General features: G+C 54.9%; 34 protein-coding genes and 1 non-coding gene across 35 annotated transcripts; 17 read left to right on the forward strand and 18 right to left on the reverse strand.

Annotated features, from left to right (window-relative positions):
- Window positions 1-191: 191 nt before the first annotated feature.
- On the reverse strand, window positions 192-2467 carry BZA05DRAFT_412776 (fungal-specific transcription factor domain-containing protein). Its single transcript, XM_051485129.1, has 2 exons — window positions 1782-2467; window positions 192-1727 (listed from the first exon to the last, which is right to left on the reverse strand). Exons 1-2 carry the CDS (start codon window positions 2239-2241, stop codon window positions 619-621), a joined length of 1569 nt encoding a protein of 522 aa, XP_051334857.1. The 5' UTR covers window positions 2242-2467; the 3' UTR covers window positions 192-618.
- Window positions 2468-8086: 5619 nt separating this feature from the next.
- On the reverse strand, window positions 8087-9110 carry BZA05DRAFT_412782 (uncharacterized protein). Its single transcript, XM_051485130.1, has one exon. It carries the CDS (start codon window positions 8969-8971, stop codon window positions 8699-8701), a length of 273 nt encoding a protein of 90 aa, XP_051334858.1. The 5' UTR covers window positions 8972-9110; the 3' UTR covers window positions 8087-8698.
- Window positions 9111-11081: 1971 nt separating this feature from the next.
- On the forward strand, window positions 11082-13968 carry BZA05DRAFT_412785 (tubulin-tyrosine ligase family-domain-containing protein). Its single transcript, XM_051485131.1, has 7 exons — window positions 11082-11177; window positions 11227-11567; window positions 11632-12180; window positions 12252-12317; window positions 12444-12731; window positions 12787-13528; window positions 13580-13968. Exons 1-7 carry the CDS (start codon window positions 11166-11168, stop codon window positions 13835-13837), a joined length of 2256 nt encoding a protein of 751 aa, XP_051334859.1. The 5' UTR covers window positions 11082-11165; the 3' UTR covers window positions 13838-13968.
- Window positions 13969-14896: 928 nt separating this feature from the next.
- BZA05DRAFT_477695 (SNF2 family N-terminal domain-containing protein) lies at window positions 14897-17345 on the forward strand (the record flags this gene model as incomplete). The annotated part of the gene is made up of 4 exons (XM_051488319.1): window positions 14897-15463; window positions 15525-16407; window positions 16543-17204; window positions 17259-17345. The coding sequence occupies 4 exons, from the start codon at window positions 14897-14899 to the stop codon at window positions 17343-17345; spliced, it is 2199 nt and encodes a 732-aa protein (XP_051334860.1).
- Window positions 17346-18421: 1076 nt separating this feature from the next.
- On the reverse strand, window positions 18422-21671 carry BZA05DRAFT_412786 (dynamin family protein-like protein). The gene is made up of 6 exons (XM_051485132.1): window positions 21426-21671; window positions 21292-21337; window positions 20887-21200; window positions 19403-20791; window positions 19102-19342; window positions 18422-19048 (listed from the first exon to the last, which is right to left on the reverse strand). The coding sequence occupies exons 1-6, from the start codon at window positions 21603-21605 to the stop codon at window positions 18699-18701; spliced, it is 2520 nt and encodes an 839-aa protein (XP_051334861.1). The 5' UTR covers window positions 21606-21671; the 3' UTR covers window positions 18422-18698.
- Window positions 21672-22382: 711 nt separating this feature from the next.
- On the reverse strand, window positions 22383-25242 carry BZA05DRAFT_477697 (P-loop containing nucleoside triphosphate hydrolase protein). The gene is made up of 5 exons (XM_051488320.1): window positions 24346-25242; window positions 23926-24278; window positions 23239-23869; window positions 22951-23108; window positions 22383-22897 (listed from the first exon to the last, which is right to left on the reverse strand). The coding sequence occupies exons 1-5, from the start codon at window positions 24949-24951 to the stop codon at window positions 22771-22773; spliced, it is 1875 nt and encodes a 624-aa protein (XP_051334862.1). The 5' UTR covers window positions 24952-25242; the 3' UTR covers window positions 22383-22770.
- Window positions 25243-27861: 2619 nt separating this feature from the next.
- Window positions 27862-28662, reverse strand: BZA05DRAFT_209840 (uncharacterized protein). The gene has a single exon (XM_051479599.1). It carries the CDS (start codon window positions 28442-28444, stop codon window positions 27983-27985), a length of 462 nt encoding a protein of 153 aa, XP_051334863.1. The 5' UTR covers window positions 28445-28662; the 3' UTR covers window positions 27862-27982.
- On the reverse strand, window positions 28368-29235 carry BZA05DRAFT_209843 (uncharacterized protein). Its single transcript, XM_051479600.1, has one exon. The coding sequence runs from the start codon at window positions 29139-29141 to the stop codon at window positions 28473-28475; it is 669 nt and encodes a 222-aa protein (XP_051334864.1). The 5' UTR covers window positions 29142-29235; the 3' UTR covers window positions 28368-28472.
- A 2-nt stretch (window positions 29236-29237) lies between these two features.
- On the forward strand, window positions 29238-30427 carry BZA05DRAFT_412795 (uncharacterized protein). Its single transcript, XM_051485133.1, has one exon. It carries the CDS (start codon window positions 29700-29702, stop codon window positions 30003-30005), a length of 306 nt encoding a protein of 101 aa, XP_051334865.1. The 5' UTR covers window positions 29238-29699; the 3' UTR covers window positions 30006-30427.
- A 6910-nt stretch (window positions 30428-37337) lies between these two features.
- BZA05DRAFT_464232 (uncharacterized protein) lies at window positions 37338-38815 on the forward strand (the record flags this gene model as incomplete). Its single annotated transcript, XM_051487732.1, has 5 exons — window positions 37338-37506; window positions 37601-37797; window positions 37990-38108; window positions 38149-38241; window positions 38435-38815. Exons 1-5 carry the CDS (start codon window positions 37490-37492, stop codon window positions 38813-38815), a joined length of 807 nt encoding a protein of 268 aa, XP_051334866.1. The 5' UTR covers window positions 37338-37489.
- Window positions 38816-41247: 2432 nt separating this feature from the next.
- Window positions 41248-45764, forward strand: BZA05DRAFT_412804 (glycosyl hydrolases family 38 N-terminal domain-containing protein). The gene is made up of 9 exons (XM_051485134.1): window positions 41248-41312; window positions 41366-41422; window positions 41619-41950; window positions 42042-42338; window positions 42415-42560; window positions 42610-42829; window positions 42883-43259; window positions 43326-44422; window positions 44475-45764. Exons 3-9 carry the CDS (start codon window positions 41701-41703, stop codon window positions 45403-45405), a joined length of 3318 nt encoding a protein of 1105 aa, XP_051334867.1. The 5' UTR covers window positions 41248-41312; window positions 41366-41422; window positions 41619-41700; the 3' UTR covers window positions 45406-45764.
- A 278-nt stretch (window positions 45765-46042) lies between these two features.
- BZA05DRAFT_209901 (Piwi domain-containing protein) lies at window positions 46043-50401 on the reverse strand. The gene is made up of 5 exons (XM_051479601.1): window positions 49063-50401; window positions 48066-49009; window positions 47739-47995; window positions 46865-47650; window positions 46043-46805 (listed from the first exon to the last, which is right to left on the reverse strand). Exons 1-5 carry the CDS (start codon window positions 50187-50189, stop codon window positions 46095-46097), a joined length of 3825 nt encoding a protein of 1274 aa, XP_051334868.1. The 5' UTR covers window positions 50190-50401; the 3' UTR covers window positions 46043-46094.
- Window positions 50402-51294: 893 nt separating this feature from the next.
- BZA05DRAFT_209937 (uncharacterized protein) lies at window positions 51295-52428 on the reverse strand. Its single transcript, XM_051479602.1, has 3 exons — window positions 52212-52428; window positions 52045-52141; window positions 51295-51908 (listed from the first exon to the last, which is right to left on the reverse strand). The coding sequence occupies exons 1-3, from the start codon at window positions 52259-52261 to the stop codon at window positions 51465-51467; spliced, it is 591 nt and encodes a 196-aa protein (XP_051334869.1). The 5' UTR covers window positions 52262-52428; the 3' UTR covers window positions 51295-51464.
- A 90-nt stretch (window positions 52429-52518) lies between these two features.
- Window positions 52519-53469, forward strand: BZA05DRAFT_412812 (uncharacterized protein). Its single transcript, XM_051485135.1, has one exon. It carries the CDS (start codon window positions 52597-52599, stop codon window positions 53275-53277), a length of 681 nt encoding a protein of 226 aa, XP_051334870.1. The 5' UTR covers window positions 52519-52596; the 3' UTR covers window positions 53278-53469.
- On the forward strand, window positions 53470-54521 carry BZA05DRAFT_412813 (phosphatidylethanolamine-binding protein). The gene is made up of 2 exons (XM_051485136.1): window positions 53470-54046; window positions 54100-54521. Exons 1-2 carry the CDS (start codon window positions 53833-53835, stop codon window positions 54513-54515), a joined length of 630 nt encoding a protein of 209 aa, XP_051334871.1. The 5' UTR covers window positions 53470-53832; the 3' UTR covers window positions 54516-54521.
- Window positions 54522-55237: 716 nt separating this feature from the next.
- Window positions 55238-56302, reverse strand: BZA05DRAFT_412817 (uncharacterized protein). The gene is made up of 3 exons (XM_051485137.1): window positions 55771-56302; window positions 55512-55696; window positions 55238-55457 (listed from the first exon to the last, which is right to left on the reverse strand). The coding sequence occupies exons 1-3, from the start codon at window positions 56145-56147 to the stop codon at window positions 55291-55293; spliced, it is 729 nt and encodes a 242-aa protein (XP_051334872.1). The 5' UTR covers window positions 56148-56302; the 3' UTR covers window positions 55238-55290.
- Window positions 56272-57302, forward strand: BZA05DRAFT_209986 (uncharacterized protein). The gene is made up of 2 exons (XM_051479603.1): window positions 56272-56425; window positions 56585-57302. Exons 1-2 carry the CDS (start codon window positions 56396-56398, stop codon window positions 57254-57256), a joined length of 702 nt encoding a protein of 233 aa, XP_051334873.1. The 5' UTR covers window positions 56272-56395; the 3' UTR covers window positions 57257-57302.
- A 726-nt stretch (window positions 57303-58028) lies between these two features.
- On the forward strand, window positions 58029-60122 carry BZA05DRAFT_360269 (bacterial alpha-L-rhamnosidase domain-containing protein). The gene has a single exon (XM_051481488.1). The coding sequence runs from the start codon at window positions 58326-58328 to the stop codon at window positions 59928-59930; it is 1605 nt and encodes a 534-aa protein (XP_051334874.1). The 5' UTR covers window positions 58029-58325; the 3' UTR covers window positions 59931-60122.
- Window positions 60123-62810: 2688 nt separating this feature from the next.
- Window positions 62811-63437, forward strand: BZA05DRAFT_344768 (uncharacterized protein; the record flags this gene model as incomplete). The annotated part of the gene is made up of 2 exons (XM_051481140.1): window positions 62811-63077; window positions 63129-63437. Coding segments are annotated over 2 exons (576 nt in total), but the record flags the coding sequence as incomplete, so codon positions are not given.
- Window positions 63438-64493: 1056 nt separating this feature from the next.
- Window positions 64494-65652, forward strand: BZA05DRAFT_422729 (uncharacterized protein; the record flags this gene model as incomplete). Its single annotated transcript, XM_051485813.1, has 3 exons — window positions 64494-64698; window positions 64801-65447; window positions 65506-65652. The coding sequence occupies 3 exons, from the start codon at window positions 64494-64496 to the stop codon at window positions 65650-65652; spliced, it is 999 nt and encodes a 332-aa protein (XP_051334876.1).
- Window positions 65653-69319: 3667 nt separating this feature from the next.
- BZA05DRAFT_412826 (uncharacterized protein) lies at window positions 69320-70574 on the reverse strand. The gene has a single exon (XM_051485139.1). It carries the CDS (start codon window positions 70290-70292, stop codon window positions 69696-69698), a length of 597 nt encoding a protein of 198 aa, XP_051334877.1. The 5' UTR covers window positions 70293-70574; the 3' UTR covers window positions 69320-69695.
- Window positions 70575-71240: 666 nt separating this feature from the next.
- BZA05DRAFT_360273 (general substrate transporter) lies at window positions 71241-73425 on the forward strand. Its single transcript, XM_051481489.1, has 5 exons — window positions 71241-71465; window positions 71533-71616; window positions 71687-71871; window positions 71930-72090; window positions 72146-73425. The coding sequence occupies exons 1-5, from the start codon at window positions 71399-71401 to the stop codon at window positions 73236-73238; spliced, it is 1590 nt and encodes a 529-aa protein (XP_051334878.1). The 5' UTR covers window positions 71241-71398; the 3' UTR covers window positions 73239-73425.
- A 1715-nt stretch (window positions 73426-75140) lies between these two features.
- Window positions 75141-78828, reverse strand: BZA05DRAFT_344772 (uncharacterized protein; the record flags this gene model as incomplete). The annotated part of the gene is made up of 6 exons (XM_051481141.1): window positions 75141-77191; window positions 77225-77355; window positions 77418-77554; window positions 77737-78255; window positions 78448-78694; window positions 78758-78828. 6 exons carry the CDS (start codon window positions 78826-78828, stop codon window positions 75141-75143), a joined length of 3156 nt encoding a protein of 1051 aa, XP_051334879.1.
- Window positions 78829-80501: 1673 nt separating this feature from the next.
- Window positions 80502-82579, forward strand: BZA05DRAFT_412832 (uncharacterized protein). The gene is made up of 4 exons (XM_051485140.1): window positions 80502-80900; window positions 80964-81239; window positions 81325-81604; window positions 81664-82579. The coding sequence occupies exons 1-4, from the start codon at window positions 80707-80709 to the stop codon at window positions 82447-82449; spliced, it is 1536 nt and encodes a 511-aa protein (XP_051334880.1). The 5' UTR covers window positions 80502-80706; the 3' UTR covers window positions 82450-82579.
- Window positions 82580-82808: 229 nt separating this feature from the next.
- On the reverse strand, window positions 82809-84070 carry BZA05DRAFT_464244 (Isochorismatase-like protein). Its single transcript, XM_051487733.1, has 4 exons — window positions 83865-84070; window positions 83450-83793; window positions 83168-83391; window positions 82809-83113 (listed from the first exon to the last, which is right to left on the reverse strand). Exons 1-4 carry the CDS (start codon window positions 83920-83922, stop codon window positions 83023-83025), a joined length of 717 nt encoding a protein of 238 aa, XP_051334881.1. The 5' UTR covers window positions 83923-84070; the 3' UTR covers window positions 82809-83022.
- A 2318-nt stretch (window positions 84071-86388) lies between these two features.
- Window positions 86389-88617, reverse strand: BZA05DRAFT_412837 (uncharacterized protein). The gene has a single exon (XM_051485141.1). The coding sequence runs from the start codon at window positions 88487-88489 to the stop codon at window positions 86828-86830; it is 1662 nt and encodes a 553-aa protein (XP_051334882.1). The 5' UTR covers window positions 88490-88617; the 3' UTR covers window positions 86389-86827.
- Window positions 88618-91765: 3148 nt separating this feature from the next.
- BZA05DRAFT_t304 lies at window positions 91766-91837 on the forward strand. The gene has a single exon. It is a non-coding gene; the product is annotated as a tRNA-Ala (tRNA).
- Window positions 91838-92690: 853 nt separating this feature from the next.
- Window positions 92691-94624, forward strand: BZA05DRAFT_412838 (uncharacterized protein). Its single transcript, XM_051485142.1, has one exon. The coding sequence runs from the start codon at window positions 93024-93026 to the stop codon at window positions 94557-94559; it is 1536 nt and encodes a 511-aa protein (XP_051334883.1). The 5' UTR covers window positions 92691-93023; the 3' UTR covers window positions 94560-94624.
- Window positions 94625-95320: 696 nt separating this feature from the next.
- On the reverse strand, window positions 95321-97078 carry BZA05DRAFT_344787 (uncharacterized protein; the record flags this gene model as incomplete). The annotated part of the gene is made up of 3 exons (XM_051481142.1): window positions 95321-96512; window positions 96765-96829; window positions 97010-97078. 3 exons carry the CDS (start codon window positions 97076-97078, stop codon window positions 95321-95323), a joined length of 1326 nt encoding a protein of 441 aa, XP_051334884.1.
- A 7236-nt stretch (window positions 97079-104314) lies between these two features.
- BZA05DRAFT_464252 (uncharacterized protein) lies at window positions 104315-105432 on the forward strand (the record flags this gene model as incomplete). The annotated part of the gene is made up of 3 exons (XM_051487734.1): window positions 104315-104663; window positions 104728-105153; window positions 105206-105432. Exons 1-3 carry the CDS (start codon window positions 104423-104425, stop codon window positions 105430-105432), a joined length of 894 nt encoding a protein of 297 aa, XP_051334885.1. The 5' UTR covers window positions 104315-104422.
- Window positions 105433-107658: 2226 nt separating this feature from the next.
- Window positions 107659-110982, reverse strand: BZA05DRAFT_449410 (ankyrin repeat-containing domain protein; the record flags this gene model as incomplete). Its single annotated transcript, XM_051487355.1, has 5 exons — window positions 107659-107825; window positions 108009-110199; window positions 110262-110321; window positions 110380-110605; window positions 110666-110982. The coding sequence occupies 5 exons, from the start codon at window positions 110980-110982 to the stop codon at window positions 107659-107661; spliced, it is 2961 nt and encodes a 986-aa protein (XP_051334886.1).
- Window positions 110983-113303: 2321 nt separating this feature from the next.
- On the reverse strand, window positions 113304-114571 carry BZA05DRAFT_449412 (polygalacturonase; the record flags this gene model as incomplete). Its single annotated transcript, XM_051487356.1, has 4 exons — window positions 113304-113626; window positions 113684-113783; window positions 113842-114132; window positions 114194-114571. 4 exons carry the CDS (start codon window positions 114569-114571, stop codon window positions 113304-113306), a joined length of 1092 nt encoding a protein of 363 aa, XP_051334887.1.
- Window positions 114572-119444: 4873 nt separating this feature from the next.
- On the reverse strand, window positions 119445-120878 carry BZA05DRAFT_449413 (S-adenosyl-L-methionine-dependent methyltransferase; the record flags this gene model as incomplete). Its single annotated transcript, XM_051487357.1, has 8 exons — window positions 119445-119493; window positions 119575-119792; window positions 119913-120011; window positions 120099-120188; window positions 120257-120506; window positions 120560-120682; window positions 120742-120791; window positions 120846-120878. 8 exons carry the CDS (start codon window positions 120876-120878, stop codon window positions 119445-119447), a joined length of 912 nt encoding a protein of 303 aa, XP_051334888.1.
- A 1735-nt stretch (window positions 120879-122613) lies between these two features.
- BZA05DRAFT_412861 (RNA polymerase II-associated) lies at window positions 122614-124191 on the reverse strand. Its single transcript, XM_051485143.1, has one exon. It carries the CDS (start codon window positions 124131-124133, stop codon window positions 122760-122762), a length of 1374 nt encoding a protein of 457 aa, XP_051334889.1. The 5' UTR covers window positions 124134-124191; the 3' UTR covers window positions 122614-122759.
- A 6007-nt stretch (window positions 124192-130198) lies between these two features.
- On the forward strand, window positions 130199-131391 carry BZA05DRAFT_412864 (peptidyl-prolyl cis-trans isomerase). Its single transcript, XM_051485144.1, has 6 exons — window positions 130199-130516; window positions 130573-130640; window positions 130780-130840; window positions 130935-130955; window positions 131027-131068; window positions 131228-131391. Exons 1-6 carry the CDS (start codon window positions 130410-130412, stop codon window positions 131253-131255), a joined length of 327 nt encoding a protein of 108 aa, XP_051334890.1. The 5' UTR covers window positions 130199-130409; the 3' UTR covers window positions 131256-131391.
- The last annotated feature ends 248 nt before the right edge of the window (window positions 131392-131639 follow it).

A 131639-nucleotide genomic window follows, 5' to 3' on the forward strand; every position in this document is an offset into this window, starting at 1 on the left:
GGCGATAGCTATCGCCAGACTAGGCTGGCGGCGCGAAGGCTGGAAGGCTGACTCTGTGGAGAAGCCATGGACAATGCTAAGCAGCCACGAAGAAAATGAGGGCAGTATTCAAAAGGACGGTGGAAAGTAGCAGTGACACCGGGACAGGCAATGGGACGCATAATACCAACAAAGACCATCAATATTCAATATCAATATCAACATTCAATATCAATACCAATAATAAATACAACCCATAGGGCCTATACAAAGCCGAGAAGTCAGTCCTACCACTGTCCCAAAAACACACAAACACACCAGCCCGAACATTGAACATAAAATCCAGATATCCCCCCGTCTCGCACGCATATCCTCGCCTTTTTTGTTCTCCAGTCCCCATCCATCCATCAATCCATCCATCCATAACTATCGTCACAAGAAATAAACATAAACAGGTAAAAAGTAAGTATGTAGGCAGAAGAAACAAGACTATCCTCGAGCATCCACGTCGTCGTCGTCGGCGCACCATGTATGTACCCAATCCAATCGTACACTCAAATCAAACCACAATCCACAAGCAATTACATCCCGAACTCCGTACCCCACCAGCCCCCTCGTCCACCCGCTATTCCCACGCGGCTAAACAAACAACCAATCCCTGCCTCCCTTCTCCAGCAGCGTCCAGCCCCTCTCTCCACCCGCATCCCCGCGCTCCCAAATATCCTCCAACACGATCCCCGCATTCTTAATATTTCCCTGCGGCAATACCTCCCACAGCCTCCCGAGCTGTGTCCTCGTCCACGCGCGCTCCTCGGTACTATGCGCGCCCGTCCCCGCCACAAAAACGGGCCACACCGCGCCCTTCAGGAAGAGACTGCGGTCCTGCAGCGCGGCGATATGTCGTCGCAGCTCTGCATGGTAGGGGGCGATGGCGTCGCGCGTCGTGACGAGCGGGAACAGCGTTTCCACCGCGTAGACGCGGGCGGCGCAGCGGTAGGCGTGCACCAGGTGCGATAGCGCCGGGGAGTCAGCGGCGTCGATGTCGGTGCGGGCGGCGACGTAGGTTGCGGCGGAGAAGCTATCGATGCGGGCGAGGAGCGCGCGCGCGGTGGAGAGGAAGTCGCATGCGTCTGAGGGGGGGTGCGTGCGCGCCCGTGGCTTGAGCAGCGTGACTGCGTGGATCGTCTCGAGGAGCTCGGCCGGGCACCCGAGGAAGTTGTGGGCTTCGCCTTCGCGGAGGACTGCGAGGAACTCCGGGATGTCTTGGTCGAACACGCTGGGTTGCGAGGTCGCGGAGAAGGCGAGTGTGCGGCCGATGATGTCGACGAGGGTTACGTGGTTCATGAAGATGCGGAGCATCGCGGAGGTGTTCTCCGGGAGGGAGTCGAGCGCCAGGCATTCCTGGATCAGCCGGCGCGCGCCGCGAAGGTGGATCTTCCACGTGTTGAGCCCGCCGTCGAGCGTCTCGAAGAAGATGAAGAGCATCACGACGGCAAGCGTAGGCTCCGTTAGGATCCCCTTGGTGCCGAGGCGCTGCAGGTCCTGTGACAGGTGCGCGAACGATAGGCCCTTGTACGGGAGGTGCTTGGCGACGGACGTGTTGGTCAGATTTGAGTGGTGGCGCGCGGCGACGGCGAGGATGCCGTTGAGCAGCGCGGGATGGTGCGCCGCCGCGGGCATCAGATGGCGATAGGGGTTGTCGGACACGCGATCAAAGAGCACAAAGTCGCGGGCGACACGGTCCTCGACTGCGAACGTTAGAGACAGGTACGCACAGTAGGCCGTAGATTGAAGTCACATACAGTACTGCATGTAGAAACGCGCTTCCGGGTTGAGATGTCCGAACGGCGAACCCTGACTCGGGGGTATCTGCAATGTGAGCGTCAACTCTCCTGGCACGCCCATCTCTGCTGGCGCCGCCGACAGCTGCATCATCGGCCGGGCCACTGTCGTGTCCGGGCCGCAGTGATTGCTGCTGCTGACGACGCACAGATCCTCATTGTCGTCGTCATCCGCCTCCCGCTTGACCGGAGTCCGGGGGGCGGCAATGGACAACGGCGTGAGCGGCGCCACCGGAGAAACCGGCGTATTCGGTAGCGTCGGCGACACGATGGTGGCAGCCTTTGCCTCATGTATTTTCTTTCTCTGCGCGGCGGTCTTTCCCGCCGTCGTCGCCGTCGCCGTCGCAGTCGGCGGCGACTTCTTGACGGCCGCAGTAGTATTACTCGTAGTCGCTGGAGTAGGAAACGTCTTGCCCATCATCTTGCCACGGGACGCAACGCCCTTGTTCCACACCAGCGGCTTCTTGTAGCCTAGACATTCGAGCTTGGTACGCTCACACTTTGCGCACAGCGGCAGCTGGCGGTCGCACTTGACGCGTCGCCGCCGGCAGGTGTAGCAGTCGACATTCGACGTGGCACCGCAGCCGGCGGCGGTGGTGGCGGCGGCGGCGGGCAGGGGGGGAACCACCACCACCACGGCGGGTGGGGGGGCTGACGGGAACGACAGTTGGTGGTGGTGGGGTTGACGGCCGTGCGCGGGCTTTTGTGCAGTTGTTGGTGTTGTTGTTGTAGCTGGCGACGCTTTGGGATTTGCGAGGGACCGACGGGGCGCTGAAGCGAGTGGTGATGTGGATGTCGTCGGCGTCGGCGGCGACTCGCGATCGGACGACGGCGGCGGCGAGTCGGTGCACGAGAACCCGGCGGCCGACGACGGCGTGCGTGATGCAGAGCGGGAGTCGAGTAGGAGTGACATGTGCCCCATAAAATATAACGGTTGGCCGGGTGCGGAATTGTTGTTGCTTTTGCTGGCGGTGTCTCTGGTGGTGGTGTAGTGGAGGGCGTTATGGTTGGTGTGGGGTATGATGTCGTGCGGATGGCGTTGCGACAGCTGCTGTGAATGCGGGTGCTGCTCCACGTTGGGGTAATTCGAGGCCCTGCCTGCTCCTGTTCCTCCTCCTCCTCCTCCTCTGGCAGTGCCCGTACTGCTGGCTGCGGAATTGGTGGAGCACGAGTTGCCTCCTCCTCCTCCTCCTCCTCGACCTCTTCTCCCCCCTCGGATGTCCTGCTTCCAGGGGGCGATCGACAGGCCAGAATAGCCAGAATACACGATATACTGGTGCTCGCCCGAAGCGGAAGCTGCGGGTGAATAAGCTACGCTGGGGCAGTCACTACCGCCGCCACTGCCGCAGTGGATCCCTGAAGTTGGCGACGGGGAAGGAGTTGGAACGTGACCGCCGTGGTTGTGAGGGTAATATTGGTGGTTATGGTTGTGGTGGTCGCTGTTGCGTATCGCCGCCTCGCCGTGGCCGCCAAAAGGAGTCCAAGAGGGATGTGAAGAAAAGCAGGGCTCCGACGACGACCCTCTTCGCTCGAAGGTCCCACCACCACCAGCACCAACAGCAACCGGAATCGAAACCCTGTGGCTGTGGCCCAGGCCGGGGTCGGAGTACTCCGACGAGCGTGACAGCGGGGACGACCTTGACCACGAATGTGTGCGGATAGCTGCTTTGACTTCCGGCTCGCGCTGCTCTGCCTTGACCGCCGCTCTCTGTGCCTGTGCGTCGAACGGATGGGTGAAGAAGTAGTGGTTTTTTGTGTGTACGTCCCCTGCTGCCGCTGCTAGGGACCGCTGGTAGTGGTTGAGGTCGTGGTCGTGGTGGTCGTGGTGGTGGTGTTGCGACGAAACAGATGACCCTGCTGACGGCGACGATAGTTCTTCACCCAGGCCCGGAAATTGACGGAGGGCGTGTACCTGTGCTTGTGCCTGTACCTGGGTGTGGGCCTCGTTGGTGTTGGTGTTGGTGTTGGTGTTCTCGTTCCCGCTCCCGCTCCCATTCTCGTGGTATTCCCTCTTCACGGAAAACCGGTGGAGTGGATCACGATCGATATTATCACCGCCGCTACTGGGAACGGACCGTCCAGGGGAGACGGCGGGAGAGAGTTGCTGTTGTTGGTGCTGTTGGTGGTGCTGCTCACGTTGCAACTTTTCTTCCGAACGTAGTAACGTGCTCGAGAACATCACCCGTGGGGACAATGACTGGGGGAAATAGGAGGAGGAGGAGTATGACGAGGAGGAGGACGAGGTGGGCGAGGTGGAGGAGGAGAGTATGGAGCAGGCGGAAAGGGGGGGTGAGGGAATCAAAGGGAACTTTGAGGGGGGACAACCAAACGAGTCGGCGGCGGTGACACTCTGCTGCTGTTGGGGCCAACAAGCCCACGGGGACTGGTCCGCAGTGGCCATAAGATGGTGAAGCCGCTGCTCTTGCTGTTGTCGGTATCGTTGTCTGTGGTGTTGCTGGTCCTGCTCTGCTCTCGATGGTCGTCCTACGTCGTTCCATCCATGATCGGCGGAATGCTGGATATATGGGACCGCCATCGGGGGGTCGGGGTGGAGTGGAAGCCGGCCGAGGGCTGTTCTGTTTTCTCTCTCCGATCTCCCCTCGATTGCCTACTATCTCTGCTGCCTCCCGTGGAACTACAAGGAGTCGAGCTGGGTGAATAGGAATGCTCGAAGCTCAGCAAGTATCTAGTATGCCGGCGGTTGATTGGATTCGATAGACAGATTTGAATTGTTCGATTGCTATCTATCCAGGTATGTTGGCCGTGGTTGATTTGATATTGATATTGATATACTGGCAGTATCCCTCGACAATGGCTGAAATCCGTCTCGATATGTCTGATACACCCACAGCCGGTATTGTATGTGTGAAGGCTCGCTGTCTCTCGGTCTGGCTAAAACTGGAAGGAAGTGGTAACACGCGGCACAACCTGAGTATATAATAAATAACTACCATAACTACCAGCTGGCCCTTTCTTGCTTGATCTCAGATTCTAAGTAGCCGACATTACCTACCGTACAGACATCCGCACACATTACACTACAAAAGGAATATTTCGCACGGGCCTGCGCGGTTCGCATTTACCGATTTACCTACCGACCTTCACAAGCAAGGCTACTTATTTACTTTTCTGGCTGAGGCTGCCGCACATCTCTGTCATTAACGCTCACCCGCCTCGCCTCGCCTCATACCGAACGATGCAGCATCAACAGCCGGTGGCGGTTTCGAGTATGTAACTGATGTACGGTACGGACGGTACTTGGACTGTCTGTCCATGCCGAATAAAAGAAGCAAGAAGAAAACACGCGGATACCGCGGACGCTCCGTCCACCTTCCTTAACCGCTCCATCTGCATTCAAAGCACTCGAAGCACTCGGCCACGGACCTATCATGAACGAGTAAAAGAGTGAAAGAGCCGGACTCGCCTGTATGTATGATCATAGGGCAGCAAAAGCAAAAGGCAGCAAAATCAAAGGGCAGCAAAGCTATAGCAATGCAATGGGCAGCAAAAGCAAAGCAAAAGCAAAAGCAAAAGCAAAGCAACAGTAAAGTAAAAGCAATGCAAAAGCAAAGTAGTTAAAGCACTATGTATATAGAACGATTTCGAAAAAGAAAACTGGCTCGCTAGATATGTCGGCACAAGGATCTCTATGTCTCTCTCTCTGTGTGTCTGTGTGTGATTGTGGGTATCACAGCATCACAACAGCATCCAGAATCCAGCAGCAGCATCCAGCATTACCCAGAGACACCGTCCGTCCGTTCACCCATCCGTCCGCTTCAGTCAGTCAGTCAGTCAGTCAGGTCAGTCTGGCTCGTTTTCCCACCGGCCACGGGCCACGATTGACGCAGTGGCGCCGGCTCTGGCGCTCGGGAGTCGTGGCGAGCCATTCACTTTCCTCCACGCGGACAAAGTGCCGAACGATGCACTACACACCACGCAATACGCACCACGAAATGCCCATTGCCAACTGCCTACTGGCACGCGGAGGAGCAAATGGCGGTTGGCTCTATTCCTGGCTGAACCTGAACCTGAACGATCGTTCGGCAGTTTTGATACATACCGGTACATACCGGTACGCGGGAGAGTAGCGAGTAGTGGGCACAGACGTGCGGCTTGGTGTGCATGGAGAATGGGGATGGGGAGGTGATGGTGGAGGTGGTAGATGAGGTGGATGAGCAAGAGGAGAGACACGGAGATGGAGACACGGAGACACCCCCGAGGTCTCCAAAGGTTTCACGGTGCAGTGGCGGCGGATCAAACACGGAACGGATTACAGACAGAAAGCGGTGAACAGTTTCCACCGGCAAACATACTGGGCCCGGCCACCGAGCTGGTGGGAGGGGAGGGCAGGAATTGGATCTGACGACCGTAAGTATGCTCGAGGAGCTTCTGGATGAGCTTCTGTGTTTCCGCCGCACGGCTACATACCGACATATGTACCGACCTACCTACCGACCTACCCACCTACCGATCCACCGAGCGCTGGGCAGTGGTACTCGAAGCCACCCTGATCTCCACCGTCCCACCCACCACTAACCACACACGCACGCACGCACAAATCGATTAAACGAACGCCACGCCACGCTTCCCCGCAGCGTCTTCTTCAAATACTCATATACGCAGCACGCACCTCCCATACATGCATCCAGAGACAGACAAATACGCAGGAAGAGAAGAAAAGCACAAAACTGACTGACCGCACGCCCGAACGAAGGAATCTAATCCGTGCTACTATCCTTCGACGAGCTGGCACGGCTGTGCAGTGCAGGTGGCTTGCATGCTGGTGCCGTGGTCGATTTCACCATGGACTCCTCGAGACAGCTCCAGCTCCAGCTCCAGCTCACCTACAGCGTGATCTGATGTGATGTGATGTAATGATATGTGATGTCCCTCCGTTTGTTTGATAGTTTGATGGTTTCACTGGGTTCGTTTGTGTCGAAGCTTCACGTGGTCGAATCTTCACTCGAAGGAGTCGTAGGAGTAGGAGTCGTAGGGGCTGGAGGATCAGGATGAGGAGTGATATATGGCCACGTGCTGCACTTTCATCACAGATTCACAGTTAGTTAATTGCTATTGATTACGCTATTGATTAAAATCGACCAGAACGGCGGAGCTCGTGAGCTCCCCCTCCCTTCCCCTCACTCATGCATCAAACCAACCCAAGCGTGCCCACGGATTTCCATGATTCGTTCTTTGGTTCGTTTCTTGCCCTACCCACCACCACCACGACGGCGTTCTGCGAGCCTGGAAGCTGCAAGCTCGCCCACTGCACTCCACTGCACTCCACTGCAGTTCTGTAGGTTATAGAAGCATGCATGCATCGCCAAAACCCAAAAACCCCAAACGTCCCAAAAGAGTGACCGGTGAACGAAAGAACGATTCCGAACCCGCCCACGCACGCACCCACCCACCACCCAGCCATGCACGCACTCTTGTTTGCACTTGCGATCCGCCGCGATCTGTCGCGATCTGTGTGGTCGAAGGCTTGGGAAAATATGAAAAATAAAAGCGGGGAAGATCGGGAATGTCGTGAAAGCAGCAGCAGCAGCAAAGTGAAGCAAGGTGGAGCATGGTGGATAAATGCTGCTCATAAAAAGTGCAATTGGCAATTGATGTCCGCTCGGTTGCGCTTACTGCTTTCATGCCAGCCGGGATTAAGTTCCGGAACGTGGAACGTACCGTGGGAGTCTGGGAGATCTACGATTCACCCTTGACTGCACACCGAGAGCTGAAGCTGGGTCGCCGGTGCTGAATGTTGACTTGAAAGTACCTGCTACCGGCGATCCTGCTATTGGATTGGGCGGGGGAGGGGTCCTGCAGCGTTGGCAATGCCTGGCAACTTGACAGATGGAGGGCGGGGGAAGGGTCTGGAGCTCCATGGACCGTGCTGGCTCGCCAGTCGCGATGGTTTGGATATTCCTTCTTGAAAGAAGGTTATTCTATCCCAACTATGGTTTAATCCTCACCGCACTCCACAAACTTCAAAGTTTATGTCGGCCAAATCCCTCGTGAAATCCAGCCAGTCATTAAACCAGCCCAGCCAGACTATCACGGGCATGAGCAGTTTCAACGCCACTGGTCACGGCTGGCCACAGGTTCAGTACACACCACCGCAACAATGCGCCACCACATCCGCTCTTCCGAGACATCCAACCACTGCGGTGCCCAACTCTATGAGTAAACCGCTGGCAACACTGTCCCACTGTCCCACATCGTCCCTCCCAGAGTCCCAGCAGCAGCAGCAGCCAGCTCACCGCCCCGCTCTCCTGAATCCTTACCACACTCCTCACCACCGTCAGCCCCGCCGCCCCAACACCCACCCACCTAGCCCACCCTCCCTCTCTCGTTTTCATGGATTACACCCATACCAACAATCACGACATTAGATCACCACATCCCCGCCTTGCCAGGTCATATTCTGTTACACGGTGTATTTTCCCTTGGTAACGATTCTCGGCACGACCGAGACCGGCTGGACCGTGTTAGAGCAGGCAGTGGGCACTGGGTGGAGCCCTGATGACGGGTTTTGTTTTGTTTACTCATTGATTGTATACGACCTATCTAGGTTCTAGATAATGGTAATATAAAGCCTGATGACGGAGGTGGTGGTGGAGGTCGAGGTCTAGGTGGACTCTGGCCGAGTGATTTGGTGAGTGAGTGAGTGAGAGCGCACCCCGGTGTCAAGACTCGGGGGGTAGAGTCAAGAGGCTCGGTTACTGTGAATATGGCGTTGATCAGGCGTGCGGAGGCGGGATGGAGTCGCTGGGGTGCAGGAGACATGCTGAAGGGGTGTGAGGTAGTAGATAAAGGTGGATACAGGTAGATATAGCTGTAGAATTGGGAGGGTGGGAATGTCAGTGGGAGCTGGGCACTGGGCACTAGGCAGCTCTCCTGCTGGCAGCTCTCGCTTCAAACTTCATACCTGAGGGTATGGGGGTATGAGGGTACCTACGGAAGTGATCCCTCGCGCTCAGAGGGGGTACACGCGAACTCGTACGCTCTGTTCTTCCAACTGCCAGCGTTCGAGACATCGGTGTCGGTGTCGGTTTCGGTGTTGGTGCAACAATGCGGAATGCAGCAGATTTTGTCTGGGACGTGGAAACATGTTCAGCTCGTACAGTTAACACCAACAGCGACACCGAGCATGTCATGATTCATCTCTGGAATATTTATACCCCAGTCACCCGCCTAGGCCCGTCCAGTATCGCCGTACCCCAGTGTATGGAGTAAATCCATACATCCCATACATCCCAGGGAGTGGATAAATGGATAAGTGGATCGAGCAACCCGGTCCTGGGCAAGTACTATTCATAAATAAGCATAAATTCTCTAGATATCTAGATATCGGACGTTGTTGACGGTTGACCACCTACATACCTGGCAGTTATTCCCCGGGTAATATGTACCGGTAACTGCGGTCCCCGGCTCGCTGGACGCTGGGGAATGCGCTAGATACGGTAGTTGAACAACTGCAAGTCTGCAACTGCAACTGCAAGGGACAACGCAGCGGCTGAGTCCTCAGGACTCGTTCGTGGCTGTATGAATAGTGGCAGCAAGTCTCGAATCCGCCTTCGCTAGATATCACCGTATGTATGTATGTACATACAGCGCGCTGCGCGCGGCGTGATCTCCGCAGTACTGGTAGGTACGCCAGAGCCGGTCTCACCATCAATGCGGCCAGCTAACGGAGCAAGTGTGAGCCGAACCGTCAACTACCTAGGTGCCGTATCGGCGAGATTGTCGTGCCGCAATACGCATGCAGACGCGACGACGTTACCGCAGTGACTCCACGCCTCACTCGCCGCGGTCTGCCCGGCCTTCGCCAGTCTTCCGTGGTTGGGGGGTGCTTGAGGATGCTGGGGAATCCCAAAGACCATGCGGTATTGCACAAGTGCGATGCAAGCAGTTGGCTGAAGATTATCACGTGACCATGATCCACCTTTCGAGTCTTTGGCACGGCGACTCCAGTGATGTTCGATATTCCGCGGGCGCTAGGTTGAAGGTTTGTCGCAAGTTACTCCCTCCCCGCGCTATCCGTGAGAGTAGCTCCTCGGCTATTTAGCGTCGTTTGACTCCGAGCCACTGGAACGGCCGGCAGCGACCCACTGCAGGATCCGGCACCGGCGTGTCCCAGTCTCCAGACCGTCAGCGCAGCCTTCGCCGCTGATGGTGAAATTCTCAGTCTGGCCGGCTTCGTCGCCAGTGGTGGGATGGTACCTAGGTGTGAGGCCGTTAGTTGAGGTGCGAGGAGGAGAGGGAGACTTATGATAGGGTTTTTTTTCCGGAGGGTTGTGACGTAGCCCGGGAAGGGAACGGCGAAGGTGAAGAATGAAGGAGCAGTTGAGGTTCTACTAAAGTTTGAATATGGCTCACCTCTACTGCTACATACAACTTTGAGGACCCTCACTCTCTCCGACGTTCAGGGCCACCCGATCCGGCTAGCCACTCCTTCTATCTTATCTCATCCATCTAGCCTATACATCGCTCCTCTCATAGCACGTGGTGGTAGACAACACCATGTGTGTGAATCAATCTTCACAAACATGTGGCAACGCGTTAGCCTTCTTAGTATCTATTCAGGCGCGAGTACTAGGTGGCGTTACTATATCGGTTCCCTCCCGCGCATCCACAGGCGCCGGCTGATGATGCTGAACAACAATGAGTTTTCACAACGAAAACACAAGTCATCAGGGCCGGGAAGAGGTCGATTGGATAGATGGCTACTACTGGGCCCAACGGTGCAGTCCGGAGATCGGTATAATATTACTCACATCAATGGAATCATGTACATATCACTCGATACTTGGCATCGTTCATGCTTCAGTCCGTCGCTAGATTCCTAGATAGAAGTATGTAGTATCTAGATGGAGTAGCATAGATTCACAGACCACGAAGCGAGAATGCTCGTCCAGTCGAGAGTCCATGACAGCTACCCCTCATTGAGCGCTGTGGATATCTCTTGGGGACCTGACGGATGAAGAATATCTAGGCGGAAGCTCCTCTTTGCACTTCATTTCTTCTCTCCCATCAATTGCTGAATGAATCCCTTCTTCTTCTTCTTCTTCTTCTTCTTCTTCTTCTTCTTCTTCTTCTTCTGTGAACTCACATTCCTGTGATTTGAATCGACCTTTCGTTGGTTACTTCACAGTGAATCACTAACAAGAAACACTCGCCACTCACAGTGCGCCACACTGCGCCACAAAGACCAGGGCTGAGAAATGTGGGGTAATCTCGATAAGTAGCTCTCAACTTCCAGGCACCCACCACTGCGAACTCTCGACCCGAGGGCTCCCCACCGTCACTTCACCAGCCTGCAACACTGCTCACCCCCCATTCGCCTCTAAGATGCACGTCCTCGTACGCACCCCATCCCCCCAATTCTCCTGTTTCCACTCACCCAATCCAGATTGTGAACGACGATGGCCCGCCCTCTCAAGTCTCCTCCCCATACGTCCACTCGTTCATTAGCGAACTCCAGGTGATCGGCGCTACCGTCTCTGTCGTCCTTCCCCACACCCAGCGCAGCTGGATCGGCAAGGCTCACCTCGTTGGTAAGACCGTGACGCCGACGTACTTCAGACCAGGAACGCTCCACACGGACGACGGAACGACGCATGATCGTCCGCGCTCCGAGGGAGACGACGGCGAGGAGTGGATCCTTGTCGATGGCACCCCGGCGAGCTGTGCTCAGATCGGAATCCACCACTACTTCAAGGAGAAGGGACCGATCGATCTGGTTGTCAGCGGGTGAGTGCGAGTGTGCCGGGGATGTGGGGAACGAGGAGAGGATGTTGACGGGAACGCGGTGCAGGCCCAACTACGGACGGAATTCGACGGCGCTTTTTGCTCTGTCTTCCGGAACCGTCGGTGGTGCGATGGAGGCTGCGGTCTGCGGAAAGCGCGCCATCGCCCTGTCGTACGCGTTCTTCAATCGCAATCACGACCCGGTGATCATCAAGGGTGCGTCGGTCGCCGCGGTCAAGGTGGTCAAATACCTCCACGAGAACTGGAAGGAGGGTGTGGACCTCTACTCTGTCAACGTCCCACTGCTGGAGGGCATCGAAAGCCCTGCTACAAAGATACTCTACACGCACATGTTGCAGAACTACTGGGCGTCTGGCAGTTCTTTCGAGCCGGTGGACGCGGAAGATGAGTTGTCACCCGAGGAGAGCGAGGCGATGATCCGAGAGAAGGGCGAGCAGGGCAAAGAGGTCGACGCACTGTCCGCAGAGACGAAGCCGAAGACCGGGCTTAGACACCAGAAGTTCAAGTGGGCACCACGGTTCCATGACGTGTACGCCTCCGTCGAGACCTCGGAGCCTGGAAACGACGGATGGGCGGTAGCCAAGGGACACATCAGGTACTATCGCTCATCATACTCCTTTGTTGCCTGTCATGACGGTGCCGAATCTGACGGGCGTGCGAGAATAGCATTACACCTCTCAAGGCGAACTTCATGCACGGCGGTGAGGATCTCATCGGCACTGAGTTACACCTGTAAGTGCGGCTTAGAAGGGGAATCGTCAGCATTAATCTCTGTTCAAGCGACTCACTTTCTCGTCTTTTCTCGTATTCTTTCCTTTTTCTCTCTGTGATTGACTTGTATGATTTTCATTCTCGTAGTGGCAACGGGAAAGATGAATCTACTACATTGGAAGCTAGCACCGAGAAACTCAGTCTTACGGAGCACGGCCCAAACGTATGTGCTCTCGTTGACTACGAAGACGCTTATGTAGAGCCCAAGATCCTCGCCGCACTACGGAAACACATTCCCTCCATCAGTACCGTAACGGATGCCTCGGAACTACCCAAAGACGCAAAGGTAGTGAATTGGTCTGCATACGAGAAGATACCCTTCGAGCAGCTCATGGAGAAGCCAGAAAGCATGTTGTGCTGCTCCTATATCATCCGGTAATCCCACTCCCCTCCCCCGAATTCTTTCATCCGCCATCCTCACGATAACCAGCAAAGCCCTGATCCGCAAACACCACCTCGCGCTCACAGTGCGGCATCACGTCGCCAAAAACCCCAGCTCAATCCTGAGCTCCACTTTCCCACTCACCTGCGACTTCGAACTGGACTTCGCCGAGTTCTTGGACGAAGCACTAATGGAAGCGTACGAAGTAGCTGACTCCCTCTCCCGCAACGAAGCGGACGACAAACCCGCCTCGGAGCGCGAATGGTGGATCCTGAAGCCGGGGATGTCCGACCGGGGGCAGGGGATACGGCTCTTCAGCACGACGGAGGAGCTGACCGAGATATTCGAGAGCTTCGATGAAGACTCCGACGACGAAGAAGACGATGAGGAGCAGGAGGAGCGGGAGGGCGACACGTCGGTGGTCACCAGCCAGCTGCGACACTTTGTTGCGCAGAAATATGTGCACCCGCCGCTGCTCATCGATAATCGCAAGTTCCACATCAGGACGTACGTCCTCGCCGTCGGCGGCCTGCGCGTGTTTGTCTACAAACCAATGTTGGCGCTGTTCGCCGCGAAGGAGTATTCGCCGCCGTGGGAGAGCGCCGAGGATCTGGCGGCGCATCTGACGAATACGTGCTTGCAGAGCGGCGAGAGGGAGGGCAGTGTAAGGACTTTCTGGGAGCTGAAGGAGCTTGCCGAGAAAGACGCCACCGACATATGGGAGAAGATCTGTAAAACGGTGGCGGAGACATTTGAGGGCGCGGCGAGAGGACAGAGAGTCCATTTCCAGGTACCGCTCCCCCCCAACCCTCCCTTCATCCTACCAGACTAACGGAAATAGACCCTCCCAAACGCCTTTGAGATCTTTGGAGTCGACTTTGTAGTCGCTGCGGACATGAGCGTGTCACTGCTGGAGGTCAACTCATATCCTGACTTCAAGCAGACCGGCGACGATCTCGGCGCGGTTATTGAGGGGCTACTGGAGGAGACGGTGAAGATTGCTGTTGCGCCGTTCTTTGGTGTGACTGCGGAGCAGGAAGTGGAGAAGGAGGGAAGCGGGATGGTGAAGGTGCTGGATATCGGTCTCGGAAGCTTTTAACTCTGGAAGTGGGATATGCGCGTGGGTGGAGCAATCGATGTCAGGGGGGTACATATCAGTGGAGGCAACTGAGTTCTATTAGATACTTGATGAAAACAAGAATCCTCGGCTCCTGAGGAAGTGAAGCGCACCCAGTACATTACGTGGCGTAGTGTGGCGCGGATTCAAGTCCCTTCTTTTTTGACTCTACGACATATCACGGTGGGATCGCAAACGAGGGAGTGTGCGTAAGTGTACTTGACGCTTCCATTGATTGATTCCCGTAGCCCCCGCAACGGACGATGTCGAAGATGTGACGGTTCTGTTCTACAGCACAAACTGCGTGAGCTGGTAACAAGCAGGTTTTTGACTAGGGTGGGGAATTTCCCAACCACACATCCACATTCCGAATTAATGTGGTGGTGATTGTCGATGGAGATATACCGGGAAGAGGAGGGTGATTTTGGGAGTTTCCAGGGATTTTCTAGGGAGGATACCGGCGCCCCGATATTTATATTCGAGTGAGCGGTGGTGAAGATACTTCTTTCGGCTCAGTATGGAGAGGTGTGGCTACCTATTCCATATGTACTTTCGAGCGTGGTGGTATCATCCGGCTCGGAGTAGACTCCTTCCATTCATTGGGTGTCGAATTCCGTGGTTGCTTTTCCGAAAGCAATTCTTGCGCAATCTGTTCCATAGGCGTCCGACTCGGACCCCCGTTGTGCCCATTGAAGTACCGTAGAGCAGGATGGAAGTTATTCTTCAGAGAGTATTTACAGAGAGCACTAGACGGGAGCGGCCGTGTTTGATGCCAACTTTCGGAAGCCCTTTTTTTCGAGTCGTATCGGCCCGGCCCGGCCTCGGGCAGTTTGTACCACATCCCATGAGCAACGAGCAACGAAGGTCAAGGAAAGAAAGGATGCTTGACGCTCATGGACGGGATTTCCCCACCCGTCCAACTACATAAATGCACCTCGCCCGTCGCCAGAAGCGATTCTACTTGTGCTGTATTGTATCAGAACAGCCGCTCGACATCCAACACCAGCCAGCCGACGATACCTACCTACCTAGCTCGTAACAATGGCCAACTTTGTAAATAACAGAGCACTGACCAACTACCGACCTGGCAATGGCGAAGTCGGCGACGACAGCGACGACGAGATGTATGGCAGCGACGACTCGGACAACAGATGTATCTATGCGGGCCACACTGTGCCTGACTACGATCTCACGCAGATGCCAGAGTACGTGTTCCAGCAGAGACGGCTGCACCTCGAGCGTCCGAACGCGTTTACTACCATGAGGTGGCAGGACCGGTACACGAAGCAGCGGCGCGCAGAGGACAGGGACACGGCGGTGTGCCGGCGTCCCGCCGCCGACGACGATGACGATGGAGACATCCAGTGCTGCCCCGACTGCGGCCGGGGTCACACACTGACCGATCGCCAGAGGATCGATCAGGCCGCTGAGGTGCTCGGCCTGCACAGGGTGACGGCGGACGAGCAGGGCGCGGAGTGGGTCGTGCCGGGGATGAAAACGCCGTTGCTGAATCACCAGGTTCTGGGCGTCAGGTGGATGATCGACCGTGAGATGGGCCAGACGCTTCCGAGGGGCGGATTGCTGGCGGATGGCATGGGGATGGGGAAGGTTCGTTTTCCCCGGCGTGGGTGCGTTTTGGAGGCTGACGACAGCGGCGGCGTCGTGAAAGACCATGCAGGCTATCGCGACGATCTGTAGGAACTTACCTGACCCGTCGGCAGCGCCGCGAGGAAGACGGCGTGATCGTATGGTGCCCAGAGTCACACTCATCGTCGCACCACTCGCGGTGCTGGCACAATGGAAGACCGAGATCCAGCTGCACTGCGAGGCAGACTTGCTTCGAGTCCACATCCATCACGGCAACCACAAGCTTAAGACTGTGGAAGCATTTCACCGCTACGACGTCGTCCTATGCACATACCAAGCGGTCCTACACAGCTTCCCTCACCAGCTCGAGTGCAGACTCAATCCCGGCATGACCCCGCGCGAGGAGCGCCGGTGGTGGTCGCAGCGCGGTATCCTGCATCGCATCATATTCTGGCGCGTGGTCCTGGACGAAAGCCAGCTCGTCAAGAACCCGCAGGGACAAATATCGCTGGCCTGCCAGGCCCTCGAGGCGGTAAACACATGGGCGCTGTCCGGTACGCCGATCCAGAACCGACTCGAGGATATTTTCCCAGTGATCCGGTTCCTGCGGCATCCGCTGTATGGAGCTGTGAAGGATTGGAGGACGTTGATGGGGCCTGCATTCGAGCATGACGATATTGGGAAGGCGATGAATGTCAGTCAGATCCTGAAGGGGTTTGTGCTGCGCCGCACAAAGAACGATACGCTCTTGGGGGACAAGCTGATCACACTGCCGGAGAAGCGCGTCGTCATGCTGAAGATACGACTGTTGCCGTACCAACAACGGGCATATACCCTTTTTGTAGCCGCAGGGCTCGCCGCGGTGAACAAGTTTGTCCTCGATGGATCTGTCAAGGCGAATGTGGTGGGTGTTTTGGCGATGATCCTGAGACTGCGGCAGGTCTGTAATCACCCGTATCTCACCCGTAAGTCCATTTCCCATTCATGAGGGAATGCTTGGTTACCAATCGAGTCCCCATTGAGCCTGAGTGCGCGTCAAAGCCACGGAAGTGTCCTGTCGCTAGGAAACATATTGCTAACTTTCAGCGTCACACTGCAAGTGATTACCAATGGCAAGCCCATCGACATGATCGATTACCTGAAGCATCTACGGTACCCAGCCCGAGCACGATCTTCGCAAAACGGCCGAATCCGGTTCGTCGAGCGCAACGACCCGACCGTATTCGTGCACAGCTCCAAGACGCTCGCGCTGCTGGAACAACTCGAGAAGTGGAAGAGGAGATATCCAAACGACAAGATTGTGATCTTTTCGCTCTTCACCAAGATGCTCGACATCGTCGAGTACATCGTGCGCAACGAGGGGTGGACGTGCCAGCGGTACCAGGGCCGCATGAGCATGGCCGAGCGGGAGGAGGCACTGAGCGCGTTCCGCGACCACGACCAGATACTGCTGGTTTCGCTGATGACTGGCAGTCTCGGCCTGAATCTCACGTTCGCGAACAGGGTCATCTGCTTGGACCTGTGGTGGAATCCGGGAGTCGAGCTGCAGGCGTTCGATCGCGTGCACCGGATGGGGCAGAAAAAGAGGGTCGAGATACGCCGCTTCGTCACGGAGAGAAGTACTGAGATGCGCATGCTCGGCCTGCAGCGGAGCAAGCTGGCACTGGCCGTCACTGCGCTCGACGAAACTGGGAAGGATGAGGGGACGATCGCCGCGCTAGAATCGGGGCATTTGACCGAGGAGGAGTTGCTAAGTTTGCTTGTGAGTTTATGGTCGATCGCCATCACCACCTGTTCCTAGCTGACATCATTATAGGGAAAGATAGAGCAGAATAAACAAGGACGTCTGGAATTGGTTCCGTATGAAGGAGACACGCCGTTACAACAATTGTTTATATCATAGGTCTCTCCGTCAGAATCGATGGATGATATCTCCTAATTATTATCTACCTTCCCTTCTGTTTCCATAGGAGCGTGGAGTGCAAAACCACCGATGTGAGCGAAAAGGCGTCGCAGTGCGAGTGATTCACAGTGATGCGGTGTCCTAAGTACAACCTGGGGTAGGTACTTACGACCTGTGGAGGACTTTAGCAAGTAGCTTCGGCTGCGAATACAAGCGCAGAGACGCAAAGTACTCCGGTCTCAAAGATCCGAACGGGCAATAACACTATGCAGGAAAAGACAATACCCGCTCTCTGCTAGTCCTCCGCCTCTTTCCCTAATTTTTCCACACGAGATGCCATGAAAAGCGGGCGTGGCAAGGATCAGCGGAGGTGACCCCGGCTCCTCGACCTCAGCTCTGCCTCCTTTTATTCCCGCTCCGTGGGCTCCCAGTCGCCCACCTTAATTGTTACATCTTCCCCAGCGGTCTCTGGGATCCGCTTGTATGTGAAAGAGAGAGATCTTCCTGTTTTTATTTCGCATGCCGCCTATCTAGACTATGGCGAACCAACGAACTCCTTTCCTGCCTACCCTGGCCGCGCTTGTCTGTGAAGTAAGAAATATCGGTGGCAATTCTTAACCCACCGAGTGACATCGCGTGACCACGGAACAGACAACTACATATGCGGGAAAGGCTCGATCATCCACTCGCTCATCCACACAAGTATTTGCAGAATCCCAATGATTTTTCTCATAGAACAGCTGTAAACAGGGCAGAGGCATACTGGTCGCGGGCGAGGTTGACTGATTCCAGGGGGAGTTGAGAATTCCTCGAAAATATCCCGTGTGCGCATCGGCATACTGTTAGTTTACCTACTACATTGACTGTTTGGACTGCATGGATTGAATGCCATTTCCGCCTTGAACCGGGAACAAACACGGTACTCTAATATCGGCGTGGCACAATTGACGGCTGTAGTTACGGCTAGCGAAAACGGTGGTATCACGCTTCCTCTCGTAGCTAGGTGGCTCAAGGACCCAACTGTAGCGTACGGAAAACATCTCCAAGTTCACATTCACGTTCACGGCACGATCAAAAAGTTCCGATATGTACGATCCGGATCCCAGCAAAACTGTACGTACGTGTATTCCATTCCAATCCAATCCAATTCAAAGCCCAGCAAAACCGCAAAACCGCAAAACCCACGCAAACGCCTTTAAATCGACACCCGTAACCCAATACCCAGAAACCGTAACTACACACCCCACTATCCTACGTCTATTCTATCCTACTTCGTCTTCTTCCTGTACGGTACTATTACACCCACAATACATCAGCATCACGCGCACCACACCACACCACACCATTACACCCTTAGACACGGAGCCACATACGCGGACTGAAAGAATAGGCGGCCTGCATGGGGTTCCCGAAGAAGGAACCACCGGGCGAGCTAGCCGTGCTCTCGACGGGGAACGCGCGATTAAACGGGTTCACCTCGGGCTTGGCAATTTCCTGCGCGGGGACAGTGCTGAGCGGCGACCACGAGTACCCGCTGGTGGTGATGGTCGTCGCCGCCGCCTTGCGGCTGTTGATCGACGACGACTCCTCGTCCTCCTCGTAGCACTCCTCGCCCTCCTCGTCGGAGTCGTCGCCCGCATCCGCTGGGTCCTCCGCGTCAGAGTCGTCCGAGTCGTCCGAGTCGTGGTGGAGCGTGGAGCGGTCTAGGGTTGGGGGTTAGTCACGCTTCGACATCAGTGGACGGGGGGGTAAGTACCGCATTTGACGCCGCGCAGCGCGCGCCCGGTCACCTCGAGGCCGCCGGCGAGGCTGATCCGCTTGTTCTCGAGCCGGTCGCGGCGCTTCTGGTCTTCGGGGGCTTCCTCGCAGACGGCGGCGATCGTCTCGTATGACATACGCACGACGCTGAGGGGTGAGAAGATCTCCCACAGATCGCCGACGAGCCGGCGCTCGACCACGATCGTGGCGACGTTGTCGACGAAGGTTTTGTATGCCACCTGGGAATGTCAGTGGTATTCCGAGTGAGGGGGAGGAGCGGGGGGCGGGCGGGGGGCTACCTTGTAGAATGCGAGCATGGAATCCAACGCCTCCTGACACGCATAGTCCTCCATACTCGCCTCGGTCGGTGTCGAGATGGCCTGCATCAACTGCGCCTTCGTCAACGCGGCGCCCGAGTTCGAAGACTTGTTCTGCTGCTGCAGGGCCGCCTCGATGACGGCCTCGTACTGCTCCTTCAGCCGGCGGTCGCGGATCTTCTGCACGTTCTCGGTGTAGTAGTGATTGTACGTTATCGCGTGTCGCCTCCTGTCGTTGAGCAATCCCTCGAGCTCCTTGTTCGCCCGCTGGAAGCGCTCGGCCATCTCCTGGTCGATGTGGTTCGCGAACAACCCCTCGATGACGTCGGGCGGGGCGACGCCGACCAGCGCCAACCGCAGGAACCCGTTGAGCTTGCGGTACACCTTCTTCAGATGTCTCCGTGTAATCGCCTCCCAGCCCTTTGACTGCTCCCAGAACAGCTCACTGATCAGCAACGGATTGAACGTTCCGGGCAACTCCCTCCCCCTCCCGCCCAGCAGCAGCGGGCGCACCCACTCCATCGCCTGCGCCCTCGTGATCGCCTGCGGATACCCGTTCTGGCTGGTGATATCCTCCTCATGCTCGACGATCTGCCTCGTGTGGCCCTTGAGCCGCATCTTCTTCGCAAAGTCCGCGCCGAGCGCCTGCACCTGCGCGCGCAGCCGCTTCTGCGAGCCCTCGTGCTCCTGCGTCAGCCCAAAGAACATGTGTTCGTACGTGCCCTCGACGGCGGACTTGCACAGGCCGCCAAAGACCTCGCTCGCGCGCAGCAGCACCATGCGCTGCTCCTCGGGCGTCGTCCGTCGTGTCCCCAGCAGCTCGAGCTCCGCCTCGCACTCCCGCAGCGCCGCCACGATCTCCTGGTGCACGCGCGGCAGCTCGCGCTTGATGTGGTTCAGCAGCAGGACGCTGAGGCGCGAGCGCAGCGACTCGATGCCGTTATCGACGCCGCGCCACGCACCGCGCGAGAAGAACTCGCGCTCCAGCCGGTGGCGCTCCTCGAAGCTACAATCGCGCTCCTCGTAGTTGCGGTTGCGCAGGACGTGCCACCCAAGCTTGAAGAAGATATCCTTGTTCTTTGCCAGATTGACGAAATCCGACTCGCTCGCGCTCCCGGCGGAGAGCGTGTCCGGCTTCGTGATTATCCCGAGCGTGCGGGATCCTTCGGGGTCCGCCTCCTTCGCCCGCTTTAGCACGATCTGATTTGCGTAGTCGTTCTTGGCCGTGACGACCGCGAGGATGATGGTCCGCTGGTCGGTCATGTACCGGTGCACGAGGTCAGACACGATCTCGACGTCGTTCTTGTTGCCCATGTGGATCAGACCGGGGAGGTCGACGATCGTGAGCACCGGCTTGTCGGGTCCGGAGATCTACCATTCCATTCCCGTCAGCGCCGCACATTCCCCCGCCTCCAAAACCCCCCCGCCACATTCTCCCCCTCTCACTCTCTCTCTCACGCACGCACCTCAATACTAAGCGTATCCTTACAGAACGCGCCCTCGCCATCATCGATGCCCATGACAGCCTTGGCATCCTCGACGAGATCTGGCAGCTCCTCGAGCTTCTTGATTTCGCCGGTGAAGGCCTCGAGCTTTGCGCGGTCGGCGGAGTTGCGCCCGCTGTCGGGGATGATCTTTACGCGGGCGTGCGTGGTAGGCGACCGCCGGAGCATGATCTGTGTCGCGAAACGTGTGCAGAGGTTGTCCCGTCGTGGAAAGGGGATCTCCGTGATCGCTTCGAGGACAGAGGATTTGCCGGAGGATTGGTCGCCGCATACGACTGGGGAACCGAACAGGGCAAACGGTCAGCTATCCATGAAATATCACTCTCTCCCTTGCCGGGGTGGGGCGGGGGGCGGGGTTTGTCATACCCAATTGCGGCAGCGAGACGAAATCGTTGACGCCATGGCTCCTCAGCTGTCAATCACCGTGTATCAGTCTCCCATTCCCCATTTGTTTGTCCCTTCCCCTCCCATCCCGCCGCTTCCACCCCGATTGCGCTCACTTTATCGATCTCATTAAGCAGCTTCAGCTGCTCCTCACTCTGCAGACTATTCAGTGTTCTCGTAACAACCGTCTTCCTGTCTCTCTCCCGATCTCTCCCAGGCGACGGCGGCGGCGTCCCGGCGGGCGTGGGCGCATCGATCGCGACAAGACTATTCGTATCTGAGAAGGAGTCCGCCATAGTGTGTAAGTCTTGGTGGCGGTGGGGGTGGTGGTGGTGGTGGTGGGGGGGACGGGGTGAGTGGAGATAACGTCGGGAGGTGGGAGAGAATCCGCTGGCGGACGGGGTAGATATAGCTCGCACAGCACTATTTGCTGCTATTGCTACTGCTGCTGCCAGCGTCTGACGACACCCCACGACGGCCGCGGCGGGGTAGCTCGAACTTGCGAGCGAGCGGGGTTGCAGAGGTAGGGGTTTCGGGCCCTGCGGGCGCTGCGGGGGCGGGCGACGTGTCCACGCACTTCTGGCTGCTGCAGGGCGGTAAGGGCGTAGGTACATGTTACTATAGGCAGGATCTAGCCGCCGCGCAGGATACATGAGATGGGCGAGAGGACAACACACACTTGCACGAGTGATATGATATAGGTGTATAGTGGTGTTTGGCCAATGGGCAACGCCGGAGCTGCGGCGAAGGTACGGGCCCATCTCAAAGCTCTCGCTGAATCCCCGCCGCGAGAGAGACCACGGGATCGTCTGCGCAGTGAGTGAGCTGTCGTGACGGCCGCGGACGGAGCGATCCACGCAATCCACGCAATCAGTCGATAACAGCACATAACGCCACTGACACTGAGCGTTACTTGCTGCCGGGAAAGCAGGAATCACTGGCCCGCAGTCGAAGCAAACCACCCCACCCCACTCCCGACAGCACCGCCCCCGCTACGGCAGAATTCGCTGTTCAAAGCACTTGGAATTGTCCAATGACCGTTACTGCGGCCGTTGCATTATTGGCCGTTGCCGACGGTCGTAAGAAATCTAAAGTGGCCATTGAGTACCTCGCACATCAGCACCAGGGGGGAAGACCCGCCATTATTTTTCTGTATTCTTGACGAGTATTGCGGAACAAAGCACCATATCTCTCATTCTAGGTAGTCCGACCCGCACCCACACAAGGAAATTCGTGTCTATCAGCGTCTTACTGTTTTTTGTTTACCCAACCCCAGCCCAGCCCAATCCGAACCAGCCCAGCCATCCCCCTCCAGTGAAAAGCCCCAAAAGAACAAGCCCGCAAGAACAAAGAAAATGAAAAGGAAAACAGAAAAAGGTAAATGAAATCAGCCGGACGCATACAACAAAGGCGTTCCATAACAGAAGAATGTGTTTAAAAAAGAAAATCGAGAAAAAACTTTTACACGTTTCCGGCGGCCAACATCTTCTTCCGCAGATGCGCCTTGTACTCGCCGATGCTGCCGGGCCACCTGCGTACGGTTCGGTTTTCGCACACGAGGATGTCCTTGGCGATCTTGTCGAGCAGTCTGCGATGTTCATCAGCACGTGAAAAAAGTAAAGCACGGGGAAGGGTAAGTACCTGAAGTCGTGGGACACGACGACAACTCCACCGGAAAACGCATTGATGGCATCGGCCAACGAGTCGATGGTGGGAATATCCAGACCGTTGGTAGGCTCGTCGAGCAACAGCATGTTGGGGCTCTCAATGGCGAGGAGAGCAAACACGATTCTCGATTTCTGTAATAACGGGTATCAGCATCCGTGGGTGCATGCATCGACCAGCGAAGGGAAAACAAAGAATGAAAAAACGGGATGAAAGCTGCTCCATCCCGCAAGACACGTCACATAACAAGGGGGGATATCATACCTGTCCCTCAGACAGAGTTCCAATCAAGGCAGTCTGCGAATCTCCGGACAGACCGAACTTTCCGAGCTGCTGTCTCCAGTACTGGTAATCCTGGGAGCGGTCGGAGTACTTGTCCCTGACGAAGTCGAGAGCCGACTTGGTGAGGTCGAGCTGCTCGGCAGAGTGCTGGGAGTAGACACCAAGCTTCAAGTGAGTGTGGCGACTGACATTACCACCTGTGGGCGACAGCTTTCCGGTCATGATCCTGAGCAGAGTAGACTTGCCAACACCGTTGGGCCCAACGAGAGCGACACGGGAGTCCATGTCGACACCCAAGTCGAGGTTCTCGTAGAGGTTATCGGACTTCGTGCCAGAGTAGGAGAAGGTGACCTGGTCGAACGACAGGACGGGAGGCGGAAGCTTCTCGACGTCGGCGAAGCGGAAAGCGAAGACGCGGTCCTCGGCAACCTTCTGGATCAAACCATCGGCCTCCATCTTGTCCAGAATCTTCTGGCGCGACTTAGCCTGCCTGACCAGATTGGCGTAGGTACCGGCGGACGCGATGAACTTCTTGATGTGGGCGATTTCCTCTTGCTGCTTAGCGTACTGCTTCATCTGGTTGACTTCCTGCTCGGCACGGGTCTTGTGGTAACTGTTTTTTGTCAGCATGAAATAAAAAAGAAGCAGCGAGTGATAGAAGCTACGTACGAATCGTAGTTACCACCGTAGTAGAGGAGAGTCTTCATGCGCATGTCGATCATGGTGGTGCAGACACCGTTCAAGAAATCCATAGAGTGGGAGACGAGGACGAGGGTGTTGGTCCACTTCTTCATGTACTCTTCCAACCACACACACGCCTCGAGATCCAAATGGGCGGTAGGGTCGTCGAGAAGAAGAAGGGAAGGCCTCACGAAAAGCGCCTTGGCAAGAGCCACACGCATACGCCATCCTCCAGACATGTCCTTGGTCTTCTTCTTGATGGTGACCGGGTTGAAACCCAGACCAGTGAGAATCAGCGAGGCACGGGTAGCGAACGTGGACGGGTCCATCTGGTCGATACGCTGGAGAAAGGAAAACAAGGTCAGCGCAAGCGGTCAAGAGAAGGGATAAGATCATGTGTTCCGTTACCTCGTACAAGTGGTCAAGCTCAGGACTCTCATGGCCATCGTGCTCCAGGGTGTCCTCGGCCAGCTTCTCGAGACGGGCGAGCTCCTGCTCGGCCTGCTTGACGACGTACTCGAGAGCCGAGTAGTCGGTCGGCTCGGCGGGCTCGTTCAAAAGATAGATATCGACGTGGTCGGGGATGGGGAACTCGCGCGCAGCGAGAGCCTTCAGCAGGGTGGACTTTCCGCATCCGTTTTCTCCGAGCAATCCGTAGCGACGGCCAAAGTTGATCTCGATGGTGGTGTCGTTGAACAGTACCTTTCCGTGGAACACAAGCGACGCGGATGTGATCTTGACGTCACGGGACGCCTCGAGCGAGGCCAACACTCCGGTGGTGACACGGTCCGAGATTCCGTCGTCGTCCTCCTGCAACTTGAGTTTCAGGAGCTTCGCGTCGACCTCGTCGTCGCCGTTCACCGAGGACGCAGCTGAGGTGTTGTTGGAGTTGGCCTGGCTGGCGGCTCTGCTCGCCTTGCTGGCGAGGGTCTTCTTGGGCTTCAATTCTTTGCCTTCTGCGGCAGCCTTTGCGGCCTTTTCGGCATCACGCTTGGCCTTCGATGCGGAGACCATTCTGGCAAGAGTTTCTTTAGGGAGAAAAAAAGAACGGAAGAATTTGCTGAGACGTGGCAATTAGGATTACAGGGTAAAGTAAGCTGCAGCGACAGAGATCTTTGACGACAATGGAAGCGACGAGTCGAGGGGGAGAATCGACTATCGTGGGGGGAGGGGGAGGAGGTGGTGGTGGCGGGTAGGATGGGAGGTGAGGAGTAGAGGCGGAGGAGGATGTCAAAGATGTGGTGGTGGAGGCAGTGGAGTGGAGTAGGGTTGTTGGGATTTCTTTTTTGCGCTGACAACGTTGTGTGTGGCGGGGTTGATTGGAGGTGAGTGAACAGTGCATACCCCGCGAGCCAGGAAACGCAAACGCAAATTGTATGAAAATTCACATATACGGTCTAGGAGCAGTCTATGGAAATACATAATACTTTAAATGCATCGAGAGCGTGTTTTGAGCGATCTGTATGGATTTTTTGTGGATATGCTGTGCACTCGAACGGGCAAGTCTAGCCTGCCCAGCATCGCCAAGTAAAAGCCTCATAGTGGCGCACCTAGTCCACCCAGCCACAGAGCGCAGCCTCTTCACTGTGGCTTCTCCATCCTCTCCATCCTGCCCATCCACGCAAAGTAGCAGCCACACTGTGACTTATCGTTACTTGCACTCGCCACCCCCGAGCCACCTCAGCCACACGCCCCACGCCACCGTAACACCAACGACAACCCGACAACCCAACCACCCGACAAGCGCCTCCGCACCAGTAACCAGCCCGCCCGCAAAACCCGCAAAACCCGAAGGTGCAAACGGGCTTCAACACGGAATCTCTTCAAAGTACCGAAAGCACCGAAGCGGCACATTGACGAACAAAGAGACCCCCACTCGATCAGCGGTCAGCGCACGTCACCCCCATGAAAGGGGTACTTATGTGCTCTGCACAGCTGCTCCGCGTCGGATCGATATGCTTGATTGAGCGCGGATTGGCAATTGCTGCTCTACGGTACTCTGCGGTACTATTGGTGCTCCATGGTACTATTGGTACCCTACTCTACTATTGGTACTGGTACTCATCATGAGCATCACCACCGTCACCCACCTCCACCTCCACCTCCATCGGTATCGGTACCGTATCGGCGCGGCGCACTCCGCGCAATTACCCCATACTACCCATGCCATCGTGCGCCACCCGCAAACGTCGCAACGGGCTGTCGGGTGAACTTGTCTTTCCTTGTCTTTCCTTGTCTCTGCGCCTGGCACCTTCGTCCCCGCAAATATGTGCTAGATACCCATCGCCTATGCATAGTGAAGTGACTGCGACGCCGCCATTCACGAGCAAGAGTGAGAGAGAGGGAGGGAGAGGGCTCATTTAAAGATGCAGGTGGCTTGCATGCGCAATGTATGTGCAATGTGTGTTCCCGCTGCTGTGCTCCACTGCTGCTGTGCTCTGGTGGCTGCGGAGAGTAAACAGGAGGACGAGGAGTCAGGGACGGGGAGTGGAATCACTGGAATGGAGGGTATAGTAGATATAATAGGTGTATAGCTGGCCCGTTATGAATGCTTATGAATGCTTGTGATGTGGTAAAATGTCTTCACCCATACGGTACCGTATCACTCCGATTGATCGACCGCCCGACTGACCCGCCAACCGGCGACGGGATGTATATCCAGCGGAGCTGAGGGGAGTTTACCAGCCCAATTTAACATACATCCATCCAGCCATCCACTGCCGGCCCGGCGGGAATTCCGCCATGTCGGCAGGTATATCAGTAAACGAGTATCGTTCTCGAGCTCTACCGGGTCCGCCGTACCACAGCAGCCTTATATATCGAAGCGAGCTCCGAGCGGCGTGCAAAACGACGGCAGATCATAGGCAAGTAGGCAAGTATGTAGGTGCCGTAACTTACCTAAACACATCCTTCAAACCGGGGAATCACCCCAAGTCCCGCGCACCGTTGCGCGAAATGTCACGGTGCACGGCACTGCCGAAGCCACAACCAGCACTGCAGCGCTGCAGCGCTCGGTGCTCTCTCCGCTAGGCACACGACTTCTACATACCGCCCACCACCGATAGGCACGGGATCGGCGCAAGGAAGTCGTGCGGAATGTAATTCTTCCCGCGGACGTCGATCCTCCCCCGCGGATCACCAGCGGATCACCCGTGCGACGCCGGATCATGCAAGCCATCACGATGCGAGGGAGGAATGGTCGTATAATGGTAGTATAATGGTAGTATAATGGTAGCGACGACTAATTCTCCGGTGGTGGTGGTGCTGCTGGTGGTCTGATGTTGAGACATGGAGCGTGGCCGGCATGAGCGGCGCAACTGATGGCTGATGTCCAGTATCTCGTGTCTGATGTCTTGTGTCTTGTGTCTCTGTCTCGGGAGTCGGGAGTCGGGAGTCGGGAGTCGGGAGTCGGAAGTTGGAACAGGTACGTCCGTATATGTAGTGTATAGCAACGATTCCAACGGCCGTAGCATGCGTTGCCCATCGCTCCCCATCGATGGGCTCCATATATCGATGCACACCTTACATACGGCTTACAAGTTGCAATTACAAGTTACGATGTCCAGTGTTATTTCCGTCGTGAACGCGGCCCCCCTACATACCGATGCTACAATCGATACGAGGCGATGGATCATCCATGACCATGACCATGACCATGACCATTGAAATGACCACAGCATCGAATCCTCGATCCCGGCAGCGCATCACCCCCTTCCCCCCACATACATGCTCGTAGATCGTCGCCCCACGACCTTCCTCGTTGCTTCCTACGGTAGGTATAGGGCAGTGCTTACCCGGGCTGATCCTCGCTCGCACGGTCGAGGATCCTCGCTCTCGCAGCTCGCAGCTCGTAACTCGGGGGGTATAACACTCTACCCACTACTCCCCTCCCTACTACTTTCCCCTCCCCCATACCCATGCCCATGGCGATTGAGACTCGCTACCTCGACTCGCTACCTCGAAGCAGCCACAGCCGTGTCCGGGTCCTTGTCGGTGTCCGCAGCAGGAGTAGGAGCAGAGCGGATAGGCACGGTTGTTTCACGCTTCAATGATCACCGATCACTGCTCCGTCAATGATCACTGCAGTAGAGTAGAGTAGGTACGGTAGAGTAGAGTAGCACCCACTGGATACCGTATGCGAGGGTCCTTCATTCACTCCTTCATTCTCTGCTTCATCCACTCCTCCGTGGCTCCGGCAAACACCTGCGTCCCAATCCGAAGTTCGCACTGCGCAGTTGTGATAAAAATACATGCCCTGATATGCCCTGCCATCCCGTACCATGCCTATTGCACATTGCCCATATCCATGCGGCGCCGGAAGTAAAAAGTAAAGAGCAGAAAGCAAGAAGCAAAAGCAAGAAGCAAAAGCAAAGCAAAAGCAAAAGCAAAAGCAAAAGCAAAAGCAAAAGCAAAAGCAAAGAAAGCCACGGGGAAACGAAAGTGCAGAACGCCACACGCCGACAAACATCCCGCACAGTCCGAACATCCCGAGCAGCTCGGAAGACATTACATAGACCCGTAAGTAGATCAGTAGATCAGAAGATAAGCAGATAGATATGAAGATTTGTAAGAAAAGCCCAAGCAGCGGCGTACACACCAAACTCCCCAGGACAAGATAGATCCAACAGACACCAAAACATAGCAAAAGGACGGTCAAAGTCAAGACCGGACCAGACGGAAGCTCTAGATGTATATAAATGTAAAAGGAAGAAACACCCCCAAAGGTAACATCCCCAAAGCAAAACGAAAAGAAAGCAAGAAAGCAAGTAAGTAAACGCCCCCGCACCCCATAGCCTAGTAAAAGTCGTAGTCATAGTCGTAATCGTAATTGTGGTCGTAATCATAATCGTAAACATAAAAAAATAGTCGTGGTCGTCAAGTCGTGTCGTAAATCGTGTCGTTAATCGTGTCGTTGATGAGTCGTTAATAAGTCGTGGTCGTGAAATGCCAAGTCGTAAGAGTGATGATGGTACATACAAGGAAAGGACATATCGGAATAAAAAGATAGGAAAGGAAACAGGGAAAGGGAAAGGAAACAAGAGCACAATCATTAGAGGGAGTAGTAGTAAGAGGCGGAAGATGACGAGAAGCACTGTACAAAGGAACCAAACCGGCCGTGGCAGCCAGACGCAATGAAACCCGCACCGACAAACGGAAACCCCGAAGCCCAAACCCCGAAGCTCAAACCCCGCTCGCGGAATCATCTCGGCTCAGCTCGTATCTGATCAGAACAACCCCTCAAACCACCTCCCCCAGGTGTACGCATCCTCATCTGGCAATTTAACCTCCAGCCTTGGAGGACAACCCGCATCCACCTTTTTTTCCTCCGCACCAGCGGCCACCACCGCAGCAGTGGCGAGCATATCCACCCTACTCTCCATACCGACGCACCTAAAATCGAGGGTACTTGGCTTCCTGCTACTCGCGCGCAGCATCTGGACCTGAGCGTGGGTGGGTTCTCTTCCACCGCGGAACATCTGCTTAACTTTTGCCAGGAGCAGACGGCGGCGCGAGGAGCTCGACGAAGAGGAGGTGCACGAGGACGAGGTGCGAGAGGTGCGCGACGAGGTGCGCGTGGAGTGCGAGGATGTGGATGTCGATGTCGAGAAGAAGCTGCGGTACGTGCGGCTGGTTTGCGTCGAGTCGAAGCTGTCGGGCCGTGGGCCGCTGGATGACGGCAGTCGGCGGTGCCGCGGGTGGAAGGCGTGCATCGTTATGTGGTGTTTTTGTTTCTGCTGGTGTTGTTTCTGGTGTTTTTGTGGATGTGGATGTGGTGGTGGTTGTGCGCGAACAGCCTTGTATTTCGGATTGTGCAGGGTGTATGGCAGCTCGGCGGGGTTCGGCAGGACCAGGTCGGTGAAGGAGCAGTAGAAGTCGCGGTCGCGGTCGCGGTCTTGAGCTTGTTGATCTTTTTTTCGCAGCAGCGGAGGAGGCGGCATGGCGTCGGTATTTGTTCTGTGAGCGAGCAGAGCAGAGCAGAGCAAGCAGAGAAGAGCAGGGCGCGGGAGTTGTGTGACGTGGGTGGTATGGGTTGGGTGTGTGGACGGGGGGGATATATGGCGTTGTGACAGCTCCGAATATGGAGGGTGGTGGTGCGGTTGGGGGCGGAAGTGGCTGGTGTGATGGTCGTGCTGGTGGTCGGCGTAATTGGTAAGTTTGCGGGTTACCTGTGGGTGGGTATCTGCCGTCGTCCAATTCGTGGTGGAGATATGGTCGACTGCGGTGGTGGTGGCAGTGGTGGTGATGATGATGTGAAGATCAGTTGCGGTCGTAGGCGACTTGTACTCTAGGGCAGGCAGGTAAGAAGTACTTTCGTGCGGGGGGATCTGGTGAGGCAAGCAAGTATAAGCCGTTGAGTTGACTTGGGAGAGGGGATCATCGGGCGGGGACGAGGTTGCAACTTGCAACTTGCGGAGTCCCAGTTGGTGGAGCAGCTGCCGAAGGAACGAAGGACGTGCGGGCGGGGCAGCTGCGAGCGAGCGAGCGAGCGGGACCAGTCGATTATATCCACTGGACTAGTTGGGGACTTTTTACTTCGCACCTCTCACCACACGTCACAGCCCGCGCCCGGACGGCTACCTGAGCTCCAACTCCAGTCCAGTAATTACACTTCAGTCCTGTTCTGCCAATTCTTTTTTCTGCTTTCTTTTCGGACAGTCAGTCGGTTTCTTGTGGTTTTTTTCTTCTGCGGGGCAGCAGCAATATCATCAGGATATTCTCCCTCTTTGAGACCGGGGCTTGCACCGGGGCTGGGGCTGGGCAACACTTTTGCCTGCACAGCTTTTCTTTTCTTTTCTTTTCTTTTCTTTTCTTTTCTTTTCTTTTCTTTTCTGTTCTGTTCTTTTCTTTTCTTTTCTTTTCTTTTCTTTTCTGTTCTTTTCTGTTCTTTTCTTTTCTTTTCTTCTTTTCTTTTTCTTTCTTATTTCTCTATTTGCCTATTCCCATCCGCTTTCGGCTCCGACGATGGACGGGAACGGACATCATGGGGGGCAGATAACTTTCCTCATGCCCAATTACTAGAGAGCAGAGTACTCTATCTGCCAATAATCCCACCTCTCCATCCCTTTGTGCACACTCCACTGCACCGCACTGCACTCCACTCCACCGCACTGCACTGCAAAGCACGGCAGCGAGCGAGCGGAAGTGAAGTGAAGTGAAGTGGAAGTGGAAGTGGGCCCTGACTGCGTGCCTGCAGAACACACACGAATGGAGAGCGTGGTGGAGATGGGATGTGCGAAAGCGTTTTTTCCCCTTCCCTGCGAACAGTGGCTATCTCTGTATGTAATGTACCAAGTATGTGTGAAGTATGTACATTGTGTGTGGAGTACGCCGCCCGCTTCTGCAGGTGTGAGTTGTCGTTCCCGAGAGACGGAGGGAGAGCGGTTTGTGAGGAGTTGGGTTGGGGTGAGTTGGGTTGGGGTAGAGAGAGAGATGGGTAGGGAGTCCGCGAATGGGCGGACGACAGCCCTATGCACGGCCTTCGGCCGGGCGCACGGTGGGAGCTATGGAAAAGTACGTGCGCGAGAACGGCGAGAGGGCGGCGGCGCGGGCCATGGACTAACGGGGTACTTGTTGCTCCTCCAATCTACAACTGCAAAATACTAGCAGCATGCGTCGCTGGCGTGAGGTCCATCTCCGCTCACCAACTGGCCGCCTCGTCGCCTTCATCCTTCATCTCGTATCGATGGCTACGGCAAAGATTTGCCCGGCTCTACTCTACTGCCGGCAAATCTTCAACCTCTCCCACGCCCCCGGTTTGCTGCTGATGCTGCTGCTGCTCTCGGCAGATTCCGCCCGCCCTTTGCTCGTGCTCGTGCTCGAGAGAGGCAGAGAGAAACGCCTCCCAAGTTCAATCGGGACTCGCACCCACCCAGACTGTCGGAACTCGGAATTCGGAGGCGCGCCTTCCTTCCTTCACGCCACTGGATGTTGTGTACTACTACTACTGATAGTACTGATAGTACTTGTGGTCAACGTCTCCCTCCAATCTTCAGAGTGGTACATACTGGTGCGTATTTCGGGCGGGGAATCGGACGACGGAGAGCCCCCGCCAGAGTCCAGCGTGCCTGGCTCCAGAGTCGAGAGTCCAGACGGCTGGCCGGCCGTGGTGAAACGAGACATCGAACACCGCATACCTCCAACGCATAAATTCTCACATGTAGTGCTATAGTTAGGGTTCCCCCCGTCACTCTCACGAGTCACGACTATCTTCGAATTCACATCGCTACCGAATCCCGAGGCCGTGATGTCTTCGTCAGATGCAAACCCCTTTAATACGCAGCCGACACGGGCGACCCGGCGACACCATGGCACTGGTACTGGGCACTGGCACTGGGCAAGGCTTTCGATAAATAGTAACTACCGTAGGTAAGAGGTACCGTATCTCGGAGCGACAGGAGCGACAGGAGCGACAGGCTAGAGTATTTACCACGAATCCGATTTATGCATTCACACACACCCGAATTGGCGACACTGCTGCTAGTTACACACGAGTAACTACGGTAGAGTAGACAACTACCTACGTGGAGACACAAACACCACACTGTGTCGCAACTTCTCCATCTCCTTCCGCCGCTTCCGTCTCCTCTTACCTGTTTGTTTCTGGACTATCCGCCGATCGCGATGGAGCTCGCGTCGCTGGCTGGCTGGCTGGCGGGATACCTATGTCGCTGCACGGACTGGTGAGGACGGAATTCGTGGAGACAAGAAACGTGCATACGATTGGTCCGTCCGTCCGCCACGCCACGCGCCCGTGCGGTGAGCAGGGGGGTTCCGCCACAGGGACATGCATGCATAGGTAGGTTACCTACGCACATCTCAACTCGAACGATGGCTAGAACTCGCAAGTAGCCAGCAGGAGCAGGAGTAATCGAGCAGGAGTACCTAATCGAGCAGAAGAAAAAGAAAAGATCTCGTCAGCCTCATGCGGCATGCGCCAGTCATCAGTCGGAGTCGGAGTCGGTTCTGCTTTGTCCCTCGCCGTGGCCGGTCATGCGTAAAGTAGGTACCAACCAACGGGCCGTTGTGCTGCTCTCTCGGAGTCTTGGAGTCTTGGTTTCATGTGACGGCTTGTTTTTTTATTCAAGACCTTAACAGATCATGGCAGATTATATGACCTTTTCCATCCGGCTGTCCCGGACCACTGACCGGCCGCGAGCTCGACATGTACCGGTTCCCTGTTGCTCTCCGCCCAGCTTTCATGTGACGGCGTGTACAGTGCAGGAATGGTTACTTCCCTCTGTTGGGCCCTTGGCCCGTTGGGTGCTGCACTGTGCGGTGCATCTGGAGTGTAAGAACTTGCGCACACGCATAAAGCACCGCGACGTATGTATATACCTACTAGTAGTAGGAGATGACCACTGGTATGTATGTAGATATCCTACGCCAATCGATGACGCATTCTTTTCCAATTTCAAGACACGCGCGGGAGGTGAGTGGGGCGAGTGAGCCGTGATGACCCACCACCGTGAACACGTGTACATACAAGTGCGTGTACATACTACATACAAGTGTAAGTACAAGCCCAAGTGCAGTCGATGATTGACAGCTACCGGTATGTAACTACCTATGGATCGGAACTTGGGACTTGGAAGTCTCGCAGATATGTAGCGCGGGGGTGCGAGTCATGAGTCTCACATCGCGAGTCGCCATATGGATTCATGGATGGCGGTAACCAGTAACCAGTAACCAGTGTGTACATACGGTACGCAGAAAGTACCGGCCGGTATGTATGTACGCCTTGCATGCAGGTAGGTACATAGGTAGTTACCGTGACCGTGGCCTCCAGTAGTGAGTACATAGATCTGGCCAGCATAACCAACCAATCGTGTAGGTAGTAGGCAAAAGAGGCCGAGGCGCCACTGAGGAGGACAGAGGGAATTGAAAGTGCTCCGGGTTCGCTATGTATGTATATCTGGCAGCTGCATCAGCCGCGAATCGCGGACGGGGTCGCATCGAGAATCCTCCTCAGGGGCGATTTAATCAGCAGGCTGTTCCCGAGCCACAGATCTGCCGTCCCCGAAGCCTGCAACGGCGGACGCAAGTGCCGAAACCGGCCTGATGCCCCGCGTTGACGCCGTGAGATCGCAGATTGGAGTGAGCCGGCGTCGGTGTCGGTGACAGGGGGCTGCTACTACTAGTGAGTGGCCTGCTAGTTTACGGGCCGGGGTCGACTCGGCGAGAAACGAAACGCAGAAAAAAACGGCCAGTAGCCGACGGGAGCGGTTACTGGGATCAGTGGGTGGTGTTGACTGTCGAACTGCTTGATACATATTACCGGTTTTACCTATTGCGCGGTAACTGATAGCTCCACTTGCAAACGCCAGAAGGACAGGCTGGATATGATACCGTAAGCTAGCGGTCGCCGCGTTACATGGCATTGGCAGATGCCGAGGTTTACTTGCTATACACGGATGCTGAGTGACCGCCTGTGCATCTCGATGCCTGCGGAAGTGCGCAGATGATGCCCTTCTCGGTCGGAGTCGGAATGAAACGCGTGAGCCTGACTTCCTGTGTAGTATGGCGGGCATGGGTAGGCGCTTGAGCAGCTACTCACTTGAGTACTTACCTGGATATTCACTCTGTGTAGGCCGACCGATCTACTGCTGGTTAATTGCTACCACCGTAAAACGAGCAACTTTGGTTCGCTACTCACCTCCGAGATCACCGCCGCGAGTCGATATCTAAGCCATCATACCGGTAGGGAGGTATGACAATACCATGAATCCGGACTCTCGAGTCCCGACTTGATTTGGCCTCGGCATTGGGCTCTGTATAATGCGGAGAAGCAGGGCGAGCTTTTCCAGATGGTAGGGATTTGTGTCATTCGAATTATCAAACATTGAGCAACATACACCCACCGCACTCTATGCGGGTTTCTCGAGGCGGTTGAAACCTTCAAAGACTCAGCTCAGCGTTAACCGGTGTTTCGAGGATGGTCCTTTGGGGAATTGGCAAGCCCTTACGCCTTACGCTACCATTTCGCGACACGCCAACGGGATGCACATATCTAGTATTATTAGATACCAGATCCTGAGATTTTACATAGAACGTTGCCACGCAACTTCCGAGTGCAGGGGAAAGATATTATAGTTCAGATCTGCCTACAGAGTCGGCGGATATGTGTCGCACATGAGCTTCTCGCCTTCTAGACTGTAAGCCGGATCTGAATTGTATCGTGCGCCGTGCGTCGTGCGACGGCTGCCGAGGTGTCCAAGGCTTAGATCCCTGGATGTATTTTCTTTACGAACTCAAGCCACAGCACCCGATGTCCATGTTTGAGAGCCGCGGAGTGTCAACGGTTTTTTTCTCGCCATTTTACACGTCGCCTTTAGCGGCGAAGAGTCGGGATCAAGGGTTCAGTTCTTGAGCTGAAACAACAGTGGGTTGGTACCGAGCTGTTCCAGGGCGGCGATGCTACATACAGCAATACTCAATGTCCCGTCCAAGTCGCGATCCACACCTCAGTCCAGAGCATCCAGTCGGAACCATGCGCTCTGTCCCCGGCGGAGTGGCGGCCACGATGGCTGCTGGGTCTACTATAGAGGGTATTTGTTTAATCGTCCATTACAGCGAGAGGTCTTCCTGTTTTATTTCGCATGCAGCCTATCTAGACTATGGCGAACCAACGAACTCCTTTTCCTGCCCGCCCTGGCCAGTCAAGGTGAAAGCCCTATACTGGCCAGTCCGATGCGGTGCCCCACTTCCCCTACCCATCCGCACCGGGCCGACAGAAGCAAAAAGTAGAAAGTAGATTGACAGTAAAGACCGGTATGGGCCTGCGTGCCTGCTCCTCCTGCTGCCCCCTCGCCTCTCTCCCCCGTCTTCCGCCTTTCCGCTCCAAGAAGATATCACCACATATCCTCATCTCCTACTTTCTCGCACCGGCCGCAGACACAGTACCCTGCTGGGAACTCTTGCTCTGCCCCCGATGCGATGCTTGCCTCCTCGTCATCCTCCTCCTCCAGGTCTGGTGGAGCTTTCCTCCCCACATCCGTCGTTCCTAGACAGTCTACGATCGCCTCGCTGCACCGCTCGTCGGCGAACTCCGCTATCGACCACCTCTCTTTCCTTCTCTCCGCCTCCTTCCCGACCTTTGCCCACAAGGCTTTCTGTTGACTTCTCCACCGTGAGCAGTTTTTGAATAGTTGCTCGCGGGATTGTTTGAGAGGCTGCTTGGTATCGTACGGCCGGTTTTTGATTCAGGTTAGTGACCACTGATGCGCCTCTCTCCACTTTCATCACTAATCCGCCTCTTGAGATGTGCCAGTGAGACCGGAAGGGGCACGTCACACCGGCGTCCATATCCGCCAACTTGCCGGAGCCATTCTACTCCATCGTCGTTTTGGTTCTCGCTGCCCGCTTGGCTCACCCATCTGTGATCTCATTTCCTTCGATTTTCTGAGACTTTCCCGAGTAGTTCATTGGCCATGAGGCATCACTCGGTGGGGTCGGATATCGCTACCAGGACGGATGCCAGAGGTAGCTGAAGAATATTCACAGACCAAGGTGTGCGAGCTGAATCCCAGGGAAAGGGAAGAAAGCGAGGTGGAGCTGAGGTCAAGAAACCGGGGTCACTCCCGATGTTCCTCCCTACACCCGATTTTTCACGGTATCTCTTCTGTGGGGGAGGCACGGCAAGGGTGAGGTCGGTAATAAGGAGCGGGCTTCATGTTTTCCTATATAGTATTATTGCATTGGTGCGATCTACTTCCATCTCTGCTTCTACCGCTGGGACAAGCCAGAGCGGACGAGGGTATGGGAAGTCACATCGGGCGCCGTGACGAAAGTCGGATTTGAGAACGGCATGGAACCAGATTACGTGTATCGCCATGGGCTACGTAGCTAAAAACAGAAAAAGCGTCTCTTGGGTTTGAAACGTCCGGTACTGTATTTCTGGCTCCACGGGGAAGGCAACGGTATGTACATATAGTATAGATAAGACTCCCGTGGCCATAGATGCGCTCGTACATATTAGAATCTTTTAGCTGGGCTTCAGTAATAGTATCCGAACTGTCTACTCTGCTGCTTCCAGTTCCTACGGGTGAAGTTCTGTGAGGCTGGGTATCTGAGTGCAGTGGTCGACTGGCTGTTGCCATGCTTGATTCCCCGAATTGTCTCTCTCCCACAGCAGCAGGATATCGGATTCACAGTCAAGCCTTGGCAGGGCTACGAATAGCATGAAGGATTCCTACCAGTAGTGGCGATGGCAGTCACGTGGAAAACTATTCTATTAGGCCTCGAGTGGTGTAGGAACGCTAGCGTCGACTGTACCCTAAGTCGTACTCACAATCGCACTCACAATCGTACTCACATGTGACATCCTCAGCTATAAAAGCCCCAATCGTCTCCCTCCCAACTTTCCTTTTACTTCTCTCTTCATACTTCTCTCTTCATACTTCACTTCACACTACACCTTTTACTCCCAATACCTGCACTCACAAGTACATCATCCGTCACAAACCCTTCGGTGGTATAGCCCCCCCCCTCCATACCATCAACCAAACAAAACATTCATCACCCGCATCCCAATACCCCAATCTGAGCTCTCAAGATGGCAACGAGATGTCTGTGAGTACAGTTCAACCTCGGATGCATTGTTCCAGGCCGACCGCTTTGGGCCCAGTCCTCATTGTCTGCTAACACAACTTCACCACTGGTGCAGGCTTCCGCAGCCATGCCGCAGCCATGCCGCATCCCCCCAAGCGCCAATGCGCAAGAACAGGGCCAGCATCTTCTGGTCATGCTGCTGGCGTTTGGAGGAGAAGAAACTCTCCACTTGCGTCACCACACCAGCATCGTCGAGAACACACTCGGTTCGGTCCGGTGTTAGTCTGGGCATCTGGGAAAATCTTCCCGGAGGTTGGTCCGAAACTTGGGAATAAGTTCCCAAGTTCATTGAAGATTGCTACACTCTTCGCGCCTCCTGACAGCCGAGCAGATCAGTGTTGGGTTTGGGAAACAGCAAGTTGCCCAACAATGAACCCTGGCTGGGGGGCCGGGCCGAGCACCGGATGGCCACATTGGCACATCCGCGCTGGTCCTCCACCCCAGCCTTTACCTCCCAGGTCCAAACGGGACCGAGGAGAGGAAGCTCTGCTCCTGGCAGTCAGAGACTGCCCGCCGACCCGAAGGCAGATTACTGCCTGGGTCTGGTGAAGAGGGAGGAGGCGGTCTCCTCCAAGCAGTCTGCGACTGCTCACCGATCCAAAGGCAGGTTACTGCCAGGGTCTGGTGAAGCGGCAGGGGAAGCGCCCCATGAGGCCGGGGCCCAAGAAGCCTGCGAAGCGTGGTCGGATAGAGCCGGTATGTTTCATTCCCCCCTCTCTATCTCTCTTCCCTCAACGGTCTAAACGAGTACTAATGTCATACAAGTGGGGGCGCGAGACATTTACACGTTTGTTTCCCGCAAACGTGTGGCGAAATACGAGCACGAATCGTTCGAACAAGATGAGAACATGGAAACCCATTATGACGTGGGCTGGCCCACGTTACGAAGGAGCAGGCGATCGGGCTGGGGCCCGAGGACTTGCCGGGGCTGCCTATGGGGCTGTTGCAGCAGCGACTGGGAGAGCCCGATGAGGCTGGCGTGCAAGGGGGAGGAGAAGGAGGGCCATATGGGGCCGGAGGAGGGGGGGGGGGGGGGGGCATGGGGCCGGTGCGGAAGGAGGAGGAGGAGGAGGGCCATATGGGGCCGGTGCACAACACGCAAGACCATCCGATGGGGCCGGCTTCGAGGGAAAGGAAGGATCCATGGATGATGGGGTCGGTGGCCAAGAAAGAAAAACTCGATTCCTATCGGGCCGCCGCACGAGGAAGCGCCGCCGACGACGACGATAAAAGAAGCAGAGCGGTCGTAGCGGATAATTCGAATCGATAATCGGGGCAGACCAATAACCGGCGGCGACGCGCTCCTTAAAGAGTACGCTATGTGGTGTATGCTAAGGGTGGTATGAGGGGATCTATGATCCTAACTACGTATCCCGCCCCCAGGCTCTGCTCACGGTAACGACTGGATGATCGTGCCTCTGACTCTGGATTTGACCGACCGGTCCCGTTTGGGCCGGTCGAGCTCTCCGCCGGGCAGTCTGTGACTGCCCGGCGTTTCCGAACCCCGATGTTGTCTGGGTCTTGTGAAGATGGAGGGAAAGCGTCGCATGGGGCCGGCGCCCCGTAGCGCCTGCAGATGGATCTGCAGGTCCGGCAGCCGAAAAAACCTGTTGTGCCGATCTAAGGAGCGCCGGATAGGGAGTCCATGAACGAACTATGGAACTATCTACGATACAAAAACTTCCCTTCGCGCCGCAGAACATCGACACGACCATATTTCGTCGTCCCTCCGGCCCTGCGAAGAGACCGGTCCGACGTTTCGTCGGCTGCTCCGGCAAGTCATTGCCGCTCGACTTTTGCCCCCCGCCGGTCCCGTTAGGACCAGTGAAGCTCCCCTCCTAGCAGTCATAGACTGCCTACCGTTCCGAGCCCAGACACTGTCTGGGTGTCGAGCGGAAGGGAGGGGAGCGCCCCGTGGGGCTAGCGGATGCCTCCGCGACCCCTATTTATCCTTCCCCGTGCGTTTGCCCGCAATCGGGAGAGGTTCTTCCCACATCTATTCTAGATGATGGTAAGCCTCGCCGACCTCCCCTATGACCGCTCGTACATATGCTGATATGAGATAGGGCACAATTTGGGCTTACTAGTACTGTGGTTGGCCGAGGGGCGAGATATCGCCCCTCGACCTTGTCCCCCGGTCCCGATGGGGCCGGGCATGCTCTCCTCCTGGCAGTCTGAGACTGCCTACCGTTCCGAGCCCAGACAATGTCTGGGTCTTGGGCGGAAGGGAGGAGGAGCGTCCAGATTGCGATCGAAACTCACAGCCCCGGTAATTGCTCAACCGATGGATCAGACGGCAGTTCCACAAACCCCTCCGAACGTGAGCCGTCACATTCCGACCAACAACAATGGATGGAGTCAGACTCAGTCGCCAATCAAGGAAGCGAGTGTTCATCACACTGCTAGCAACAATAATGGATGTGGTGATACCCCGTCTCCAACCAAGGAAGAGAGTGTTCATAGCAACAATAATTGCTGGAACCAGGTCTCATCTCCAACCCAGTCCAGCAAGGGCAAGGGCAAGAAGCCGGTGTGGAACTCGGATGGCCCGGGAAAGCCGGAGCCTAGAGCTCAGAAGCAATACTGGGGTGACGACAACAATGACGAATAGTACGGCACTGTTGAACCGGGACTGAGAGAGAAGCGAAGAAGAAATTTTGGTGGTGGTGGCTTCTCTTCTCTACTTCTCTTTTCATCTCCCGGTCTTCAGTCGTGAGTACCTTTTGTTTCATTTCCTTTTTTCTGTTCATTTCTTTTCTTTTCTCCGAGTGCTACGAGCATTCATGTTAATGCTTTCCCTTCCTTTCCTTTTGAAAACTTGATTTCATTGTTGCGTTTCCTTCATTTGTTGTTTTCTTCTATCTTGCGAAGTTTATACATATTTGTTTACCTTCGTTGGTGCGGTGTCCAGCCTTTAAAGTATTTGCTACGTGACTGTACCTATGATATTTGTCTTTATCCTTGCTCTCGATTCGATTTTCTCTCCATAGGCACAAATTGTCTGCCAACAACTTCTGCATAGGTAGTCCAATCGAGTGATATTAGGTGAACAAGTAGCCAGTACGTACTTTCCGACCGTTCCACCCACGATCACAGGGACGGATGGATTACTCTCATCGGCGATTACGAGGCAATACTCTTCCCAATATGTAGATACATAGTCGGATGTGACGGCCGGAGGCTGGACATGGTGCCACTGACGATCTCCGACGCGTGCGTGCGTGCCATGCCTGCATGTTTTGCTCTCGTGGTCCGAGCTCCACGTCAAGTGACACGGTTTGGTGGCACCGGAACGTAATGAAAGTCTTCGGGGCCCGTGACCGATAGCTTTCGATACGAAGTTGGGCAGATGAGGAAACTCCCCGGATTGACTGACAGGTAAGACGGCCCGGACGAGCTGGGGTACCTATACCTACTTACTTAGCTGTGTAGTTGTTTCCGAACGTCAGCTCGTAACTATGTACGGCCGGTGACCCGTCCCCCGGGGTGGAGCGGAGATCAGGGCTCTACATAGTCTTGACGAATCATCTGGACGAACGAAAGTCGCACGGATGGTCTGCTGGTCGGTCGGACTGTCGGACATGGCCATTGGCGATACGATTCTCCTGCAGATGCGCCAAGAAAATGTGAATGCGGGGCAGCCATCAAATCACCGGAAAGTATAAAGTTAACCCAGACTCCTCGACTCCTTCACGTACGAGACGGACACTCTTCGCGACATCTATTGCGATCGATCAATCAATCAGTCCGAGACGAAGAATGACAAGGTGAATTGATCTCTTCTCTCTCTATTTGGCTTCATTCTGTGATGGTTTCTTAGTCGCGCACTAAGACTGACTAATGCCCCCCACTGTCCCTGAGCGAGGAGCTGATCCCTGTCCGTCCCCCCCCCCCCCCCCCGCAATAGTGACTGGGATGGGAATAGCTCAGAAGAGAGCTCCCTAACCACGAAACTGTCTCGCTCTCCTTCTCATCCTTCTGTGCCTCTCCCCTCCGTGTCTCTTCACTCCCCTCCATCGTCTATCTCCATCTCTCGATTCCTGACTCCAACTCACTCACTGTCCGTATCCCAGCTCTTACTGCCACCACGACCACTCTTCCTCGGGCTCGCATTTCCTCCCCAACTCCCAGCCACTCCAGCAAGTAATCGCCAGCATGGGCGGCGGCGGCAAGCCCACCTCGGCGGAGACCGGCTACCCCCAGTTGAACTTCACGCCCAAGGGTGCCCAAATCCGCGATATCTATCAGAGCCGCATCCGTAACTTCACCGCTACCGGCCAGTACCAGCATGTCAACCTCCGCTCCATGTTCGTTGCCGACAAGGAGGATGGAAAGGAATTCGTCAAGCTGGAGACCTGGGCTGCGTCGGGGCAGGATAGGCCGACTTTCGAGGAGGCTGTGAAGGGTGTGTGCTTTTTTGTGTTTATTATCGATTGCCTAATTGCTATGAGGTGATGAGGGAGCTGTGCTAATGAACGTCTTCTTCTTCGAGACAGGTACCTTCAAGCCCACTGGCAAACACGCCAGCTTCGGCCCCTCGTGGTCCACGCACTGGTTCCGCGTAACGATGACGGTTCCCGAGCGGATGAAGCACCATGAACGCGTACAATTCAACTGGGATAGCAACTCGGAGGGCATGATCTGGACCGAGGATGGCGACGCCGTGCAGGGACTTACCGGAGGCGGCGAGAGGGTGGAGTGGATCTTCCCACAGCAGTGGAAGGATGATGGAAAGACGCATGTCTTTTACGTCGAGATGGCCTGCAATGGAATGTTTGGAAATCCGACTGGGGGTATGTGCTTTTTTCTCTGTGTCTTGTGGTGAGTGGCGGAGAAGGAGCTATAGTGGGCTGATGCGGATGCGTATAGGTGATACGATCCAGCCGCCGAATCCGAGTAGGACATTCCAGCTCGTTCAGGCCGACATCATTGCCCCGAACCTCGAGGCGGTGGCCTTGCACATCGACATCTGGATCATCGGAGATGCATCGAGGGAATTCCCTCACGACTCATGGGTAGGCGCTCAAAAATATTTTGGCTATGGAAAATACTAATAATTTGCAGGAGGCGCATACCGCTACCCAAGTGTGTAACGAAATCGTCAATACCTTCATACAAGGCGACCAGGAGAGTATCAAGAAGTGCCGGCAAATTGCGGCGAAATACCTCGGCGACAAGGTCTCTTCGGCAGATGTCTACAAAACTGGGAATACACCGCTGGTGTTTGGAACCGGTCACTGTCACATCGATACGGCATGGCTGTGGCCGTTCGATGAGACGAAGCGTATGTTCCTCGGCTACCACTCCAAATGAATAGCGACTGACGGGTTATTACAGGCAAGGTCGCTCGGTCGTGGGCTTCGCAGTGCAATCTGATGGACATGTATCCGGAACACCGATTTACCTGTTCATCGGCCCAGCAGTACAAGTGGCTCGAGAAGCTTTATCCCAAGACTTTCGAACGAGTCCGCGAGAAGGTGCACGAGGGCAAGTTTCAGTACATCGGCGGCAGTTGGGTTGAGCACGACACCAACATGCCGAGCGGAGAGAGCTTATCTCGTCAGTTTATTCTCGGCCAGCGATACTTCCAGAGCCGGTTCGGAGCTAGATGTACCACTTTCTGGCTGCCCGACACCTTTGGTTATAGCGCTCAGCTGCCTCAACTCTGTCGGCTGTCGGGAATGACGAGGTTCTTCACTCAGAAACTATCATGGGTGAGATGGACTTGCATAATCCCCGAATCACTGAATTGAAACGGACTGCTGACGGTTTGCTCTCAGAATAATGTCAACACCTTTCCGCACAGCACTTTCAATTGGATCTCGCTTGATGGGAGTCAGGTTCTGTGTCACATGCCACCAAGTGAGACGTACACCGCCGATGCACACTTTGGCGACGTTAGGCGCTCCATGACCCAGCATAAATCCTTGGATCAGGACAACACATCTCTCCTCGTCTTTGGGAAAGGTGACGGCGGAGGAGGACCAACTATGGAGCATCTAGAGAAGCTGAGGAGGTGCCGCGGCATTAGCGACACTGTCGGATTACTTCCCCGCGTCCATATGGGAACTTCGGTCGACGAGTTTTTCGGCAACCTGGAGAAGAAGGAGGCTGCCGGTAATAAGTTCGTCACCTGGTACGGCGAGCTGTACCTAGAGTTCCACCGCGGAACGTACACCACCCAGTGCAAGAACAAGAAGGGCAACCGCCGGTCGGAGGTCCTGATGAAGGATCTCGAGATGTTGGCTGCCTATGCCAGTGTTCAGACCGACTATGTGTACCCAAAGCAGGAGATTGATGACATGTGGGAGGACGTCTGCTTGATGCAATTCCACGATTGTCTCCCGGGAAGCTGCATCGAGATGGTTTATCGCGACACCGATCGGATGTATGCCAACATCTTCAAGCAGGGTGCGCGAATCATCGACGAGGCATCGGAAGCACTTGGGTATCTGTCGAAGCCGGGGGCTGACACCGTGCCCCGGATCATCAACACCCATCCCTGGCCGCGTACCGAGGTCATCAAAATCCCCAAAGCTGCGGTTGCGAACGGTCAGTTCTACCAGCAATCGATCGACGGTGGCGACGATACCTACATTCTGGCAAAGGATGTTCCGGGCACTGGAGCTGGTGACATTATCTCCGCCGCCGATGCTACCTTCTCTTGCGCCACGGCCAGGGAGGAAACGAACGGAATGTTCATTCTCGAGAACGGCACGATCAAGGCTACGATTGTGGGTGGTTCCATCGTCAGTTTGATCTTCCTTCCGCAGAACCGGGAGGTTATCCCTCAGGGCAAGAAGGCCAATCAGCTAGTCATTTATGACGACAAGCCGATTTACTGGCAGGCATGGGATGTCGAAGTCTACCACTTTGAGTGAGTACCCCTTCTCCTCCGTTACGGGGTCAGGACTAACTATGGACGATAGGACTCGTGAAGAGCTTCCCCGCGGCGACGTTACGATTCTCGAGGCCGGACCACTTCGTGCGGCGCTGTCGGTCAAGACGAAGATCTCTGCGAAGAGTTGGATTAAGACAACCATCTCTCTGGACGCCGCTGTCCAAGGCGCCGGTAACATGCTCATGTTCGATTCTGAGATCGAGTGGCAGGAGACGATGAAGTTCTTGAAAGTGGAGTTCCCCGTCGACGTCGTCAACACGGAAGCCACCTACGAGACCCAATACGGGGTGCTGAAGCGACCCACCCACTACAACACCACCTGGGACATGGCTCGTTTCGAGGTCTGCTGTCAGAAGTGGGCCGACCTGTCGGAGCACGGCTTCGGGGTGTCGATCCTCAACGACTGCAAGTACGGCTTCGCCACCGCCGGAAACGTGATGCGGCTCTCCCTCATCCGCGCTCCGAAGGCCCCCGACGCCCATGCCGACATGGGACGCCACACCTTCCGCTACGCCATGTACCCGCACAACGACATCGTCGGCGAAGCCACCGTTCGCACCGCCGCGGACTTCAACAACCCCCTGAAACTCAACCACGTCCTCCGCAGCAACGCCGACCGCGCCCACGACCTGCTCAACGCCGTCGCCGTCACCAAGCACTCGAGCGTCATCCTGGACACCGTCAAGCGCGGGGAAGACGACGAGGTCATCTCACTCGGCGGCTTGCCGACGCGCAGCGGCAACAGCGTCATCCTGAGACTGTATGAGAGTCTCGGCGGGAGAGCGAGCACGTCGATTAAGACCAAGCTGCCCGTAAAGAAGGTCTTTAAGACTAATCTCCTCGAGGATGACCTGGAGGAACTGGAGTTCCAGGAGGTTGAGGTTAATGGTGAGACTACTAAGGAGGTCGAGCTCGTTCTCAGGGCGTTTGAGGTCGTGACTGTTAGGTTGCAGTTGTAGGTGGATGGGATGCAGCGGGAAAGGGGGTGTCTTTGTCTTTATACTTGCTTGGTTTTGCGTTTTTGTTTTATTGATGGATTTGATGAGATCGATGATTATGAGAGGGGATGATCATGAGGGGACGATTATGGGAAGGGATGGTTGGGATGTACTTATGAAGGGGGTTTATGCGGTTTTTGTACTCGTGTGGTTATATCGAATGAAGACTGCCACTCTGGTTGTCACGATGGCTCTTGAAGGATCACAATGGGTTGTATTAATCTTCTTTCCAGTATGTAGTTCTGTCACACCTAGTGACACTGATTGGCGCAGGGCCACTCTGCTTTTCGCACACCTCATATATTCCGTATCACTCGGAATCTGTCACTAAGGTCCCCGCTCCAAACACCAAACACCACTCCATACATACACGTTTTGGGAGTGATTGGAGTCCGGCAGCTAAGCCAAGCTACGGTAGTAGGCGGAAGTGCGTGTGAATTATGGATTCACGCTCGGTGGTCATGAAACAGCATTCGCCGCGATCACTGCGATCACTCGAACTCGTGACGCGACACACGTGATGCGAAACATAGGAGATCACTGAGCACGCAGCAGATCACGGATAGATCACTCGCGGGACAAACTGCAAGAACGAATGGCATATTTGAGGCTTGCTAGGAAAGCGAATAAACTAGAACGCATACTTAAACTCAAAGATAAAACATACTCCTCCTGAGATTCTCATGGACCCCGCGACCCACGCCACCCCACCACGACTCCACATACTTCGCGGCCGACTCCTCAGTCCACGTCGGCAGCGCCGTCGCTGCCTTAATCGACTTATCATTCGTCAGCATAGCGTACATATAGCATCTCGCGCGCTCGCACGCAATATCGGCGTAATACGCAGGCGTGCAGACACTGACACTCCTATTCGCGCGCGCAAAGTTGTAGCTAAGGTAGTACGTCATCTTCTGCAGGTCGTCGACGTCGAGGCGGTTATCGTCGACGAGGACGTAGTAGTGGCAGGGCCGCGCGGTCCCGCGAATCCCCTGGTGCGCTTGCAGGAAAAAGTCGAAGTCGTACGGGTCCGTGATCGCACGGTCCACCACCGTCCCTGGCGAGGGGTTGCCGTTCCGCGGGTCCATGTGTGTCTTGCTGGACGGGTAGAAACGTGTGTGGTGCCGCTTGCCGACGATGATAAGGGTCAGCCGGATCACTGGCGCGTTCGGCCCTTGCAGTTGCCGTGATACGTCCAGGCACGCTTTGCGGATCTGGGGGAGCTCGGTTTTCATCACTGCTGCGTATTGCGACTCCGATACCCCGTCCCGGTAGAAGAAGATGCGCTTGGGAAGCACGCGTGCTGCCGCGTGGTAGGTGGTGAGGCGCTCACACATCATCTGCTCTAGGTGGGTGATCATCTGTGAGGACGAGGTTAGTTGGTAACGTGCGATACGGTGGAAAGGGTATAAATAACTACCTCTTTGCGGCTCTCTTGGGTTCTTATCGAGGCCGGATAATTCGTATATTTCGAGTCGTTACTTGCCACGACCGCCGCGATGGAGGGGCAGTGTCGTGCACTCGACGGGCCGGGATGCGTGACATCGGCACCGACAATCATGCACTCCTTCGTGCACGCTCCCAATTGGACGTAATGGTTGGTACCGCCGGACTTCAGGTTGAACTTGAGCGCCACATTGGAGGCATACTGCGACCAGCCCTTGGGATTCTTAATGAACTTGTCTAGCACCGAGCAGACCGTCTGGAAGCCCCAGCGCAGATCGCCGAGCCACTTGATCGCCGCGTACAATGCCATGTCGGCCTTTTGAGAGTTTGCGATGACCACGTAGATCAGCGCGATGTTCTTCGCTTTGTCCTTACTGAGCGCCTCGAATTCACGACACAGCGGATTTTCGGGGTTCTTGTAATCCGTCCAAGTGCGTCCAGACGGAATGGTAATCGGGGTACGTCCATTGTCATAATACGGCAGGTTCGCTCCAACGTTGCGTAGAGCCATCATGATCTCGTCTAAGTTCGACTTAAGGTCCTTCGCGTTGAGCTCTCTGTTCCCCAGGTTTAGGACCAGACGCGTCCACACGGGCGCCAAGTTGCCGGCCGGCGCAGAGAACAGTTTCGTGCCGTGCTTCATGTTCCAGCCGCCGTACACCGGGCGGATCGAGCCCTGCCGGTAAATCACCGACGGTGATTCGAGCACGCGCATGGGCACGGTAATCATCTCCTTGCCAACGGTGATGCCGAAGCCATCCTACACGCAGTGCAACAATGCAGATGATCAGCAAATCGTGATGACTCGCGAACCACAGGAATAATTTCGATGATCAAGGAGCACATACGAGAAAACGGTTAGGAACGGTAACGCCGAGATCCGCTAGACCTTCGCTCGTGATTATTTTCGCGTTTTCAGCGGGTGCCATGCACGCCTGCTTGATCATGGTAGCGGCGAGCCTGGGGTCGAGTCTTCCTCCACCCCTGGGGATCTGCCCGGGAACCACCTCGAGGAACTCAGGTGGTATCAATAAGGGCATGTTGGCTACCCCCGTGGGGAACAATACACACGGGATAGCCGGAGCCTTCACCTGTGTCCCGTAATCTACAGATCAATTAGCACCTTGACTCCCGCGTGAGAGCTAATGGAAAGAAGAAGGGCGTGATTTTCGTACGTCTCTGGAATCGGGCCGATATGAGCTCCTGTGTATTCAAGTACTTGGTACGTCCGGGATATTGATCGGTAAGCCCATGGACAGTTAAGAGCTGCACCTTCCCACGCGTCTGGTGGTCACTTCGCACATGTAGCCCCGTGATGAAGGCGATGAGCGCCGGATCCTTCCTCTGGCAAAGCGTTGCAAGCGGAATTGCTGGATTTTGATCTCCCGCCCACCTATCCATCAGACCCAATAGATCAAATCTGTGGCTGGTGAATGCGGAAGTGCAGATGTTGACATTCAATGTCAACCCGTGATTCAGGGTTCGGAGGGATGTGAAGAAACCTCGAATACAATCGATTCCATTGCTGAGATACATGGCCTTGTTGTCCGACGTGGGGAAGTACTTGTGCTTCCCGATAGTCATCATTGCGATATTGCTGCGCGGAAACTTTGCCAGGATGATATTCAGTGCTGTGACGCTGTGCTCCAGGTCTCCGATGGACAGGCCAGGAAGCCGTCCGGCAGCATATTCCTTGACTTCGGTAGTGCTGATCTTTCTTAGTTCATGAAAGCTGAACGTGTACGACTCCACCTTTGTGACGGTTTCATAGTCGACCCTGACATCGAAGGTCAGTTGTTCTTTGCTAACTATATGGTCACCAGGAAAGTCCATAGCGGTCTTTTCCGAATATACGCGGAACCTTGGCTCTTTCTCGAATAGCGTAACCAATTGTCGCTTCTTGCGCTTATCTCTGACCTCGGGATTGATTTTGATCGCGTAGAGGTAGATTATCGCGTCCCCGATGTCGATGCTGAAGAAGTTTGTGCGGCAGCCGTGCAGACTTCCCGCCTTGCCGTACGCTGGCCGTCGGACCAGCGGCCGAGCTATTGGGTCCTTGTTTCTTCTCACAAGTTCCTGGTCATCCTTGACCAAGTCGGTGGCTTTGAATACCAGCGGCCTGTAGAATGTTAGCACGGATATATACGGCAGCCGTGACCCCTATGTACTCACGTGCCGAACGGGACCGGATCCGGTGCTCTCGTAAATCCACCTCCCCCGGGGGAAGCACTACTACTCCCACGCCCGCGACTACTTCCCCGGTCGCTACTGAACCCACGGCCGCTTCCCCCCCAGTCATTGCCGCTCCCGCGACTGCTCCTCCGATCGCCAGGACTCCCTCGAGCGCTTCCCGTACCGCCTGCCCCTGCAGTACCGACTCCGCGGCCGGTACCGGTTCCGCGAGCCGGTGGTCGCGCCCACCCACTACCTCCTGCAAGCAACGGATAACGACGTTGAATGTAGCTTCGTCGTTTTTCCGAGCTGGTCGGAGCTTCCTCATCATCGTCGGGGCAATCGCACAATCGTCTAGCAGGAGTGCGAGGAGATGGATTAGCTCGATAAGTGCTGTGTCTTCTCCGGTATGCCTCAGATAATGCTGAGTCCCCGGAGTGAGAATCGCTCTCTACCGCGTCCCAGTCGGGGTTGGAGGCTCCCTCTTCCGTGTCAGAGTAAGGCTCGGGGTTTATATCTTCTTCGTCTTCGTCCTCCTCGTCCTCTTCGTCTTCGTCTTCTTCGTCTTCGTCCTCTTCGTCCTCTTCGTCCTCTTCGCCCTCTTCGTCCTCTTCGTCCTCTTCGTCTTCCTCGGAATCCAGCTTCTCCCTATCCTTTTCAATCTTTTCTTTTCCCGGTTCATCCTCGGAAATTTTATCACTTTCATCCCCGTCGCTTGAGTCTTCATCCTCACTGTCGTCATCATCCTCGTTCTCACTCGTCTCGCCAGCCTCCTTTTCCCCGTCCCCAACATCGTCCTCATCGTCGTCCTCATTGTCGTCCGTGTCCCCATCTTCCTCCACTCCAGAAGTGAACTCGGCTTCCGTAATATCGTCATCATCATCCTCCTCCACCACCACCACCGCATTTTCACCTTTGAGAACCTCACTGACATACCCCGCCATCACCTGGGTCTCATCGCGATCTTGCAAGTTTTTCCTCGCCCTCCGCATCCATGCCGGAGTTCCCGGAGACTGATAAGTGACCTTCTCCTCCTCTGTTGACGAAGAATCCTCCTCCGCAGGGACAGGCGGCGCCTCCAAATCGTCTCCAATCCGGATGATGTCGTTATCTCGTGGCGAATCCATGTGCGAACTGATCTGCTCGACGTGTTGCTCGACGTGTGGGGCGAGCGATGAGCGAGCGCACGGTGGGGGCAGGGCGGGGCGCGGCGGTCTAATAGTGGGCAGCGGGATCGGAGCCAACGTTCTTTATTCGCGGCCACTGCACTGCTACAGCATGATATGGCCACGAGATCCCACAGCACCCACAACGGAGTAGAAGGTAAATTACATTTGGCCAGAGGACAAAGACTCTGATCGATCGAGAACGGGAGAACGCGAGAACAAAGGCGGTGAAACTGTGTGACGAAAGGAAGACCATGGCGTTGTTCCATGGCCGCTTGCGCCGCCGCTGGTATGTACCAACCGGCCCGTGATCGTGATCGTGGCCGTGATGTCGGTTCATGTCTTGTTCGATGTGGCGCCGGTCTGTGGCTGGTGCATAGCAGGGATTATATAATTGTCACGGGTAAGTCGCGTCGAGGTTCTACGCAAGTAGAGGCCGCGTCTACGTGTGGTAGGTCACTGTTGAACAGCCTCCCGGAATGTCTCTGGAATGATTGTTGATCTCCTTGTACAATTGCAATCGTTATGCCCGGGCCCTCCAGGAATCGACGATGTTGCGACGAGTCCGATACGCATGCGGTTCTTGCGATGTTGCATCGTGATGAAGGAGGTGATCTTCGAGGCAAGGCCACCGATAAGAGTGGCGGGGTACGGGCTGGTATGTGGAGACGAGGGGGGGCGTTCTCCTTCCGTAAGTGCTTTTTCCGGCCCCTCGCATGATGCCCTTCGTCGGCTCGGCTACAGCGGATATGCGCGCTTCTCGCCCCGTAACCGGGCCCAGTCCCGACGTGGCCAGGTTTCGATGGTTTCAAGACTGTAGCACCTCTCGTGAAGAAACCCATTCCTCTCGCGAGGAACCTGCACTCCGATGGAATGATCTTTAATCCGCCCACCATCGCGATCTTTCTAGGCTTCACTGCCAGGGCCCCTCGTCCATAAGAACCGATCGAAGGACCTAATTCCTAATTCCCGCAACTCCCACATCCCATCCATCCCATCCACGCTGCAAGCTTGCTCCATCCTACATCCCGTTTCGTTTCAACTTTGGCTTCCGGCAAGTCCCCATCACCAGCAATTTATCTTCGGAGACTCGTATCCACTCAAGATGCACCCTCGCACCTTCATCACCCTCCTCGCCGTAGCGGGGCTCACCACTACTATCGCCTCGCCGGTACCGAACTCCGTTTCCATCCGCGGCATAGGCGACCTGCTGGGTAGCCTGTTAGGGGGAATCCTCTACGGCGCCAACAGCGGCCGCGGTGGCGGCGGAAACGGTGGCGGAAATGGCGGCGGAAATGGAGGCGGAAATGGCGGCGGGGATGATGATGCAAATACTACTACTGCGGCCGCGGACGAGGCGTTTCCTACTACCACTGCCGCGGCGGGTGAGGGTATTGTTGCTAGTGGAGTTGGTAGTGGGACGGTAGGCGGGACGGCGATCGCTACTGAGACCACGGCAGACTGCGCGGAGACTACGACTGCAGCGGCCGGTGAAGACACCACTGTTCCGACCGAGACTGCAGCCGCGGGGGCTGAAGAGACGGCGGCGGCGGGGACGGAGGCAGAGGCCGGGCCGACGGCTACAAGGAACTTTGAGAATGTCGCCACGCGGGTGTCCGGAGAGCAGGACACGGAGGAGGAGGATACGGAGGGGGAGGATGGGGCAGAGGATGATTGAACCTGGAGGAATGTACTCTAATTAGCGGATCGGCTCTCGCACCTGTAGTTTTCTGAGCTGGATATCAAACAAACAATAGCAAATGATTCGATCCGATTTGCTCTTACGTTTTGTGTGCAATAGGTAGTGAGTCTATACGATTGGCCTTGCGTTTTGTGTAATAGTCGAGTCTAGCCAACAAGGAGACGGCCTCCGATTATGTGTTGCATTCCGAGTCCCGAGTCCCGACCAATTACTAGCGCGTACGTAAATCAGCCCGAAATTGCGCGGATAGCTCGCGTACGCGCAGGCCTGTCTTTCCCTACCACTTCGCCCTGCCACTTCTGCTCACGTCGCATAACCGTTCCAGCGACATGGATATTTCCCAGCAGAAACGGGTCTAACAGGTGCCCAGTTACATGCATATTGAAATGACGTTTCAAGTGCGGGAGACGTCCGTATGGAGAAGCTCGTGACTCTTGGTGCATATAAAGATTCTCGAGGGCCCTCTCTCTGCCGTTTGATTTGGAAGTGCACGATCGATCTCGTCACGCAACACTCACTCTCCTTTCTTCCGCTCTTTTCCATCCTGCGCTGTAGACTTCTGTGAAGTTTCTTTTCGAATCCTTTCCTACGTTCAGTCAGCTCCGGTAGCTCCAAGTTCAACCCGCCTTCTTCCACGTACCACCTCCTCCAGAAAACACCACCACGATGCGCGCCTCAGCCCTCCTCCTCCCCTTGGTCCTCTCCTTCACATCCCTCTCCGTCGCGCTCCCCCGCCCAGACACGATAGACATCTCGCTCGATGACCTCCGCGCCGCCCTTCCCGAGATCTCGGTCCCGGACCTAAGCGCGATGTTGGGCTTCATCAACAGCGTAGCCGGCGAGGTCGAGGGATTGGACCAGACGCAGGTGCAGACACGGACCCGTGGACGGGGACGGGGACGGAAGCCCAAGACGTGTACGGCCACTGCGACGGATGTTGCTACGGCAACGGACGGTGCTGCGGTGACGGAGACGGCCGTCGCGACGGAGCCGGTCACGGAAATCGCTACGGAAACACCCCCGATGGCGACTGAGACGGTGGTCGCGACTGATACGACCGTCATCGTCACGATTACCCAGTACGATCCTATGCCGACCGAGACGGCAGTGGAGACGGCGGTGCCCACCGATGTTGCGGATCCAGAAGTACCCACCGTGACGGAGGCACCGGTGCCGACGGAAACAGCTGTGGCACCCACGGAGACGGTGGAAACTACGGCTCCAGCGGAAACCACCGCAACATCGGAAACCGCTGCGCCGGCGAATCCGACCACGGACCCGAGCACGGCTAGCACCGTTGCGTTCCCATCCCGGACATTCGAGTTCCTGAACGCGGAGGCGACGTAGTCCGCGCTAGCCAGAGGAAGTCGTATTGCGGAGTTTGGGCGTCTAAGGCCGGGGGAGTTGGTATAGATGTTGTATTATATAGCCGGGATGTTTGTATTCATGAGACCGTTGTGGTAGAAGATAGAGTGCGACACCTCAGCCAGCCTTGAGGTGGTTAAATAGGGCGGCAATGCATGTTTGAAGATTACAACGTACGTGGGCATGGGTGTGTGATAGTGTCTGTGTGCTACGAACCTTCTCAAGGGCCCCGTAAATCTACTAGGTAGGTGTTGTCTGCCCTTGAGTGATTGTGACTTGCATACCCATCGCATCTAGCCTGAGGACCTTCAAGACGCGAGTGACGTGTGTAGGGATCCAGCGTGAACGTGGTTCTCGTGCCCAGGGAAACCACGGTCGACAATTACCCCGAGCTTTCAATCATTCTCCAAGAGACGGTTAATTAATTTCGGTACCGACACACGATGTCCCACATTCCGTGCAGACGATCCCGTCCTACAAGATCCCCACAAGAACCGTGTTTCCACCGCACGAGTGCAACCCCACACAACACACGCTATGTTTCCATTCCTCCCCATTCTCCTTCTGTTCGCGCCCATATTCGCGACAGCTGAGAACACTGCCTCTGTCGCCGCGGCATTCAAAGTCGCCGGCATCGTGCCCGACGTGCTGCCCTACTTCCGCCCCTCGGCGTTGGCGGAGATAACCTTTCCCTACGCCAACGGCAGCTCCACAACGATCAGCACCCCCGGCACCCGTATAGGCCGCAATGGTAATCCCCTTCCTCCTCCTCGCCCTCCGCATACTAACATCCCACCACCGAAGACTCGCAAACCACTCCGTCCCTAACCCTCCACGGAATCCGCTCCCCGAACCACTCGCAGCGTTACATCGCGGTAATCATCGACCCCGACGCGCCGAGCCGGCTAACGCCCACGCGCCGTAGCATCCGGCACTTCCTCGGCGTGAACCTAACGCTCTCCGCCACAGGCTCACTAGAGAACACCACCGCCGCGGACGTGGTCAACGCCTACCGCGGGCCGAACCCGCCCGCCGGCAGCGGGCCGCACAGGTACGTGCTGTTCGTGTATGATCAGCCGGAAGGGTTCGGGATTGGAAGCTTGAATGTGAGCAATATTGCTGGATGGAATTTGACCGAGTGGGCGGGCGAGACGGGGTTAAGGCCGCCGGTGGCGGGGGGGTTCTTTGTGGCGGAGGTGGCGAATGCGACGGTGGTTTAGTGGGGTAGTGTGTGGGAGAGGAGGGGGAGGCGGGGGAGGCGCAGTGGCTGGACGTGGTGCGGCGGAAGCGTGCCGTCGAGGAGGCTGATCAGTGTGGTGGATGGAATAGCGTAGTGGGTATATATACGTACTGAGTTGCGAGAAAGAATACTGTAGCTGTTCACGCAGAGTTTTGAAAACGTTGCAAATTTGTATCTCTCAGTGAGACGGACGGGTGCATCATGTTTATCAACGGTCTCACCATTCTTCCTGTACGGAAAAAACCCCAGCGTGGCCTAGCGGCCACGCACCTGGCGGAGTTAGCGTAGACATTGGTCCACCTATCGGGGTTTCCAAGCCACCCACTGGGGGCGGTGAAGGTTTTTGGTTCAAGCCACGGCTCCATTTTTTTCTTTTGTTTAACCAGGAAGTGCTTGCGACCTGGGTAGATCATGGCAATATCACGCCACAGTTCGCCACGGTTTTATCTTCATCAATTTATCACTCGCCGCGTGATATCATGTGTCCGGCACGTGCTCTTGTCGGGGCTGGGATTCGCCATAGGTAGTCTAGATAGGCTTCATGCGGAATAGATTGAAGATTTCTGACTCTCTCTGGCTCTATCCGGACTCGGATTGGCGGTATCTGTGTGACTTTCGTTGTCAATATTGCGAACCTGGGGATGTGCACCATCGCCTTGTCCTCCATCTTGGAGGATATGTGATTCACAGGAGAGCGGAGACGACGATAATGATTGATACTGTCGGAAGAACAAGCTCGTATATAGATACTACGTTCAGACCTTCTGCTTCGAAGCACTGGAGACCATCGGCTTCTCGCAGACCCACTCCGGCTCGTCCTTGACAGCCTGCTCCACCAACCACTGAGCTAGCTCGCTCCTCCTGACAGACAGCGTCGTATTCCCGTCTCCGACGTACCCGTCCGTCACTGCTTGAAAGTCACCTGCGGAGCATTAGCCCCATATCCAACGAGGGCGGAGGTGGTCTGTCAGCTCACCGTTCAAGACGCCACCAAGCCGGAAGATCGTCCAGTCGATGCCGTCCTCGCGCTTGATAGTATCGAAGTAGTCGCGCACGGCAATGATGTTTCTCCAAGCATTGTGAATGACCGCCCACACAACCCACACCATCAAACTGCGGCCAAAGGAGCTCTTGTCCTTCTCGTCTTCAATGGAGATGGTGCTTTATTTTCTCAAGTTAGCAAGGGCCAAGATGCGAACCGGGGGTAGGGGCGGGGGAGGGAACAGGCATCATACCCCATGACGAGGATCCTCCTAACACCAAACTCCTTCATAGCATCAACGATGACTCTGTAGGTATTTGCAAACACCAATTCCTTTCCGGCGCCCCACGGGTTCATCCACTTTCCGATCTCGCTCGGGGGCGGTCCGAGCAGCGACACGATGGCATCGGGCTTCTGCGCGACCGCGTCACGCAACGCGGCCGTATCCGACAGCTCCCCGCCGGGCAGGATCCGAACGCGGCTGTCGGCCCGCAGCTCTTCCGGGATCTTGGCGGGGCTGCGCGCATACACTAGGATCTCGACGTCGCGCGTCGACGAGAGCGCGTACTGGATCGTCGCGATGCCGGCTTCGCCGGTGGCGCCGAGGAGGAGGATCTTTTTGGGGGCCATGAAGAGTCGGTGCTAGGTGATATGAGGTCTGTATAACGACGTCTAAGCTGCAGCACGCCTCAGGTTATATTCCATCGAATACTTCGTCGATTTCAAAGATCATCTTATGATGCAACGGAATTCCGCACAGATCTCGCGCCGTGACGTGCACATGCCTGGGTTAGGGTTGTGAGCGGGATAACGGATCTCCGAAAGGCCGTAACTATGATAGGTTGATACGGTGCTTTGTGTATCAGTCTTTCAACCGCATGTGGCGTGGTTCAACATGTATGTATGAGGTACGTATCGGCCTTTCAAAGCGTGCGTATTCACCTTTCGACACAGTATCCCGAGGCACTCGCATGACTCACGTCGAACTATGGACCCCCCGATTGCACGTGCCAAAGGTAAACTATCGGCTAAGAATTAACGTATCGGGATCGCGTCGATCCTTTTAGCACTCTTCAACTCGGGTGCGCACCCTTGCACGCCATCCCGCAGAACGAGCACTCGTCCACCTCGCCCATTTCACAACCACACGGCCACTTCCCGTCCAACTCGAGATACCCCAGACTCAACACGTAGTCTACATGCAGCATATGCGTACAACTCGGGATCCTCGAGCCCTCGCCCTCCTCGCCGCCAAGCCCACAGAGCACGCATGTGAACGCGCCGTCGGCGGACGGAGTCTCGTCGACCTGGAAGAGCATTACTATGCCACTCCAGTACTCGTCGAGCGCCTGACGGATACCGCGCGGACAGTTGCATGGCCACATGGGCCGCAGCCACAGACGCTGCGAGAATGTCTCAATGCAGTGTGTGTGCAGCGTGTCGCGGCAGCCGGGGAGGGTCACCGGACGGGGCGCGGTGCGTCGGTCGCCAGAGATGCGGCAGTGCGCGCAGGTGAAGAGGTAGCGCTTGGGGACGTCGGGGCTTGCAGTCGACATGGGCGGTTGGTGATGGGTCGTCGGTGCAGGTCCGGGGGTGCAGGTCCGGGGGACTACCTATGGCGCAGAGGAAAGGGACAGGAACCCGTTGGATACGTTCCAACTGCATACATATATTACGGCGTCGTGCTCAAGTCGCTTCTTCTGAAGCGCGATGTTGTCGGTCGTTTGATACAGTCATAAATCAGGTTGAACGATAACGTCGCTAACGGCCATTCATCGATAGATATGCAACACGGCAGCAGCGCGTTTCAATTTCACGGTGGGTATCGAATCACTCGAGCACCGTTCCTGTTACAAGACTATAGGGCGAAAGATTTCCGCAAGATGAACCGCTCAGTTCTATGGGCTCTAAGCGAATGATTAGTTCTTGCATGCATGCATCTAGCGTCCGCACCCACACACTATATATCACTCGCGGAATGAGTGCTGTTTCATGCACGAAGACGACGCAATTGCAAACGGAGGGGAAGGAGCTGGGCTGCGGAAGCTGAGACGCTTGGCGTACCCGATGAGTAGCATGCATTCGTAAAGCGGTAGCACATAGCAGTTTAGATGGTTGCATAATTATTGGTGTTGACGGAATACCGCAGTGAGTGATGACAGATGACTAACGGTTGCTCCCGGAACCGAGCTAGTAGAGTAGATCCACCACATTGGTGGGGCCGCCAGGTACGTGCATAAAATAGCAGCAGTCGTAAGCGTGGGACCCGCGGTGATGGTACCGGAAGGACCAATCGTTGTATGGCGTTTGCCGCGGTGGGGTGGCTACAATTGGCGGTTGGCGGAGCGAGGATCATCCACCAACGAGAGCACACGTACTGGTAGAGTACTTACACTACACAGCACCGTGTGTATGCTTTTGGGTGACGGGTCATACCCGGCACAGAAAGCCAGAACGTGGGTAGTAGTTACTCGGGCCAATTCGTCCCGAGGATTCCCTGCGGGTTAACCCCGCAAATAGGCTAACCGAGCCGCAATAGTGACTCCGGGGAGCGCGCTTACGGTACTGCGGGGCACCACGCAATCCATATAATCTGCTGGACCCCGCGCTCCATCTGTTCGATATTGCTATACGACGCGACCGGAGAATCGTCGACTGTTTACCATATCAACCCGGTATCCTACTTCCGAATTTGGAATCCAGCCGGCGACCGACACGAAGGGATCGAGTGGGACCGGACGACTGTCTACCATACTCCGAGTCGGACGTGCGAGCCGACCATAGACCTGCGTTACCGACCTAGACGCCATGAGCACCCCCATGCCAGACAACCAGGCGGTAGCGCGGAAAACGACGACTCAGTTCAATCAGAAATTCGCAGAGGTTGCCGAGAGCTGCCGTCCCAAGCTGCACGAATGGATCGAGCGGCCACTCGAGGTCATGTCGTTCAAGCCCGACACGTCCGCCTGGTTCCAGTGCCATCCGGCACACCGAATGACGATCGATGAGCTCGCGTCGACTCCCGTCGGGAAGGGCGATGACTTCATTCTCGATTTCGGGGGTCACCGGGTCGGATACTTCTCCTTCCACCTTGGCGCTGTGGGAAATAACATCGACGCACCTTGCCGATTGCGTCTTACGTTCGGCGAGGTTCCCCCGGACGTGACGGAGAACCTAGCCGATTGCAAGAGTTGGATCAGCACGAGTTGGCTCCCCGACGAGGTGATCAACGTCGACTGGCTGCCCACGAATGTGGATATGCCACGGCGATACTCGTTCCGTTACGTCCGGATACAGGTAATTGATACCTCGCAGCAGTACAGAGCTCTGTTCTCGGATGTCAGAGTGCGCGCTGTCAGCTCAGTGTCGCCGGAAACATTCAATTCCGTACCTGCCCTCAACGATTCTCGGCCGTTGCTGCACAAGATCGACGCCGTCTCCCAGCGCACTCTGCGCAACTGCATGCACACCGTCTTCGAAGACGGGCCCCGCCGAGACCGCCGCCTCTGGTCCGGCGACCTCCGCCTTCAAGCCCTCACGAACTACGCAACCTTCAAAGACTTTGCCCTGGTCAAGCGCTGCCTGTACATGTTTGCCGCGGTAGCCGGCGCCGACGGCTCCCTCCCGGCCTGCCTTTACGAGTTCCCGACGCTCCACGCAGCATCCGATTACATCGTCGACTACGACGCGCTTTTCGGCGCGATGGTGTACGACTACGCCGTTGCATCGTCGGACCTCGACACGGCGCGGGATCTGTGGCCCACGGTGGTCGGCTCGCTGACGACAGCACTATCGCACCTGTCGCCGACCACGGGCGCCTTCGACTCGGCGCGCAGCGACCTGTGGAAATTCCTGGACTGGGATCTGACGCTGCACGCGGACGCGGGGATGCATGGCGTGGTACTGTACTGCTGCAAGCGGGTCGACGCGCTAGCCGAGCTGCTCGGCTACCCGCCGCGGTACGAAGCTGCCATTGCTTCCATGACTGCCGCGGCAACTACAGCATTCTATGACTCCGCCGCCGGCGTGTTCGTCTCTGGCCCCGCGCACCAGATCTCCTGGCTCTCGCAGGCATGGCTCGCCCTAGCGGGCGCGCTCCCCCCTGACCAGTCCATGGCCGCCCTGCTGCGCACCATGAAGGACCCTGCCGCGCTAAAGCCGCTGTGTCCCTACGGCTGGGCGACGTTCGCGGAAGCGCTCGCCGTGTGCGGCGCGAAGGAGGAGTGTCTAAAACTGCTGGAGACGTATTGGGGCGGGATGGTGGAGCGTGGCGCGGACACGTTCTGGGAGTGCTTCGATCCAAAGGACTACAGGAAGAGTCCGTATCAGGACTATAGGAATAACTCGTACTGCCATGCGTGGAGTTGTAGTCCTGCGTGGTTGTTGAGGAGCGTGCTGTTTCCCGATTCATGAGGTGGGACTTGTGCGAGAGGCATAATGAGCATACCTACATCCACCTCGCTAGTTGACCTTTTATTTCACACGTGCTGCAAAGGCCTCAGCGTCGGGCGCCGTTTACCGCTCGTGTTCCCTCGCAAGACAAGTCGTATACATTCATTCCGCAACAGTGCCGTAGTCAGTAAACACGACAATCCTCTCGCCCCCAAGATACCGCAGTACAATGCATGTGCCCACCTGTGACCTATCTGAAATCGCTGCCTGACCAGTGGCCAACCAATCACGGCAGTGTTTCCCAACCGATTCATGCAGAGAAACTCCAGTGACACCTCTCCGCCGCTTGCCATCCAGTTGCCTTACAACTGTCATCCCTTTCCTGTAACGCGAGGACATCATGGTGTGTCACTCCAAGAACGAATCATATCTCATGTTCTGGTGGCACCCACGCGCTTCCCGGTAGGATGGTTGGATTAGCTAATAGTCGCACCATGTTACACAGTCTCAACCGGCGAGCACCTCGTACCAAAACGTCAAGTCCGGCGTAACATCGCTGATCACGATTGACCGCCATAAAGCGCGAGGCAGGGGATGAAAGAGGGGTAGGTACCATGCATCTGCTCAGACATATAAACCTTGTTTTCCTCCGGTGCCATACAATGCAGTGACCGACTTCCCACTCCCCACCACACACGGTACACTATGAACGCGATCCACCTCTGCGGCCCGTGCAATCTCACCTTCCCCGACCGCCCCACGCTCGCAGCGCACTGCGCTGCGGAACAGCATCCGTGCTGCCAATTCTGCAACGCGTACTGTATCGACATTAGGCAGTTATCGCTGCACCGGCAGCTTTTTCACAATGACGTGCTGCACCGGTACTGCACCCTGTGCCAGCGCGTGTTTAGGGACGCAGAGGCGCTCCAGACCCATGTTAGATGGAGTCCGCGACATCGCTGGCCGCGGCTGCAACACGGCCTTCCCGCGCGAGTGGTGGTAAACGAGGATCCGACGGAGGAGGAGGATGATGATTATGAGGAGGAAAATTACTGCGCTACGTGCAATTGGGATTTTTTCAACGCTGAAGCATTGGGTTCACACCTGTCGAATCATCCGCGACACCGGGTGCCAGACCTTCCGGAGAATGCCATGGACGATGAGCACCCAGAGACCGAAGAAAGCACCAGCTTTCAGTCTGATGCGGACAATATTGATTTCCAACTTCGGCGGCAGCTGCAACAGCATTTGGAATCCTCATTGACGGATACCTTTCATCAACTCAATCTTAGGGTGACGACACAGCAAGATGCCTCGTCAAGTGCTATTGCTAGTACAGTGCCAACCTCACCGGTGCCTGTATCCATTACCGGATCGGAATTCCAACCTCAATCCCTCCGGGAACTATGCCCATCGATCATCTTCCAGCCCCCTGTTGTTCTTACTCCGGTAGTTGTTCCACCCGAACCCGTTCCGAGCGCCACAGCGACACCCATTCGACCAACAGCGCAACAGGCAGCGCCCGTGCAACCTCGCCGCCGTGCAGCCGACTGTATATCATCCCGCACGCAATACTCCTATGCGGCCAATCCCCAGCACTCGGGACCAGCAATACGCCCTCCCGTTCCTACACAACCAACACAACCACCGTCGCGCCCGTCAATCCCCAATGTCACCACCGAACGCCGCTGCACCGAGTGCAGCAAAATGTTCAAAAAGCCCCAAGATTTGCAGCAACACCTGACGTCAACCGGGCACACAATGACGGCCGCTGCGAGCACTCTGTCCCGTACAGCTCCAGCTCCAGCGCCGACGCGAACGAACGCTGGACCGCACTGCGCGGATTGCAACAGAGATTACCGCACCGAGGAAGCTCTGCAGCAGCACTGGGACGCGAAGCATAAGCAGCGCGCGCCGGAGAATGTGAGAGCAGAGAGCAATGCTCCCCCCGCCCCTCCCGCCGCTCCCGATGCCGCTACCACCCATCCTCCTGCTCCCGTTCCTATCCCCGTTCCAACCGCCGCCATCGGAACGTCACCTAGCCGCCCAATGGAAGAATTCTTCGCCTCGCACGCATTCGTGCTCGATCACTCGCGTAACTACGAAGCCGAATTCCTTCGTCTTTGCGAAGCGCGGGGGTGGCCACTCGGCAGTAGGCAGGGAAACTCGGCGCTGCGCGACTTTCGCGCGGCGCAGGTGCGAGCATTCGGCGGTGCGACGGTGACAGCGGCGACTCAGACGCAGCGGGTGGTTCCCGACGCTGCTGCTCCCGCTCCTACCGCCGCTCCTGCCGCCGCACCTACCCGCGCACCTGCTGGCGCTGCTGCCCACGCTTCCGCGCCCGCTGCCACTGCCACTCTCGCTCCCAGAACGGCACTCAGCCAGCCAGTCGAAGAATTCTTCGCCTCCCACGGGATCGTGCTCAATCACGACAGTAACTACAAAGGGGAGTTCCGCCGTCTTTGCGAAGCGCGTGGGTGGCCTCTCGGCGGCAGCCAAGCGACCGTTGCGAGGCGAGACCTCCGTGCGGCGCAAGTGCGAGCAATCGACAGTGCGACAGTGACAGCGGTGACCCGGGCGCGGCGGGTGGTTCCCGCCGCCGCCGCTGTTGCCGCCACTCCTGCCCCCGCTGATGCTCGCGCTCCCGCCGCCGCCGCCACCCGCGTAACAGCACTCGGCCGCCCCGTCGAAGAGTTCTTCGCCACGCACGCCTTCGTGCTCGATCACTCGCGCAACTACGAAGCGGAGTTCCTCCGTCTCTGCCGCGAGCGCGGATGGGATCTCGCCAGCAGCCAGGCGACCGCGGCTCGGCGCGACTTCCGCGCGGCGCAGGTGCGCGCATTCGGCGGCGCCACGGTGACAGCGGCCGCGAAGACGCGGCGAGTGGCGGTCGAACACGCAATACGCGGGTTCTTCGGTAGGTTTAGGGACTTCCAGTTTAATCCGCAGGCACACCACCGCAACGAGTTTGAGCGGCTGTGTGTGCTGCGCGGGTGGAGCCGTGAATACGGTGCGGGACTTGGCGCATACAGGAGGCTGCAGGCAGCGGAGATCGCCGAATTCGAGGTACAGTTCGGAACTGATCCTAATGAACCTGAGGCTTGGAGACGGCTCTGCGAGACCGCGGGGATCACGCCGATTCCAAGGACGCTGGATGAGAGGCGGCAGGTATGTAGGATTTCGCTATCGATCGGATCTTGCTGACTTCAGAATGTAAAGAAAATCCTGGGGTCGCACATCAACCTGGTCGATATGCTGGACGCTCGGCTGCGGAATGGAAGAGCCAGAATCTACGATACAGAGAAGGAGTTGGCAGACTATACAAACCGAACTGGAAAGTACATCCGCAAGTCACTAGCATACAACAGTGGCCTCTTAATGTATCTGTTGCGGGAGATACTCGAAGATAGCCATGGCGATGAGGAGCCGGATGAGCATAAGTACTATGGGGCTAGACCTGGCGGTGTGGGAAGCAAGAGGGGCGAGGGAACGGTCCGGGTGCATCCACAGAAACGGCGAAATTTGTGAGATGAGGAAGAGGGATAGAGGACGATAGCTGGTGCCCTAGTGTGTGTATGTACTCATTGCATGAAGTTTTATGGGTTCCTATCATGATGCCCGCACTATGCGATACGCCCATTGACCGCATGGGGAGGATCTATCACAGTAGTGACGAGTGGCAGAGAGAAGATTAAGAACAGCAGGCTCCTTATGAGCCCAACCGTGAGCTGTCTGCCTGCACCTGTCACTGTAGAACGTCATCCGCTTCCTACTACCTATTATGTAGGTATGTAGAGGGATGTCGAACCAACCAGCCCTGGGTCGATACGCCCGCCGCGTTGCTGCTGCACCGGCGTGGTTATGATCGGAATCAACATTTTCCCTGTACGGAAAAAACCCCGCGTGGCCTAACGGTCACGCACCCGGCGGAGTTAGCATTGACAGCGGTCCATCTATCGGGTTTCCAAGCCACCCACCGCGGGTGGTGAGGGTTTTTGGTTCAAGCCACGGTTCAAACTTCAGTTTTTGTTTTTGCTTAGTCGGCAATTGCTTGCCACCAGGGTAGATCATGGAAATGTAACGCCACCGTCCGGCACGGTTCATAACTTCATGATTTTATCACTCGCCGCGTGAGATCGCGTGAGCCCTCCCCGTGTCCGGATAGGATCATCCAGAGTTCAACCTTCCCGAATCCCAACTACGGAATCAAGAACTCGCCATGACCGTAGTTCTTGCGAGCAATGAGCTTCGTCTATGTTCTACCTCAGTTGCGTGATACATCTAGCAAGTCGTTGGATCTTTGCAGGTCTGCACTGCACCACGCCGCCGCAGCACTGAGCAGAGTCTCGTATGCCGTTCGGGGTGCGGATATCAGAACGGTATCATGTTACATGAGTGATGACCGGCGAGAACTTCGTCCCAAACCGTCACCCACCCCGGCGCCCATCGCCATGCAAAACCCGCGAGTGGCTGCAAAAAGTAGAAACTTGAAATTGGGTGGCAAGGAAAAGGAAAAGAAAAAAAGAGGGGATTCTGGTTCCTCGCGTACCTACGCTTCAACTCTGCACAACATACATTGACAGTATGAGCATCGCCAGTGACTTCGCTCACTCCCGCAGTGACCCGCCGCCGGTTCAAAATGCCAGACACCACCGATGCCCCGTCTGCAATATCGGCTTCAAGAAGCCGCAACATCTCATGCAGCACCAGGGGGACAAAGAGCACACGCTGCCAGCGAACAATAGCTCCACAGCCGCGACCGCTCCTCCTCCGGCTCCTCACGTACCAGGTGAGGTTGTAGCGGAAGCTTCAACCCAGCCTCAAGCTGCAACGGCAGCAACCAACTCCTCGTACTGTACCGTTTGCGCCAGACAGTTCACCACCGTGACAGGTCTGCAGCAGCACCAGTCCTCGAATAGCCACATCACACGCGCGCGGCAGACAGCAGGAGGGGGCGCACCCGGCCCCGCCGGCGGTCCTAGCACAACCACCATCCTCAGCGCGGACCTCGGTCCAGTGGAACAGTTCTTCGCCTCCTACGCCTTCGCGCTCGATCCCAGCGCGAACTACGAAGCCGAATTCCAGCGGCTTTGCGTCGCGCGGGAGTGGGCACAGGGGGGCAACCAGATGTCCGCCGCTCGCAAGGCCTTGAAGTTGGCGCAGGTGAAAGCGTTCGGCAGTGGGCGTGTGAGCGCGGTGGCCCGTCAGCGGGGTGAAGCGGTAAGGGACGCGATCCGAAAGTTCTTTGAGGGCTACGCGGAGCAAGGGTTCGTGTACAATCCTGATGCGCATCACCGCGATGAGTTCAAGCGGCTTTGTCGGCATCAGGGGTGGGTCTGGGATGAGTCGTGGGATGAGGAGCGGCGTAACGAGGTGAAGAGACTGCGTGACGAGGCGAAGAGACGGTTTAACGAGGCGGAGGTGATCGATTTTGGCGACCTGTTCGGAACTGACCCGAATGATCCCGAGGCGTGGAGGAAGTTGTGCGAGACGGCGGGGATAGTGCCGATTCCCGCGACACTCGAGTTACGGCGTAAGGTACGTCCACCCGCTTTGCATGTGTGGCTGCGAGGGATAACTTACTGACAGCGCACAGGCCGTGCTGGACCTGCACAACAACATGGTGGATATGCATGACGCCCACAGGAGAACCGGTATTGAGGCCCGCACGTTTCCGACGGAGGAAGGGCTGGCGGAGTGCACGATGGAGAAGAAGCGGTTCTTTCCATTGCGCCTAGCGTAAGGCAGTGGCCTCTTGCGTTATCTGTTGCGTGAAATACGCCAGGATTACTTTGGCGACGTGTCTGGCGGTGCTGGTAGCCTGAGGGGCGTGGGTAAGATCCGTATGAATCCGCGCAGACGTAGATAGAGTACGGATAAGGTGGTGGATTCTCGGCCGTCTGTAAGAATCGGAAATATTCTTACCTATGCTCACCCTTCGCGAGATGCCCATCATCCCGGATCCGTGAGTGAGCTGCGGGAAGTAACGGCACTGCCGCCGACATTACCGGTAGATAATGAGAGACCTCCGATGGGTACGGGCAACTGGGGTGACCAATTGAAATGACTTGAAACCGACAAGAAAGAAAAGCAGCCTGTGTTCTTCAGGCCGAGCAACGTCGAAGTATCTCCGCGATTTCGAACTAATAATGAGTGATAGTGGTGATAAGGTTGATGTATTGTGTATTGACCGGCCAAACGAACATAAAAGTAGCCGCAGAGGACATCTCAAATTTGAGGCGACCGAACCGGGTCTGGCCCCTCCGAGTCCCACAATAGGCGCCTATCATGACAGAATTCAGCAAGACAGTTGTGACGTAATCCCAGAAGGAAGACGGCGGAAATGAAAGATGAAGAAGTCGGGTTGTATTGAGAGACCCAAAAAACGAGTGATGGTTCAAACCTTGATCATTTCCAAAAAAAACGTAAAGGTAGCGATGATGAAAACAGAAGAAAGCAAGGCGAGCGAAGCTGCTTAAATAGTAACAGCGAGGAAAAAAGAACGTTTGAAGCACCGCATCAGGTCGTCCAGCAACAACATCAATAACCACCTCTGCAACAGCTGGTGTCGACATGTCCTGCCAAAGTCTGGCCTCAAATCGATAAGTCTCACTCGGGTCCCGCAATTTTCTGCTCAAACCGACCCGGTCCTCCGTTCCCGGAAAGCTGGTCTCACCCAGGTCCTGCAAAATCACACTCTTCTCTGCAAATATCTCAGTCGGATTCTTATATGGCTCCTCTCCGCTGCCTCCAACGTTTGGCGTCACTCGATCCGGCTAATCCAGCTGACGCATCACTCGGATCCTCCGATCCGACTAGCCCATCCTTCTTCTATCTTATCAGATCCTCCATCCAATGTATCCTCTCAGCTCTCATGGTTGTGGCAGACAATAAATACGCGACTATCATGCCGTATTTTCCGAGACAATAGACGACTGTCATACCGTAATTCAGCCAGACAATACGGTAGTTAGGCGACTGTCATGCCGGAATCCACAAATGCGCCCCCAATTATGAATCACATGCGAGTCCGACCGCTTACCTAGCCGGGACCACAGGGTGGCTCGATTGCAGTCTATGTACCTGGTCTCCGGAGCACTCTACATTACAGCCCCCCAGAGTCCCCAGAGTTCCAGTCCCCAGAGTTGCAGACCCCAGATTTTCCATCCTCCGGTTTTTGTACTAAAGTACTGTCTCACACTGCACTCTATCTGCCCGGACCACCGAGCTCCTGAATGAAGGTAGACTTGTAAGTTAAGCCGCGGCCTCTCGACTCGCTCGCTTGTCACGACTCAACACGATGCATGTGCACAGGTACTGTGGGTATGTAGAGTACTGAGGGGCGCGGAGGCAGAGGCGACTTGGAAGTTGGGAAGCGGGGAGCCCCGAAGAAGCGGGATTTGTCGGGACCTGGGTGAGACCAGCTGTTGGAGGAGTGAGGTCTTGTCGGGTCCTGGCGAGACCAGCCGTCGGGGGAGTGAGGTCTTGTCGGGACATGGTGAGACCAGCCGTCGGGGGAGTGAGGTCTTGTCGGGTCCTGGTGAGACCAGCCGCCAGGGGAGTGAGGTCTTGTCGGGACATGGTGAGACCAGCTCTTGGAGGAGTGAGAACTCGTCAGGACCTGGTGAGACCAGCTGTGATGGGAGTGATGCCGTACGATGGAGAAGATGCCAAGTGCTTCCGAGGGGAGAACAATGCAAAGACAACCCGATGCGGTCGCTCAACGTTTAACTGATTCTGCTGTCACTATTTCTGTTCGTCCTGCTCGGCTCGCCTTTTTTTCTTTTCATCATCATCATCACCGCCGGCCGAGACCTCTACTCTAGTCCAATTGATCTCGTTTTTGTTCCTCAGCCGTTTTTGGGTGTCTCAGTACTCCACCAGACTCATCGTGGGGATTGCGGAGAAGCGGAGAAACCAGGCCCGGCGAACTGTGAACTGTGGACTGGGGACGGTGAACTGGGGACTGGGGACGGCGAACTCGGGATGGTGGGTTGCTCAAGGGCCAGGGACTTCCACCCGGCACAATCAAGGCGAATGTACGCACGATACACAGGTCTGTAATACAGTCTACATACCGGTAGCGTTGTCACTTACTTACCTATCGCCTCAGCAGCAGCTATCCTCTCCTGAGTCCTCGCCCCCATCAGCTAATTATGTTCTCCTCGCCCCCCATCAGCAGCTATCCTCCGCGATACGCCCCGATAAAAACCCGGAGAGAATGCCGCGCCCACGATGTTGAAACCCTCTCGTATGTACTCACCAAATGTACCTATGTTATTATGTATGTACCTGTCCGTTTCACCGCGATCGCACGATCTAGACCGTTCAAGTTCCTTCTCGACGCACGCACGTACGATTCGTTGCCCGCCACCCATCGAATAAGCAAAATACCTACAGGCTACATACCCCGCATACCCCTGAGTATCTCTTCCGCTCCCCCTACCAATACCCCACCCTCCGACGCCCGACGCTCCGACACCCGCTGCCGGCCATGCTCCGCGTCAACGTTACCCCGATAAGCGAGGCCGCAACGGATTAACTATTCGCCTAGAGTGTGGGGAATTGTATGTACCGAGCATGCCTGTGCATAGGATGATGGATGATGGATCCTCCGAGCGCGGTGTATATGTACAAACGAATTCTCCGAGCTCAAACACTGATCGTCGACGGCGACATCGCACGATGCTGCCACCTACGAGACACATGTTACCATGTATGTACACAGGCATCGCCGTCTAACCCTCCGCAGCCCCTCGGGCTCGTGTTCACCGCGACACACGACGCGAAAAGAATCTGCCGGTGGGGCTGTACGCCAAGGTCGGCACACCTCGGCGCCCCCACGACCGCTGGAAGAATTATTCGCCTTTTTTTCCTTTCTTTTTTTCGCACAGATGGCCGGCCGGTCGCACACACACATTCACACGCACGCACACGCACGGAGGAAAGGACGAGGACGTGGACGGGGAGGGGAGCACACGATCGGATAGAACGCGCAAGATACCATATCGTAGGTACCACACCACATCAACAGGTGCGAGGAGCTGGGAGGTGGAACTTCGTTCTGCAGACCCGACCGAAGCTCGAACGGACGGACGCGCGCGACACACAAATGCCTCACTCAGGGCAGATACGAACTCCGCAGTCCAATCGAGACGGCAGCTGCAGCCAGCTAAGAAGGAGGGAGGGGAAGAAGGAGGGAGGGAGGGAGGGAAAGAAAAGAAAAGAAGAAAACGAAAACCGACGCCCGAACCGGCGCCCACGCTACATACGCTACGCCGTGTGGAGAAAGGTGAAGCGTGAAGCGTGAAGCTTTGGAAAGTCTTGGACGGCCAGTCGGTCGGACGACGGAGGCACAGAGGCTTGGACGACGTCATTAGAACCAACTAAGTAACCTAAGCCTTTGGTGCCGAAGAAGATCATCGCTCGAACCCACAGTTGCACATCCCCAGCCACCCGGAAAAATGCCCGTCGGAAAAACCTTCTGCCGAACAACGCCCCTGCCGCAAAGCTTGTTTCCCCACGATACCGCTCGGTTGTCGGCGAACCCACCCTCTGTGCGGAGTGCAGTCTGGAGTCACTATGTACCGAATGTATATTCATAGTTACATACATACATCCAGCACGCAGGGCGACACGTTGGGGGAAGGTGAAGTCCACGACTGCTGTCAAACGCGACGAAACGTCGAGGGGGCAAGGCATGGTTCCCCCGTCCCTTTTTTTCGCGTTCCCTTACGAACCGCTGACCAAGTCGGTCATCGCGCCGGATTTGGGGGTAAATTATGCTTACCATGGACCCACCTGGCATCTCCTGCCCTGCTTTACCGGTTCCCCGACTGAGAAGGAAGCTTGTCTGGTTCGGTTGCTCCGTAACGATGCCAAGCGCGAGGCGCGGGTGGGGAAGAGGAGGGGACGAGGGGACGAAGGGACGAGGGGACTAGGGGAGGAGAGACGGACGCTGCTCAAAGTTCCGACCCTGCAAGTTGAGGGTGCACCATGTCTGTATGTACTATGAATTTGCAGGGTCGGAACTTTACCTAGCACACTTGGGGCGGCCGAAGGGCGACATCGGTGGCATGACATGTTCTGTCTGGTCGCGTCAGGAAAGGCAACTATATACTCCACATACCTACCTTCGTACGTGCTTGTGAACGACACGAGCACAACTAAAACACTTCCGCCGCCTTCGCCTTCGGGGCACCTCGTCGGTGGTGTGGGAAATAAGGAACAAAATTCCCTCGGGAGGTTGGTTGGGGGGTCGGGGAGAGATGTAGAAATCCGCAGATGATCGTCGGTTACAAGTTCGGTAACTCGGTAACTTCCACCCACACACACCAGACCAGCCAGGCAGGCAGGGGCGGGCGCGCGGGCGTCGACGATCATCTTGTGAGAGGAGTGAGTTCGGATTACTGCAAGCGGAGGAGTATCATCATCACGTTTCGTTTATCCAGTGGGTGTGCACGTCATAGGCGTACATGCGAGTCCACCTTCCCGCATGGGCTGCTTTGCAAGAGCTTGGCAACGGGGTGATGGGGGGATCGACAATCGACTGCCCTCTTGGAGTGGATGATCAACCCCCCAACCCAACCCCCGGTGAGAAGGGAGTGAGAAAACACGAGACACATAGCACAGCACAGCACACAGCACGGCACAGCAGAATGAATGCATGTGAGATCCCGGCGGCGCGAGGCCGGACGTGAGGGTGGGTGGGTGGGTGTGTAGGTAGGGGGGGAACGCTGGTAGTGAGTAGTAAGTAGGGGGAGAGCCGGGTGGAGAACGGGTGGAGAGCAGGAGAGGGGGGATGGGATGGCGGGTTTCGGCATCGCGGACGGGAAACGGGAGTGGAGAATACTACCTACCTAGGTAGCCACGAGTTTTCCGAGGACACCCATTTCGCCAGACAGAGGTAATTGGACGCTGCTGCACGCGCGCACCGACGACGCACCGACGCACCGACGCAACGTCAAAGTTCATGTGCATCCGTGTATGCTGCGTGGGGATTTTCCGGGGCTACATACCTTTAGCCCAATCCATCACACGTGAAATCGCATGAACGGAGAATCCGGACGTCGGGTCTAGTGTTACCGACCGACTGACTGACCGACTGACTGGCTGACTGACTGACTGCCGGCGATGGATGCGTGTAGTGGGTCACACACCGTAGCTGTCGGCGCCCACGCATCGAATCGAATCAATCGATAGCGCATGGGAATGCGCATGGGTATATGTTCCGCGCATGGAGCGTGCTGCGTGTGTGCGAGACGCTGATCTTTGCCCGAGGTTGGTGGTTTGCTGGGTGGTTATAAAGGTATTCCGTGCCCCACGTTGTTCCCCTCTCTGTCTGTCCGTTCGAAGAAGAAGAAGACGAAGAAGACGAAAAGGAAGAAAAAGACCGTTGACTATCACCTACAGCCGCGGATCCATACGGGATAGCCACATCCTCCACGACACAAGAGACACTTCGACTTCACGACAGACGGTCAATCGATATGCAGCCTCACTTGGGGCTTCGGGGGAAGAAGCTCGGCTTCTTCCTGTCCACGATATGCACCACTGGTATGGTTTCACCGACTGGACTATCGGCTGGGCAGTTGGGCTATTCGGAAGCTGACAAGTCTCGCAGGATTTTTACTGTTCGGATACGACCAGGGAGTCATGTCCGGCCTGATCACGGCGCCGGAGTTCAACAAGACGATACCGGAAACTTGTAATTACCCCCCCTCGTTCTCGGTTGCGTGTTCGTTCGCGGCAACTGACGAGTCGGTGTGTTTGCGCAGATGGCGACTCGACTATGCAGGGCTTGGTCACGGCCATCTACGAAGTCGGGTGTCTGGCTGGTGCGGTGCTCGTGCTGTTTATCGGAGAGAAGATTGGTCGCAAGAGATCAATCATCACTGGCGCGGCTATCATGGTTCTCGGTGTTCTCATTCAGGCGTTGACGTTTGAAGGGCATGCTCCGCTGGTAAGGCGATTCCCTCCCCTGTCCGTGTGGACACAAGTAGGCTTACACAGAAGAACAGGCACAATTCATCATCGGTAGAATCGTTATGGGAGTGGGCAACGGAATGAACACGTCGAGTATTCCGGCATACCAGGCCGAGACGGCGCAGTCCAAGAACCGTGGAATTCTGATCTGTATCCAAGGAGGATCGATCGCGTTCGGAACGCTGATCTCCTACTGGTGAGACATCCTCTCGTCCGACAGTGTCATACACACAGAAACTGATGGCTCGCAGGCTGAACTACGGAGTCTCCTTCACTGGCACGGACATGGTCTGGCGATTCCCGATCGCCTTCCAGCTGGTGTTTGCCGTCATCATCATCGGCGGCATGCTGGTGCTCCCCGAGTCTCCCCGATGGCTCCTCGCTCGCGACCGCGACGCAGAAGGAACCGCCGTCATCTCGGCGCTCCACGACCAGCCCATCGACTCGCAGGTGGTCCTGCTCGAGAAGCGCATCATCATGGACTCGCTCCTGGCCGCCGGACAGATCGGCGTAAAGCCGAAGATGTCCGACATGCTGACCAACGGCAAGACGCAGCATCTGCGCCGCGTCATCCTCGGAGCGTCATCGCAGATCATGCAGCAGATTGGTGGCTGCAATGCCGTTATCTACTACTTCCCCATCTTGATGCAGCAGTCGCTCGGCCAGACCCGCCAGATGTCGCTGATTCTCGGCGGTGTCAACATGATCGTCTACAGTATCTTTGCTACCTTCTCCTGGTTCGTCATCGAGAAGATGGGACGTCGTAAGCTCTTCCTCGCTGGTACCATCGGACAGATGGTCAGCATGACCATCACCTTCTCCTGCCTGATCCCGGGCACTCCCGAAGCGGCCAAGGGCGCCGCCGTCGGACTATTCCTGTACATCGCATCCTTCGGCGCCACCTGGCTACCACTCCCATGGCTCTACCCCGCCGAGATCAACCCGCTTCGCACGCGCGGCAAGGCGAACGCCGTGAGCACGATCAACAACTGGCTGTTCAACTTCGCGGTGGTGATGGTAACACCCATCATGATCGACAAGATCGGCTGGGGGACATACCTCGTGTTCGCAAGCCTCAACGCCTCGTTCCTGCCGTTCATCTACTTCTTCTACCCGGAGACGAAGAACCGCTCGCTCGAGGAGCTGGACATCGTCTTTGCCAAGGGCTACACTGAGGGAATCTCCTACGTCAAGGCATCCAAGGAACTGCCAATCCTCACGCAGGCACAGATCGAGGAGTACGCGGTACAGTACGGTCTCGTCAGCGATGCGGACGATGTTGGCGAGAAGACCGGCCTCGGGTTCGGTACGCCGGAAGAGCGCGTCGAGAATGTGAGGCAGTAGATACTGGATAGAGCGCGCGCGCGTGCGGTATAGTGATGGATCATGATTTTTCTTTGTTTCTGGTGAGGACGGGGCGGGGCCTAGGGTGTGGGGTGTGCGCGGGTGAGGTTGTACATAATAGTAGACTACCTTGAGTAGACGAAGACGGGGACGATGAATCCTATGAAATAAAAAACTTGAGTGCTCCTCCAATTTTACACATGTATCGATTTCGTGGGGTGGAGTGAAACACGTGAACGTACCACCGTATGATGGAAACAGATGGAAACCGCTCATTGCGACCCAGCTATGGCTATGATGACGCAAATGAAGAACACATCCACCGCCGCGGGTGATATCCCGTGATGTCGCGTGCTGCTACTCTACAGTAGGTGCCAGTACCTCAGACTCCTCGTAGGTAGTCGGAGCGGAGCGGTGGTAGTCGGAACACGCAGCGTGGCTCTGAAAACACCAGCCCGCCCCGCCCCGCCAGAAGCCCTACGCCAGAAGCCAGAAGCCAGAAGCCCAAAGCCAGAAACTAGAAGCCAAAAACGCATAACGCAGACACAATCTGACGGATGGGTGCGCAAACCTCGACGGGGCACGAACGCCGCACGCCACATGATGCTCAATGCACGATGCACGCTGCACTCCGCATTCCGAGTAGAGTACATACACACAAAGAAAGTACATATGTTCTATGCCAATGGGCAGAGCTAGCCATCATACATATCCTCATGTACGGTATGCCAGCACCCCACCGGCGACAGCACGACCGCGTCTGTACTACCATAGCAGCCGCGGCGGCAGTCACGCTTCTTGCGCGGACGTGCAAGCCCTCCTCTCTGCAATGCCGATGCCCCGCTGCCCCGCTGGCTGGAAACCTTTGTCGCAGCCACGCTCTGAGGTTCACAACGTATCACTCGCGCATGCTTTGCATCGACGGGATTTTCGGCTACATCGGTCTGCCTCTATAGTAGACTTGCTTTCCTCCACTGCTGTGCGCAGGCTGATACCAAGGGCTGATGGGGAAGATGCAAGAAGGTGGGGTGTCCTAGTGGGAGTGAGAGCTGGGGGAGCCGGAAGAGCGGAAGAGATGGAAGAGAGGGAAGAGAGGGAAGAGAGGGAGGTTCTGCGGCGGCTCTAGGCTCGAGGGAAAAATTATAAGCATAATTGTGGCATTCACTTATCATCGGGTTGGTTGCCGCTATGCATTCTGTGGGTGATCCGGCATACTAATATCTATTTCCTGCTTCACTTCCCTGGGGAGGCGTCGTCTACCTGCTACACAGTATCTCACTCCGAACGATGAGCACACGGAGCCTCGCCAGCCACGGCAGCCCTTTTCCGAGTATTTTCGAGACAAGACGATACGGGCTGCGAGTAAGTCGTGAAAGTAGCGAGGTATTGAAAACCCACAGAAACAAAAATTCAGACAATAAAATACACACAAAAACTCATGCAACACGCAACAAAAACCATGAAACCCATAAACAATCCTTTTCGGTATCCTTTTCGTCCTGTTTCTTGGGCTCACATTATTTCCATAAGCTGAGATTTTCATCTAGGCCCGCCGTCCGTGTGCCTTCCGCCATTTCGTTCCCTTCCGCTGGCATTTCGTTCCCTCCCGCCATTTCGTTCCCCCACTGATCCTCCTGTACTACTCCCACCAGGTGCTCTCCTATACACCTCCGCCCTTAAAGCCGTCATATGCCGCCCTCCCGCCGCTTCGAGTCCGCCGCTCGCCATCGTAACTTCGAAATGACTTTCGAAAGCCGACACGTTTGTCACGACGTACCTAGAATTAGAAAGCTGAAAGGTTTAGCTTTAGTACGTCCACATCTGGGGACTCATTCCAGTGACAAAGCTTGCGTGTAAACTGAACATACCTCACTGAGCGCGTTTATAATGGAACAACAGGGGCTAATCGGAGTCATCAACTGCCTGCGCAGGCACGATCGAGGCATTGCCGGAACTACGTTTCCAATCCAAGATGTTGGTCACACTTGCTATTGCCCTAAGAGTAGTGGGATGCTCGTGTCCGAGTACCTTCTCATAGCCGTCAATTACCCGCTGATACCACACCAACGCCTTGTCACGATCCCCCTGCACGGTAAACAAGGCGGCCATGTCTCTGGCGGTGTCGAGAGTGTCTGGATGGTCTTTTCCAAGGGTCTTCTCCTTGCTGTCAAGCGCCCGCTGATACCACATCAACGCCTTGCCATAATCTCCCCACGAGGTAAACAACAGAGCCATGTCTGTAACGGTGCCGAGAGTGTCTAGGTGATCGTTTCCGAGGATCTTCTCCTTGCCCTCAAGCGCCCGCTGATACCACACCAGCGCCTTGTCACGATCCCCATGGAAGGTAAACACATCGGCCATGTCGTGGACGGTGTCGAGAGTGTCCCGATGGTCCTTTCCGAGGGTCTTCTCTCTGCCGTCAAGCGCCCACTGATACCACACCAGCGCCTTGCCATAGTTCCCCTGCGATGTAAACACGCAGGCCATGTCGCTGACGGTGCGGAGAGTGTCTGGATGATCTTTTCCGTGGATCTTCTCTCTGCTGTCAAGCGCCCACTGATACCACTCCAACGCCTTGCCATGATTCCCTTGCGAGGTAAACATGTCGGCCATGTCTGTGACGGTGTCGAGAGTGTCTGCATGATCTTTTCCGAGGATCTTCTCCTTGCCCTCAAGCGCCCGCTGATAAAACAATGACGCCTTGTCATAATCCCGCTGTAATTTAAACACCCCAGCCATGTCTGTAATAGTGTTGAGAGTGTGTAGGTGATCTTTTCCGAGGGCCTTCTCTCTGCCGTCAAGCGCCCGCTGATACCACACCAACGCCTTGTCATAATCCGCCAAGTACAAAAACCCTATGGCCATGTAGCTGACGATTCTGAGAGTGTCTGGGTGTTCTTTTCCGAGGGTGTTCTCCCATAAGTCAAGCTGCTTTTGGAGCCCGACTAAAGCACCGGGAAAATCCCCTTTGTCTAACATAAAAAGGCTTAAAAGTATTTTTAAGTTGCGAGGAGGATTACTAATGGTGGCATTCCCGTCGTGGCTCACTACGGCCGCTGCGTGGGGGAAAAGGTATAAGCACCGTGCGTAATTTCCAAACATATCATGTGGGAAATTGTTGCTCAACATCTCAGAAATGATTTTTAGAAGATGATTTCTCCGATGTGGGTCATCGGAATCCATTTTTGTCCGGATGTATAATCCGACAAGGCGGTGTAGACGAAAACTTGGGCTTTCGAGTTTGTAGATCAGGGCAAAGGAGATAAGTGGACCAAAGGCTTTTTTGAATCGTACGTCACTTTGGTTGCTGAGGAATGGTAGACCTCTCAGTAATTCTTCGGATATGTCGTCTGAACTGAGAAAGCTCATATATTCCAGCAACTTCACCGAATCAGGGCTCGTATCCTGGATTTTACTAAAGGTGAGTCTCCACGTTGTCATCACCGCGCGCGACTCCGGTCTGCGGTCCAGATTTGTCGACGGTAATTGCTCCTCCAACAGCTCCCGTTGATTGCGCTCACATTCCTTGAACATCTCCATGTAGGCCAGAACTCCTACCCTGGTAACTCGTATAAATGCAGCCGCCTGTTCTATTGCTAGAGGCAACTTCTCCAAATGGCTCAGAAGCTCGAAAATATGGTGCGAGGGGGCTTCATCGATAGACAAGAGTTTTGAGAACATCTCAACTCCTTCCGCTTCGGTCATCGCATTAATATCCACGCCAGCATCTGGGGGGACGTATGCACGGTTTAGGACGATCGCTCCATCGCGTGTTCCGTATAAGATCGCTCCACGTTGTATTGGAAGATATTTCTCGGGGTACGAGTCGATGTCGTCGAAATTGTCGATGATCATAATCCAGTTACCGCTGGCCGGACTGTCTAGCCACTTCTTGACCTCCCCCAACCCTTGCCTCGAAGGCTCGCCTCGAGTCGTTCCGTGCCCATCAATAGCTTGTTTTTGATGCCCATCGTCACTCAAAACACCCGCTTCCTTTCCCAACTCCAGATAACTCATGTTGAAGGCTTCGTGAGATTCCCCGTGTATCCAGAAGATGTGATCGCCTGGTTGTGCTTTCTTCCACCGGCGACAGAACTCGATTGCAATTGTCGTTTTCCTGGAAGGTATTAGCACCAGTTCGACACTAGATGACAACGCTCCCTAAACGTGGAGTCATACCCAACTCCTCCGAGTCCATGCATTGCAGCACGCCGTGGCCTTTCACCGTCGGGGCTTAGTAGATTTTCGAGCCGGCTCAGTACCTCCTCTCTCCCAACGAAACATGAATTCGCCCACGAGGGGGCCATGAATATAGGCTCCTTAGGTACTACACTACCTCGTCAGTATCGGTACCGGGAACAGTCGCAATACTTAGGAAAGCCAAGAAAGGAAAGACTTGATGCATATCCTCTCCTCGCTCCTCTTGCCCATCCCGCGGCTCAAACGTCAATGCATTTGCAGTCCACATACCTTCGTGTTTCCGTGGTGGCGTTTCAACTTTCGGTACTCGAGCTTCGACAATGCCTGGAGCTTTCGCGACACACTGCGAGAGTCTCTCTCTTATTATGCTGTAGCGATGGTCGAAGGGATCGGTGAATTTCACCATGCTTAAGTGGTCGGCATCGATCCCTAGCTGCATGTGGATCGGATCGGTGGGTAGAGCGTACGTTGCTGAGTCCTGTGTGACAACCCGTATCATTTCGCCTGTTATCCAACGTCCCGTTCGGGGGTCCACGATCACAGCTTGGGTGTCCCTGAGCTCATAACACGACGTTATCTGGCAGCCTTCGAGCTGGACGGATTGTGTGAAACGTTGATACGCCTGTCGTAGGAGTTCCGAGCCTTCTCTCAGGTCATTGACGAAGTATTCATTATTCTGGTCTTGCACCAGCGTCCGTAGATTCCTGATATTAAGTCCTCGATTGGGAACGCCGAAGAAAAAGAGACCAGTGCACGAGCGCAAGATGGCTTTATCTTTTTCGTACTCTTCTTTCTGCTGGGATGCATCTGCGAGTGCCTAGGTAATATCGGTAGTTGGTAAGAATCAAGGGCGCCAATGAGAAGTGGGAATGATGTTGCCCCACCTGTTTGATGATCAAACCACCGATGCTATGGCCTATGAAAATGAGGGGACGGTGCCGCTCCTGAGATCATTTGTCAACCGGCGGATTCCACAACACATACATGTGTACCCCTGCTGTTCACTTACATTGTCACCTGTACGCTCACCGCTCAGGCTGTCAAACAGCGCTCGCGCGTAGTCCTGAATGGAAGGAGTAGCGGTGGTGTCGATGAGGCCCGAGTCATAGCCAAAGGTCAGAATCCGCACGCTCTGACCTCGTGTTTCCAGATCTGATGGCAAAAAGTCCCGTAGCCACATCCACGGTCCGCCGGGCGAGGTCCATGACTCGTATGCATGTCCGGCGAGGCCTGTGACGGCAACAATACTAGAAATACTGATCAGCTCTACCGAATATTGTATGTAGTGTACGCTGAGGGGGCAGCGAAGTGGGCATTACTCCACCGTGGGCTCTTCTGCGCAATACAACGGCGTCATCCCGAGAAAGACACAGTCAACGACTAGGCTCATGGTCGATCCTGGGTGTTGAAGGTAGATTCTGTTGCCTGGAGTGCATCCAGAAAGTCCCGTGGTCTCCCCTTCCGTAAGAGTAACCGTCGCTACCGCGTAATCCTTTGAAGGAACCATCGATAGTCCAAAACCATGATATCCGATTAGTTCCTGAAGATAGACTTCAAAATCATCCTTCGATACTGTCAGCGGGATCCCGGAGATCCGCAGTGTTCGAGCTGGAGTCTGTGGGGGCGACGCAGACCGTCGCGCCGGCGACGGTAGCCTTTGCTCGTGATGGTCTAGTTTCTGGCGTTTTGGCATCGCAGTAACTGATTATTGCCGATATCGTGCTTCTGGCGGCAGCCGCGTATCACCGATACACGCACCTCTGCAGCCCACCTCTCCACGGAACCGTTCTGCTGGCGAGTCGACGGCTACTATAGAGATGTGGCTAGTAAGTTTGGACGGTGCAACAAGGCGGCGACGGTTCTTCGAGATCGGGAATGCTGTAGTTATGATGGGTATGCTGGCAGCTGGAGTACTCGTGTACGTGCCGAGGCGGCTATATATGTAGTCACGACGTGTGCGGGGCCCGGGCAATCTAAGCGAGATTCCGGGGGGCTCTTAATGGGGGACTGCGCGCGTCGGCACGTGACCTTCTGGCATCACCACCACCCATTGGCCATGATCATCGAAAAATTCACAAGGCCTACCAATGCTCACGGTAGCGTACGTTATCATCTAGATACCTGACAGACTGGAAGTTACCCGACATAATGCACATCCTCGCATCGACGAAACTAGTCTGTGTGGCGTGGTGCGCACAGCAGACTGGAGGCCTGTCGACGATCAGAAATTACCAGATGTGACGTTGGAAACGTCAGGACTTTGGAGTCTGTTCAGTGTTCTACGTAGACCAGACCGGTCGGCCGACCGGTCTGGTCGGTCGGGAAATATCCAGATCCGACCGTGGCTTTGGTTGGTCGGGATGAAATTAAGTAGACCCGATCTAGGCTTTGGTAGGTCGGGATATATCCCGACCGACCAGACCTTGCCAGGCTCGGTCGGCTCAGGTCGGCCGACGTCGGATTAACTGTTAACTCTATCAGCCGCAAAATTTTCCTCAGTTTCCGGCAGTAGTTAGAGCGTTTCCGACGTCAAATGTTGTTTCTTAGCCAGGCTTATCCCGACCTATGCGCGGTCGGTTGGGATATTTCCCGGCCCGACCTGATAAATCTATGTTCTGGACATATCCCGACCCAACCAGACCTGAAATTTTTGGGTCGGGATATATGCCGATCCGACCAGACCGTACCTAAATGTGGTCGGGACTGGTCTATGTAGAACATTGGCTGCCGGAGGTCAACGATATTATGTACTGCTGTAGCGTTATCGTCGACGTAAGGCTGCATCTCTACTACTGCAGACTCTGGAGTCTGTGAGGTTTCAGCATGGACCGTACTCTCCAAGCAACGATCATCGGGGAAATCCGATTTTGCGTTGTGTTTGTAGACCCCTCCCAACGCATGCAACTCTGCTAACGTAGCCTGACTCGTGCTTAAACTGTTCTTTATCTTCTAATGTTATTGGTGCGACTGATGGGATTTTGCTTTTTTTAGGCAGTGCGACCACATCATTCCAGAATGACAATGCGCACAGCAGCCCGTGACTGGAATTCATTCTCCATCAAACGACAAGTCACCGCCAAGTGGTGGAATCGATTCGTGAGGCTGAGCCCCTCGCAATGAAAATCACCCTCAGCTGCAGTATAATTCCTGCGTTCCCCCTAGGTACTTCAGCGATTGCCATCTCCTGATTCATTCTCACCGATATCTATTGCACGACCGACTACTACAAGTTCCAACTCACCAAATACACGGCCGTCTCCGCCCCACCATGATCACCTACTCCCTCAAACCATCGCCGTGGAGGTGGTGTCTTGCGATTGCGCTTCTTTTCGGCAGTCTTGCAACGTCAGTCATCGGCGGCCCGCTTATGAACCTGACTGTCACGGTTCCCAGTGGCTCGACCACCTATGGCCGCCCCGGCTTGATCTGTGTTCCGACCGATTGGAAGGATATCGTGCAATTGTGAGCCACTGCTATCATACTAACAAGATCTGTTGGGAGAATCGCTAAAAAACAGCCCGAAAGCCTCTTGTTGAACTATGTGTCCCACGTCGCCTCCCTCAGATTCGGCCCCTGGCAGTCCTTCACATCATCGCTATTCAGCTGCCTGGTCTCACTGTGCTCTCCCTTCTACGGTATAATTATGAACTTGGACGTACTTTTCCGCTGCGCGATCTCCTCGAAGGATCCGCTGGAAAGAGCAGCACTGGCTGAAGCTCTGTGTGTCGTCTGCCGCAATGACAAGTGGAGACCATCCGATGGCCAAGTAATCGAGAACGCAAGGTTGATAGTGTCTAACAGGTAATGCACCTAGGGTCAGGCTCTGATGATGGGGTGGGGAGGTGGGGCAGTGTGGGGCTCTGTTAACTGGAAGTTTGCCATGCAGTGCATCTACCGGAAACACGGTAACCTTCAAGGTAGCGCATAACAATAGATACCGGGACGTGGCGGTGGTGGCCCGGGTCGGTAATAATGTCCACGGCGTTTGCGAGCTACCAGAGGGCTATGCACTGATATGCATTCACCGTGCTACCGTTATCCCGACCGGCGAGACGACAAGCAACAAGATCACTCTATCTTCCGAGTACAACATTCCGAAGATCATTGCAGCAATATTTCAGACGGTATTCGGATCATTTACGCTGTATCGAGCCCGCGGAATTCAGGTATTCGACTCTCCGCCATCGAGATGCAGAGACGTCGACTGACTTTCGTCTACTACTAGGTGGATCGTTATGGCTACGCAGCTTTCGGCCTCACCGTCTTCCCATATATCCTCATGTCCTTGGTCAACTTGGCTATCCACCTTGTCACTCCGAGCTACCCATCAATTTATCTCGTCCATTCTCCGGAAATGGACGAGGCAAGGGACCGCGGGGGCATCTTTGAGGGCTACATTGGAAAGGTGATTCCCAGGCTCTACATGCATGCCGGCGAGGCTCTGGGAGGCGAATGTTCCGGGAAATTCAAACTTGACAAAGCTGGCAACCCATCCGGGCGGTTTATCTTCCGCGTCCACGGCGCAGCGTCTTGCGCTAGCACTGGAGACAGCAATGACGACGCATCGATACCTCTTGCAGCCCTATCGACGGAAGGCAGCCTAAAGGACTCCGATGCCATATGGACCGAGGAAATCGATCCTACCACCGACGCGGCCGCCATCCTGTTAGTTCCTATGACATCACCCTTTGAAGTCGGAGAAGGTCGACGATTCTGGGGGGAGATGAGAAACGCAGCTCCGTTAAGAATAGTGGCACTTATAATGATGATCCTCTGCTTCCTTCCCATGCTTCTCCTTACCCGTTTCGAGAAACGAGAAAGCACAGTTCCACAGCGCTTTTGGACCTTGTTCTGGCTCACCTTCAATGCTTTGTGGATTGTTTCAAGCATAATTTGGAGTAGGTGGTGGATCATAGCGGTGGTATTTTTCATTTCCCCAGTTGCGTTTATCGGGGGATTGACAGTGGTCTGTCAGATGCTGGAAGAGCATGGCTCCTGTATCCGAGTCTGATTCTCCTTTGAAGTGGGGGCGGAGGCCGGTGTGGCGATTCGTATATTTTTCAATTTTTCAATTTATTTATTTTGGTTCAGAAGAGTATCAGTAGCTCGGAAGTCCCTGGATAGTATAAATGCGACTTGGTGTTTCCAACTGCGTTAAGGTTCCCGGTGAAAGACGCGACAAATCGGGCTGTTTGCGACAATTCTGCAACCCCACTTTCACTGTTCCAACGATCAAGATAAACCATTCACACTATATGGATATCATATCTATAGTCATGTTGTTTTTACAACACAAAATCAAACCCTTCCCCTACCCCTCACCACCGTCCCGCTCCCCACCTTTCCCGGATGTAGGTATAATACTGGGTACCGGTACTGCCTACAGTGCGGACATCCCATCACTTGATTAAGTCAAGAGTCAATAAAAAAAGTCTCGTGTGCCAAGAATTCTACAACCCCAATTCTATTCTCCATCCTCGCAGTCTATCAGCTCCACCACACATCAGCCACCCAGTAATTTTATACAGCAACTACACTAACTACCACCTCACCCCATTATTCTAGCAGCATCCCCATTGCGCATCTAAAGCAGCTCGGCCTCTCCGGGGATCAAGGTCCCGTTCTGAGTGGCGTAACCGTGCCCGCGGGCGAGATAGCCGTAGGCAGGAAGGTACCTATTGAGTTTGGTCAGAACTGCGGGGACAGTAATGGTGGGGGAGGGGACTCACTGGTCGAAGAAGGGCAGGACGGTGGCCGCGCCAGGGGTGCTCCTCCAGTCACGCATCAGCTCGAGCGCGATAGCGAACATGCCCGTGGTGGTGACGCCGGCGTCGCGCATGCGCGCATTCGCCTCGTCCGCGATGCGCTTGTTGAACGTGCCCGAGGCGTCGGTGTTGGCCCAGACCTCGTAGCCGGCCTCGCGGAGGGACAGGGCGAGGAACGTAGTGCAGACCTGTGGGGGGTCAGCATTCGGATCGGTAGGCACGGGTAGCAAGCGGGAGAAGACTCACGTCGGTGGTGATGCCGGCGAGGATCACTTGGCTCTTGCCCGTGGCCTTGACGGCGGCGCGGAACTCGGCGTTGTCCCAGGCGTTGACCTCGCCGTGGCGCATCACGAGCGGCGCGTTCGGGTGCATCGCGATGATCTCCTTGGGCAGCGGGCCGTTGGGGCCGTCTTGGGCGCTGGTGGTCAGGATCGTCGGGATGTCGAACAGCGGCCCGATCGCGGAGTGTGCGAGCGCGTGGTTGCGGTACTCCTCGGGGGAGGTGTCGCGCGCCATCTGGAATAGTCCCACTTGGATGTCGACCACTAGGAGCATCGTGTCGTTCTTGTTCAGGCGCTTGTAGACAAAGTCTGGGGGGGGTGTGTTAGCCTGGGTAAGGAGAGGAAGGGGCCCAGGAGGCGGTGGAGTGGTATGTTCATACCTTTGCCTTCAACTGCGGCGATGGCAGAGAGCGAAAGGAGTGCGACGAGGAACTTCATTTTGAGGAATTTGGAATTAAGATTGAATGTGCTTTGCTTGTGGTGAGAGGAGCTGGTAGTGAGCAGGTGGATGATGAAGGAATTGGACTGGAGCGAGAGAGGCGGGTCTTATACCTCGAAGTCCAAAGCCCAAGATACTCACACGGAGTAGTAGTCCTAGTCTGCATGGTACTCGTATTGCCACCCCCCCCCCTCTCCCCCCCCCGCCCAACTGTATTAACCTCTCCCGAGGGGCCGGGAGTTGTGGGACCGTTGCATCTCAGGGATCACTCAACACTCTGTGGGTCGTTTGGCTGCGGGGGTGGGGGCGGCCTAAACGCCGTAATCTGGAATTCGGGAATCCTTAAAAACTGCCGCTCAGTTCATGCAATGATCATAAGCACGCAGCTCGTAGGCCTCGGGCCTTCCTACCAGCGGTACAATGGTACATAGCAATCCAATAGGTAATGCTCTTCTGTTTGAAGGATTGCTGGCTGGCTGGATGTCAGACACGTGCCGCACAGTTCCCCGTACTTTCTAGGTATCTGCATTGCAGCGTCCTGGAAGGGACTCCGGGGGTCTCGAGTCAGTCTAGCTACCGTCATTCTTTCCATAAAGGAACACATCCAAGGTTTGCCGCACGTGCATGCGGAAGGGCACATGGATGGTAGAATACCAATCATCCAGGGAGCCCATTGTTGAGTCTCGACTCTCAATCCCGCCCCCTTCCGCAGTGAGGCGTAGGAGAAAAACCTCCCGAAGGGACCCATCTAAAGCGGTTTTCTCTGATGAATGTCGACAAAGTCGCTTAGTGGGCCATTCCTATTTCCGACTGAGCCCAGCGGATAATCCTGCCCGCAGGCTATGTACGTACAGCAGATGGATTGCTCCGATTATTCCGTATAGCCGGTATGCTTACTCCGCGCCCCCGGCCGACGGGCACAGCGAATCATTCGCCCCTCCATCTCGGCGACTGATTGGTCGGATAAGCGATTCGCTTCGTATCCCCGACGACCGACGACCGACGGCGTTTGGTGCGGCGTTTGGAGGCGTGGTCGAAGCGACCGGCGTTAGTTAGTTAGCTTCTAAAATCTCATGCCGCTCGTATATATGTGGCCATACAGAAGTAAGAGGTAAGTTCCCCACTAGCACACGGTGAACCTGGTACTCTCCGGTCCAGGCCCGTGTATGCCCGGGACCGAATATTTGTCACTTTGTTCCAATCATGATTCATGTGCCGAATGTCAGTTCACTTGACGGATATACTTAAAATTGTGGCGAGTTGGGTATTTTTGTTTCATACCGTTACGTTTCTATACCCGCGACTAGAGAGTCGCTACGCCACCGGCTCATCCAGATACCTAGCTCGCGATGTCGCGTTAGGCACACGGGCAATGCTTATCACTCCTTACTTCATCATCAAAGCTTAATCGAACGGATGGCTTGCTAGAGTTGATGCACATATCTTTCCAACTTGCATGGACCAAGCGCAATTTCGGATGAAACCAAAGATCATCGGCCTCACAGTATTGTTTTTGTGAAAATATTCATCAATCTGAGAGCTAGTGAGGTGAACCCCACATAGAGGACCGACAGTGGTATGTGCATTGTACACCTTCCTCCCGCGGGACATGGGCATCGTGCCCCAGTTCTCCCTACCCGACCGACCGACCGACCGATATTTTCGGTGATACCGGTATGTGTGCTCACCCGGCGGCGGCTGAGTTCCTGGCCAGTACTCTAGACCGCGAGAAAAATTCCGTCGTCGTGCTTACTACTATATCTACATTTTGCTTGCTCACCAAGCCTTCCTCGTTTGTAAGATCACCATAAGCACTGCTCGGATAAGACTAGCACTTAGTTACTAGCGTAAGTGGGCACATTTCTGCCGTCCTGTATGTAAGTAAGTTCTTATATATGATGACTTTCCCACGGGGTGATTACGGTCCTATCCGCAGGAACCCGTCACGCTTATGAGATCGATTCGGCACGTCAAGTAGGTCGGGTCTTAGATCTCGCTAGCACTGGTAGGTACGTGCATGATAGATTGCCTGCAAAATCTTTTCCGTGGCGACCGCAGTCTGTAGTAAAATCATGGTCGATAGCTGAGGAATTTAGTGCCGTGACAGTGCGGTGAATAATCCTTCTGGAACAGAGTTGGCTATGTGGAACACCGAGCGGCCCACGGTCAGTACTGTAGTACCTACTCTATTGATGTGACAACTGATCAGCCGCCACAGACGGCACCGCCACAATAGCACCGCCACAGTGGGTGATATCCGGTACAATCCCAGACAGCTTACAGGTCGACGTCCTCACAGCAGACAGACGCCCGGATACCGGTTCAACGGGGACGTCTGCGGGAGCTCTCCATCGCACCAATCCGCTCATCCACCAGTCCGCAGGGTGAGACGTCCGGAAACCCGCCGGAGGATGTGGCGTCTTTTGTTGCACCCAAACTTCCATCTATGTACAAACAGGAGATTGCGTGCTTGGTAGGGCCCGTTCCTCTTTGTATGCTTTGATTTACGAGAGGCTACGTCAGTGACGGTGACGGCGGACGTTCACGTCGCCACTGCCCTGGAAACATGAAGTGTACCTGGGGCCACACATAGAAGTACATGGGCACATATGAATTTCTTGAAAGGATATTCAATCGATTGCAGTTCTCAACCCCGGCTGCTCCGACCGCTCCCATCTTCCGATCCCTCCGTCTTCTGTGCGTCCTGCGACTCCTCCGTCCGTTATCCCACATCATCCACTCACTCCCTTCTCCTCCAACTGATTTAGCCATCCCAACCTCTCTAACCCCTCCAAGCCCTGCAGATGCTTCTCTTGTCACCCCCAGCTGCCCAGGATCCCCCCGGCGCACCCGACTACCGCGACCCGTCCGACCAACCCGATGCCCCTAACTCATCCCGTCGGGTCACTGAGATTGCCCGGAACCACACACGTGTGCGAGCCTAACTTCAGCCTCCTTGAAGCAATGTTCCAACGTCGACCTTATTATTTCAGCCCTCCCGGTCATATGCCATAGCCCGGAGTCGTGGCTACATTTTTCGACGAGTATGACAACCGTATCCGTGGGAATGCTCATACAGGACATGATATTTATCACTCTCTGCGTCCCAACGATGACCGCATGTGTTCCCGGCGTCGTCCCTGTGAAGAGTATCTCCGAATCCGCACCAGCCGCACGTCCTTCACTGTCGAGGAACTCCACCGATCCCACGCCTTCCGCAGTCATCGCGGCTCGAACCCTTGCCATCGGTAGTACTACCGTTAGCGTCCCGCTATCGTCAAGAACGCCGCCGGGTGCATCCGACATGACCACGTTGATCTGAACCCCAAAAGCACTGTCGAGCTCCACAAACTTTCCATCCGCAGTTCGATGGCCGGCGCTGTCGACCGTACACGCATTCGGAAATTGCGGCGTTGGCAGCGTATTCGTAGCGGATGCGAGGATCCAGTTCGCGCGGCCGCCCTTGGCCAGAATGGCCTGCGCCAGCCCGATCGTGGCAGCTTCCCGCGTTCGATATCTGGCCGGGTCCAGCTTCACACCGAAGAGTGCCATGGTGCTGAAGACCATGTCGATGGGGCGCTTCGATGTCCGCAACAGCGCACTGCGCCATATGAAATCTTCCCTCGCGTCCACATCGTCATCACAGTGAAAGATACCCATGAGCGCGTTTACCAACAGGTCTGCGGTGGCGTTGCCGCGAAAGATGCTGACAGGGTAACTGCGAACCTTCGGATCCCCTTCGCACCGCTGATCGATCTTCCCCATTACCGATGCGATCAACATGTAGAATATAGGCATTCTAGCGCTTCTTCCTTTTTCAATCGTGAAGACTTGGGAATTACCGCTGGACATTGTGTATTCCAACTGTTCCCGGTCAAAGCGGAACACGCAGTTCGCCGACGGGGGGGCCACCGCCTCCTGCAGCGTCCACGCTCTGAGGATCCAGTTGGTTTCCTCCTCGAGCACCACCAGCCGCTGGAGACCCCCGGGGAAGATCAGACACGTCCGGCAGGCCCGGTAGATGTCGCCCATGTTCATGATCTGCCAGTCCTTGTCGTCGCGGACGGCCTGCATGATGCACAGCCGGTCGAGCCATAGGTACTCGGCGCCGAGGTCACGCGCGGCAAACGCCGCCGTGCGCAGCAGGTCGATGCTGATCGGATCGATGTCGGCGCCTTCCATCGCGCCGACTACGTGGAACGTCTCGAGACAGTCCGGAGCGCACGCATGCGCTTTCCCCTTCCACACATATGATATCGTGGCGTAGGCAATGTCGCCGATGCTGGGCTTGTCGGACTCGACGATTCGAAGGTGGAAATCGATCAATGCGGCGACTTCGATCCACCGGAACCGGCGAGGAGTCGCGCAGTGGGTGATGTCCACCGTACTGTTCGAAAGCTTGCGAAGCGGCTCATAGTAGATCTCTTTTCTTCGAGACATCGAGTTTGCGTGGTGAAGATTGAATCCCGAGTGCTTAACGGCTAAGGACGACACCACGGAAAGTGCGGCTGCGGGGTATACGCGTGTTTCTTGTGAAGCGGGGTAACGCGGGGTTCGAGAGTGCATACTAGCCCTCTCCTACTGCATATGCGTGCATACGAACCGAATCGACTCGAGGTATCATAACTTGGCCCGCATCCGGCCTCAATTGTCATGTACTGACGTACAGCCGCTGCTTGGCGTCAAAGTAGTACCTAATGATTCCTCAGCTGTACCTGACGGTATTGTACGGTATTGCGCTCCACACTAGCGGGAAATTAACAAGTCCTGAGAATACAATGCTTGTCGTTACTTCCTGAGACGGAGCGATGCTGCGATAGTGTGATATTTAGTGACTATCTAGTGTTATCTATGCTCGGGCTAAATCACCGGAAATCTGAAGCCAAACGGTATTCAACGCCGCACCACACAGCTGCCGCTGTCTTTGATCGAGATCTCCATATGTATATGGAGTAAATTTGTATGCTAGCAGGATGATCTCCGCTCTTGGCCGGCGCTAATTACCTGAGTATCCGCTTCTTCGGATGTGCCGGCGCACACAGCTGTCAATATAGTCCAATATTAAGTAACTTCTTTCGGAGGAATTGTGCAGTTGAGTTGGGGTGTAAGTGGGGGATGATATTAGTGGGATTTCCAATTTCGAACTCCAACTTCAGAAAACTCGTTTTTACAATTTCCGGGTTGGGTGGGATTACATTTTCCGAGTGTATTTTTTTCCACAACTGTGATCATGCCCGCACTCCCCACTGTTCAACGGCGGAACTGGGTGATCATTTGCGCTGGGTTGTCAGGTATTATGGTTACCAGCCGGTATTTTATCCACTGGTCGTCAGCGAGCGAGAATACGTAGCGAACGAGCAAAATTGTGAGTGGGAATGGAGAGTGGGAATAGTGGGTGAGAACGGTGAGCGATAATGGAGTGAGAGAGAAAGAGAGAGTGTGTGTGTAATCTTCAATTTATTGATAATGAGGTGAGAGAGAGAGAGAACATCAATTTGTTTCGCATGCAGCCTTACTAGACTATGGCGAACCAACGCAGTCCTTTTCCTGCCCGCCCAAGCTAGTCGAGGTGAAAGCCCCGGTATCGATGAGTCCGATGCATCGCCCCACTTCCCCTGCACATCTACCTTAGGCCGACACAAGCAAACGGAATGGAGAATGAGAATAGCGAGTGAGAATAGAGAACGAGAACATCGAGTGAGAAGAGTGAGAACAGCTAGCGACAACAGTGAATGAGAAGAGTGTCTAAGAAAGTAAGCGAGAATAGAGTTGAGAGAGTAGTGAGTGAGAACACTGAGCGAGAGAATCGAAAGGGAGAATGGCGAGCGAGAATAACGAGGAATAAAATGAGTGAGAACAATGAGCGAGAGAGAGATAGTAATGAGTAAGAATATGGAGTGAGAATAGTGAGTGAAAATAGCGAACGACTATGTTGAACGAGGATGATGAGTGAGAATGGGAACGCAAATAGCTGGTGAGAATAGCAAGTATGAATCGCGAGGGAGAATCGTGAGTGAGAATAGTGAGTGAGAATAGGAACGAGAATAGTGAGCGGGAATTGGGAGCGTAGGAGAAAGAATAGTGAGTGAGAATGATAGTTCAGTAAGAATGGAGAGGTAGAATGGTGGGTGAAGATAGTGAACGAGAATATGTAGTGAGTAAAAGTGAGAGAGAATAGCCAGCGAGAATAGTGAGCGAGAATACGGAGTATGAAAAGTGAGTGAGAAAATGAATGAAAACGGTCCGCCCGGTCGGCCGACCATTGCGCCCGGCGACGCGGTCCCATCTGGGGCGAGGAATTGCCGGACCCGGGCGGTCCTGATGAAAGGTTCCCGGAACCCGAGTGGGGCCCCGAATTTTAGTGGGAAGTCGGCTAACTAGTGTGCGAGCGGCCTCGGCTACCCGGAAACCGAGATTTGATCATTAGTTCGGTGAAAATTTTGCATGGCGACAGGAAGCCGGTGGAGAAAATCATTCTTCGGAGCTGAAAAGTCTATGCTCGTGTAGATTGCTGTGGGGAGCGATCGCCGATGAGGTTGAAGTGAGGCGACACAGTTCATACCGCTGCATCATCACCGCCACAATACGGCATCGCCACAGCCGTCAAATCTCCGGGCCCCGATGGATTATGGGACTCCAGTCCTCCTCAGGCTTGCCGGGAGAGCTGCAATCCTTCATTTTTCGGGCCCCACAGATTCGGTCCCATAACGGGCATAGCGGGCATAGCAATGGGCGGACTACACGCCTTATTCACAGACCTGGCGAGAATATTGAGTAAGGATAATGAATGAGAATAGTGAGTGAGGAACGTAAATGAGAATAGGGGGCGAGCCCGATAATTGTGAATGAGAGTGACGAGCGAGCATGGTAAGGGAGAATAGTGAATGAGAATAGTGGGCAAGAATAGTGAATGAGATTAGGGAGTGAGAACGGAGAGTGATAATAGTAAATGAAGATGGTAAGTGAGAATAGGGAGAGGGAGAATGGACATTGGATACAGTGAGAATAAGGAGGAAGAATAATGAGTGAGAACAATGAGCGAGGATAGTGAATGAGAAGAGTAAGAAAAGTAGGCGAGGATAATTGTGAGTGAGAATGGAGAGTGAGTATAGTGAATGAGAAAATTGGGTAAGAAAAGGGAGTGAAAATCGTGAGGGAGAACAGCGAGTAAGTTGCAACAACAGCGAGTGAAAATAGCAAGCGAGAATAAGGAACGACAACGACGAGTGAGAGCAGGGACGAGAATAGCCAGTGAGAATAATCAGTAAGAATAGGGAGGGAGAACAATGAGTGAGGATAGCGAGCCAAGATAGTGAGTGAGAGTACTGAGTGAGAACAATGAACGAATTCTTGAGCGAGTACAATTATGAGTGAGAATTGGGAGAGTGAGAATAGCGAAGGAGAGAGAGAGAATAGGGAGTGAGAGTATCCATGACTCGTGAGATTAGTAGGCGTGATTTCCTTCAATCCCCAAGTCTTCTTATCCACACCTAAGCTGTTCACCCATACATCCGGTACCTGCTGCCACCGTCATGCGAACCATATCATGACATCGCTGGGCATGAGCGATCGGTGAACTCCATACCGAACCGAATCGAGCCCATAGACACATTGACTGCTATAATCATGTAACCGTCACGCTTCAAAGCTTTCCGCATCCGCCGGGCCGGAAAACTTAGGCCCGCTATCAGCATGGTCAGACTCACAGGCCGGGGACAGCGTTGATAGTTCCGCCTAACGGCTGCAAGGCCGCCCGACGTTGGAACGACTCTACTGATCAAAACTACGTCGTGATGTTTGTTTCAGTACACAGAGCAATCTGATAGCCCCCTAAGCATAGACGGGGGTGTGGTTTAGTGGTATAATTCCTCTTTAGCATAGAGGCGGTCCAGGGTTCGATTCCCTGCTCCTCCAGTCTTCCTTTTGCATCTTCCATGAAGCAGATTCTTCTTTTATTTATGTTTCCAGATGTGGTGACGGTTTTCTGTCTCTACTGGATATGCGCTCGCACTTTTGTCTAGGATTTTGCGCACTGTGGAGGCCTGAGACTGGCGGTGTAACCAGTTCACCCTTTTTCGTGCTACTAGCGCCCGTTAGCGTCTAGTTATAACTCGCCGGAGAATCTTACGTAGACATATGTTCCCACGGTCTGCGGGCATGGAGCCTGAACACATGGAGTTGGGAATGGTGGGGAGAAAAGAGTGTTCGTGTGCAGGGGCATCACAGACGTCGTGGTGCCTTTGTACGTACATAATACCCCCATCAATACCGCGTTTTTTGTTTGCACATATGTACTGAGCTGTCGGAGAAACTGGTGTCTGATACTTGGCTATGTACCAGTCTACCAGAGGAACGTGTGTCTGACCAGCTAGTACTCGAAACTTTTCCTTCGCGGCAAACAATTCCAAGCCCTCTGAGTCACGCTGGCGGTTCTGGTATTCTCTGCGTATGATAGGAAAGCGGTCATTGTCGACGATATCCCGGGGCCGGTCGATTCCGCATCACAACCTCTCACCACGTTGTTGCAAGCTTCTGTTCTGCGGCGCCACCAAGAAATGTCAGAGCTGAGGTCGCACGTGAGCTATTCCAAGCACGGCCGGGAAACATGGTTTTATCCGTGGCTTTCGATTTCCTTTGTATGTGCTGGAGATGATTTCGACCGCATAATGCACCGTAAAGACACCTTCAAGGTGGTGGGCATGCATCAATTGTGCAGCCGGCAAAGCTGAGCTCAGCTGAGCTGAGCGTCGATGCGACGCGACGTAGGGTGTATAGTGTGTGAGATTTCGCTTAGGTGTAGAGGGTGGTTTCACAAGGGTAAGCACCCGGAAAATTGAGCTAAATTTCAGAGCGGAGGTGTCTGTAGACTTTCAAACTGTCCACCACACGCGGGAGACGGTCATGCACTCACAGCTGAGAACCCCGCCCATTGAGCGATACCCCCACTCCCCTCAGCTCGAAGGATGCATCTACCCCGCTCGCTCGAGGGGTACAGATACCCCGCAGTCCCCGCAATCCGTGGAGCCCACCGCGCACGCTACGGCTTCGAAGCTCAATCCTTGGACGACATATCATATTCCACCCGTTTCCTCGCCTCACGATGTCCGCAAGAAAACAGATCTACTATGAGCCGCTCCACAAGCTTTCCAAAGGCATCATTGATCTCACCGGCTGCGCAACCCCCCAGCGGTTCCGCTGGGTCGACGCCGCTGCACTAGTCGACGACAATTACCTCCGCATCGTCGAGTCCGACCAGACCGACGAGTCTGCCCTCGACGAGATCCCCTATGCGTCGATATCGTACGTGTGGAGGGGCGAGGCGCACGTGTGCGATCCCGGGTGTCTCGGGACCTTCCGCGTGGTCGGCAAGCGGGGGCCGACGGCAGATCCGATCAGCATCGACGTACTGCGGACGGCGGCGATAGCGGCGCGCGACCTCGGCGCGGCGTACCTATGGCTCGACCGGCTGTGCATCATGCAGGCCGTCCGCGACGACAAGGACTGGCAGATCATGAACATGGGCGACATCTACCGGTGCTCCACGACGTGTCTGATCTTTCCCGGCGGGGTGCAGCGGCTCGTCGCGCTCGACGAGGAGACCACGTGGATTCTCCGCGCGTGGACGCTGCAGGAGGCGGTGCTGCCGCCGCGGGCGGAGTGTGTCATCCGCTTCGAGCACATCATCGTGGAGGCGATATCATCCGGCGGCGACCCCAGCGTCTACCCGGTCGAGGCGAAGCGCAGCGGCCGGATACCGCTGCACTCGCTGCTGCAGCTGTCGATGAGCGGGCGCGTCCACCACCGCTACGAGGGCGACGCGGAGATGGGCGAGTACCCCGTGACCATCTTCGGCACGAGCACGACGGCGGTGCAGCTGCGCACCGCGCTCTTGGGGATCTGGCACTGCGGCAGCAGTGACCCCGACGGGCGCGAGAATTACATGTGGCGCAGTGCGCTGCTGCGCACCACCAGGGACGACGTCGATAACGTCTTCAGCGTCATGGGCCTGTTCGACATACGGCTGGACCCGGCGAAGTACCCGACCCGCGAGACCGCCGCCATCGGCCTGGCCCAGGCTATCCTTGCTAGGGGCGGCCGCGCGAACTGGATCATGTCCGCCAACTCGAACACGCTGCCGCTTCCGAAGTTCCCGAAAGCACAGCTAGCCGGCAGCGGCCTCGAGGGGCCCGCGGTTGAGGAACTCGAGAACTTTCATGCGTTCGGGGGAAATTTCAACGCGGTGTTGGTGGATACTCCGACAGGCTCTCTTGCCGACGATGGAACGCTGAAGATGTCGCTACCCATGGCGCGTGTTCGCGTCGTGACCTCGGAGGAGGGCGAGGAACACGTGGAGTTCCTTGATAGTGAAGGCAACCCTACTGGAGCGAAGACTGGCTTCTCAGGCGCGCCGGGAACTCATGCGCTCCTCGTCGGGAAGCTAGTAGCAGTGCACTTTGTGGCCGTGTGGCAACTTGCTACGGATACGGCGGTGGTACTGGTCGAGAAATGTGGTCGCAAAGATGGGATGTGGCATCGAACGGGCGTTACTGATGTGGAACGATCCGAGGTGGCGCATTGCTTCAAGGACGCTGCTGTGGCGTTTTCACTCAAGTGTTGTGACGATCGAGCCCAGTGATCTGGCGGGAGGGGAAAGGAGGGGAAAGGAGGAGAAGTGGGGGTCGGGAAGGTCTGGTAGGTCTCAATGGAATGTCCGCGAATAGTCTCTACCTGATAGTGCGTGTTTCTCTTGCTGTGCCGTTTCAGCATGACTTCTGTAGGCGAAATGGTGGATCGCGAAAAGGTTCCGTTCCCAGCCGCTGTACGCCGGAGGCATAACATCATGATGAAACGAGGTGGAAAAACTGACGTCTATTTCTGCCTGCCACTGCGACGAATAGTCCACTAGAGACTCATATCTACCGGTAGATATCCCATTCGGCTTCACCAACCACTTTAAACTTCAGCGAGTCTAGTGTCGTCACGTGCTGACGCATCAATCCCACAGGTCATCACCTGAGTAACGCTGACTTTGGGTAAGGCGCAGTTACATGACTGATGCTTCGCACTCACTCTAAGAGGGACGCGAAATCGGCTTCGCGTCATCGGTGAGCACGAGAGAGAAGAGACCTTGTTGAGACCTTGTATTTGGAAGGAGAGATCTTGCAATGACCTGGTGTGACCTAGATGCTATGAAGATGGGACCCGATGCAGACTAGATGCGGTCGTTGAACTTTGAATTGTTTCTGTTGTCACTAATTCTGCTCTTGCAATTCGTCTTGCTTTCTAATAATCATCGTAAACTTAGACCTCTTTTCAATTGCTCACGGGTTTGCCTCTCACCCGTTCTTGGGTCTCTCAACATCAACCTCCGAGGTGGCACACAACACCAGTCCTTGGTTAGAGCTCCACAGTCGAACACGGCGAATACCCTCCCCCCCGTTCGCCCCCCGCAACGGCAATTCCTACGCCTCCCGCCCGGATTATAAGTCGTGGCCACTCGAGCCACGGACTCCACTCCTCGCTCAGATATTCCTCCCACCGTGTCAGCTCAAACAGCGCGCTCCCCCTGACCCACCAAAACTCCTCTAGCAGCGAGAGCAGCGTGCAGTAATGCACGAAGATGACGAGAGCGCGTGGGCGACGCTGCTCGAGCAGCTCCACGAACCTGGCGGCGACAGACGTCGGCCAGCGGAAAACCGCGCTGACAACCGAGTCCCACAGGTGGATAGTAGCGAAGGACCTGCGCAGATCCGCAATGGCATTGAAGTACGCCGTCGCGACCTCCGTGTCCGCGATCTCCTCCCCGTCCGGCAGCGTGCGGTCTGTACACAGCTGGAACAACCGCTGGAACACGAGCTCGGTCGCAGGATCGAGGCGCTCCGCCGACGCGGCCGTGGCGGTGCACGTGTGCGCCGCGGAATGCTGCAGCATTGGCGAGAGCGGCCCGCTGCGCACACAGGCCTCGTCCTGGCGGAGGATGCACGACACACCGCGGAATAGAGGCACCCAGGCGGTGTACACGGGGCGACTGTGGCCGCCGAGCCGGCGTGGTGAGGTGTGCGATGCGGAGAAGGAGAAGATCGCGATTAGACTGGCGGTCGCGAAGACGGCGTCGCAGTTCGTTTCCGAGAGGTGCGCGAGGCTGCCGGATAACCCGCGCACGGCGCGCGAGAGGTGTTGCGACGCGGAAGAGAGGTAGCGCGTGCGTGCGCTGCGGTCGCGGTCTTTGGTGTGGAGGTGCATCGCGGAGACGGCGAGTACCGCGCTCATGAGGAATGGGTGGCGGACGGCCAACGCGGGGATGTTAATGCGCCAGAGTTGCTGGATTGCCGCGCGGTTGCTCACGGTGCTCCAGGTGGCGATTGTCCAGTGGTGCATCAGAGAGAGGTCGACCGGATTGAGATTTTTTAGGTCCGTTGTTGGGATCCCGAATTGGCTGAAGGAAGGCGGTATAAGTTGGCTTTCTGATATTGCGAAGGAGGGTGACGACAGCCGCATTACTGGCGATCGAGATGACAATGCTTGATTGCGCGACTCTTTGCCGTCGATATCATGGAAAAGGAGATCATGCACAGTATTACCAGTGATGCTCTTTCTACCGTTTCGGGTCTTGGAGGATAGTGGTACTGAATGTGTCTCTGATGATCCGTCCGGGACATGGCAAAGGTCATCTACGAACGGCGGATTCCAGAGGTAAATCTGCGACGGTGCAGGAGAAAACGGGTTTCCAGAAACAATCAGCTGCGGCGCCCGCATGTCCGACGGAGTCACCTGTCCTGCGGTAGAAACCCGCGGAGTCGACTGAAGCTCCCGGGAAACAGCTTGCCGCACTTCCGGCGACAGTGCGAAATCGCAGGCGACGGCATGCTTGGTGCAGTTACCGCACGAAGGGCGGGTCTCATCGCACTACAGGGAAACGATCGGTTAGCAGATGTATGCTCGGGAATACTATATACCGCCGCTGTTCCGGTAGCTTTAGCCCAGTTTCGGAGCGTGTTGTATTCGAACCGACGCCGATTTGTTTTGCGGTTTATCCGTACGCGCACCCCTTCCACCACCGAGTACGTGACGTATGCAAGTAAGTACCTTTATTCTGCGCTTCCTGCACCTCTGACATCCCGTCCGCGACTTCGTGTGTGATCTCCGGGGAGCCATTTTCTTTTCGTCGTCCGACACGCCGGCGCACCCGGTATCCGTTTCTTGAGTCGCCAAGAAGAGAAAAACAAGTCGCTATGTGTGAAGAGAGTCGAGATGGTGATTCTGCGAGAGGATTTTGTCGGCAAAGCTGGGGGTTTGATGGTACTCTGGAAGGGACCATACAATACAGAGCAAGGGAAATCGGCGGTGTTCCTTGGGCCGGTTCCTTGACCGGACACGAGTTCCTCCGAACGTTCCGGGATCCACGCTTACATGATCCTTTAACCATTCGCCGGCATGGTGCAGCATGCACCGCCGACCTGCGGTTACGTTTACTCCGTTGGGCCAATCCGGGGTAAGGCCGGGCAAAGCTAGGTATCGAAAACGGAGGGATCACTGAGACGTATGGGATTCTAAATACTCCTTGGTACAAATTATAGCTGTTATATAACGAAGTACCTAGGCAGAAGAAGATAATGGTATTCGGTAGAGCAACAATATCGTAAGCAACGAGCTCTCTCTATATAACTACAAGCTTCATAGACCAGAAAATATCTGCATCGATCCCTTCGGAAGTTGGGTCTTCCGGGCTCGGATACCCTGCTAGGATCTCCGGACGTCCCATATTCTAACAAAAGCGGAGCTGTGGACCCCGCACACAACTAGCGATGCAAAACCGATTGAGCATTTCCTACAGGTCGATAGACGGGGTCCTTCCAGGCCAGGAAGCGTATTCTTTTGTCCATTATTCGATTGTAGCGTTGGTTGGCGCGTTGAACTTTGAAGTTGTCGACAGTAATGGCGGAGCGGTGAGGACAATTCCAGTGCTCAACACCTGCTGGTTTCCGACTCCCGAACGAGGTGGCTAAGCGAGGAGTGCACGCCATGATCTACATGCATCATGGTTAAACGAACGAACGAGCAAACATGGCGGCCAAGCAAGACCGGCTACGGCATATATCTCCGAGAGTGAGTCGAGAACGACGGCATTGCCAGTGACAGGCTATCTCTCGCTGTGCGCGCCACTAAGCGACTCGCGAACGGCGACGGCGCCTATGCTCCAGCCGCCGTTGGGTGCGTGAGAGATGATCAAACAAACGATGTCAGAGTCGTTAGGAACTAATTACGACGAGGGGCGTGATATGGCCCGGGAGCAGCGCCGAGACCGGCCCGTTTTGCCAGAGTTGGCTACCTCTCCTGTATGATCCTACCGTACGGTAGGTATCGACTTGAAAGCCTCAATCACCAGGGGCTGAGATGGTTAAACAGACTTGCGGAGCTGCGACGAACATATTACAGTCGGCGGCTCTGTTGGCTCTGTGGCGAAGGCTTTTGCGACTCCAGTAAAAACGACCAGCTCATGAGTGGAAAAATCGCCTACCGCCCGGTCATTAAAAATCAAGTTTCAAAGCGTGTAGCACTAAGTACGGCCTTACCTGCGACAGTGCAGAAGTCGGCTAGTTGCCGAGTGATTGAGTGATAAAGAGCCAGTAAACAATCGAGCGCGGGAACTGAGATCGCATGTAGTGTGCTAATTATCAGCCCGAAAAGGGCATGGCAATGGCTATACACCCCCGGCTCACCTACATACGTTTTGTGGCGCGGAGTGAGAAGAGAACCGATTTAGTCAATTCGGGGGTAAAGAGAGATCTAATGCCTAGATGCTTACACGTTTGGATGCTTGGGTACAGGACGACGGGCAACTTTGGGTTTATATAGAAGAGAGAAAACATGCAGTGTCGTCAACATCGTCTTCCTAGCCGCTGTGCGAGGGGATGACGTTTTTTGCTTTGGTTTGATGCTGTCTATAGAAGAGAGAAAACATGCAGTGTCGTCAACATCGTCTTCCTGGCCGCTGTGCGAGGGGATGACGTTTTTTGCTTTGGTTTGATGCTGTCTACGACGACCGATACATATGCTTTCACAAATTGTCACTCGTGCACAGCTGCGAAACAGGTGTTGGTTAATCATCAGTCATCACGCCAGCGGCGCCACATCGTACTGGCTGGTAACGGGGCCACAACCCCCGGCCGCCCAGAGTGGGCAGGAAAGAGTGGGCGGTTGGTGGTCGCCATAGTCTAGTAAAGCTGCATGCGACAATAAATTGATGTTCTCTCTCTCTCTCCATCACAGACACTGACGGCGGAGCTGAGGCGAGAGAAAGAGAAGGGCACCGCAGAGGTTGAGGAACTTGGATCACTTTTGCTATTCCTTCCCACGCCCTCTTTGGTATTTGTCAGAATATGGGACGTGCCGGAGATGACGATGTCCCTAGTATACTCTAGTGGAGCATCTGTCAAACTCTAGTCGCCCAGAGATCTCGGTACGAGTCAAGGTTTGGAGGTGGAAAATTCTCGACGGCCAGGCGAACTCTGATGTGCGGGCCCTGCGAACTCTGACGAGCGGCCAACTTTGTTCGGCGGCCAACCTTAGGTGGCCTCTCAGTCTTAAATAGAGGTCTTCGCCGTCAACGAAAGGGGTTTCTTCTGTATCGAATACTATTGTTATGTTTATCTACCTCTTATATTCAACATTATTTCCTATCGAAGAGGTAGGAGGCGAGGCGGGGTGAGAAGCGGACAGTTTTTTGTTCCTAGCCTAATTTCTTTGGTGCTCTCATATATCGTCGGGCATACCAGGGCGGAGGGTAGGGAAAGTCACAGCGGGCCGCTCGATGGAAGTTTGGTTGAATAGTGGCGTGGAAACGGGGGGTATACGGGTAGAATTAGATAGGTCACAAGCAATTATCGATTAAACAAAAGAAAAAAACGGAACCGTGGCTTGAACCAAAAATCTTCACCACCCCATGTGAGGAACTTCTGGCCGTAGAAAGGCGCGCGATAAACGATGCATCCTGCCAAACAGACCGGCTGAGACGTCAGTACTGGCCCAAGGGGAGGCTGGATGCCGTCGATATACACGTGTGCTGTCTTCAAGTGCTCTCAGAAGCAATTCGCGATATCAAACTAGGCTGTAATAGCAATATTTGACCGTTTTCAACCGCTAGGTATGGCGCCAACATCCGCGTCAGCAAATATCACTCACTTTTCTATCACCTCTCGAATGTGGCTGACGTTCGATGAAACAGCTTCGGAGCTATTCCGTCATGTTAACCACAACTTTCCCTTTTCGTAAAGACATCGATTGTGTTCCGAACTCTTGTAGAACGAGCTCTGGCACGGTCTGGTTACCAATAATCCGCCCTCCCCGGTGGCGGGGGGCTGGTTAGATGAGCACTGGACCTGACCGCCTGGCAAAAAGACTTAGTAGAGCTGACTACCCGAAAACATATTTACAATTGGTAAACACGAAACGAGTACACTGCCCGTCCACCAAGTCGGAAGGCCGAAACCAAAATCCATGTACTGTCGGCAATCAAGGAACTGCCAGCCAACTGTACTACTACGACTTTCTACCACCAAAGTAATTCAATTAATTCACGAATCTATTATCTAGGTACAGTACTCTCCGGATCTCTTGGTGATGAATCGTCGCAGCGACCTCTCACCCAGCTAACTTTCTTGTTCAAACGTCAAAGCTCCCTCTCAACATCCTCCTTCCCAATATCTTCCCGACGCCCGAGTGCCGCCTCAATCGTAAAGGCGTGTGACGTAGTGACGTAGAGGCGACCGCTGTTAGAGAGTCTGGGGCGGCACGGCGAAATTCGCTACTGTACCTATTGTGCGGTCAATCCGATGGTTACTGTGCCCGGTAACGACGTCCTGTGTTTCGACACCGACAGTAGAAAGACAAGTGGCGAGAAATTTCTTCACTATATCTATTTACCAAGCCGGCCGGTCTTTGCGGAGTTTTGCGGGTACCAAGCTCGGCCATCCATCCATCCAGCAGATGCCGGTCGTCTCAAGCGTGAGGCGACATCCGGCGCGGCCCGTTTCCGCACAGCCGGAAATGCTTTCGCAAAATCTAGCCGATCAGCTATACTAGTATACCGATGAATTGTGGATCTGCCTGGTATACTAGAATATATCCATCTGTCCGCGTTTCCGGCCTCGGGGGTGAATTCAGCGCGCGGCATTCGGCACCGGATTCGTGGTCGACTTGGCGTTGGGTTCGACATGGATGCGGCGTGGATACGGCCTGGACACGGCATCGATTCAACCTCGAAATAGCACTGCACTAGATTTTGCCGTCGTTCGGTGGGGGATTTCGCACTGCATTTGTTGGTGATATCGTATGGGACTTGCCACATAATTGGCTGTCGATTCAGGTGTGGAAGTTGGCGGGTGATTGTGGTGTTGACTATATTAACTGACAATTATTGGATATTCTGGTGCTAGCGGTGGCAATTCTTGCAGTATGGGCGATACCTACCCGTCTGTCCGGATGTTATTGAGAATTGAACTCTGGTCTGTTATCGGACCGCCATTTCTTATCTCCGTCTCCTAGAAGCCCCCACACCATACCTCCGCTCCGTTCTAGAAAGTTCCGGCACGTAGGCACCGACGTACCGTCGTCGAACTGACAGAAGCCGGGGCAAGGGAGTAGCAGTTGAAGGGTTCGACGACCCCAGTTCCTGGTTCTCCCCTCCCGCTGGCAGCCATGGGATGTGTGTCTCAGGTGGGCCCGGTGGTTCTTAACCGAGATCCGAACCCTGCACGCTCGACTGCCGCTCCTATGTTTGTATTTAGGCGAGCGGCTAGTGCAGGTACCATGGGCACTGGGTGGGGGATTGCGTACGCACCTATACGTCAGAGCATGGATAGCGTCGTATCCGCCGGCCAGATCGGATGGTGGTGTGTGGAGGAATGGGCCGCGGAAGTGATTGTTGCCGATAATGATGGAAATGGAAGTGGACAAGACGGAGCTTGCCGCACGTGGAAAGTCTTCTGCGGCGCAGGTAGGATGAATTGAAGAGGGATTTGTCCCTGTGGCAATATGAAGGCGATATGAAGGCGATATGAAGGCGGTCGTTGGCAAGGAATGGCATGGTCACATAAATCATGGTAACCATGATTTCCGCCTATGGAATGTGCTCGGTCTCGGATGAAGAATAGCAGTGTCGATACTATGACGTGAATTCGTGAAGCGGGACTCTACTGGTACCGAGCGCGGCCATTCTCGCAGGACCGCTTTGTTCCTAACGGTCGTATGAAATCAAGTATCAGCCCGAATACGCCTTCTCTTCTCTTACGACCTCGTATTTTTCGGATACAGCCCCTTTTCTCGACTATAGGCAGTCTTCCACAAAAGCAGACGGCCTACTCTCAGGAAGCCGCGACAACTCAGCTGTGGTATGTCCCGAGTAGCTATGAAGTACGCAGGCACTCACGATAGCAGTCGGTGCGCAGAGATCGACATGGCGCTACCGTGCCGTGTCGTCGACGACGCCTGCAAGTGTCAGGGACAGGCCGCGTCCTCGTCGCCGGGATTAGCCTGCAGAATTACCGACAACTAACCGCCGGAACACATCCGACTGGCGAGCTACGCAAGGGAGTAGCCGCTCCTATCCACCACTTGAATCCTTTGGGATGTTTGTACATGAAGACGTATTTCCTAAAAGAGTATTGATTAATATATCGTCGTTACTTCAACCCGGTGGAAAAACCTTGGTATGTATTTCGCTTCAGCACATCTACAGGACGGAACCTTCACCGCAGGACAGCCCTGCAGCGATCGGGAATTCAGCCTGGTACGCTGGGCACGAACCATCGATCCGTCGCGATTGCTCCACAGCATCTTCAGGATTCTCTATTACCCGAATAGTTCTTCACCGGTTGTATCGGCAGAAGTGTTTCCACGGGTGGCGTGGCTGGATTGTGGAGTCGGCATATTCATATAGCAAGACTTCCTGTTGAGGGGTAGTTTGGTTCAGTTGGTAGGATGATGGTATGCAAATCATCACTCGGTCTGTTCCCATTGGTCCTGTAGGGATGTGTCTTCCCACTATTGAGAAGATATCTTTGGCGAACCAAGAGTGACGGCAAGTGGAAGTCCAGACCTGTCAATCCTGTCCATAGTAAGTACAAACCAGTGGATCGGACGACCCTTCTGACAAACCCGGCAAGTTGCCGTTCTTGATTAGGTGGTGCTGCGATATACGTATTTATCCCAATCCATCCCCGCTTTCTACGATACTCTACATCTACCTAATACTCCTTTTGTACTTCCCCTCAAAGAAGTATGGTGTATGGTGTACGTAAACACTCCACCTCTCGGCACAATTCCTCCCTAGAGCTAGGCAGTTGAACGGCAAGCGATCAGGCACTGCGTAGTTCTAGGAGCTTCCCATGCAGACCATAGCCAACAACTTCGGCTCCATGACTCTCAGATCTATTCGTGGTATCTTTCATGGGGGCAATGAATCAAGCCGAATGCTTAACGCGATAGTACGTACCGCCACGAGTTAATACATACCGAATATATTTCCTCTTCAGCTCCTTCTTTTTGAGGCCTTCCGGATGTCGTATGGCACGTAAGATGGTTATCCGATGTAGCCGTAGTTGATCTGATCATAGCTGAAGTTTCTGCGCTTCCTCAGAATGCCGTTCAGCTGTGACTATTGGCGTTCACGAGCTAGCGGCTGCTGGGGGATTCCGCCGACGTTGGGCACTTTTGAGTGGTTGGCGCTCCATCGTACTTCTCGACTTGTGTGATATGGCTTTGGCTTCTTTCCGTGTTCTACGTGAGTGTGCATCTGTTGCATGGAAAACTGCCGCTTGGTCGGCAGGTTCACAGACAATCACCCGCACATCGCAAGACCTCCGAAAGTCCGATTTCCGAATGCTACCCTACTTGTTCTGGAATACCTACAGTAACCGCGCATAGCTATCGAATGTTTCTGCATGTACTATGGCAATCATACGAGCTAAGAAACACAGCTGGATGAAGTATGTATGTTCGTGACCATTTTTGGAACTGAACACGCAAGTGCATGATAACCGAAGAACAGGTACGTGAAAGGAGAATACCGAACGCGAATGGACGGTAGTTCTGGCTCCACCATTGTGGATATCCATTCGCTACAGTACGAGATGTCCTAGTGCTCTTGTGGATACTCCATGTTCTCCTTTCGGTCTTTTGGTGGGCCGGCGGCTGAGTGGAGTAGATTCAGCGGGCACAACAGCTAGCTTCAGCACAGCCTCACGAAGCACTTGAACGGTATACACGGAAAGGTCAGTGGAGACTTTGAATAGTGGTGGACTCTAGTTATCGGACGATGATGGCGACGAATAAGGTATAAAGGAGTCGTCATTTCTCCTCCGAGAGATTGTTCTTCACCAGCTCAACAGCACCGGACAACAGTACAACATTCTCTCATAATCACCTCTCTTGACATTCCCTCATAATCACTTCACTTTCACCTCCCCATTCACTTTCACCTTCACCTTCACTACTCTCACTATGAAGTTCTTCGCTCTTCTCTCTCTTTCCACCCTCACCGCTGGGTTGGCCATCAAGCGCCAGACCACCAGCACCTGCACGGACCCCGTGGTTCGCCAGGAATGGCGGTCCCTCACTGAAGATATGAGGTCCGAATACGTCGCAGCCGTCCAATGTCTCACCACCAAGGACAGTCGCCTCAACTCGACAATGTCTCTTTACGACGACTTTGCCTATGTTCACCGCGAGCTCGACACCACCAGTAAGCTTTCCGAGTTCCCTTTAGGGATCTGCTTACCCGTTCAACGAGCTGACCACACATTTAGTCCACGAGGTGTCCCTCTTCTTCCCCTGGCACCGGTACTTCGTTCAGACCTACGAAGACGCACTCCGCGACTGCGGGTACACGGGTCACGCCACGTACTGGGACTGGAGTCTCGACTACTCCGACCCCTTCTCGGCGCCGGTCTTCAACACCGACTCCACTGGCTTCGGCGGCGACGGCGACGCCACCACCACGTGCGTCGCTACCGGCGTCCTCGCCGACCTCACCGTCAAGGTTCCCGACACCCACTGCCTGCAGCGCAGCTTCAGCGCCGACGCGTTCCTCGAGTACGCCGACCCGGTCATGGTCAACGCCACGCTCGCCATCACCATGTACTCGCTGTTCCGACCGGGTATGGAGGACGGGCCGCACAGGTCTGCGCACGGCGGTGTCCGCGGCGACATGCTGCACAACTACTCTCCCAACGGTAGCTACCACTCTCCCCCCATATTTCTGATGACAAGGCTAACGATTCACAGATCCGATCTTCTTTCTCCACCACACCAACGTCGACCGCCTCTGGTGGACTTGGCAGCAGGCCGATCCCGACACGCGCTTGACCGAGTACAGCGGCAACCGCTACCAGAACGACGCCGACACCGAGGCGACCATCACCGATCCGGTGCCCATGGTCGGCATCACCGACGACACCGTCGTCTCGGAGTTGATGTCGACCGAGACCGGGCCCTTCTGCTACACCTACTAGAGGGGGATGAGCTGAGCTACCAGAGATCCGGGGGTTGTGGCTGCTCTGGCGGATTGATTGATTGGCGGAAATCTTAATGGTGCTTTCTTGGATGGATCGGATTCTACCTGCCTAGTTTTGTTTGTTGCGGTTTTGTCACAGATGTTTTTCATATAGCTATTGTACGGCGCCGGTAGGCGCTAAGTAATAATGAAAACAATAGTATTGCTAGCCATTGAATGATTCGCTCCAAAGCCTGGCACAGGGAATTTTGCTTCATGCCATAAGTGTTTCCTTCGGCATATTTGACTGCCCAAGAACCAGCTATAGGTTTCTTTTAGACATCCGTCCCCTTTGGAGCCGTTATTAGGATGATTCGGGTAGATGTCGGCTGGCCCCACTGGGTGTTCGGCGCACAGGATATCACTCGAGCATCTGTGGATTTTGAGACCTTTGAACATGTGAATCGGGGCAGAACAAGACTGCACAGGAGGGTACTGTGTCTGTGACCGGTGCGAGGAAGTAAGAAACGAGGATTTGTAGTATATGTTCTTGGTGCGATTTCCTCTGTTATTTGTTTGGTAAGCGGCGCCGCATCGTGCTGGCTGGTAGCGGGGTCTCAACCCCCCGGCCGGCCAATGTGGGCAGGAAAGGAGCACGACGGTTCGCCATAGTCTAGATAGGTAGGCTGTATGCGAAATAAACCGATGATCTCTCTCTATCTTACTGTTGAACATGTGAGGCCGGCGCGGGGGACAGGGAAAGCCACATCAGGCCGCTCGGTGAAAGTCGAGTTGGACAGTGGCGTGGAAACGGGGGGATGTACGGGGAGACATTGCCATAATCTAAACAGACCGCATGCAATAATGATCAAACAAAAAAAAGGAACCCAGCTTCCTACTAAGAAGGGAGGGGGCGGGGGAGGCGTCCAAATAAAAACAAACGCCTTCACCACCACTCCCGGGTCGGGTAGCTTGGAAACCCCTCTTCCCTGTGTCGAACAGGGAGCTCTCCGCGGAGGGTGGTGGCCTAGCCGACAAGGCCACGCGGGGTTTTTTTTCTGAGTGGAGATTGCTGTTGACCTTCATAAACCACCAGCCGCCTCCGCTCTGCCACCTACCAGCGGGGTCCAACGGATGTGCGACACAAAAATGGATAAGGTATTACCTACCCCAACCTATTCCCACTCCGCATGCTCTCGGTCGGTAGGATTCTTCCTTTCCTTTTACGAAACTACCTAGGTACTTACATAAGGTAGGTAGTTCCCACTATTCATGAACCATGACTCGTCGTATCCGCAAGTTTCCGCGACCACCGCCGCCGCCGGCCGCACATGGAAAATGATGAAGTCGGAGCACTGCAGGAAGGGCAGGAACTTATGGATATGTAGTACCTACTTTTGCAAGGGTTCTTTCAGCAATGCGTCTCCAGGCTACAAGTCGCCCAACACCCTCGCCCTCGCCCACGGTTCCGAATCCGAGGAGGAAGATATGGCTGGCACTGGCATAGTATGAGCCACCACTTTCCCGTGTGACCAAGGGTGAACTGAGAAGGAAGTATACTATAGGCAACAGCATGGGGGCGGATTACCCAATATTCCAATTCGTGCCCCACCTCACTGCTCAAAATGCAATGGCGTAGGTCATTACGCTTCTACGTGCCGAAAGGTGTATTATGTAGGGGCGGTTACTCTTCAGTATGACTAGAACAGGAGAGAATAATCAAGCCAAGAGTCGGACAAGTAGGAAGAAACATACACGTGACAACAGTGAACAAACGAGTGATAATCATGAAGGATGAACGAAACAAACGCGTGACAATTAACACAGAAGAGCTTCCACTGTTCGATACGCGCTCATAGAGGTAATGTGGTTCGTTTTTGCTAGTGGCTGGGCTTAGCATTTGCTTTGGGGATTCAACTTGTACTACGTTTTCCTTTTGTTCCGAGGTACTGATCGAAACAGTGTTCTACATACCTAGATCAGACCGGTCGGCCTAAAATATTTTGGGACCAGACCATACCCAAATTTGGTCGGGTCTGGTCTATGTAGAACACTGGGCCAAAAGAGAGAGAGAGAGAGATCTTCAATTTATTTCGCAAGTAGCCTAGGTATCTAGACTATGGCAAACCTTTGGTACTGATCGAGCTTGTGGCGTTCGTTTCGGGGTTTAGCTCTTGCCTGCCGGAGTTTGTATGATCGATGTGCGGAATAGGTGCTCCCGGGACTGCTTGGTAGGTCTGTCGCATCACCAGCAATGGTCATCATCCCGCTTCTTAATCCACTTCAGGTACACCGCCGTGATGGCGTGCCCTGTCTTCAGCTGGTAGAAGCGGGCGGCAGGCTTCTTTGGCGCTTTGGCGGGGAGCTGGTCGGGGTCTTTTTCGGGGGCTGCCTGGTCTCGTACCGCCGATTCTTAATCCGGGTCAGTGACCACTTTTGCATGAAAGAGGACCGCTATTGTCAATTCAGAGAGTGAGACCGAAGTACCGAGTGAGATATTACAACAGCATGACTGACTAAGCGATTGAGTGATATATCATGACATTCGCATCCGAGACGTGGGCAATAAAGCAAATAGAAGCGTTTACCACCAACCCCAAGCGCCGTACTCCTGCAAAAGTTTCGCAACCTCCACGTGACCCTCGCTTTTTGCGAGCCGAAGTGGTTCCCTCCAAAGCCGATCCGCAGCTCTAACATTCGCTCCTCTTTCGAGCAACACTCGCACCACATCGATGTGGCCAAACTTCGCGCCCATATGTAACGGAGTCCATAGGCTGGTGACCTTAGCCTCGATATCTGCGCCGTGATCCAATAATATTATAACCGTCTTATGCCGCCCCTGAGAAGCCGCCAGATGCAGCGGTCTTTGTTGCCAGTGTGCCCGGGAATCGATGTTCGCCTTATGACTGAGTAGAAGTCTTACAATTGGGTCATTCCCGTTTCCCGCCGCGATATGCAAAGGTGTATAGGTATCGCATATGGACTCGATGCTTGCGCCGCGCTCGAGGAGGAGCTTGGCCAGTGCTTCTTTTCCTATCATGCAGGCGATGTGGATGGGGGCCATGTTCTCTCCTGTATTCATCAAGAGGCCTTGTGGCGAACCGGTCGCTGTCAGTAGGGGGCGGTAGGTCTCGCATTTTGCATCGATGTTTGCGCCGTGGTCTAGCAGGATGCGTACCATAACCTCGTTCCCCGCTCTTGTCGCCTCGATCAGCGGGGTTTCGCGGTTGTTCATTTTGGAATCCACTTCTGCTCCGCGGTCAAGAAGGAGTTGTACCACGGGCTCGTGAGCATTCTTGGCGGCGAAGTGTAACGGAGTCGCCCAGTACTGGTTTTTGGCTTCGATGTCGGCTTTGTGGTCAAGGAGCAGGCGCACCACTTCTTCTCGCCCTTCGGTAGCTGCTGCGTGAAGAGGCGTACGTTGGTCGTCAGTCTTCACCTCGAGGTTCGCTTTGCCGGCAATGAGCTCTTTTATAACCCCGTCGTAGCCGTTATGAGCAGCGACGTGCAGAGGCGTCCATAGTGTGTTCGTAGGCGAATCGGGCATCGCAAAGCCTTCGTGCATCAAGACAGCCACCACTGATCGGTGGCCCGCCGCGGCTGCCACATACATCGCCGTTCTCCCATCGACCGTTTTGGCCTCGATATTAGCGCCTCTTTTCAACAGCTCTCTGACGATCGCTTCGTTTCCCTTGGCCGCGGCAAGATGTATCGCCCTACGACCATCAGTGGCGCTCGCCTCGATGTTCGCTCCTCGAGATAATAACAGCTTCACACAACGGTCGAACCCGCAATCAGCTGCGGAATGTAATGGCGTGTAGAGATCGCTATTCGTCGCCTCCATCCCGGCCCCCCGATCCAGTAGCAGTCGGACGGTCCGCTCCTTTCCCACCCCCGCCGCACGGTGTAAACACGTCCACTGGCCCCGAATGATGACTTTGATATCGGCGCCTCGGTCCAGCAAAAGTTCCACTATAGCTTCCTGCCCGCTTTCGCTGGCGTAGTACAAAGCAGTTGATCCAGTGAAGTTTTTCGCGTGAATGTTGGCGCCCTTGTCCAGGAGGAGTTTAACGACTGGCCTGTTCCCAGCTGCCACGGCGACGGAAAGTGCAGTCTCATTCTTGTTGCCCTTTTTTTCGATATCCGCACCGTCTTCCAGCAGCTTCTCAACTACTTCCAAACTCCCCTTATGGGCAGCAAGGTGCAGCGAACTCCACCCACTTTTGTTTTGAAGGAGGTGCTCTTCCTCGGTGATCGAGAACCCAAGGGGGACCCCCGAATGGAAACGTTTGGAGATGATGATTGGTGCTTCGTCACGGAATTGCTTGATCTTGTCCCGAGCGATGGTGTATTCCCTATCCACCTCACTGCTGAACTTGACCATCTCCGAGTGAGTCGCGTGGATTGGAAGGTCGTGGTAGGCGGGTTCTTCTGGGCGACTGCCTGTGGCGGAAGACCGGGTCACCAGCACTTGCGGCTTTCCGGTCATCTTCCAGGAGCCATCCGATTGCTTCTCGGCAGTAGGGGACAGCAGGTTTTCGTAGAAGGAAACGATTTTCGAATCGCGGAAGCGGAAGTGCGTGCAAAAATCCCGATGCAGCATTTCGAGAAAATGAGATTCTGGTTTCAGCGCGCGCACCAGGTCCTCGTTCGGCTGTCCATGCACCATCGGAACCAAACTCTCCACCGAAAGACCACGGTTCGGAACTCCATACGATAAAAGGCCAAGCGTGGAATTGAAGACTGCTTGACTTCGATCATCGCCTCGTGCGGCCTCCACCAGCAGCTATAGTTGTCAGTTGGAGCTACCAGCCACGACCGGGGTTGGGGCCTAGGGGACGAACGTACCTGCTTAACAACCAGACCTCCGAGGCTGTGCGCGATGAATACCAGCGGGCGTTGTTTGATCTAGTTATGCCCAATATCAATCTCATTATTCACAGAAGAAAGATACGGGACGACCCACAGCATCATGGTCTCTCGCGCCCTTCAGCTCTTCCAAAAGCTCCTGCGCATAGGTACCGATGCCCGCAAAGCTAGTGCTTCCGACTAGTCCCGAGCTGAAGCCGTATGTCATGACTCTTAGTCCGGAAACATCCTCCGGCAGCGAATCGCAAAGCCACATATAGTCCGCCTTCTTCGCTTTCCAAGATCCGAAAGCGTGACCCCCCAATCCCGTCACCGCCACAACACTATTCTCCCCCGCGATGCGTAAGAAACCAAAAGAAAGAAGATAAGTACAGTTAACTTACTCCATGACAATTTCTCCCTTCTCCCAGTTCAGCGGCGTAAGTCCCAAAAACCCACAATCAACCTGTAAATCCACCCTTTTCCCCTTAATCCCGGCTTTCTTCAATATTTCCTTCGGAATCTTGATCGACGGGCAGGGCGTCTGCTCGAATCCCTCGGGTACTTTCCCGAAGCTGACCAAAGCCACGCGCTTCCTGGGAGCATCGATGGCATTTGTCGCCGGGGCGAATGAAGCCACCTCCGAATCGCCGCCGAGAAGCTCTCCGAGGTCGTCTTCATCTAGTTCTTTCGGGATGTTGGAGATTCGGAAGGATGTCATACTGATTATTGGCCTGAAGGGCGAGCTTTCGCCGAGCGAGGGAAAGCATGATGATATTAAAGGTTTTGCAAGGAGCGAGCGCTGCCGTTTGCGTGTATGGTGTGATGCGTTGTCCCCACAGCTGCGGGGAACGAATCATCGTCGCTTACTGCAGCGCCTGGCTGGCTTAATTTTACAGGGGCTTTAGAGCCAAGGCCAGGGGGATAGGCTTTCCTATCAATGACGCAACAGACTAGGTACGTGAATTTAAACGCCGCGCCGAATCATTTTTCGTCACACGGGTTGGCTATCATGACTATTGTTAAAAATATGAGTGAGATTATTAGGTTGCTTGACTTATTCGCAAAACACAGCGGACGACCAGCTAGACATACCAGACAGAAGCAGAAGAAGCAACCTAACAATCTCACTCATATTTTTAACAGGTTATGAGCCCGGCCCAGCGATACTACTAGCTACATACAGAGAACTACTCCGGCTCCGGCCCCCCTTATCCTCATCTTTACCAGTGGCACCGGCACCGGCCGCGGCCCCATATTCACATCATCAGCGGTACCGGCTCCGGCCCCTTCATATTCATTTAAGCGGCTCCAGCCTATATTCACATCGATAAGCGGCACCGGCTCCGGCCCCTTCATATTCATGTTGTAAGCGGCTCCGGCCCGTCATCTTCCTTTCCACCGGTACCGCTCTCGATCAATGACCACCGAAATGTCTGCTTCGTACTACAAGTCCCCACACGGCACCTTCGAGAAGCTGAATAAGGTCAACTATCTCAGCTGGAAAAAAAGCGATGTCACCGCGGTTCTCACATCGCTGAAGATCTTCAATATTGTCCTAGGCAATGAGCGAGAGCCTCCCAATCGGCAGACTGCGGCTGCCCAAGATCTACTCCTCCAATCGAATCCAGAGCAGCGCAAGCTAGGACTATCCTACGGTTCTCCCTCACTGAGAGCCTCAGAGAGCGGATAGAGAGCATCATGGATCCTGCCGAAATTTGGCAAGTTCTTAGGCAACAGTACGATAATTCGGCATTCAAGGCTGGCCGTCTCCACCTGGCGCGAGCCTTTCGCAATCTCAGACCCGGCACCAACGATAAGATTTCCGACTACTGCGCTTGTCTCATTAGGCATCGCAAGCCTCTACAAGGTGCTATAGAGCAGATCACAGACCAGCGCCTCATCGGTCACATTTTCTCCGCGATTTCGGACATCTTCGGTTCCCTTACCGATTCACTACAAAATCTACGTGAGGAGGAAGCAAGTATGAGAATAAACAGGATTTCCAAGACGCGCGCGTATTTATTTTTTGTTTATTCAATAATTGCATGCGACCTATATAGATCATGGCAATATCACCCCGTCCACCCCCCCCCCCCCGTTTCCACGCCACTGTCCAACCCGACTTGCATCGAGCGGCCCGATGTGGCTTTCCCAGCCCCCGCCCCGGCCTGTCCCAAAAAAGTAAATACACGGTAAAGACTGAAATGGGCCTGCATGCCCGCCCGCCCCTTCCCACCTCTCCTCTCTACCCTACGGGCTGACTCGCCCGCTCTTCCCACCTGCCCTCTGTCCCTTCGTTTGAAGGTTTTCCAAATCCTTTTTGTGGTGTTTGCGTGCCTTTTGCGGCCTGGAGATCTTGCTCCCGCCGATGAAGACGGTCACATGTACGCCGCCCCTACCGCGAGCAATATCAGCCCACGACGGGACGCTTCACTCTCTTCCATGTCCTGTCCCTCTCTTCTCCGCTTTCCCCTTCCGTTTCCTCTCAACCTTCTTCCGTCCCTCATCCGTCTCAGTATCGCGAGGTGGAGACGCTGCGGACCCGGCAGATGTTAGTGGTTTAGGTCTTACGGAGTCGGACTCCAATTCCCTATGCTCAGATTGCTCAGGCGTCGGGGTGGGGGGTTTGGCTCTCGCTAGCTTCTTCGGTTGGTGCGGGGTTGGCGGTCCCGTCCGTTTCCGTTCCCGCCGTGGAGGTGGTGTCGATGGAGGAGGCGGCAGCGGCTGGACGCGCGCGTATTACCAACATGACCAATCTGCCCGCATATTCTGCACGAGTGACAACCAATGAAGTTCCGTCGCTCCATCGTTCCGCCCAAGAATCGCAACAATTATCACGTGTACTCCAGAAGCTGCTGAAACAAGTTCAAGGTGCAAATGTCGTGTACGACTGTGGAAGAAGAATAATATATTCCTCATCCTATTTTATATACCACCAACGTACTCCCCGCACCACCAAAGTCCATCCACCCGCCCCGCCGAGCACACCGTCTAACACAGAACTAACTACCGCACAAGTCGTCTCCCAACCGCAACCGCTTAACAGCTAGCGCCGGACGGAACACCCTCACACTTGGTGGAGGTCTTTCCTCCGGTGACCGAGACGCCCGACCAGGTGAAGTCGGAGCACGAGGCGCAGAGGACGTAGATGTCGGTACCGCTGGAGGTGACCGAGCCTTTGACGTTCTTAAGGGTGAGGCCGCTGATGGGAACTCCGCTGGTAGGAGTGCCAGTGGGCGAGCCGTTCTCGTAGTCCTGCTCGATGACAATACCGTACTTGGTGATGTTCTTCAGGGTGATGCCCGAGTAGGTGACGTCCGAGACAGAGCCGGTCGCGTCGTAGACGGTCTTGATGCGAACACCTGGTAGCAAGGTATGTCAGTATGATGGGTTTTCCGTGGTGTAGTGGTGGGACTTACCGTTCTCAGAGTCGATAATTGTCGTGTCGGAGACGGTAACGCCCTTGACGACGTTGTCGCTGCGACCACCGACGGATCCAATGGAGACACCGTGACCGCCCTGGATAAAATCACGTTAGAGAGTCGAATCAATGACACGATCGTGCGGAGTTGCTTACAGAGCAGTAGCCGTTGGAGAAAGTGATATCTTCACCGCTGTTGATCGCCAGGCAGTCGTCCTGGTTGTAGACCGTGGCCTTGTTGATGATGATACCGGTGGACGAGCCGACGTCGAAAGCGTCAGTGTTGTGGCCGCCGTCGGTGACGTCTCCGTCGGTGTTGTCGATGCTGACCGAGTCGATAGTCAAGTTCTCGGAGTTGTTGATGCTGAAGCACTGGACGGGCGTGTTCTTGATGTTAATTCCGGTGATGGTGGAAGAAATCATCTTGTGGGCGTAGAAGAACTTGGGCTAATAGAAATGGTTAGATCATTGGGTTCAAATATTTGGCCGAATCTGAGCGAGAACTTACCTTCGTCTTGCCGCCGTTGCTACCCTTACCGTCCCACCACGAGGCACCGCCACCGTTGAGGAGGTTGCCGGAGCTACCGGTAACGGTGATCTTGGTTCCGCTGATGGAGACCAAAGGACCCTCCCATTCCTTGTATCCGAAAGTCACGGTGCCGTCGAAGATGACCTTCGTGCCGCTGTCCAAGTCCGTGAGGTCCAGCGTCTTTCCAGCCGGGACAGCCAGGTTACCGATGGTGATGGTAGTGCAGCTGGACTTGACCGTGTCAAGGTTGCTGAAGCTGGTGAGCGTACAAGAAGCACGCTTCTGGAGATCAGCTGGAGCCGCCAGGACAGCAGTGAACTGCAAGATGGCAGCGATGGAGGCGAGAGTGAAGCGCATGATGATGACTGTTTGTTGAACGAAAGTTTTTGACCGGCAAAAAAGAGTGTAGGAGTAGCTGGGGCGAAGGAATGTGAATGTAAGAAGAGAGTGAATGTAAACCGAGCAAGCTGAGGAACTGAATACTACCGATGACGGAAAACTCGTCGTTTTATACCATAGCATCGCGAGTGGTGGCCATGGCACGACTTCTTAGCCGGACGATTTAGGCTGGGCACTGCGGTACTTCGAAATTACAAGTGACCACCGGCCTTCGGCCTCATGTTTCTGCGAGAGGTGCAAGTGTGCCCGAGACTTCAGTAGTGAACAGGAGCTGCCGAACTTCCGTGAGACGGGACCGGGGCCCCTCGTGGAGGAGCGTCGTCACACGCGGCCTGGTGAGTGCACGGTCCCGGAGAGATTAACCAGCGGTAGAGTTACCCCCGGTCCACGCATCCTGCATCCCGGTGCCGGTATGCCGGTGCCGATAGCCGACCCCAACGTCGAATATGGCCCGCTTGCGTATTCGGTATTCTGTTCTCACAGATGTTCTATTCTCCTTCATATGGATCTTTCTCATGCTTCCAGCCTATTGAGTGTCGTCTGCATACCGTAATTTCATTCATCCGTACTCGCCGTACATACCCCGAGGCTGCTCGCGCATACATATCATACTTTGAACCTTTGCTAGCGATCCGGGAGGCGGGGCATCTTCATCATCGTTGTCTCTTCGGCCATATCTGCCACGACAATATCATACGTCTGTCTCTCCTCTTCCACGGCCTATCTAGTCCCGAATCCATAAAGTTGCAGGTGGCCATTCGACAAGCTTTATAAATTGATTGAGGCGGTAGTTTCGGATAGATCCGACCATGTGGGTTATGGGTCTCTAATTATACGCAGCGAGTGGATCGGACTCGGAGTCGGACTGAGTCGGCCCCCAACACCTGAACATAGTAACGATTCGTGACGGAACAAAAGCAAACCCGGGTCCTTCCCCTATTACCAAAGTGACCTCAATGCTGAGACGAAATGGTGGAATGTCTACTATAGAAATATCTTACGTGTTACTACATGGATAGACCTCCAGGGCACCGCTCGTTAAGAAGGACAGTGTTTACCAACTGTTGTCTGACTAATCACGTAATCAAGCTTTGTTTCACCCTATGGTGTTTCACGGCCTTCTCGCCTGCAGCCGTAATACAGACTCCACGCAGCGATCAACTTGCTCCGCCTCCCCCTCCGCCCTAAGCTCCGAAACGGTGGGGTTAGAACGCCCCAAGGAACGTGCACGATGGCGACATGCTCAACAAAACGGTTGTTAGTGCTGTGCTACCAATAATTGCTAGCCGTTGAGCATCCAGGAATCAGTACATATCCGACGCGTTTCCCTGTCCGTCGGCGTATATGGCGGGACTGGGGGCCGCGCCTCGCTGAAATACCGACTTACAACACGCCTGTTGTGCATACCCGGCACTAACAGAAACCGGGGGACACCTGGCACTTACAGCCCTACATAACCCACCAGCACACCGCCGAAAACATCGTCCCACTTCAGCAACACGACTCCATAGTCATCATCCGAGTGGTACCCAAGGTACAAAGCTTGTTCATTCCTTACGGAGCACGCAATTGATTGCTCCTAAGTGAAACACCGCCGATTCGCCGTGTGCGTGGTCATGATCTGCGGCGGGCAACATAGGCCCATTTGTCGCCGGCGTGTTCTCTACGTCATCTGGAGTGCAGCTGGGTTAGGTTTGCTGGCGTGCACATGATTTTGGCACTAGCGGATGCTGGGTTCCAACGTTCGCGTTGCAACGGCAAGCTCCGGGAATGTTCCCTCGAGCTTCCATGCGGCCTGTGCCCCATCGAAAACGCTCACTCGCGCTATCTACCGAAAGCCTCAGTTAAATCGTCCACAAGTCCTGTCCTCATTCCCTCCGACCTGGTCCCTGTTTCTTTTAAAGTGTCTGGATTGCTGAGCAACAAAGTGGGAGTAATGGTGTAGCTATGGGCGTATGGGACGATTCTACGGCTAACACGTACTTTTTTCAAAAAAGAAGCAACTGCTTCCGCTCGACACCGCGATGCCGGCACTGCTATACCTACTCTATCGGTAACACCTGTTGCGAGACCGGCCTTATGTACTACGAATCCGCCTGCTGCCCAGGGTGGTGGTGGATCGTGCGTCGGAACGGCAGTATAACGGCGGACCCGCCGACTTGGATGGGATCTTGGAGACTTGCAGGGAGTTCGGACGACAACAGTTCATGCTGCTAGAGTGTAGGGGGAGCGGATACGAGAGATATTCCATGAAGACGAGCGCTAGCCAGAGTTCCAACGGCTACCAAGAATACGGGAGAGCGCCGACTTTCTCCCGGCCGTCAGTACCTATTCCCCGAGGAAATAATAGTGAGTGTGTATTTGAAGTTGAACGCATTCCCTCGGGCACGGTTGGAGACATCTGACTTCTGGGAGGTAGGTGAGGCGGGACCGGGAGATAACTTCCCCCGGCCTTTTAGGTGGATATTCTCGGGTACTACGAACTCTGGATTCAGGAATCCTGGTACTAATGGCCCCCTTCGAGGTTAATCAACTACTGGCTCAGATCCGGATTACACATGTACTCCTCCCGAATCGCCGTTGCCGCACTTTGTACGAATCGCTCGATTTCTGTCCCCATTACACCTCTATCGTATGCCTGGCGGGCAGACATCAACTTGCTAGACCAGCTCGATATCTTCGGTGGGCAGCTGTACTTCCGCAACTACGAGGCCTAAGAAGGTATATGTATTCTGGGGCCTCTATATAGGTAGACGAACTTTGATGGAGACAGAAACGATGATGGACAGTGGAAGAGGATGATAAATGGACGCGGAATTCGGAGGTCGACAGGTGTACGAGGATTTGGAGGTATGAGCCTAAGTCCTATACAACCCATAAAATACGCTTTCTTCAGTCTGCTAACACCACGAAATGACGAGCGGGCGCTGCGTAGGCCGAGAGAAAAGGCTAAGGGATTGGGGCACCGCCGGGCGTGAACGTGTGGACAGACGAACCATAAGCCGACAATGGACCAACAGGGTAGTCGGTAGTGTAGACAAATGTGCACTCGAAAGCCGGGAAACTACTTCCAACAGGCCACGATGCAGAGCGTGCAGCCGCAGCTCGCGCTCTGGTAGAGGTGAAGGATTGGGCGTCACGACAGAAATTTCAGGGGGCAAGCGGCGGGCGGAGGGGCGGGCGGAGGGGCGCATCTCCACGGACTACAGAGACATGACCCAGTCATGTGCACGAACCTCACTTGTTCGTCACCACCGGCGAGCCTACCAGCTTCAACTACACCCCAAACACCCATCTGGCAGACAAAGTGATCTCGTAGGCAGTAAAATGCGCCCCCCTCCGGGGAGCCATAACTGACAGGAGGCGAGAACTCAAAGCCGGTCGTGTCTTAACCTGTACATACACAAGAAATCACATGTACTATTAAACCATCCAATGTCGCGCCGTGTGAAACCCTGTTATACCACACCGGAAATGTGAGCCTGTGCACACCGCTTCATCCAATCTCACTCGCCATGCGTTACAATCATGATTATGATGTGTACTTGAATTACGGTCTCATTTAGACGGCAGTTTGAAGCATTCGCTACTTAATCTGTAGCAAGAGTAACCTACGTGCCGCTAGACATTCAACTGTTGTTGTCGTCGGCAGGTTCGTATGATGAAGCATTTCCCCACTTACATCCACCACACTGACTTCTGCCCCGTCGGAGGGGACCGAAAATAACGGCAATAAAATTCTGTACTACTCACCACAACGAAAAGGACACTTAATGATTGCCAGGAAAGAATATAAATGTATAGACTCTCATAAAATTCAACTTTTCTGTCTTCTTTTTTTTTACACTCTCAGGAGTAGATCTCGATGAAAAGTGCCAGAAAGCCATAAACTGTGTCACAACAGGGATAAAGAGATATGGATGGATTGATAAACGGTGAGACTGTTGATTATAATGCTTCTCGTCGGGGCCGGAGCGGTGGGGAATTTGATTCCAGTCCATGCACTCGAGTGCTTTTGATATCACTCATATTCACCAGCTCTGCGCTAACCCCGGAAATTTGAAAAACACGGCGTCCCGCCAGACGGGCACGTAGGCATCCGCGCTCACTGCGACACGCCAATTACCGCCGGCTGACCGAAAGGTACCTACTGGAGGTACTATCAAGGCAACCTGCAGAACGATTATTTCTTGGGGCGAATTCTGAGCACATATTTCGATAATCGAGAGTGTTAAAAGAGACCACAGATCGCAAAGGAACGTGAGTACAAAGAAATTGGAAATCTCACGATAGACAACAATTTTGAGATCAGAGACTCGGAGTAGGGCAGAGGTTTTATGTACCAGGAGCTTCTCTTTTATGGAGAATCTCCTGTGTGATGGATGCCCCTTCACTACACTGAGAAGCTTCTGAAGGCGAGTTTCGCGACGACGTCTTGCGCCGAGTCGTGATATACGAACGGGTGGGCAAAGATATCACAAATCTTAACTCTACCATTCTATCATGTTTTGATTGATGTCGTTGGAAACCTATTCGCTAGGCACTTAATTAGGCAGGTCAAATCGGCTTTCTCGTGGGATAACTAGTGGGGAATCATTTGTGGTGTTGGATATGCTGATACTGCTACTGTGTGCGGAATATACTATTCCAATGCGGTTCCTACTATCACTACATCGATACGTGTCGGGGTATTCACACAATGACGGGCAACATGCTGAGAGGTTCTCTGAATTCGATTATCTCTTCGCCCCACGGCGACAGGAGATACGCGCAACCACACCGTAATATGTACATGACGCAACACGTCCCCCTCTCCCCTCCCGATTGCGCCCTATTCCTTCTCCGTTTTCGTCTCCGGTTTCCGGCCGACAACATGCCACCTGTATTGTCACAGGTGTCAGCACCGCGCGAAGTCGATCTGGTCTGTAGGCGGGGAGAGGGGGGGAGAGGGGAAAATTTACATGATCTGATATGAGTGCACCTTCTTAGTCTCGATCTCGGTCTGCGCACTGTTGCACAGCTTGACGACCTCGTCAGAGCTCATGCCTAGGTACCGCGTCAGCGGTGCCATGGCGTACGACTGCAGCCCGGTGGCACTGGTCAGCGCGGCGATGTACCCCGCCCGCTTCATATCCGGGTTCTTGGGCCAGCCGCCCCAGGGCTGCTTGAACTGGTGGATCTGGGTCCGTGTTGGTGGATGTTCGAAGCGGCAGAGGCTGGGCAATGGGCTGGCTTACTTTTATATCGACGAACCCAGCGGCGGCGATCTGTCCTTCAGGAGTTCACCCGACGGAAGCACCAGATTCGCCCCCGAGAGCGACTTGATGAAGCATGCAAAGTAGGTTTCGATCGAAGTGCAGGCCAACGTGCCGTCATCCGAGTGCACCGCTGTCTCGGCCTATGCCAGCTCTATGTATCCGCCAGGCTTGGTGTGGCTAGATGGCGCGCGCAGTCAGTCAGCCGAGTGCTTGCAGAGTGAGTGGACGAGGACGAACAGGAATATCTGCTCCAGGTATTTAGGCCAGTCACGAACGCTCTGGGCGATGTTTCGAGAGTGGATCAAGTCGAAGTAGTCCTGCGCGCGCCTTAGTGGGGGTTGCCGCAGGTCGGAGGCGCAAAAAGCTGCGGTGATCGTGTGCATACCTTGCGGAAGGTCCAGTCTAGTTCGAGGTCGTCGACTTCGAAGCGCACGTTGGGTACAACCCAGTCGGGTTGGATCGGACTCAGGTCCACGCCGACGACCTCCGCCGACGGGAATAACTCGCCCATATCCAACGCCCAGATACCGGTTCCGGTACCGCAGTCGAGTATGTGCTGTGGCTTCTCGCCGATCGGCGCAACGTAGAGTGATCCTTTGAGTGACAGAAGCTGTAGGTGATGGTACAAATCGAGGCTTTGACAGGGCGTTTAGCTTCACTTCCCTCCGATTGCCGTGAGAGGACTGACCGATCTTGCTCCCGCTCATCGTTCGGCAACATGTACTTGCCCTCTTGGAAACGGTGGTATCGCCGGCCGTTCTCATAGACGTAGTAGACGATCGAGGAGGTTATGCTGTGCGTTGAACTCTCCCTACGGCAGATGTCAGTCGTTGCATGTACACACGAACAGTGGTTGGCATGTGGGCGTACAGGGTGGAGGAATATTCCGACGAAGAAAAATCGGCATCGTCAACTTCCAACTGCGGTTGTCAGCCTGGTGAGAAAGTATAGTCAAGTCCGCAATGGAGACCTACAGCCGGCTGCTCGATGAATTCTGCTGTTGCCATGTTTTGTTTTTTTTCTTGCGCGTGTACTACGGGTACGGGTGTTCGTCGAAATTTCGAGTGGGAGGAATCTAGGCGTCTTCCGAGCGATATTCAGATAGCCGGAGCAAAACCGAACAATCTTCGGCGGCAGCACGGTACTTATGGGCATCAGCGGACACCAGCGTGCGGAAAGGATTTAGCTGCCTCGCAATTGTCCGCTTCCTTGCTTGACTCAGGGACACACCATTGGCGCGAGTCGCTTGCATGATGCGCGGAATACTCGCTTGCAGTTCATATGTCGTCTGTTTGTGGTGGGGTTGTTTACATAAATACCTAGGGTGGACCTCTGCAGTCAGCTGGAGTATGTGTTCAGTCGGCGTGCGGGACCATGAAGAAAAGGTCGCGGAGATTCTTCCATTTGCACCGTTTCTTCCATTGCGCCGTTGATATCCACTGAACGCGCGCTTAAAGGCGGGCCTAGCCGGCGGTGCATCGAGCAGACCCCAGCTCGAAACGTCCTCTAGCAGTCGACGGCAATCAACAGACATCCACAGTAATATCTGCTCCTACCGCAACAGCTGGAGTGGAAGCAAACACGGTCTTGCGCAAGCCAAGAATCGAAGGTATCGATGCAGTGAGCGTGGTACGTACTCTACACATCTGCAGGCTCCGGGTGAAGATCTGCAGTCACTCTCAGGACATTGACAAGGTACCCTGCGATTCTACTCCTCGAGAATCGAAATAACTGTATGAGAGACCAAAGTATTCCCGTGCTCGGAGCATAGTACATAGGTATGGGGTGAGGGCTGGTGTACGTACGGGATGTTCATCCCAGCGATTTATTCCATCCAATGTTCACGGTTCACTCCCCAATAACTATCGACTTCGATGATGAATAGAATCTGAGCATTGTTCCTCGCCTCCAAGGGCGCAGAAACACCACTGGTCGAAACGGCACGGCACCTCTCTGGCGGGCAGGATTTGCGTGCAATGATCAATCCCTGGAGCCGGGCAATTACTCTATATGTTTCCGGTGCTTGTCAACCCAAAGCCATCTAAAAGCGGGGTAGGCGGTTTGGAGGTCGAGAGTCCTACATATCCCATGGCCGTGCGGCCCCGCTCCCGGGCTTTTCGGAGACATTCCGACGGGATCATCGGGTGCCCCCCAGAAAAGCAAGCGCAAGTGCATGTGGCAATCGCAAAGAGACGAACGTCCGCCGGTATACGGTGTGGGTTGTGTATGGAGATGCACGTCCACATGCTGCGCACCAGGGGCTGTTCATCACGCGTATGTGCCTACATATGTACACGGTACATATCGACATACATCCAGGCTATTTGCAAACGATAGCCATAATCCTATGCATATCCTGTATTCACGAGTACCTACCGTATCACATGAAAGAGTTCCTTTCAAGCTGTAGGGAAGGGATGGATGGATTCGGCCATAGAAACTAGGTAGGAGTCGGTCAATCTAGTCTCCTAGGTCAATCTGGTCTGCCAGGTCAATCGTTGTGGGCCTGCAGTCGATACCTACCGATGCCCACGTATGTACCAGTGTTCCACGTCAATTCCTACCTCAATGGTTTAGCCGGTGGATGACAAGGGTTTCGCTGACCAGTTCGATTGTCGCTTGTGGCGCGGTGGAGCCTGGAGGCCATCAAATAATCGTGGCGGTATCGGGCCGCAGAGTTCCCAAGAGCGAGAACCTCAAGCCTTGCGTTTAAGGTTTCGTTTCCGACGCGTAGGCATATTGGGAATGTCACAAATGGGTCATCTCCACATTAATTATTAGTCCGTCATTCAGTCGACGGCGTGAACATCGCGCATCGCATCCGAATAGAACCTAATATTGCTCGTCCCAGCCATCCGTAACAAACCATCACTGCTAAAGCCATGCAACTACTCCTCCTCTCCAGGCGCATCCTCATCCTCGTCGTTATCTTGCTCGTCGTGGTGGGTCTGCTGCCCAGCGGGCGGTAGCTCCACTCCCTCATAGCGGGCAACATACTCCTCTCTCCTCCTCTTCTCCGATGGGATCAGGTCCCTAATCTTCAGTTTGAGTGCCTCGGCGGCCAGCTCCTCCTCCCCCTCATCTTCTCGCCGCTGGCTCAGATCGAATTGGAACTTTGCCTTTCTCTTGGGACGGATGGTGTATCGTCCAAGGATGGGGTAGAAGTAGGCGCCGCGGGGCCTGTCCTCGTCGCCGGCCCGCAGACACATGGCGACCTCCTCGGGCTGCATGTCGAACTGGGTGTGCCCGCCGCGGGTATCCTTCGCTTCGTAGCGGCGCACGTACGTGTAGCGGAATTCGTCGTCGTCCAGGTCTTCCTCGTACGAGAACTTGCGCTTCACGGCGCCGGCGGTGGTGGTGGTGTCGGGAATGTAGAAGTCGAAGCACTCCCTGCGCTCCTCGGGCGGGGTTTCGTCGTCGTGGTGCGTCTCGACCGGCTGGAATAGACTCATGTCGATCCTGACGTCCCTGCGACCGTCGCGCTCGGCGTCCGTCGGCGCGGTCTGGAACTTGAACACCATGTAGCCGCCGGTATCGCTCATCCCCTCGAGATGAGGCAGCAGCGGGAAAGTCTCGAGCGCCTTGACGCCGGGCTTGTTGGGATGCTTCAGCTCCTTCCAGTTGCGCTCCGCGTTCATGGCCGCCTTGTCGCCGGAAGCGTACTGTCGCGCCGCATCCGGAACATCCGGATTGGGGTTCGCGACGTCGAATCCCTTCATCACCGCAGCCAAGATGCGCACGGGATCGGTGTCCTCCGGTCGCTGCGTCGTGCGGCGCGATTTCGACGGGATCGCGACAAGCTGGCTCGACGTCGTCGATTTGAACGATGACCGTGATTGCTCGGCCGAGATGTACTCGGTACGACGTAGAAAGGAGACACTGCTACCCCCGGTCGCAGTGCGGTTGGTGGGCTTTCCGAGGGACGCCGCGGGCCGGAGAAGCGCGCGGTCGCGCGGATCGACAGGCGGGATAGGATCCATGGGACGTAATACCGAGTCGTCGCCCTCGAAGACGCGCGGGATGTGCACCAGGTCTAACGGCATGCCGAGCTCCGAGTCCACCTCGATGTTGAGGGGCTCCGAACGGGCGAGTTGCGAGACGAACGACGTATCGGTGTACTGCGAGAAGGCGGAGTTGGGCACGTCGAGAAGCTTCGGGGGGCCAATCGGGATGGGGAGGGCATTGTTGTAACGGATGCGCGCAATATAGTCTTGAGGGTAAGTTCGTGACGCCGCTGGGCGTTGCGAAGAGGAGGACGACATTTTGAATAGGGTGGTTGGTGGTCGTCGTGGAGTTAGGGTGGTGGAAGACTGGTGAGAGTGAATGAGCTTGAAGTTTCCCGACGCGACAGAGCGATCGAGCTGTGCGGTCCCGTGCGCAGACACGCTAGTCCAGATTAACGCATATCGAGTGATGGACCTGGGTAGCCGCAAAACGGCCACGCGTCTAAATTTTCCAACGGTAAAGCAGGCACTTCTATTCTATTCTCTATTGTTACAGTCGAATTCGTTTACTCTCATTATCGGGGGAGTCATTGAAGTCTGATAGAGGACGACACCCCAACTGCCCTCGGAAACAATGCAGCCAGTCAGGACAGCGGGAAAGCGGGAAAGCGGGAAAGCGGGAAAGCGGGAAAGCGGAGTAGAAAATGGGACTGTCAGCCGCTTAGATGGCTGTTTAGGAGTGATCGCCCATCATTATAGTAGATACCACATGCTCTAGAGATTTTTGACAGCGAGTGTTCCACCTGAGATCGTGGGCAGGGATGGAGAAATCAACCGTCCTGGCCGGTACATACCCGTCCTGACTCCTAATCGTTGGTGGTGCAGAGATACATCGGTTCTCTACGAGACTTGCAGACCCAACTGGGTTGCATGGTACCGTTGGAAACGGCGGTCCGCTCTGCTATGTAATCTGCCCGAGATCGGCACCATTGGGAGTTGCCCAACGCATCATCCGATGAATCTTCCCGCAGACCGTTTGTGGCGGCAGACGCAGCAATGCACGCTTTGCATTAGCCGCGGCAGTTGTATGTTCTATCATACGACCAAATAGACGGATAAACGCAACCCATCATGCAGACACCCCGACGGAGGAGGTTAAATAGCTGGCGGCTGCGAGCTGGGTGGCCTGGAGAAGGAGAGGAAGAAGCAGCAACTCGGCAGCGACGGGCCGCATAGAAGTGAGTGACGTGGGCGCAGTGGATTCCCGTTTGCTGGCGGGTGTTTTCTCGAATGCATGCGTGTGAAATGCTGCTACGTGAACTCTGCAGGGCGGCTAATCAACGCAGCTGCACACAGCAATGCCCACCACTCCCCCGCCTATCCGGCCTTCTTTCGGCGGCGGGGAACGGCGGTAGATTAGTGCAAATACGCCACAGTGGGAGTCGCGACTCGCGCGTGCCATGAGCATTCACTCATCCCTTTTCCACAACGCCAAAAAAATATTATTTTAATATGTGCGGCTGAGGCTGAGGTGGTTGCCGCATCGGGTAGAAATCAACGACCCCTGTGGGCCCACAGGAATTGTCACGACTATGGACCGTGCACGAAAAGTGAAGTGAGTGAGATAATGAGGATGTGTTTCTGTCATGAACGCTCCCTCTAAAGTTGGGCTTGCCACCAAAGCTTACAGGAACCGATCCCGCAAGATTGGGAGTCGAACCTTTAAAGTTTTCTTGGCATAGTGTATCGCGTCAGTTTCACGTATTCTACACGACGATCAGCCGCGGCGCACAATTGTCAGCAGTACGTAGGTTTGCAGCGCCTCCTGGTCCGTTCACCTGAGACGTAGGCTTCCCCACATACAACTGGCTCCCAATGAACTTACACATCATACGGAAGCAGACCAGCAACGCGAGCAAACATACCAACAGCAAGAACGAGCATACATACTGGCAGCAGGAACGACCATCTCGAGCGGCACAATGCTTCGTTCCCAGTATTGTGACTTCAGATCATGTTGGCATGCCGGGGAGGACAGCGTCCATCCTCGCCGTCCACTGAGATTTAGAACTCAAGCCAAAATTTACTCTCCTGCTACTGATGAACGTATCCGTCATACGCACGTTTCTCGACAACACGTCCCCTCTCCGACTCTCGTCCCCCGTCTTCCAGCCCCCTCGTTCGGCCTCCTCAAGCTCCCCCCAGAAATCCATAGCATGATCATCGAGTACCTTACTCCCGAGTCCGCACGCGCGATGACGGTATTCCTGTCTAGCCCGACGATCCTAAAAATATCAGAATCCGACATGAACCTCGGCATGTACGTGTGCAAGGCTAGCACAGGGGGAAATTGCGGAAGGATGCTCATGGAGACACTCTCGCTGCCGGAGTTCTCGCTATCCACCTTCGGTGTACTCCTTGACGCCTGCCCGACGAACGAGTTGATAACTCAGCACTATCCAGACTGGCAATTGGATGGCACCGTGCCCATAGTTAGGGACAACCCACCTTGGAAGAATAATAATGTGGCTTGGTTGCATACAGTGTGTAGCGTTGGGTGCTCAACACTGCAACTTGCACGGATATATCCGCGCGATGCACCGGAGACATGGTCGAATCCAATCGATATGGCTGCGGCTGTTGGTGAGTGGTCATGTTCCCCTTACGCGTCCCAATGAAGCGTGGAAGCTAACGTGAGCTCTAGGGAATGCTGATGTACTTCAGCTTCTGCTTGATCAGCTCGACAGTAGGGATGCGTTGGCTGACTCACCGACCTTCGGATTTATCCAGCCCGTGCATCCCCCGGATAAGCCCACGCGACCGGTACATCACCTTCCGCCATCCGCGCGCGAAATACGGGCTGTTGGACCTCTACACTGGGCGGCGGTCTACGGACAATATGATACGTTCGCTATCTTGATGGCTTGGTTCCTAGAGAATAATCCAAAACGGTTGCTCCATATTCTGGATTGCGACTGTAGTCTTAGCGTGCTTCATTGCGCGGTGCTTGCTACCTTTCACCCTGGTCGTCGGCGAGAAATAGGAGGAATAATAGAGATAATCCGTGCCGTGGCCGGGCTGCTGCCGGAAGAAGCTCGGTACGAGAATCCATCGCCGCTTTACCTGGCCGTGAGGTCGGGAAATACCGATGTACAGCTATTTCAGGCTCTCCTCTCAGTCCCTAGCGGTATTGAAGCGTACCAAGATGCCAATTTGTGCTCTCAGCTTCTCATGTGGCCCGCTGTCTTCAATACTCTGCTGGATGCTGGTCTCTGGGTCGAAGAAAAGAGCGTTGCGGCCCTTGCCAGGAGGATTATGGTTTCAAGACACCGCAACGAGTCTAATTGCATCAACTTTCACGCGGCACTACAGCGAATCCCCCAACCTTTGAAAGATTGTCTTGTTCACTATGTTCTGCGCTCGTTTCTGGAATTGGAGGCATGCGATCTGGAATATGGAATGGAAGATGAAATAGAAAATCCATTGGTCATGCTCAAGGATGGCGGCTGTCGCTTCAGCCACGGAGTCGGTCCTTCGGGTCTTTCCGCACAACAACACTTGATGTTTGGCCATTGGCCAGACGACCGAGCTGCGGCAGTACTGTTGGGCTGGCTGGTGGAGGAAACAGGCCTGGATTGCGCACCGTTTTCAACGCCGAGAAAATTCGACCGCGGATTCAGGTACATGTGGCCCGAGACGACCACACGCGAGCTCGCAATCCAGACTGCGTCTGTTCCGATCTACTCCATCGTTCTGGATGTACCCCACGTCCCTCTCCCAGGCGCCACTCCCGACGCGGCATGCGCCATCATTGGACGGCAGGATGATTCCGAGTCTCCCGAGTATACCGACACCGAGTATCTCGCCAAGTTTCTGGTTTATCCAACTGACATTGCCGAAGTCTTTGAATGGATGCTCACAATGACCGAGACGCACGCCGACATCATACTGGACTGGTCGTTCCGCGACATTCCTAACTTCGTTGCACACGTGGGACATGCGGTTTGGCAAGCGATGAGGTGGATTCAAAGCACCAGGGAGAACGGCGTGAAAGAGATGAAGGAGGCCGGATACGAACTGAGAGAGTGGGCTCGCCGAACATCAGTAGCCAAGCGGTGGGTACCCGAGAAGCTCACTGAATCGCTTGAAAAGCTCTGTCAGACTGCCGATTCATTTTAGGGGGGATTGCTTGCACAACATCAAGGGAGTAATAACTGCGGTAGTTCTTCTTGCTGAATTTCTTTAGTGTTTTCTTTTTCTGCTGTTACTGCTGTCGTGGGAGGCTTCTATGAAATCTTGAATTTGTACCGCTTAATAGCTTGTTTTTTTGAACGGTTTGTAGTATTTTTTTTGTTCAATCTTCATTACATTCAGCCTTAGCAGATCGTGGTAGATTACGTATCCTTTTCCACTCGGCTCTCCCGGCTGGCCGGCGGCGAGCTCGATACCGGTTCCCTATTGCTCTCCGCCCAGCCCTCCCCGCTCAATCTCCCGCAAAACCCTCCCGGCGCATCCCCCCTCACGGCGCAGCCCCCGCACGACCCTCTCTACTCAACCCGTCAGATAGAAAGAACGATAGAAAGACAGACAGCAATAAAGAAGTGTGGTTGCGACTTGTTGAGCGGCGGTGGAGGGATAGTCCGACAGATAGTGTGGAAGGAAGACGAGGAGAGAGGGAGGAGGGAATTTGGGAAGCAAAAGTTGCGTGATGAGAAAGAGAAGACAAACTAGGTGCTAGAGCCGAATCACCTTTGGAACTGAATCGCTGTTGCTAGTCGTTGTAAGTGTCGCTACCGTTGAGGCATAAAATGTCACTCGGAAGCCGAGTGCTGCACTGTGACGCGCTGCCCGAGGACCAGTTCTCTGGCGGGCGGCCACCGAAACAAGCTATTTACCATGTTCGGTAGCATATCTCCCTCCGGGATCAGTAAGCGCCGCTCTCTAGTTTGACGCCGCTTCGGACAAGGTTCGTTATAGTGGCAACCAACCGACTCAGCACCAAGTTTGCTAGCTACAACGACCCGTGCGGTGGGGTGATCCAATTGCAACGCCTGACGAGCAGAGAGGATGCTGTGTGGGAATTCAGAGTGAATGCGTCGACTCGACTTCAACATACATAGCAGGCCAATTCACATGATTCATGAATTACTCCCCCCCTATCCTCAGCCACCCTAACTAGAGTACACATAGACACGCACACTAGAAAAAATTACTCTAGCACTCATAGTGCCTATAAATCTGCCCGCTAGTGCAGGCCTTCGTGACGATGCCCTTAGCGGTGCAGTACGAATAGAACCCTCCATTCCTATTCAACCACATCTGCGCCCCTCCACAGCCCTCGAGTGTGAAGCCGGAGATCCCACCGGTCGTGAATGTATGTCCGACGGACTGGCTGGTTGTTTCGAGAGGAATTCCGCCGCGCACGCGTCCGTCGGTGCGTCCCACGCCAGGTTGTGTGTGTTGTCGTCGGAGCGGCCTTGGATGCCGATGTTGATCGTCGCGGAGGCGGTGGCAAAGATTGGGAGGAGGACGAGGTGGAGTTGCATGGTGATCGAGAGTGTCGAGTTGGACGGAATGAGACTGGGATCGGAGGAAAGGACGGGGTCTGTTGGTGGATGCGTATGTTCTGGAGAGGTGGTGTGGAGGTGGTGACGAACTTGGGGAATGTTGTAAGGAAGAATGAAAGCTGCCGGAAGAACAGGGAGGGGTCTGCGCTTTGTAGCAACTGCTCTTCCGGCGCCGATGCATCGGTGAAGGCATCGGAGTTTATTTCGCATACAGACTATCCAGACTACACCGAACGTACTAACAAACAGAAGGGGTGTACCCTCCGGGCGGTCGAGGAAGAAACCGCCAGTGCACACATCCCCGGTAATCGCCTAGGTGGGCGGGTGATAGTCTATGAGCGCATATCGACACAACCGGTCCGTTCAATGTCTACCTTCATCTATTGACTGGCTGACTATGGGTGCTAGGTCGAGGGGAGGTGCATCGATGACTCGTCCACTGCAGAGATCTGTGGCGAGAGCTGTGGCGAGAGCTGTGGCGAGAGCTATGGTGCGTGCTATGGCGCGTGTATGAGTGTGGCGCGTGCTGTGGCGTGTGTAGTTTACGAAGCAGCCTCGCCGGTGCCACCGCATCACCAGCCAGCCTCCCTTCAGCCTGCTACTCTACCGCTAGCGTTCCTTTTCCGACGTCCATTCCCCCAATCCCCCCTGCCTACATGCGCATCGTTGCACAGAACTTTTGGCCGATCGAAAGGATCTCTGCAGACGGTATCCACTCTACCCATGGTAGCCAGGTATGTGGGCACGCTAGTTGTACATCATCACGTCAGGCATCCTCTTCCGGTTGGGCAGGAAAATATAGTGCACGACCCCGCCCACGACCAAGCGGGGGAGCATGAGCCGCGACGCCGAATACTGAAACCTAGAGTACAACTGGGCACGAGGCGGTATCGGATGAGGGGGTTTAGGTAAGGCCGGGCCACCGATCTCATATAACCTCAATCCCCCTTCAATCCTCCATCAGCCCCATCTACCCCACCACACCCACACCATACTCCATCCGAAACTTCATCACCACAAAGCAGTCATGGGCTTCACCAAGGAAATCCTGTCCGCAGGCAACGGAGTCAACTTCCCCAAGAAGGGCGACAAAGTCTCTATGCACTACACCGGAACCCTCGTCGACGGCAAGAAGTATGTAGCTGCCCATTCTCCCAGCTCTGCAGCCTTATTGACATCGATATGGAAAGGTTCGACTCCTCCCGCGACCGCGGCCAGCCATTCGTGACTGCCATCGGAGTTGGCCAGGTCATCGGAGGTACGAAGCCATTGCCGTCCCCATCTCCACTGCGCGCGCACCACGAGCCGACATCTCTGCCGCCGACACCCCAATGCCGAGTTTCTGCCGCCTGTCGTCTCAATTAAGATTTACTGACGACCCTCTGTTATCTACACAGGTTGGGATGCGGGCGTTCCCACCATGTCTCTGGGTGAAAAGGCCGTCCTTACCATCACTGCGTAAGTCGTTCCCGCGTTCCTACCCCCGAATTTCCTCGATTACAACAACCATTCGTCCCCCACGGCTCCGTGTATCTGACTGACTTTTCCGCAGTGACTCCGGCTACGGAGCTAGGTAAGAATCTACAACCACGGTGTGCCGTTTGCACTCCCGCTTTGCTGACAATCAATTCCTTGCTCGTTCAGGGGAATTCCCGGTACGATCCCGCCGAACGCGACTCTCGTCTTGTAAGTTCTCAATTCTCTGTCCCTTTTCCCCTCTCTCGAGCTGCCGCAAACTTAATGCGAGCGATGCATGACTCGCATGAGCGATTCGCATGAGCGATTCGCAGCAGCGGGAGGCCACATCATTCGCCGCTATCACACCGCTAACTTCCTTGTGAATAGCGAGGTCGAACTCCTCAAGATCAACTAGTTTAGTGTAGTTGAACGTCAACCCTCAGTCAAACGGGCTCGCAGACTGTGTTGCTGAATGATTACGCCGATATCTTTTCTATTCACAATGTGATTCTGTTCACGCCCTCGTCTGATTTCCTGTCACTGATACAACTCAAACCTTGCGAGTAACGTGATTTTCGATTCTGAGACCCCCGGCGGCTGTGAGACGAAACCGATTGGCTCTCCACCATATCTTGTATCTGCCACTCGTATCATACAGCCTCCAAACTTCTGCAACCGAGGACCAAGAAAGTGATAACGCACAGATCACGTCTCGACACTTATTTAGTCAACTCGAGATTCCGCAATCGATACTTAATAGAGAGGAGGGTGAAGTTGCAGAGCGGCTGATTACACCTCG

The sequence above is a fragment of the Tricharina praecox genome (genome assembly GCF_024521635.1).
Source record: "Tricharina praecox strain CBS 144465 chromosome Unknown BZA05scaffold_45, whole genome shotgun sequence".
In the NCBI taxonomy this organism is placed as follows: domain Eukaryota; kingdom Fungi; phylum Ascomycota; class Pezizomycetes; order Pezizales; family Pyronemataceae; genus Tricharina; species Tricharina praecox.

Bases quoted from the DNA above. Each gene is read 5' to 3' on its own strand.
- BZA05DRAFT_412776 (XM_051485129.1), bottom strand. From the start codon at position 2,241: ATGATGGGCAAGACGTTTCCTACTCCAGCGACTACGAGTAATACTACT. The intron at 1,728-1,781 runs GTATGTGACTTC...TAACGTTCGCAG, and splicing joins GCGTTTCTACATGCAGTACT to TCGAGGACCGTGTCGCCCGC.
- BZA05DRAFT_412782 (XM_051485130.1), bottom strand. From the start codon at position 8,971: ATGACATGCTCGGTGTCGCTGTTGGTGTTAACTGTACGAGCTGAACAT.
- BZA05DRAFT_412785 (XM_051485131.1), top strand. The intron at 12,181-12,251 runs GTACTATCGCTC...GTGCGAGAATAG, and splicing joins GTAGCCAAGGGACACATCAG to CATTACACCTCTCAAGGCGA. The intron at 12,318-12,443 runs GTAAGTGCGGCT...TCATTCTCGTAG, and splicing joins ATCGGCACTGAGTTACACCT to TGGCAACGGGAAAGATGAAT.
- BZA05DRAFT_412786 (XM_051485132.1), bottom strand. From the start codon at position 21,605: ATGGCGGACTCCTTCTCAGATACGAATAGTCTTGTCGCGATCGATGCG. The intron at 21,201-21,291 runs GTATGACAAACC...TCGGTTCCCCAG, and splicing joins CGTCTCGCTGCCGCAATTGG to TCGTATGCGGCGACCAATCC. The intron at 19,049-19,101 runs GTACTTACCCCC...CCCCAACCCTAG, and splicing joins GCTGCGCGGCGTCAAATGCG to ACCGCTCCACGCTCCACCAC.
- BZA05DRAFT_477697 (XM_051488320.1), bottom strand. From the start codon at position 24,951: ATGGTCTCCGCATCGAAGGCCAAGCGTGATGCCGAAAAGGCCGCAAAG. The intron at 23,109-23,238 runs GTATGATATCCC...CCGTTATTACAG, and splicing joins GAACTCTGTCTGAGGGACAG to AAATCGAGAATCGTGTTTGC. The intron at 22,898-22,950 runs GTACTTACCCTT...TGAACATCGCAG, and splicing joins GTCGTGTCCCACGACTTCAG to ACTGCTCGACAAGATCGCCA.
- BZA05DRAFT_209840 (XM_051479599.1), bottom strand. From the start codon at position 28,444: ATGTCTTCCGAGCTGCTCGGGATGTTCGGACTGTGCGGGATGTTTGTC.
- BZA05DRAFT_209843 (XM_051479600.1), bottom strand. From the start codon at position 29,141: ATGATTCCGCGAGCGGGGTTTGAGCTTCGGGGTTTGGGCTTCGGGGTT.
- BZA05DRAFT_412795 (XM_051485133.1), top strand. From the start codon at position 29,700: ATGTGGATGTGGTGGTGGTTGTGCGCGAACAGCCTTGTATTTCGGATT.
- BZA05DRAFT_412804 (XM_051485134.1), top strand. From the start codon at position 41,701: ATGGGCGGCGGCGGCAAGCCCACCTCGGCGGAGACCGGCTACCCCCAG. The intron at 42,339-42,414 runs GTATGTGCTTTT...GGATGCGTATAG, and splicing joins GTTTGGAAATCCGACTGGGG to GTGATACGATCCAGCCGCCG. The intron at 43,260-43,325 runs GTGAGATGGACT...GTTTGCTCTCAG, and splicing joins TCACTCAGAAACTATCATGG to AATAATGTCAACACCTTTCC.
- BZA05DRAFT_209901 (XM_051479601.1), bottom strand. From the start codon at position 50,189: ATGGATTCGCCACGAGATAACGACATCATCCGGATTGGAGACGATTTG. The intron at 47,996-48,065 runs GTACGAAAATCA...ATTGATCTGTAG, and splicing joins ATCGGCCCGATTCCAGAGAC to ATTACGGGACACAGGTGAAG. The intron at 47,651-47,738 runs GTATGTGCTCCT...CACTGCGTGTAG, and splicing joins CCGTTCCTAACCGTTTTCTC to GATGGCTTCGGCATCACCGT.
- BZA05DRAFT_209937 (XM_051479602.1), bottom strand. From the start codon at position 52,261: ATGTCGCTGGAACGGTTATGCGACGTGAGCAGAAGTGGCAGGGCGAAG. The intron at 52,142-52,211 runs GTAGGGAAAGAC...CGTACGCGCTAG, and splicing joins AGAAGTGGCAGGGCGAAGTG to TAATTGGTCGGGACTCGGGA. The intron at 51,909-52,044 runs GTATAGACTCAC...ACATTCCTCCAG, and splicing joins CACAAAACGCAAGGCCAATC to GTTCAATCATCCTCTGCCCC.
- BZA05DRAFT_412812 (XM_051485135.1), top strand. From the start codon at position 52,597: ATGCGCGCCTCAGCCCTCCTCCTCCCCTTGGTCCTCTCCTTCACATCC.
- BZA05DRAFT_412813 (XM_051485136.1), top strand. From the start codon at position 53,833: ATGTTTCCATTCCTCCCCATTCTCCTTCTGTTCGCGCCCATATTCGCG. The intron at 54,047-54,099 runs GTAATCCCCTTC...CCACCACCGAAG, and splicing joins CACCCGTATAGGCCGCAATG to ACTCGCAAACCACTCCGTCC.
- BZA05DRAFT_412817 (XM_051485137.1), bottom strand. From the start codon at position 56,147: ATGGCCCCCAAAAAGATCCTCCTCCTCGGCGCCACCGGCGAAGCCGGC. The intron at 55,697-55,770 runs GTATGATGCCTG...GAGAAAATAAAG, and splicing joins AGGAGGATCCTCGTCATGGG to CACCATCTCCATTGAAGACG. The intron at 55,458-55,511 runs GTGAGCTGACAG...AATGCTCCGCAG, and splicing joins GCTTGGTGGCGTCTTGAACG to GTGACTTTCAAGCAGTGACG.
- BZA05DRAFT_209986 (XM_051479603.1), top strand. From the start codon at position 56,396: ATGTGGCGTGGTTCAACATGTATGTATGAG. The intron at 56,426-56,584 runs GTACGTATCGGC...CGATCCTTTTAG, and splicing joins GTTCAACATGTATGTATGAG to CACTCTTCAACTCGGGTGCG.
- BZA05DRAFT_360269 (XM_051481488.1), top strand. From the start codon at position 58,326: ATGAGCACCCCCATGCCAGACAACCAGGCGGTAGCGCGGAAAACGACG.
- BZA05DRAFT_412826 (XM_051485139.1), bottom strand. From the start codon at position 70,292: ATGATCGTCGACGCCCGCGCGCCCGCCCCTGCCTGCCTGGCTGGTCTG.
- BZA05DRAFT_360273 (XM_051481489.1), top strand. From the start codon at position 71,399: ATGCAGCCTCACTTGGGGCTTCGGGGGAAGAAGCTCGGCTTCTTCCTG. The intron at 71,617-71,686 runs GTAATTACCCCC...GTGTTTGCGCAG, and splicing joins CAAGACGATACCGGAAACTT to ATGGCGACTCGACTATGCAG. The intron at 72,091-72,145 runs GTGAGACATCCT...GATGGCTCGCAG, and splicing joins GGAACGCTGATCTCCTACTG to GCTGAACTACGGAGTCTCCT.
- BZA05DRAFT_412832 (XM_051485140.1), top strand. From the start codon at position 80,707: ATGATCACCTACTCCCTCAAACCATCGCCGTGGAGGTGGTGTCTTGCG. The intron at 80,901-80,963 runs GTGAGCCACTGC...ACAGCCCGAAAG, and splicing joins TGGAAGGATATCGTGCAATT to CCTCTTGTTGAACTATGTGT. The intron at 81,605-81,663 runs GTATTCGACTCT...GTCTACTACTAG, and splicing joins ATCGAGCCCGCGGAATTCAG to GTGGATCGTTATGGCTACGC.
- BZA05DRAFT_464244 (XM_051487733.1), bottom strand. From the start codon at position 83,922: ATGAAGTTCCTCGTCGCACTCCTTTCGCTCTCTGCCATCGCCGCAGTT. The intron at 83,794-83,864 runs GTATGAACATAC...CACCCCCCCCAG, and splicing joins CGCCGCAGTTGAAGGCAAAG to ACTTTGTCTACAAGCGCCTG. The intron at 83,114-83,167 runs GTGAGTCCCCTC...CAAACTCAATAG, and splicing joins GTCCTGCCCTTCTTCGACCA to GTACCTTCCTGCCTACGGCT.
- BZA05DRAFT_412837 (XM_051485141.1), bottom strand. From the start codon at position 88,489: ATGCACTCTCGAACCCCGCGTTACCCCGCTTCACAAGAAACACGCGTA.
- BZA05DRAFT_412838 (XM_051485142.1), top strand. From the start codon at position 93,024: ATGTCCGCAAGAAAACAGATCTACTATGAGCCGCTCCACAAGCTTTCC.
- BZA05DRAFT_412861 (XM_051485143.1), bottom strand. From the start codon at position 124,133: ATGTCGTCCTCCTCTTCGCAACGCCCAGCGGCGTCACGAACTTACCCT.
- BZA05DRAFT_412864 (XM_051485144.1), top strand. From the start codon at position 130,410: ATGGGCTTCACCAAGGAAATCCTGTCCGCAGGCAACGGAGTCAACTTC. The intron at 130,841-130,934 runs GTAAGTCGTTCC...ACTTTTCCGCAG, and splicing joins GCCGTCCTTACCATCACTGC to TGACTCCGGCTACGGAGCTA. The intron at 131,069-131,227 runs GTAAGTTCTCAA...CCTTGTGAATAG, and splicing joins CCGAACGCGACTCTCGTCTT to CGAGGTCGAACTCCTCAAGA.